Source organism: Pseudophryne corroboree, chromosome 5 (assembly GCF_028390025.1).
Source record: "Pseudophryne corroboree isolate aPseCor3 chromosome 5, aPseCor3.hap2, whole genome shotgun sequence".
NCBI lineage: Eukaryota > Metazoa > Chordata > Amphibia > Anura > Myobatrachidae > Pseudophryne > Pseudophryne corroboree.
Window position 1 is genome coordinate 534,737,729 of NC_086448.1, and position 144,179 is coordinate 534,881,907.

At 44.6% G+C, this 144,179-nt stretch overlaps 1 long non-coding RNA gene and 1 pseudogene across 1 annotated transcript; one reads left to right on the forward strand and one right to left on the reverse strand.

Moving 5' to 3' along the window:
• Positions 1 to 27,407: 27,407 nt before the first annotated feature.
• On the reverse strand, positions 27,408 to 27,526 carry LOC134930631 (5S ribosomal RNA; annotated as a pseudogene).
• Positions 27,527 to 46,447: 18,921 nt separating this feature from the next.
• On the forward strand, positions 46,448 to 111,104 carry LOC134929194 (uncharacterized). Its single transcript, XR_010178366.1, has 3 exons — positions 46,448 to 46,639; positions 74,157 to 74,359; positions 109,903 to 111,104. It is a non-coding gene; the product is annotated as an uncharacterized LOC134929194 (long non-coding RNA).
• The last annotated feature ends 33,075 nt before the right edge of the window (positions 111,105 to 144,179 follow it).

Here is a 144,179-nt window from a genome sequence, read left to right on the forward strand (position 1 = left end):
AAGGAGACTCCCATTCCTGCGAATAGTACTGGACACGGAGTCGCAGAAAGTGTTCCTTTCATTGGAAAAGGCATTGGTGATCCAGTCGATGGTTCGGGACGTCCTGAAGCCAGCCCGGGTGTCGGTGCATCTGTGCATTCACCTTCTGGGGAACATGGATGCCTCTTACGAGGCTCTTCAATACAGAAGGTTTCATGCAAGACCTTTCCATATAGATCTGTTGGACAAATGGTCTGGATCGCATCTTCACATGTACCAAAGGATCCATCTGTTGCCAAAAGCCAGAATCTCCCTTCTGTGCTGGCTACAGACTTCTCACCTCATCGAAGGTCGGAGGTTTGGAATTCAGAAATGGATTCTGTTAACCACAGACGCAAGCCTCAGAGGTTGGGGAGCAGTCACTCAGGGGGTGCAGTTTCAAGGAAGATGGTCAAGTCAGGAAGTCGTCCTTCCAATCAACATTCTGGAACTCAGGGCCATATACAATGCCCTTCTGCAGGCCTCACATCTTCTTCAGGGGCCATTCAGGTCCCGTTGGACAATGTAACGGCAGTGACGTACATAAACCGACGGGGCGGAACGAAGAGCAGAGCAGCAATGTCAGAGGTATTAAGAATTATCTTTGCAGAAAGAGACGCTGTGGCGTTGTCAGCGGTCTTCATTCCGGGATTAGACATGATGGCCTCTCGGCTCAACAAGAAGCTCAAACCCGACTATGATCCAAGCCGGGAAGGGGGTACCGTCTAAAAATTACCATCGTATTTGGAAGAAATACATCTCTTGGTGTGAGAGCAGAAATTATTCTGCAGTGGAATTTAATCTGGGACGTTTCCTGCTTTTTCTGCAAGCAGGTGTGGATGTGGGCCCACTAAAAGTATCTGGGCTCATTAAAAGTCCAGATTCGGCCTTGTCCATTTTCTTTAAGAAACAATTGGCTTCTCTCCCTGAGGTCCAAACATTCTTGAAAGGTGTTCTGCACATCCACCCTCCCTTTGTGTCTCCCACAGCACCTTGGGATCTCAACGTGATGGTGCAGTTCCTCCAATCGGACTAGTTTGAACCGTTACAGGAGGTGGACATAACATACCTTACGTCGAAGACCGTCTTGGCTTCAGCAAGACGTGTGTCAGAATTGTCTCATAAAAGTCCCTATTTAATTTTCCATAAGGACAGGGCTGAACTCGGAACTCGTCAGCAATTTCTCCCTAAAGTGGTGTCTGCGTTTCACATCAACCAACCTATTGTGGTTCCGGTTGTCACTGACACTTCTGATACTTCAAAGTCTTTGGATATTGTGAGGGCTTTGAAGGCGTATATGAAGAGAACAGAATAAGATTAGGTGTCCTGCTTCAAAGCAATCTATTGCACGCTGGATCAGGCTTACTATCCAGCATGCTTATTCCATGGCAGGTTTGCATGTCCAAAATCTGTACAGGCCCACTATACTAGGGCGGTGGTTTCTTCCTGGGTGGCTGCCCAGGGTGTCTCGGCTTTACAGCTCTGCCGTGCACTTAATTGGTCAGGTTCGAATTTGACCAAGTAACTGCTTGGTCAGGTATCGAATCTGACCAAGAAGTTACTTGGTCAGGTTCAATACTTTGGCCTCTGAGGACCTTCAGTTTGGTCAATCAGTTCTGCAAGAACCTTAGCACTCTCCCACCCAGTTAGGGAGCTTTGGTACATCCCCATAGTACTAAATGGACCCCAACATTCTTTAGGATGTAAGAGAAAATAGGATATTAATTACCTAGCGGTAAATCCTTTTCTCGTAGTCCGTAGAGGATACTGGGTGCCCGCCCAGTGCTTCGTTCTTCCTGCAATGTTACTTGGTTAAGTAATGTTGGTTCAGCCGTGGCTGTTCCTGTTTCAAGTTTGGTTAGCTTGGCTTTCCTCTTGTTGTGTGTAGGTAGGTGGGACTTCTGGAGGGGATAATCATTATCGTTGGCTTATATCATTAGTACCGTACACACAAACAATATGCACTATCTAAGCCAAAATAGACTGTGTATGCACAGTCTATTTTTTCCAGCGATGGCGATATGATGGAGTGCGCATCATTCATCATTGGTTCTATACACTTGGTACGATATGCACTAGTTTCTCTAATGATATAAACTATTTATCCATATCATTAGCTAGTATCTACCGTGTGTATGTGGCATTAGTGTTTTACAGTAGGTATTTAATCTACTCAAAGTAGCTAAAAAGAAATTAAATATATTGAGCGCAATACAAGGGGTAGTATAAAGTGTTAGAAAGAATTTGCAGCCTTAAGAATTGGAAAGGATTTCCCTTCTTACTAATACTAGAACTTTAGGAATTTGCGTTTCATTGGTGCAACAGAAAATAGTTTAAGTAAGAGAAGATATAGAGGGGGCGGTTAGGAACAGTGGGACAGACACTAAATATAGTAGCTATCAAACGTTTAAGTGTGGATACATTTAATGCCCGTTATACTGTATGTATAGGGTTCACTACGGCTGGCCGGCGGTCGGGCTCCCGGCGACCAGCATACCGGCGCCGGGAGCCTGACCGCCGGCTTACCGACAGTGTGGCGAGCGCAAATGAGCCCCTTGCGGGCTCGCTGCGCTCGCCACGCTACGGGCACGGTGGCGCGCTACGCGCGCCACACTATTTTATTCTCCCTCTATGGGGGTCGTGGACCCCCACGAGGGAATATAAGTGTCGGTATGCCGGCTGTCGGGCTCCCGGCGCCGGTATACTGAGCGCTGGGAGCCCGACCGCCGGCATACAGAAGACCACCCGTATGTATATGCTATTAATTAGTAGAAACAAGTGTTAAAATAAGCCTTCTACAAAGACTTTTCGTTATTGTAGTTAGTTTAACAAACCTAGCCAAGATATTATGTGATCATAAAAGTTATACATATAAAGAAATTTGGAGGTTCAGTTCAATAAAATGGTTTGTAATGTGAGTTAAAAGTCCAGAGACCTGTAATTCCATTATCCAGATCCTTTAGTGACGGATCGGCTCTAGCAATGTGTAAGCATACAATAAAAGGAAGTATATAGCCACCACTATTTCAAAGATTCTTGTTGGTATATCAATACGGAACATGGGGTAATACCGAAATATTGCTGTTTCCCAAATTCCTCTCTGGTGAACTTTTGCAAGATTCCTAATGATGCCTTTCTTGAATGCGGCTTCTTTGCGACCAAAATTCAAAGTTCCATCTACGCTTTTCATCCTTAGTCTGGGCTTCAACAGAGATACCTGATGACAAAGGGGGAGATGTAAAGGGAGGATTTTACAGTGTAGACAGAGATCAGAGCATCTCTGGTGACTAGATCATGAGCTGTGTGACTGTGGTTGCTATTATTATTATCTAGAGATGAGCGGGTTCGGTTTCTCTGAATCCGAACCCGCCAGAACTTCATGTTTTTTTTCACGAGTCCGAGCGACTCGGATCTTCCCGCCTTGCTCGGTTAACCCGAGCGCGCCCGAACGTCATCATGACGCTGTCGGATTCTCGCGAGGCTCGGATTCTATCGCGAGACTCGGATTCTATATAAGGAGCCGCGCGTCGCCGCCATTTTCACACGTGCATTGAGATTGATAGGGAGAGGACGTGGCTGGCGTCCTCTCCGTTTAGACACTTGATTTACTAATTTTGGGGAGCATTAGGAGTACTCAGTAGTGTACAGTGCAGAGTTTTGCTGATAGTGACCAGTGACCACCACTTTTATTTATAATCCGTTCTCTGCCTGAAAAAAGCGATACACAGCACACAGTGACTCAGTCACATACATACCATATCTGTGTGCACTGCTCAGGCTCAGGCCAGTGTGCTGCATCATCTATATATATTATATATCTGTCTGACTGCTCAGCTCACACAGCTTATAATTGTGGGGGAGACTGGGGAGCACTACTGCAGTGCCAGTTATAGGTTATAGCAGGAGCCAGGAGTACATAATATTATATTAAAATTAAACAGTGCACACTTTTGCTGCAGGAGTGCCACTGCCAGTGTGACTAGTGACCAGTGACCTGACCACCAGTATATAATATTAGTAGTATACTATCTCTTTATCAACCAGTCTATATTAGCAGCAGACACAGTACAGTGCGGTAGTTCACGGCTGTGGCTACCTCTGTGTCGGCACTCGGCAGCCCGTCCATAATTGTATATACCAGTGACCTAACCGTGGTTTTTTTTTCTTTCTTTATACATACATACTAGTTACGAGTATACTATCTCTTTATCAACCAGTCTATATATTAGCAGCAGACACAGTACAGTGCGGTAGTTCACGGCTGTGGCTACCTCTGTGTCGGCACTCGGCAGCCCGTCCATAATTGTATATACCAGTGACCTAACCGTGGTTTTTTTTTTCTTTCTTTATACATACATACTAGTTACGAGTATACTATCTCTTTATCAACCAGTCTATATATTAGCAGCAGACACAGTACAGTGCGGTAGTTCACGGCTGTGGCTACCTCTGTGTCGGCACTCGGCAGCCCGTCCATAATTGTATATACCACCTAACCGTGGTTTTTTTTTCTTTCTTTATACATACATACTAGTTACGAGTATACTATCTCTTTATCAACCAGTCTATATATTAGCAGCAGACACAGTACAGTGCGGTAGTTCACGGCTGTGGCTACCTCTGTGCCGGCACTCCGCAGCCCGTCCATAATTGTATATACCAGTGACCTAACCGTGGTTTTTTTTTCTTTCTTTATACATACATACTAGTTACGAGTATACTATCTCTTTATCAACCAGTCTATATATTAGCAGCAGACACAGTACAGTGCGGTAGTTCACGGCTGTGGCTACCTCTGTGTCGGCACTCGGCAGCCCGTCCATAATTGTATATACCAGTGACCTAACCGTGGTTTTTTTTTCTTTCTTTATACATACATACTAGTTACGAGTATACTATCTCTTTATCAACCAGTCTATATATTAGCAGCAGACACAGTACAGTGCGGTAGTTCACGGCTGTGGCTACCTCTGTGTCGGCACTCGGCAGCCCGTCCATAATTGTATATACCAGTGACCTAACCGTGGTTTTTTTTTCTTTCTTTATACATACATACTAGTTACGAGTATACTATCTCTTTATCAACCAGTCTATATATTAGCAGCAGACACAGTACAGTGCGGTAGTTCACGGCTGTGGCTACCTCTGTGTCGGCACTCGGCAGCCCGTCCATAATTGTATATACCAGTGACCTAACCGTGTTTTTTTTTTCTTTCTTTATACATACATACTAGTTACGAGTATACTATCTCTTTATCAACCAGTCTATATATTAGCAGCAGACACAGTACAGTGCGGTAGTTCACGGCTGTGGCTACCTCTGTGTCGGCACTCGGCAGCCCGTCCATAATTGTATATACCAGTGACCTAACCGTGGTTTTTTTTTCTTTCTTTATACATACATACTAGTTACGAGTATACTATCTCTTTATCAACCAGTCTATATATTAGCAGCAGACACAGTACAGTGCGGTAGTTCACGGCTGTGGCTACCTCTGTGTCGGCACTCGGCAGCCCGTCCATAATTGTATATACCAGTGACCTAACCGTGGTTTTTTTTTCTTTCTTTATACATACATACTAGTTACGAGTATACTATCTCTTTATCAACCAGTCTATATATTAGCAGCAGACACAGTACAGTGCGGTAGTTCACGGCTGTGGCTACCTCTGTGTCGGCACTCGGCAGCCCGTCCATAATTGTATATACCAGTGACCTAACCGTGGTTTTTTTTTCTTTCTTTATACATACATACTAGTTACGAGTATACTATCTCTTTATCAACCAGTCTATATATTAGCAGCAGACACAGTACAGTGCGGTAGTTCACGGCTGTGGCTACCTCTGTGTCGGCACTCGGCAGCCCGTCCATAATTGTATATACCAGTGACCTAACCGTGGTTTTTTTTTCTTTCTTTATACATACATACTAGTTACGAGTATACTATCTCTTTATCAACCAGTCTATATATTAGCAGCAGACACAGTACAGTGCGGTAGTTCACAGCTGTGGCTACCTCTGTGTCGGCACTCGGCAGCCCGTCCATAATTGTATATACCACCTAACCGTGGTTTTTTTTTCTTTCTTTATACATACATACTAGTTACGAGTATACTATCTCTTTATCAACCAGTCTATATATTAGCAGCAGACACAGTACAGTGCGGTAGTTCACGGCTGTGGCTACCTCTGTGTCGGCACTCGGCAGCCCGTCCATAATTGTATATACCACCTAACCGTGGTTTTTTTTTCTTTCTTTATACATACATACTAGTTACGAGTATACTATCTCTTTATCAACCAGTCTATATATTAGCAGCAGACACAGTACAGTGCGGTAGTTCACGGCTGTGGCTACCTCTGTGTCGGCACTCGGCAGCCCGTCCATAATTGTATATACCACCTAACCGTGGTTTTTTTTTCTTTCTTTATACATACATACTAGTTACGAGTATACTATCTCTTTATCAACCAGTCTATATATTAGCAGCAGACACAGTACAGTGCGGTAGTTCACGGCTGTGGCTACCTCTGTGTCGGCACTCGGCAGCCCGTCCATAATTGTATACTAGTATCCAATCCATCCATCTCCATTGTTTACCTGAGGTGCCTTTTAGTTGTGCCTATTAAAATATGGAGAACAAAAATGTTGAGGTTCCAAAATTAGGGAAAGATCAAGATCCACTTCCACCTCGTGCTGAAGCTGCTGCCACTAGTCATGGCCGAGACGATGAAATGCCAGCAACGTCGTCTGCCAAGGCCGATGCCCAATGGCATAGTACAGAGCATGTCAAAACCAAAACACCAAATATCAGTAAAAAAAGGACTCCAAAACCTAAAATAAAATTGTCGGAGGAGAAGCGTAAACTTGCCAATATGCCATTTACCACACGGAGTGGCAAGGAACGGCTGAGGCCCTGGCCTATGTTCATGGCTAGTGGTTCAGCTTCACATGAGGATGGAAGCACTCAGCCTCTCGCTAGAAAACTGAAAAGACTCAAGCTGGCAAAAGCACCGCAAAGAACTGTGCGTTCTTTGAAATCCCAAATCCACAAGGAGAGTCCAATTGTGTCGGTTGCGATGCCTGACCTTCCCAACACTGGACGTGAAGAGCATGCGCCTTCCACCATTTGCACGCCCCCTGCAAGTGCTGGAAGGAGCACCCGCAGTCCAGTTCCTGATAGTCAGATTGAAGATGTCAGTGTTGAAGTACACCAGGATGAGGAGGATATGGGTGTTGCTGGCGCTGGGGAGGAAATTGACCAGGAGGATTCTGATGGTGAGGTGGTTTGTTTAAGTCAGGCACCCGGGGAGACACCTGTTGTCCGTGGGAGGAATATGGCCGTTGACATGCCAGGTGAAAATACCAAAAAAATCAGCTCTTCGGTGTGGAGGTATTTCACCAGAAATGCGGACAACAGGTGTAAAGCCGTGTGTTCCCTTTGTCAAGCTGTAATAAGTAGGGGTAAGGACGTTAACCACCTCGGAACATCCTCCCTTATACGTCACCTGCAGCGCATTCATAATAAGTCAGTGACAAGTTCAAAAACTTTGGGTGACAGCGGAAGCAGTCCACTGACCAGTAAATCCCTTCCTCTTGTAACCAAGCTCACGCAAACCACCCCACCAACTCCCTCAGTGTCAATTTCCTCCTTCCCCAGGAATGCCAATAGTCCTGCAGGCCATGTCACTGGCAAGTCTGACGAGTCCTCTGCTGCCTGGGATTCCTCCGATGCATCCTTGCGTGTAACGCCTACTGCTGCTGGCGCTGCTGTTGTTGCCGCTGGGAGTCGATGGTCATCCCAGAGGGGAAGTCGTAAGCCCACTTGTACTACTTCCAGTAAGCAATTGACTGTTCAACAGTCCTTTGCGAGGAAGATGAAATATCACAGCAGTCATCCTACTGCAAAGCGGATAACTGAGTCCTTGACAACTATGTTGGTGTTAGACGTGCGTCCGGTATCCGCCGTTAGTTCACAGGGAACTAGACAATTTATTGAGGCAGTGTGCCCCCGTTACCAAATACCATCTAGGTTCCACTTCTCTAGGCAGGCGATACCGAGAATGTACACGGACGTCAGAAAAAGACTCACCAGTCTCCTAAAAAATGCAGTTGTACCCAATGTCCACTTAACCACGGACATGTGGACAAGTGGAGCAGGGCAGGGTCAGGACTATATGACTGTGACAGCCCACTGGGTAGATGTATGGACTCCCGCCGCAAGAACAGCAGCGGCGGCACCAGTAGCAGCATCTCGCAAACGCCAACTCTTTCCTAGGCAGGCTACGCTTTGTATCACCGCTTTCCAGAATACGCACACAGCTGAAAACCTCTTACGGCAACTGAGGAAGATCATCGCGGAATGGCTTACCCCAATTGGACTCTCCTGTGGATTTGTGGCATCGGACAACGCCAGCAATATTGTGTGTGCATTAAATATGGGCAAATTCCAGCACGTCCCATGTTTTGCACATACCTTGAATTTGGTGGTGCAGAATTTTTTTAAAAACGACAGGGGCGTGCAAGAGATGCTGTCGGTGGCCAGAAAAATTGCGGGACACTTTCGGCGTACAGGCACCACGTACAGAAGACTGGAGCACCACCAAAAACTACTGAACCTGCCCTGCCATCATCTGAAGCAAGAAGTGGTAACGAGGTGGAATTCAACCCTCTATATGCTTCAGAGGTTGGAGGAGCAGCAAAAGGCCATTCAAGCCTATACAATTGAGCACGATATAGGAGATGGAATGCACCTGTCTCAAGTGCAGTGGAGAATGATTTCAACGTTGTGCAAGGTTCTGATGCCCTTTGAACTTGCCACACGTGAAGTCAGTTCAGACACTGCCAGCCTGAGTCAGGTCATTCCCCTCATCAGGCTTTTGCAGAAGAAGCTGGAGGCATTGAAGAAGGAGCTAAAAGGGAGCGATTCCGCTAGGCATGTGGGACTTGTGGATGCAGCCCTTAATTCGCTTAACAAGGATTCACGGGTGGTCAATCTGTTGAAATCAGAGCACTACATTTTGGCCACCGTGCTCGATCCTAGATTTAAAGCCTACCTTGGATCTCTCTTTCCGGCAGACACAGGTCTGCTGGGGTTGAAAGACCTGCTGGTGACAAAATTGTCAAGTCAAGCGGAACGCGACCTGTCAACATCTCCTCCTTCACATTCTCCCGCAACTGGGGGTGCGAGGAAAAGGCTCAGAATTCCGAGCCCACCCGCTGGCGGTGATGCAGGGCAGTCTGGAGCGACTGCTGATGCTGACATCTGGTCCGGACTGAAGGACCTGACAACGATTACGGACATGTCGTCTACTGTCACTGCATATGATTCTCTCAACATTGATAGAATGGTGGAGGATTATATGAGTGACCGCATCCAAGTAGGCACATCACACAGTCCGTACTTATACTGGCAGGAAAAAGAGGCAATTTGGAGGCCCTTGCACAAACTGGCTTTATTCTACCTAAGTTGCCCTCCCACAAGTGTGTACTCCGAAAGAGTGTTTAGTGCCGCCGCTCACCTTGTCAGCAATCGGCGTACGAGGTTACATCCAGAAAATGTGGAGAAGATGATGTTCATTAAAATGAATTATAATCAATTCCTCCGCGGAGACATTGACCAGCAGCAATTGCCTCCACAAAGTACACAGGGAGCTGAGATGGTGGATTCCAGTGGGGACGAATTGATAATCTGTGAGGAGGGGGATGTACACGGTGATATATCGGAGGGTGAAGATGAGGTGGACATCTTGCCTCTGTAGAGCCAGTTTGTGCAAGGAGAGATTAATTGCTTCTTTTTTGGGGGGGGTCCAAACCAACCCGTCATATCAGTCACAGTCGTGTGGCAGACCCTGTCACTGAAATGATGGGTTGGTTAAAGTGTGCATGTCCTGTTTTGTTTATACAACATAAGGGTGGGTGGGAGGGCCCAAGGATAATTCCATCTTGCACCTCTTTTTTCTTTTCTTTTTCTTTGCATCATGTGCTGATTGGGGAGGGTTTTTTGGAAGGGACATCCTGCGTGACACTGCAGTGCCACTCCTAGATGGGCCCGGTGTTTGTGTCGGCCACTAGGGTCGCTAATCTTACTCACACAGCTACCTCATTGCGCCTCTTTTTTTCTTTGCGTCATGTGCTGTTTGGGGAGGGTTTTTTGGAAGGGACATCCTGCGTGACACTGCAGTGCCACTCCTAGATGTGCCCGGTGTTTGTGTCGGCCACTAGGGTCGCTAATCTTACTCACACAGCTACCTCATTGCGCCTCTTTTTTTCTTTGCGTCATGTGCTGTTTGGGGAGGGTTTTTTGGAAGGGACATCCTGCGTGACACTGCAGTGCCACTCCTAGATGGGCCCGGTGTTTGTGTCGGCCACTAGGGTCGCTAATCTTACTCACACAGTCAGCTACCTCATTGCGCCTCTTTTTTTCTTTGCGTCATGTGCTGTTTGGGGAGGGTTTTTTGGAAGGGCCATCCTGCGTGACACTGCAGTGCCACTCCTAGATGGGCCCGGTGTTTGTGTCGGCCACTAGGGTCGCTAATCTTACTCACACAGCTACCTCATTGCGCCTCTTTTTTTCTTTGCGTCATGTGCTGTTTGGGGAGGGTTTTTTGGAAGGGACATCCTGCGTGACACTGCAGTGCCACTCCTAGATGGGCCCGGTGTTTGTGTCGGCCACTAGGGTCGCTTATCTTACTCACACAGCGACCTCGGTGCAAATTTTAGGACTAAAAATAATATTGTGAGGTGTGAGGTATTCAGAATAGACTGAAAATGAGTGTAAATTATGGTTTTTGAGGTTAATAATACTTTGGGATCAAAATGACCCCCAAATTCTATGATTTAAGCAGTTTTTTAGTGTTTTTGGAAAAAAACACCCGAATCCAAAACACACCCGAATCCGACAAAAATAATTCGGTGAGGTTTTGCCAAAACGCGTTCGAACCCAAAACACGGCCGCGGAACCGAACCCAAAACCAAAACACAAAACCGAAAAATTTCAGGCGCTCATCTCTATTATCCTTTATTTATATGGAGCCACAAGGGATCCGCAGCACCCAATTACACAGTACATAAGCAAATAATCAAAAGGAAAACAGTGACTTAAGGTCCATACACACTTAACGATAAAATGAGCGACGTTGCTCATTTTCCCCCTCTCTGAGCGACGTCGCTCATTTTATCATCAAGTGTGTATGCCACCAGCGACGACTGATGCGCGGCCTCGCGGGACTGCAACGATCGTCACTGTCGGTAGGGCATGCATGCAGGATCTGGACTGTCGTCCATGACCTGCATGCAGGGCTGGCATGGGCATGATGTCACTGAACGATATGAGCGGCCCGGGAGGGGGAATCATTAGACGATGTCCCTCACAGAGCGACATCGTCTAATGTGTATGGGCCTTAACAGTTGAAGACAATATAGGACAAGTACAGGAGAAATAAACATAGCTACATCAGCAGATGACACTGAAATAAGTATCAGGTGGCAGAAAACCGTGTGATTTGGTCCAGTTGAAGATTATTAAAGTAAGAAAAGGATAATCGATAATCATACAAACACTACAATCCCTAGGTCTTCAGGATACAGCCCTTTCTTGGTTCTCATCCTACCTATCTAATCGCTCTTTCAGTGTTCACTTCTCTGATTCTACCTCCTCTTCTCTACCTCTATCAGTTGGAGTACCGCAAGGCTCAGTCTTAGGTCCTCTGCTTTTCTCAATCTATACCTCCTCTCTTGGTAAACTAATCAGCTCCTTTGGATTTCAGTATCATTTGTATGCTGATGATACTCAAATCTACCTATCCTCCCCAGATTTGTCACCACCAGTATTGGCTCGTGTCACTGGATGCCTGTCTGCCATTTCATCTTAGATGTCATCTCGCCACCTCAAACTCAACATTTCCAAAACCGAATTAATTATTTTCCCACCAGCTAAGAGTAGTTACCAACCTGATATCTCTATAACTGTTGACAATGCAACTATCCACCCCACCCCACAGGCTCGTTGCCTAGGTGTCACCCTTGACTCTGAACTGTCCTTTGTTCCACACATTCAATCTGTCTCTAAATCATGTTACATGCACCTTAAAAACATATCCAAAATACGCCCTTATCTTACACAAGACACTGCAAAAACTCTAATCCAGGCATGTCCAAACTGCGGCCCTCCAGCTGTTGAGAAACTACACATCCCAGCATGCCCTGACACAACTTTAGCATTCTCTGACAGCAAAACTGTGTCAGGGCATGCTGGGATATGTAGTTTCACAACAGCTGGAGGGCCGCAGTTTGGACATGCCTGCTCTAATCCATGCACTCATCATCTCCCGCATTGATTATTGTAATAGTCTCCTTACTGGTCTTCCCAAACATAGGCTATCACCACTGCAATCCATTTTAAATGCAGCTGCGAGGAAAATATTCCTCGCCAGACGTTCTTCATCTGCTGATCCGCTCTCTCAGTCCCTCCATTGGTTACCGGTATTCTACCGTGTCAAATATAAAATACTTTTACTTACATACAAGGCTATTAACCAAACTGCACCATCATACATCTCCTCACTCATCTCAAAATATCTCCCTATCAGACCTCTCCGCTCTGCACAAGATCTGCGTCTCTCATCCACATGTATTACCTGTTCCCACTCAAAATTACAGGACTTTACCCGGGCTTCACCCACTCTGTGGAATGCACTCCCACTCACAATAAGACTCTCCTCTAGTCTCCAAACCTTTAAACGTTCTCTGAAAACTCATCTCTTCAGACAAGCCTACCAAATTTCAGACCCACACACATAACCTTCACAGCTTCCCTATCAAGTTACATCCCCTCTGTACAGTCCACATAAACTCACATTTTGTCTTCCAACATTGCTGTGTGATCATATCATATACAACCCATTAAGAACCTAGCAACCTGGGGAACCATTATGTGACAAGTAGCATCTATCCTTGTGTATCAATGCCTATTTCCCTATAGATTGTAAGCTTGCGAGCAGGGCCTTCCTACCTCTGTCTGTCTGTCTGTCTGTCTTTGCCCAGTTTTGTTCTATAATTGTTGTTCTAATTGTAAAGCGCAACGGAATATGCTGCGCTATATAAGAAACTGCTAATAAATAAATAAATAAAATAATCACATGAGGGAAGAGGGCCCTACTCATGAGGGTAGTCACATAGCATTATGGAAACACTGCAAAATTACAGGTCACTGCAAACAACATGAAGAAAATTGTAATCACAAAGCTCTTTCTTTTAGCCTACCACCTTGATTTATGTTATAAAATATCTTTCTTAGGTATGCTTAAAGAAATGAATGAGGTCCGTTGCAAGAATTGTTCAAAATGTTTCAGATACACTTCTGGAGGCTGTACAAAGTTATATTTTGAACCAATAATGCTTAAGCACTGAGGCATGGTTTCATAGGGTTTAGTACAATGTGCACACATGTACTTTAAAATAGAAAATAAAAGAAATGTACAATTTGTTTCTGTGGCCTACAGGACATTTGTGCACATAGCACCATCTCGTTGAATGAGCCCCTGTTTCTTATATTGCATTTTAATTTACATGAAAAATCAATTTGGCAGTAACTGTTGATAGTTAAAAATGCAACTTTTCAGAAAATATATAGAGAATGAGATTATATTTGCTAGAAATCCTATGCCATTGTGAACACCAAAGAAAATGCTCAATGGGGGATCATTTCAGGGATGTTTTTCATTTCACCAAATCCCCATTTAAACCCTGCCTATTGGTCAGGTAACCCTGATCAGACCCTGCTTCTTACATTGGGGGTAATTCCAAGTTGATCGCAGAATGAATTTTTTTTAGCAGTTGGGCAAATCCATGTGCACTGCAGGGGAGGCAGATATAACATGTGCAGAGAGAGTTAGATTTGGGTGGGTTATTTTGTTTCTGTGCAGGGTAAATACTGGCTGCTTTATTTCTACACTGCAAATTTGATTGCAGATTGAACACACCCCACCCAAATCTAACTCTCTCTGCACATGTTAAATCTGTCTCCCCTATAGTGCACATGGTTTTGTCCAATTGCTACCAAAATTCCTGCTTCGATCAACTTGGAATTACCCCCATTATCTCTCAGTCGCTATTTCCTGCTTGTTTTTGTTCTCACATCCAGGGCTGTCACAACCAATGGCTATTAGGCACTTAAAACACTGAGGGCGAGATGTACTAAGCCTTGAAAAGTGATAATTTCACTGGGATAAAGCACCAGCCAATCAGCTCTTAACTTCCATGTCACAAGCTGTGTTTGAAAAATGACAGTTAGGAGCTGTTTGGCTGGTACTTTATCTCAGTGAAATTATCACTTTTCAAGTTTTAGTACATCCCTCCCTCAGTAACCTAATGACACTCATTCAGTGCTTTTAATGTGCCCATGGGGAGACATGGAGCAATGGCAACTGCTAGCATTTATGAATGGCGACTGCTGCATCTCAGTTTCAGTGGTAGGCTGGGTAAGTGTTGTTAGGCTAAGAAGCAACACCCTAGTGCAACACCCTCAGTCTTAGTAGCAGAAGATGTCACCTCCACCCAATACCTGGGTCTGCTTCCCAGGTCACTGGAAATGGTTATTTTTTTGGGAACACTTTCACACTGAGCTGCAGCCTGGGTCTACATGCAATTACCTGGGTTATTGTGGGGGTTCCAAAGGGGTATAACATACATCAGTGGGCATGTCATTATCCTAATAAAATCTTTAACTTAACATATCTGTATATCCTGGGATACTCTATGTGGCTGTCAACATGCCAATAATTTTATAAAACAAATGTGTTTCTATAATCTAGGATTACAATTGGGTAAATATAGGTGAATGATAAATTAAAAAACCCAAAAAAGTGTGGACCATTGTGAAACACACCTATGAAAACCCCCAGTGACACCCATTCAGCTGCAAGCAGAGATTCCACTGAAATATGTATGACTAGCCAGTGGTTGTTTAAACTACCACTGAGGAAGTCTGTCAGGACAGTGGTTTGGGGATACTTACTACTGGATATCGCTGGAATAACCTGGACAGAGGACTTTCTTCTTGTGTTGTGATACTCACAAAAGGCTCTCACATAAGGTCTATATTTTTATTGTTCATGTATGGGTATTGTATTATGTTATCATTCTTAAAGTTAGATTTCTTTATACAATATCATACTATTATGATTCCAGAGGTACATGAGACATGCTAATAAATTTGGAGGTGTCACCCATATTGAAGTCAATTGTGACACCCAGAGATCAATTTCTTAAAGCTCTTTGAAGTTTTTTTGAGGTACATAAAATCATTTCAGCAGGGGCGTAGCCAGAACTTTGTGGACCCCATAGCAACATTTTGAAGGGGCCCCGTCCCAATGCTTCTAGAGAGACACTTCTCTGCAGCCCTATAATAGTGCCCTAGTTCATTTTCTGAACCATAGTAGAGACATATGTAATGTTATGCCCCATAGTAGTACCCTAGTCTCTTTTATGAATTGTAGTAGTGCTTAAGTTCACCCTATGCCACATTTCAGAGCCGCCAGTACACATTATGCCGCACAGTACCCCCAATTCACATTATGATATATAGTGCTCCCCGTTCATATTGTGCCTCATTACAGTTAGTGATGAGCGGGTTCGGTTCCTCGGAATCCGAACCCCCCCGAACTTCAGCCTTTTTACACGGATCCGAGGCAGACTCGGATCTTCCCGCCTTGCTCGGCTAACCCGAGCGCGCCCGAACGTCATCATCCCGCTGTCGGATTCTCGCGAGGCTCGTATTCTATCGCGAGACTCGGATTCTATATAAGGAGCCGCGCGTCGCCGCCATTTTCACACGTGCATTGAGATTCATAGGGAGAGGACGTGGCTGGCGTCCTCTCCATTTAGATTAGAAGAGAGAGAGTGAGAGTGAGACACTTGATTTACTGGAGCTTAGGAGTACTCAGAGAGTGCAGAGTTTACTAGTGACTGACCAGTGACCACCAGTGCAGTTTTATTATATTATTATTTAATATAATCCGTTCTCTGCCTGAAAAAAAACCATACACAGTGACACAGTAACAGTATACCATATCTGTGCTCAGCCTCAGTGTGCTGCATCATCTATGTATATCTGATTGTGCTGAGTGCTCAGTGCTCACACAGCTTAATTGTGGGGGAAACTGGGGAGCAGTAGCAGGAGTACATATTATTTAACAGTGCACACTTTTGCTGCCAGAGTGCCACTGCCAGTGTGACTGACCAGTGACCACTGTCTGACCACCAGTATATTGTGATTGTCTGCCTGAAAAAGTTAAACACTCGTCGTGTGGTGTTTTTATTCTATAAACGCATTCTGCTGACAGTGTCCAGCAGGTCCGTCATTAATTATATAATATATACCTGTCCGGCTGCAGTAGTGATATATATATATATTTTTTATATCATTATCATCCAGTCTATATTAGCAGCAGACGCAGTACGGTAGTCCACGGCTGTAGCTACCTCTGTGTCGGCAGTCGCTCGTCCATCCATAATTGTATACCACCTACCTGTGGTGTTTTTTTTTCTTTCTATCTTCTTGATACTAGTAGCTTACTTTAGGAGTCTGCAGTGCTGACAGTGTCCAGCAGGTCCGTCATTATAATATATACCTGTCCGGCTGCAGTAGTGATATATATATATTTTTTACATCATTATCATCCAGTCTATATTAGCAGCAGACGCAGTACGGTAGTCCACGGCTGTAGCTACCTCTGTGTCAGCAGTCGCTCGTCCATCCATAATTGTATACCACCTACCTGTGGTGTTTTTTTTTTCTTCTATCTTCTTGATACTACTAGTAGCTTACTTTAGGAGTCTGCAGTGCTGCTGACAGTGTCCAGCAGGTCCGTCATTATATAATATATACCTGTCCGGCTGCAGTAGTGATATATATATATTTTTTATATCATTATCATCCAGTCTATATTAGCAGCAGACGCAGTACGGTAGTCCACGGCTGTAGCTACCTCTGTGTCGGCAGTCGCTCGTCCATCCATAATTGTATACCACCTACCTGTGGTGTTTTTTTTCCTTCTATCTTCTTGATACTAGTAGCTTACTTTAGGAGTCTGCAGTGCTGACAGTGTCCAGCAGGTCCGTCATTATATAATATATACCTGTCCGGCTGCAGTAGTGATATATATATATTTTTTATATCATTATCATCCAGTTTATATTAGCAGCAGACGCAGTACGGTAGTCCACGGCTGTAGCTACCTCTGTGTCGGCAGTCGCTCGTCCATCCATAATTGTATACCACCTACCTGTGGTGTTTTTTTTTCTATCTTCTTGATACTAGTAGCTTACTTTAGGAGTCTGCAGTGCTGACAGTGTCCAGCAGGTCCGTCATTATATAATATATACCTGTCTGGCTGCAGTAGTGATATATATATATTTTTTATATCATTATCATCCAGTCTATATTAGCAGCAGACGCAGTACGGTAGTCCACGGCTGTAGCTACCTCTGTGTCGGCAGTCGCTCGTCCATCCATAATTGTATACCACCTACCTGTGGTGTTTTTTTTTCTTTCTATCTTCTTGATACTACTAGTAGCTTACTTTAGGAGTCTGCAGTGCTGCTGACAGTGTCCAGCAGGTCCGTCATTATATAATATATACCTGTCCGGCTGCAGTAGTGATATATATATATTTTTTATATCATTATCATCCAGTCTATATTAGCAGCAGACGCAGTACGGTAGTCCACGGCTGTAGCTACCTCTGTGTCGGCAGTCGCTCGTCCATCCATAATTGTATACCACCTACCTGTGGTGTTTTTTTTTTTTCTATCTTCTTGATACTAGTAGCTTACTTTAGGAGTCTGCAGTGCTGACAGTGTCCAGCAGGTCCGTCATTATATAATATATACCTGTCCGGCTGCAGTAGTGATATATATATATTTTTTATATCATTATCATCCAGTCTATATTAGCAGCAGACACAGTACGGTAGTCCACGGCTGTAGCTACCTCTGTGTCGGCAGTCGCTCGTCCATCCATAATTGTATACCACCTACCTGTGGTGTTTTTTTTTTTTCTATCTTCTTGATACTAGTAGCTTACTTTAGGAGTCTGCAGTGCTGACAGTGTCCAGCAGGTCCGTCATTATATAATATATACCTGTCCGGCTGCAGTAGTGATATATATATATATTTTATATCATTATCATCCAGTCTATATTAGCAGCAGACGCAGTACGGTAGTCCACGGCTGTAGCTACCTCTGTGTCGGCAGTCGCTCGTCCATCCATAAGTATACTAGTATCCATCCATCTCCATTGTTTACCTGAGGTGCCTTTTAGTTGTGCCTATTAAAATATGGAGAACAAATATGTTGAGGTTCCAAAAATAGGGAAAGATCAAGATCGACTTCCACCTCGTGCTGAAGCTGCTGCCACTAGTCATGGCCGAGACGATGAAATGCCAGCAACGTCGTCTGCCAAGGCCGATGCCCAATGTCATAGTACAGAGCATGTAAAATCCAAAACACCAAATATCAGTAAAAAAAGGACTCAAAAATCTAAAATAAAATTGTCGGAGGAGAAGCGTAAACTTGCCAATATGCCATTTACCACACGGAGTGGCAAGGAACGGCTGAGGCCCTGGCCTATGTTCATGGCTAGTGGTTCAGCTTCACATGAGGATGGAAGCACTCAGCCTCTCGCTAGAAAAATGAAAAGACTCAAGCTGGCAAAAGCACAGCAAAGAACTGTGCGTTCTTCGAAATCACAAATCCACAAGGAGAGTCCAATTGTGTCGTTTGCGATGCCTGACCTTCCCAACACTGGACGTGAAGAGCATGCGCCTTCCACCATTTGCACGCCCCCTGCAAGTGCTGGAAGGAGCACCCGCAGTCCAGTTCCTGATAGTCAGATTGAAGATGTCAGTGTTGAAGTACACCAGGATGAGGAGGATATGGGTGTTGCTGGCGCTGGGGAGGAAATTGACCAGGAGGATTCTGATGGTGAGGTGGTTTGTTTAAGTCAGGCACCCGGGGAGACACCTGTTGTCCGTGGGAGGAATAGGGCCATTGACATGCCTGGTGAAAATACCAAAAAAATCAGCTCTTTGGTGTGGAAGTATTTCAACAGAAATGCGGACAACATTTGTCAAGCCGTGTGTTGCCTTTGTCAAGCTGTTATAAGTAGGGGTAAGGACGTTAACCACCTCGGAACATCCTCCCTTATACGTCACCTGCAGCGCATTCATCTTAAGTCAGTGACAAGTTCAAAAACTTTGGGCGACAGCGGAAGCAGTCCACTGACAAGTAAATCCCTTCCTCTTGTAACCAAGCTCACGCAAACCACCCCACCAACTCCCTCAGTGTCAATTTCCTCCTTCCACAGGAATGCCAATAGTCATGCAGGCCATGTCACTGGCAATTCTGACGAGTCCTCTCCTGCCTGGGATTCCTCCGATGCATCCTTGCGTGTAACGCCTACTGCTGCTGGCGCTGCTGTTGTTGCTGCTGGGAGTCGATGGTCATCCCAGAGGGGAAGTCGTACTCGTAAGACCACTTTTACTACTTCCACCAAGCAATTGACTGTCCAACAGTCCTTTGCGAGGAAGATGAAATATCACAGCAGTCATCCTGCTGCAAAGCGGATAACTGAGGCCTTGGCATCCTGGGCGGTGAGAAACGTGGTTCCGGTATCCATCATTACTGCAGAGCCAACTAGAGACTTGTTGGAGGTACTGTGTCCCCGGTACCAAATACCATCTAGGTTCCATTTCTCTAGGCAGGCGATACCGAAAATGTACACAGACCTCAGAAAAAGACTCACCAGTGTCCTAAAAAATGCAGTTGTACCCAATGTCCACTTAACCACGGACATGTGGACAAGTGGAGCAGGGCAGGCTCAGGACTATATGACTGTGACAGCCCACTGGGTAAATGTATGGACTCCCGCCGCAAGAACAGCAGCGGCGGCACCAGTAGCAGCATCTCACAAACGCCAACTCTTTCCTAGGCAGGCTACACTTTGTATCACCGCTTTCCAGAATACGCACACAGCTAAAAACCTCTTACGGCAACTGAGGAAGATCATCGCAGAATGGCTTACCCCAATTGGACTCTCCTGTGGATTTGTGGCATCGGACAACGCCAGCAATATTGTGTGTGCATTAAATCTGGGCAAATTCCAGCACGTCCCATGTTTTGCACATACCTTGAATTTGGTGGTGCAGAATTATTTAAAAAACGAGAGGGGCGTGCAAGAGATGCTGTCGGTGGCCAGAAGAATTGTGGGACACTTTCGGCGTACAGGCACCACGTACAGAAGACTGGAGCACCACCAAAAACGCCTGAACCTGCCCTGCCATCATCTGAAGCAAGAAGTGGTAACGAGGTGGAATTCAACCCTCTATATGCTTCAGAGGTTGGAGGAGCAGCAAAAGGCCATTCAAGCCTATACAACTGAGCACGATATAGGAGGTGGAATGCACCTGTCTCAAGCGCAGTGGAGAATGATTTCAACGTTGTGCAAGGTTCTGCAACCTTTTGAACTTGCCACACGTGAAGTCAGTTCAGACACTGCCAGCCTGAGTCAGGTCATTCCCCTCATCAGGCTTTTGCAGAAGAAGCTGGAGACATTGAAGGAGGAGCTAACACAGAGCGATTCCGCTAGGCATGTGGGACTTGTGGATGGAGCCCTTAATTCGCTTAACAAGGATTCACGGGTGGTCAATCTGTTGAAATCAGAGCACTACATTTTGGCCACCGTGCTCGATCCTAGATTTAAAACCTACCTTGGATCTCTCTTTCCGGCAGACACAAGTCTGCTGGGGTTCAAAGAACTGCTGGTGACAAAATTGTCAAGTCAAGCGGAACGCGACCTGTCAACATCTCCTCCTTCACATTCTCCCGCAACTGGGGGTGCGAGGAAAAGGCTCGGAATTCCGAGCCCACCCGCTGGCGGTGATGCAGGGCAGTCTGGAGCGACTGCTGATGCTGACATCTGGTCCGGACTGAAGGACCTGACAACGATTACGGACATGTCGTCTACTGTCACTGCATATGATTCTCTCCCCATTGAAAGAATGGTGGAGGATTATATGAGTGACCGCATCCAAGTAGGCACGTCAGACAGTCCGTACTTATACTGGCAGGAAAAAGAGGTAATTTGGAGGCCCTTGCACAAACTGGCTTTATTCTACCTAAGTTGCCCTCCCACAAGTGTGTACTCCGAAAGAGTGTTTAGTGCCGCCGCTCACCTTGTCAGCAATCGGCGTACGAGGTTACATCCAGAAAATGTGGAGAAGATGATGTTCATTAAAATGAATTATAATCAATTCCTCCGTGGAGACATTGACCAGCAGCAATTGCCTCCACAAAGTACACAGGGAGCTGAGATGGGGGATTCCAGTGGGGACGAATTGATAATCTGTGAGGAGGGGGATGTACACGGTGATATATCGGAGGATGATGATGAGGTGGACATCTTGCCTCTGTAGAGCCAGTTTGTGCAAGGAGAGATTAATTGCTTCTTTTTTGGTGGGGGTCCAAACCAACCCGTCATTTCAGTCACAGTCGTGTGGCAGACCCTGTCACTGAAATGATGGGTTGGTTAAAGTGTGCATGTCCTGTTTATACAACATAAGGGTGGGTGGGAGGGCCCAAGGACAATTCCATCTTGCACCTCTTTTTTCTTTCATTTTTCTTTGCGTCATGTGCTGTTTGGGGGGTGTTTTTTGGAAGGGACATCCTGCGTGACACTGCAGTACCACTCCTAGATGGGCCAGGTGTTTGTGTCGGCCACTTGGGTCGCTTATCTTACTCACACAGCTACCTCATTGCGCCTCTTTTTTTCTTTGCGTCATGTGCTGTTTGGGGAGTGTTTTTTGGAAGGGCAATCCTGCGTGACACTGCAGTGCCACTCCTAGATGGGCCAGGTGTTTGTGTCGGCCACTTGGGTCGCTGAGCTTAGTCATCCAGCGACCTCGGTGCAAATTTTAGGACTAAAAATAATATTGTGAGGTGTGAGGTGTTCAGAATAGACTGAAAATGAGTGAAAATAATGGTTATTGAGGTTAATAATACTTTGGGATCAAAATGACCCCCAAATTCTATGATTTAAGCTGTTTTTTAGGGTTTTTTGAAGAAAAAAAAAACGAATCCAAAACACACCCGAATCCGACAAAAAAAATTCGGTGAGGTTTTGCCAAAACGCGTTCGAACCCAAAACACGGCCGCGGAACCGAACCCAAAACCAAAACACAAAACCCGAAAAATTTCCGGTGCTCATCACTAATTACAGTGCCCCGGTTCATATTCTATAACATTAAAATGCCCTCCAGTTCATTTTATACTACACTACAATGAGCAGGTCCAGGGGCATACCTAGATATATTGCAGACCCCAAGAAAAAAGTTTGAAAGGACCCCTACGTACCACCCAATGGCTAAAACTGTATATAACACATGTCATTTTGACAGGGAAGTGGGCCGCTCTCAACTCTGGACCCCATAGCAGCTGCACTGCCTGCACCTATGGTAGCTATGCCCTTGCATTTCAGTATTACAGTGTGTCACCAACTTTGAATAGATTACACTATTTTATTTTTATTTATCTTTTTATTTTATTCATATACTTTGTCGTATGCAGAAAGAAAACTGACAGATTTATTTATCTATCTATCATATTAAATACACCAAGTGGCAGATTTACTATAAAATTTACCCAGCCCCCCAAAATTGAATGCTTATCGTCTACAAAAAGGATTCTTTTGTGGAGAAAAATGTACCAATTTAAATCACCAGGACAGAGGCTTGGATGAGAACCTGTCCTGGCGATTATTAAAAAGAAAAGAGAGCGTACAATGCTAAGAAGGCATGATGTGCATTGGGATCGTCTCCAGCCCACTGGAGAAGGATTGCAAGAATCCCCCCATTCACTGCTGCTCCATCGAAGGTATCCTATTACATACTGTACTAGTGAAACTTAATTCTGCCCTTAAACATGCCGATACAAGGGGGCTGCAGAACTTAACTTTGTACTAATTTTACACTATCTTTTGCAATATATATATATATATATATATATATATATATATACAAGGAATCCCTGCACTCTCACAATATTAAAGTCAACTGCTGGGGTGTCTATCAGAGTCCAGCCACTACAGAGGCCGGGCCCATAGTACAATACAGGAAATCCCACTTTCGTGGGAAAAGATAGCACTCTCCCGACTTAATATCCAATAAAGTAAAAAGGTCTAAAGCTTTACTTTTGTGCCCAGTCTCCTGCGGAGCCGCTATTCCCCATGGTCCTTACGGAGTCCCCAGCATCCACTAGGACGTCAGAGAAAGCTAAATTTAATGCAAAGGTAATCTCACAGTTCATATGAAGTATCAAAGCGATCTCCAGCGATTTCCATTGTTTCGGTCCCTGGCGGGGCCTTTTTCAAGGAATATACAGACAGTCAACAATGGCAACGATACAGGATAAATTCAGCTTTGCAGGAGAACTGGAGACACAGATATTGCCTCACCGGCCCCTGCTAAATACCCATCAATACGGCGCTAGACACGCCCCCAACACGGCCGCCGGCCGTGTGGAACGCATGGCTGGAACGCAAGCGCATCACTTCCGCCGGAAGTGGGCTGCGTCCAGCCAGTTGTTAACGCAGTGTAATAGACCAGCGTTCACTGTCAATTTGTGAACCGCATATGGAGCACATCGCGTCACTTCCGGTGACGCGATGTCTCCACGGCAACGGCTCTGTATCCAGGAAGCGGTCAGTGTCCGTGTATGGACCGCACTTGGAGCGCATCGCGTCACTTCCGGTGACGCGATGTGTCTATGGCAACAGTTGTCAAACAGTACAAAGCACTGCACACCACAGCCGTGATTATAACGGCTCGCGGCACTAGGCAAATAGACGGTGGGAAACAATAGCAGTATGCGGTGACACGGAGCACATAGAGTCAGCATTAGCAGTGGGTAAATGCGGCCTGTATTAAACAGGTTCGGGACAAACAATATTATTGCCATTGCAATAGTACAACTAATTGGGGTATAGCAGAGGCCGGTGAGGTCACTCAAAAGTGGGGGTGGATACCATCACACAGTTTAAAGGCACAAAATGATGAATGTGACAAGCAATAAGATAAATATAATGACACCTCTCAAACAAAGATCATAGTGAATCAAGACATGCAATAAGACAGTTTCTAGTAATAAGACAAACATGTTGCATATACACAATTCATGATACAATGCCCGGCCATGCGATTGAGCAATATTATAGCTTTACAGAAATTGGCAGTCAACTGTTTATTTCAGGAAAATAGACAGGGGGTTATTTTCATTCATGCCCCTCGGGGCTATCGTATCAAGTCTATGAATCCACATGCTTTCCTTTTTCTTCAGTAGTAGGGCGCGGTCTCCACCCCTAGTAGGTGGCGGTATCCAATCAATCAGTTTGGATCTTAGGTCAGAGACCTGGTGCTTAGATGTCATGAAGTGTCTGGCTACGGGCAGAACTGCCGAACCCGTGGCAATGGCTTGATGTATAGATGTCCTATGATTCGCCATACGATCCCGAAAACGTCTCGTGGTCATGCCCACGTAGTACAGCCCACAGGGGCAAGTCAAAATGTAGATCAAGTGGTCCATGGCACAATGGAGTCTGAATTAAATAGCTATGGGGCGACCTGAGTGCGGATGCGGAAAATGCGAACAAGTTAACATGGCCCTGCATGCTGTGCAACCAGTGCACTTAAAGCATCCAGGCCGTCTCTCATGCAGCCATGTAGTACTTTGTGTCCCTTCATTGCTGGCCATTGGTCTCAGAAGTAACTGTTTTAGGTTAGCCGATCTACGGTAGGCCATCATAGGCGGTGAACTCCTCTTCAATTTAAGACGGTCATCAGTGGCGAGAATGGGCCAATTTCTCCGTATGGTTCCCTTGAGTTTATTGGAGACATTGTCATAGGTGGTTGTAAAGACCATCCGTTCCGGTGTATGAGTAGGCAGTGTTGTTATAACAGGTGAATCAAACTTACTCCTTGCTTTTGCGAGGCATCTAAGGACATTCTTCTTCTCATATCCTCGTTCAGGAATCTTGATGTCATCTCAGACAATTTGTTCTCCATAGTACTGCTATCAGAGTTATTGCGCATAACTCGTAGAAACTGTGAGATTGGAAGATTGTCCTTGAGGGCAGGCGGGTGCTGACTGCTGGGGTGCAGCAGGGTATTCCTATCGGTTGGCTTTCTGTAGAGGCTTGTATTGATCCGACCCCCTTCAAAGGAGATTGAGATATCCAGAAAATTAACATTGTGTGGATCAACCTGGTATGTGAACTTAACCGGGTTCTCCAACTCATTCAGTGAGGTGATCATTTGCTGGAAGGATTCAATCGTCCCATTCCACAGCATAAAAATGTCATCTATATACCTCTGATAGAACAATATATGCTCTCCAAACCGGGATAGGATATGGTGTTGTTCATATTCAGACATGAAGATGTTTGCGTACGCCGGCGCTAAATTCGATCCCATCGCTGTCCCCTTGTGCTGCAGGTAATAGCTGCCTTGGTACAAAAAATGGTTCTGCTTGAGAACCAGGCTTGTCAGCTCTAGAAGAAAGTCTACTGGTGGCCCGATCGGTGGTTGTTGTTGCCATGCATTAGCCAGTGCTTGTAATCCCTGATCATGTGGGATGATGGTATATAAGGAGCAGACGTCCATAGTCACAAGGAGAATATCATCCAGCTCATCCGGGAGGGCACGGAGTTTCTGCAAAAAGTCTGTGGAATCTCGTAAGTAACTATCTCCATGTTGTACTATGGGCTGAAGAAAACTGTCAACGTAAATGGCTAATGGCTGTAGTAATGAATTTCTGGCTCAAATGATGGGCCTGCCTGGGGGTTTCACCAATGTTTTGTGAACTTTAGGGAGAGTGTAAATGATAGGGCATACTGGATATTCAACGGTCAGATATTCATACGTATTTTTATCAATATAGTGTTCTCTAAGGGCCTTATTCAGCGAGTGGTCAACCGCTGTTTTGATTTCCTTGATAGGGTTGTGGTTTAAACAAACGTAAGTTTTTTCATCAGACAATTGTCTCATAATCTCAGTATTATAGTCAACCCAGTCTTGTACCACAACAGCTCCCCTCTTGTCAGCGGGTCTAATCACTATGCTTGTGTCTTTTTTCAATGAATTAAGTGCTGTACGTTCAGCAGGAGTCAGATTATCAAAACGTCTAGTGGACACAGGTGATAGAGCATCATGCTCGATCATACGACTGAATGTCTTGATGCTTGCGTTAGAGGAGGCTGGGTCAAAGGTGGAGGGCTTCCGGAACTGGATCTTATCTAGACCCAAGTCAGTGGCGAAGTGTTCCCTTAATCGGAGCTTACGGCCAAACCTACAGATATCTACCGCCATATCGAATTGTCTGTGGGGGGCTGTAGGTATAAAAGAAAGACCCCTGGAGAGGAGTTTTACCGTAGCCTCATCCAGTGTGTTACTCGAGAGATTAAAAACTAGGTTCTGGTCTTGTCCCTGCACCTTCGCCAGGTATCTCCCCTTCCTTGGGTGCGGCCTCCGTGGTTTGCAACTGGGGGGAGGTCGGGAGTGTTGGTATGGTCTAAAAAAGGCCTCTGTGATGGGCGGCTGTCCGATAGCTCTGTATCTGAGGCTGAAGCCGAGGACCCAGTGTCTTGAGTGTACAGTTGTCTACGCCCTTGCCGTCTTTGTCTGAATGGTCTCTGTTGTCTATTTGATCTCGGGTCACCTAGTAGCCACCAGTAAACCGTATGGTTCTGATAGTCAGATATAACCGTGTTCAATTTGCTGCGCTTGAAGGCAGTTATCTCTTTTTTATAGTTATCAATTTGCGTCTGAAGTTTCTCCACTAGATTAATAGTTTTGTCATTTCTAATAGTTAACAGGTGTAAACCGTTAAACGCCTCAATTTGGGATTTAATTTTCTTTAGTTCAATACCAACCTCCTCAACGACTAGTAGCACCAGGTCTAGGGAGCATTTATTTAGGACTCCGCACCAACGGCTACAGAAGGTGGGATTATTTCTGCCTAATGTTGGGATATTATTAATTCTAAAGCCTCTGGGTATTTGCTTTTTGAGATAATACTCAGACAGAAATTGCCCGTGGAGGGTCAAATCTATTTCCCTTTTCCTAAGTCTAAGCAATTGGTGGTAAAGATCTGTCGGGGTTTCAGCAGGTAGTGTCTCAAAATCTGACTGGTCGAACAGGACTTTATCTGCGTCATCGTCCGTGAGGGAGATCACACCATGTTCAGCCTGTGCAAGAAGGTTATCATCAAGGAAACCCACCTGGCTATGTGCCATGCCAATTGGTACACTGCTCAGCCACTAGGTGAATGTAATGGATACTTACCGTACCAGGTATTCCCCGAGGTCTCCCTGGCGGGTACTGACCAGGCCCAGCACTGATTAGCTTCCAAGTTCGGATGGTATTTGGGCTTGCCCAGTGCGGTATGACGGTAAATAAATAAATAAACACACAACCTTAAGCCAAATACCTGTGCAAGATAAACAAAAAAAGCACAGCCCCACACGTGTAGGTATCCCCGATGAGTGATGAATCTTATGTCTAAAGTACCTGCGCAGTAATTAATACGATACAGGGTGGGTGCAGGAAAAAAGAAATACAGATAACTGAACTGCCTCTAAATATACAAGGAATCCCTGCACTCTCACAATATTAAAGTCAACTGCTGGGGTGTCTATCAGAGTCCAGCCACTACAGAGGCCGGGCCCATAGTACAATACAGGAAAAGATAGCACTCTCCAGACTTAATATCCAATAAAGTAAAAAGGTAAATTTAATGCAAAGGTAATCTCACAGTTCATATGAAGTATCAAAGCGATCTCCAGCGGTTTCCAACGTTTCGGTCCCTGGCGGGGCCTTTTTCAAGGAATACACAGACAGTCAACAGTGGCAACGATACAGGATAAATTCAGCTTTGCAGGAGAACTGGAGACACAGATATTGCCTCACCGGCCCCTGCTAAATACCCATCAATATGGCGCTAGACACGCCCCCAACACGGCCGCCGGCCGTGTGGAACGCATGGCTGGAACGCAAGCGCATCACTTCCGCCGGAAGTGGGCTGCGTCCAGCCAGTTGTTAACGCAGTATAATAGACCAGCGGTCACTGTCAATTTGTGAACCGCATATGGAGCACATCGCATCACTTCTGGTGACGCGATGTCTCCACGGCAACGGCTCTGTATCCAGGAAGCGGTCAGTGACAACTGGCTGGCCGCAGCCCACTTCCGGCGGAAGTGATGCGCTTGCGTTCCAGCCATGCGTTCCACACGACCGGCAGCCGTGTTGGGGGCGTGTCTAGCGCCATATTGATGGGTATTTAGTAGAGATGTGCACTTGAAATTTTTCGGGTTTTGTGTTTTGGTTTTGGGTTCGGTTCCGCGGCCGTGTTTTGGGTTCGACCGCGTTTTGGCAAAACCTCACCGAATTTTTTTTGTCGGATTCGGGTGTGTTTTGGATTCGGGTGTTTTTTTTTTAAAACACTAAAAAACAGCTTAAATCATAGAATTTGGGGGTCATTTTGATCCCAAAGTATTATTAACCTCAAAAACCATAATTTCCACTCATTTTCAGTCTATTCTGAATACCTCACACCTCACAATATTATTTTTAGTCCTAAAATTTGCACCTAGGTCGCTGGATGACTAAGCTAAGCGACCCTAGTGGCCGACACAAACACCGTGCCCATCTAGGAGTGGCACTGCAGTGTCACGCAGGATGGCCCTTCCAAAAAACACTCCCCAAACAGCACATGACGCAAAGAAAAAAAGAGGCGCAATGAGGTAGCTGTGTGAGTAAGATAAGCGACCCTAGTGGCCGACACAAACACCGGGCCCATCTAGGAGTGGCACTGCATTGTCACGCAGGATGGCCCTTCCAAAAAACCCTCCCCAAACAGCACATGACGCAAAGAAAAAAAGAGGCGCAATGAGGTAGCTGTGTGAGTAAGATAAGCGACCCTAGTGGCCGACACAAACACCGGGCCCATCTAGGAGTGGCACTGCAGTGTCACGCAGGATGGCCCTTCCAAAAAACACTCCCCAAACAGCACATGACGCAAAGAAAAAAAGAGGCGCAATGAGGTAGCTGTGTGAGTAAGATAAGCGACCCTAGTGGCCGACACAAACACCGTGCCCATCTAGGAGTGGCACTGCAGTGTCACGCAGGATGGCCCTTCCAAAAAACCCTCCCCAAACAGCACATGACGCAAAGAAAAAAAGAGGCGCAATGAGGTAGCTGTGTGAGTAAGATAAGCGACCCTAGTGGCCGACACAAACACCGGGCCCATCTAGGAGTGGCACTGCAGTGTCACGCAGGATGGCCCTTCCAAAAAACCCTCCCCAAACAGCACATGACGCAAAGAAAAAAAGAGGCGCAATGAGGTAGCTGTGTGAGTAAGATAAGCGACCCTAGTGGCCGACACAAACACCGGGCCCATCTAGGAGTGGCACTGCAGTGTCACGCAGGATGGCCCTTCCAAAAAACCCTCCCCAAACAGCACATGACGCAAAGAAAAAAAGAGGCGCAATGAGGTAGCTGTGTGAGTAAGATAAGCGACCCTAGTGGCCGACACAAACACCGTGCCCATCTAGGAGTGGCACTGCAGTGTCACGCAGGATGGCCCTTCCAAAAAACCCTCCCCAAACAGCACATGACGCAAAGAAAAAAAGAGGCGCAATGAGGTAGCTGTGTGAGTAAGATAAGCGACCCTAGTGGCCGACACAAACACCGTGCCCATCTAGGAGTGGCACTGCAGTGTCACGCAGGATGGCCCTTCCAAAAAACCCTCCCCAAACAGCACATGACGCAAAGAAAAAAAGAGGCGCAATGAGGTAGCTGTGTGAGTAAGATAAGCGACCCTAGTGGCCGACACAAACACCGGGCCCATCTAGGAGTGGCACTGCAGTGTCACGCAGGATGGCCCTTCCAAAAAACATTCCACAAACAGCACATGACGCAAAGAAAAATTAAAGAAAAAAGAGGTGCAAGATGGAATTGTCCTTGGGCCCTCCCACCCACCCTTATGTTGTATAAACAGGACATGCACACTTTAACCAACCCATCATTTCAGTGACAGGGTCTGCCACACGACTGTGACTGAAATGACGGGTTGGTTTGGACCCCCACCAAAAAAGAAGCAATTAATCTCTCCTTGCACAAACTGGCTCTACAGAGGCAAGATGTCCACCTCATCATCATCCTCCGATATATCACCGTGTACATCCCCCTCCTCACAGATTATCAATTCGTCCCCACTGGAATCCACCATCTCAGCTCCCTGTGTACTTTGTGGAGGCAATTGCTGCTGGTCAATGTCTCCACGGAGGAATTGATTATAATTAATTTTAATGAACATCATCTTCTCCACATTTTCTGGATGTAACCTCGTACGCCGATTGCTGACAAGGTGAGCGGCGGCACTAAACACTCTTTCGGAGTACACACTTGTGGGAGGGCAACTTAGGTAGAATAAAGCCAGTTTGTGCAAGGGCCTCCAAATTGCCTCTTTTTCCTGCCAGTATAAGTACGGACTGTGTGACGTGCCTACTTGGATGCGGTCACTCATATAATCCTCCACCATTCTTTCAATGGTGAGAGAATCATATGCAGTGACAGTAGACGACATGTCCGTAATCGTTGTCAGGTCCTTCAGTCCGGACCAGATGTCAGCATCAGCAGTCGCTCCAGACTGCCCTGCATCACCGCCAGCGGGTGGGCTCGGAATTCTGAGCCTTTTCCTCGCACCCCCAGTTGCGGGAGAATGTGAAGGAGGAGATGTTGACAGGTCGCGTTCCGCTTGACTTGACAATTTTCTCACCAGCAGGTCTTTCAACCCCAGCAGACTTGTGTCTGCCGGAAAGAGAGATCCAAGGTAGGCTTTAAATCTAGGATCGAGCACGGTGGCCAAAATGTAGTGCTCTGATTTCAACAGATTGACCACCCGTGAATCCTTGTTAAGCGAATTAAGGGCTCCATCCACAAGTCCCACATGCCTAGCGGAATCGCTCCGTGTTAGCTCCTCCTTCAATGTCTCCAGCTTCTTCTGCAAAAGCCTGATGAGGGGAATGACCTGACTCAGGCTGGCAGTGTCTGAACTGACTTCACGTGTGGCAAGTTCAAAGGGCATCAGAACCTTGCACAACGTTGAAATCATTCTCCACTGCGCTTGAGACAGGTGCATTCCACCTCCTATATCGTGCTCAATTGTATAGGCTTGAATGGCCTTTTGCTGCTCCTCCAACCTCTGAAGCATATAGAGGGTTGAATTCCACCTCGTTACCACTTCTTGCTTCAGATGATGGCAGGGCAGGTTCAGTAGTTTTTGGTGGTGCTCCAGTCTTCTGTACGTGGTGCCTGTACGCCGAAAGTGTCCCGCAATTCTTCTGGCCACCGACAGCATCTCTTGCACGCCCCTGTCGTTTTTTTAAAAATTCTGCACCACCAAATTCAAGGTATGTGCAAAACATGGGACGTGCTGGAATTTGCCCATATTTAATGCACACACAATATTGCTGGCGTTGTCCAATGCCACAAATCCACAGGAGAGTCCAATTGGGGTAAGCCATTCCGCGATGATCTTCCTCAGTTGCCATAAGAGGTTTTCAGCTGTGTGCGTATTCTGGAAAGCGGTGATACAAAGCGTAGCCTGCCTAGGAAAGAGTTGGCGTTTGCGAGATGCTGCTACTGGTGCCGCCGCTGCTGTTCTTGCGGCGGGAGTCCATACATCTACCCAGTGGGCTGTCACAGTCATATAGTCCTGACCCTGCCCTGCTCCACTTGTCCACATGTCCGTGGTTAAGTGGACATTGGGTACAACTGCATTTTTTAGGACACTGGTGAGTCTTTTTCTGACGTCCGTGTACATTCTCGGTATCGCCTGCCTAGAGAAGTGGAACCTAGATGGTATTTGGTAACGGGGGCACACTGCCTCAATAAATTGTCTAGTTCCCTGTGAACTAACGGCGGATACCGGACGCACGTCTAACACCAACATAGTTGTCAAGGCCTCAGTTATCCGCTTTGCAGCAGGATGACTGCTGTGATATTTCATCTTCCTCGCAAAGGACTGTTGGACAATCAATTGCTTACTGGAAGTAGTACAAGTGGGCTTACGACTTCCCCTCTGGGATGACCATCGACTCCCAGCAGCAACAACAGCAGCGCCAGCAGCAGTAGGCGTTACACGCAAGGATGCATCGGAGGAATCCCAGGCAGGAGAGGACTCGTCAGAATTGCCAGTGACATGGCCTGCAGGACTATTGGCATTCCTGGGGAAGGAGGAAATTGACACTGAGGGAGTTGGTGGGGTGGTTTGCGTGAGCTTGGTTACAAGAGGAAGGGATTTACTGGTCAGTGGACTGCTTCCGCTGTCGCCCAAAGTTTTTGAACTTGTCACTGACTTATTATGAATGCGCTGCAGGTGACGTATAAGGGAGGATGTTCCGAGGTGGTTAACGTCCTTACCCCTACTTATTACAGCTTGACAAAGGCAACACACGGCTTGACACCTGTTGTCCGCTTTTCTGTTGAAATACCTCCACACTGAAGAGCTGATTTTTTTGGTATTTTCACCAGGCATGTCAACGGCCATATTCCTCCCACGGACAACAGGTGTCTCCCCGGGTGCCTGACTTAAACAAACCACCTCACCATCAGAATCCTCCTGGTCAATTTCCTCCCCAGCGCCAGCAACACCCATATCCTCCTCATCCTGGTGTACTTCAACACTGACATCTTCAATCTGACTATCAGGAACTGGACTGCGGGTGCTCCTTCCAGCACTTGCAGGGGGCGTGCAAATGGTGGAAGGCGCATGCTCTTCATGTCCAGTGTTGGGAAGGTCAGGCATCGCAACCGACACAATTGGACTCTCCTTGTGGATTTGGGATTTCGAAGAACGCACAGTTCTTTGCGGTGCTTTTGCCAGCTTGAGTCTTTTCATTTTTCTAGCGAGAGGCTGAGTGCTTCCATCCTCATGTGAAGCTGAACCACTAGCCATGAACATAGGCCAGGGCCTCAGCCGTTCCTTGCCACTCCGTGTGGTAAATGGCATATTGGCAAGTTTACGCTTCTCCTCCGACAATTTTATTTTAGGTTTTGGAGTCCTTTTTTTACTGATATTTGGTGTTTTGGATTTGACATGCTCTGTACTATGACATTGGGCATCGGCCTTGGCAGACGACGTTGCTGGCATTTCATCGTCTCGGCCATGACTAGTGGCAGCAGCTTCAGCACGAGGTGGAAGTGGATCTTGATCTTTCCCTAATTTTGGAACCTCAACATTTTTGTTCTCCATATTTTAATAGGCACAACTAAAAGGCACCTCAGGTAAACAATGGAGATGGATGGATACTAGTATACTTATGGATGGACTGCCGAGTGCCGCCACAGAGGTAGCTACAGCCGTGGACTACCGTACTGTGTCTGCTGCTAATATAGACTGGATGATAATGAGATGAAATCAATATATATATATATATGTATGTATATATAATATCACTAGTACTGCAGCCGGACAGGTAGATAATATATTTATTAGGTAATGATGACTGATGACGGACCTGCTGGACACTGTCAGCTCAGCAGCACCGCAGACTGCTACAGTAAGCTACTATACTATAGTAGTATGTACAAAGAAGAAAGAAAAAAAAAAACCACGGGTAGGTGGTATACAATTATGGATGGACTGCCGAGTGCCGACACAGAGGTAGCTACAGCCGTGGACTAACGTACTGTGTCTGCTGCTAATATAGACTGGATGATTGATAATGAGATGAAATCAATATATATATATGTATGTATATATAATATCACTATTACTGCAGCCAGACAGGTCAGGTAGATATATATTTATTAGGTAATGATGACTGATGACGGACCTGCTGGACACTGTCAGCTCAGCAGCACCGCAGACTGCTACAGTAAGCTACTATACTATAGTAGTATGTACAAAGAAGAAAGAAAAAAAAAAAAACCACGGGTAGGTGGTATACAATTATGGATGGACTGCCGAGTGCCGACACAGAGGTAGCTACAGCCGTGGACTAACGTACTGTGTCTGCTGCTAATATAGACTGGATGATTGATAATGAGATGAATTCAATATATATATGTATGTATATATAATATCACTAGTACTGCAGCCGGACAGGTAGATAATATATTTATTAGGTAATGATGACTGATGACGGACCTGCTGGACACTGTCAGCTCAGCAGCACCGCAGACTGCTACAGTAAGCTACTATACTATAGTAGTATGTACAAAGAAGAAAGAAAAAAAAAAACCACGGGTAGGTGGTATACAATTATGGATGGACTGCTGAGTGCCGACACAGAGGTAGCTACAGCCGTGGACTACCGTACTGTGTCTGCTGCTAATATAGACTGGATGATAATGAGATGAAATCAATATATATATATGTATGTATATATAATATCACTAGTACTGCAGCCGGACAGGTAGATAATATATTTATTAGGTAATGATGACTGATGATGGACCTGCTGGACACTGTCAGCTCAGCAGCACCGCAGACTGCTACAGTAAGCTACTATACTATAGTAGTATGTACAAAGAAGAAAGAAAAAAAAAAAAACACGGGTAGGTGGTATACAATTATGGATGGACTGCCGAGTGCCGACACAGAGATAGCTACAGCCGTGGACTAACGTACTGTGTCTGCTGCTAATATAGACTGGATGATTGATAATGAGATGAAATCAATATATATATGTATGTATATATAATATCACTAGTACTGCAGCCGGACAGGTAGATAATATATTTATTAGGTAATGATGACTGATGACGGACCTGCTGGACACTGTCAGCTCAGCAGCACCGCAGACTGCTACAGTAAGCTACGACTCTATAGTAGTATGTACAAAGAAGAAAAAAAAAAAACCACGGGTAGGTGGTATACAATTATGGATGGACTGCCGAGTGCCGACACAGAGGTAGCTACAGCCGTGGACTAACGTACTGTGTCTGCTGCTAATATAGAGTCTAGACTGGATGATAAATTATTGATAATGAGATGAAATCAATATAATATCACTAGTACTGCAGCCGGACAGGTACTATATATATTTATTATGTAATGACTGATGACGGACCTGCTGGACACTGTCAGGTCAGCACAGCACCGCAGACTGCTACAGTAAGCTACTATAGTAGTATGTATAAAGAAGAATGAAAAAAAAAAAACACGGGTAGGTGGTATACAATATTATATATATATATATATATTATATACAATTTTATATATATATATTTATATATATATATATATATTAAACTGGTGGTGATTGATTATTAAACTGGTGGTCACTTCAGGTCACGTTGCAACTTGCAACTAGTACTCCGAGGCCTAAGCAGACAATCACAAAATATATTATTATACTGGTGGTCAGTGTGGTCACAACAATGGCAGTGTGGCACTGACTCTGGCAGCAAAAGTGTGCACTGTACGTTATATGTACTCCTGAGTCCTGCTCTCAGACTCTAACTGCTCCCCACTGTCAGTGTCTCCCCCACAAGTCAGATAATACACTTACAGTCACACTATCTATTATCTAATCTAGTATAAATATCACTTCAGCAAGTAGTATAGTAGTATACAGTATAGTAGTACTCCTCCTAATAATGCTCCCCAAAATACTGTGTCTCTCTCTTCTCTAAACAGAGAGGACGCCAGCCACGTCCTCTCCCTATGACTCTCAATGCACGTGTGAAAATGGCGGCGACGCGCGGCTCCTTATATAGAATTCGAGTCTCGCGATAGAATCCGAGCCTCGCGAGAATCCGACAGCGTGATGATGACGTTCGGGCGCGCTCGGGTTAGCCGAGCAAGGCGGGAAGATCCGAGCCTGCTCGGACCCGTGTAAAAAACCTGAAGTTCGGGCGGGTTCGGATTCAGAGGAACCGAACCCGCTCATCTCTAGTATTTAGCAGGGGCCGGTGAGGCAATATCTGTGTCTCCAGTTCTCCTGCAAAGCTGAATTTATCCTGTATCGTTGCCACTGTTGACTGTCTGTATATTCCTTGAAAAAGGCCCCGCCAGGGACCGAAACGTTGGAAATCGCTGGAGATCGCTTTGATACTTCATATGAACTGTGAGATTACCTTTGCATTAAATTTACCTTTTTACTTTATTGGATATTAAGTCTGGAGAGTGCTATCTTTTCCCACGAAAGTGGGATTTCCTGTATTATATATATATATATATATATATATATATATTAGAAAAAAGAAATAAGGTAATTTTCAGCGACCAATGGTGTCAGGGATGATGTGGAGGATTATATGACTATAAGTAAAAGATATATTTATTCACAAAATACGACACTATAACAAATTCATGCTGGATGGCAAGCCAATTTGAAAAAACATATGTAGAAAACCACATAAAAAGAGAAAAAATAAAAAAATATTTTAAAAGTTTAAATTAAAACCAAAAAGGTACACAAATATGTTAAAACATATTAAAAAAATTAGATATATATCTTAACTCAGGAGGAGGAGTTAGTATCAAGTGGCACCCGATGTGTTTTGTCCCTGCTGGACTTCATCAAGGGGTCCTCTCTTACACACAATATATTTATATACACATATAATACTCCCAGCTCCGGCACTTCATCAGATTTAAAGAGATTCTGTTCACAGTGCCTTCCTCATCAACAGCCGAAACAGCTGCGTGCAATATATATCTCCAACGGCGGCACTCAAGAAAAACAACAGTACTACAGCTTGGAAAGCAATGTTTCAGCACTTGTCAGCGCTGTTATCAAGCCTCAATGCGATGTGCACAGTCCACAAGTTTAAAACCCCGCCACCACAGCCTGCAGTGATCACCACAACTCCATGTGGTTTCTTGCAAACAGGTCCTGTCTTTTACCATCCTTATACAGGAGCCAAATTCACTATACGACATCGCCTGACATGTACAAGCCGCTTTGTAGTATACATTATCACTTGTCCATGTTCCAAAATTGACATATGCAAAACAGAAGTAACATTTTGCGAAAGAATGGCACAACATCGAACAGCAATTTGAGCGGCCATCAACATTGGTGCCAGTATTCAACCTGTAGCATGCCACTTTTTAGAGGCAAAGCACAACTTATCATCCATACGATACCGTATCATAGATCATGTACCCCTGTCACTCAGAGGTGGCGATAGATCTGCAAAATTACTACGAAGAGAGGTAGAATGGATTGTAAACGTTGATTTACATACAGGACTAAAAGCAACACTTTAAAAAGACATTTAATACACTTTAAATGGAGCCGCTGCGGCCGCTGTAATCAATCTTTAGCCTACGTACTTTTTACACCATTAGCATACAGAGCCCCGTACCGTGTATGTACTTTGCGTACAAACGCTGCGCTGGCCGTACAAAGTACACGCAGTGCGTACACACCCAAAGATACTCCGTGAGCACTTAGCAGCTACACGTGTGACTGAAATACACTTATTACCTTAGCAGGGAAAAGGAGACACGACACCAGATTGTAATTAAAATGCCAGGTTCCGACACACCAACATATAATTACTGAAAGGGGGTTACAATAACAGTACAATACAATAGAAAAAAATGGCTACAGTCAATGGTACATACGTTTTAGTTGCGCCTGTGCTTCCCGGCCGGTCCTCAGTCATCTAGGGAGATGACCTTCAGAGTCTGTGTGTGACCGGGCATGCAGCTGGCTATTTATACAATAGTCCAAAACTTAACACAATGGAAACTGTAATCTCTTTGTCCATTGGACACAGGGATGGTCATTTACAGTACAGGAGAGGTCATAGGTCGGTTTGAATAGGTGGGCGATGTCTGTTCCAGGTGCACTTGCAGGTGGTCTCCTCTGGGTTCCCGCCGCATACCAAATGTACAGTAAATACAGTTAATATTTATATTCTGCTCCTGTAATCTTCTGCAAACCAACACCGGAATATTTCCCTTAATATACCCTACAGTTGGATACCAAACACCACCTTATTACCTAATTCTGTCCCCTCCTATCCTGTAAAGGTGAATCCCTTTGTTCTGATACCATTTAAACTAGTGTAACTTGCAGGTGTGGTGCAGGGAGACTATATGTACATTGTGCACTATTTGGATTAAATATGTAATGTGTTTTTATGGCTTTTCCATGCGATCACAAACTCTACCGTAATTACCCATACCACGCGCTAATGCGCAGGACCGCGGGAGCGACCATACGCAAATTGCGAATATGTGCACGCACGGCAGAACAAGTACACGCACGGAGGCCATCTGTGGGTAGTTTGTACGTGATGTGTGTACTGCAATATTTTTCGACTTTGACAGGATAATGAGACTTGACTCCTTGGCCCCTAAAGGGTTAAATGAAAGTCTAAGGATTCAAGTCATTTTGTAGTTGTATGGGTAGATAATTAGTTTGTTTGGACAGACAGCCATTTAATATTCAACATAGTATAGAATCAGACATATATTTCGATATTACTACAGATTATTAGTGTGATGAAGTCAATTTATGAATGCTTTTTCCAGCAGGATATTATAATATACTTAGCATTTGATAAACTATTGTTAGTATTGTTTTAATGCTCAATCTTTGAATGTTTTTAATGTTTATTATGTTTTTTGTATGTTTGTTATATGCTATTGTGGTTTATTGTTTCTGAGCTAGTCATGGTGATCACTTACATTTCTTGTGAATGGAGGTGTGGTGATCACTGCAGGCTGTGGTGGTGGGTTTTTAAACTTGTGGACTGTGCACATTGCATTGAGGCTTGATAAAAGTGCTGACAAGCACTAAAACATTGCTTACCAAGCTGTAGTACTGTTGTTTTTCTTGTGTGCCGCCGTTGGAGATATATATATATATATATATATATATATACACACTGCTCAAAAAAATAAAGGGAACACTTAAACAACACAATGTAACTCCAAGTCAAACACACTTCTGTGAAATCAAACTGTCAACTTAGGAAGCAACACTGATTTACAATCAATTTCACATTTTGTTGTGCAAATGGAATAGACAACAGGTGGGAATTATAGCCAATTAGCAAGACACCCCCAATAAAGGAGTTTTTCTGCAGGTGGTGACCACAGACCACTTCTCAGCTCCTATGCTTTCTGGCTGATGTTTTGGTTACTTTTGAAAGCTGGCGGTGCTTTCACTCTAGTGGTAGCATGAGACAGAGTCTACAACCCACACAAGTGGCACAGGTAGTGCAGCTCATCCAGGATGGCACATCAATGCGAGCTGTGGCAAGAAGGTTTGCTGTGTCTGTCAGCGTAGTGTCTAGAGCATGGAGGCACTACCAGGATACAGGCCAGTACATCAGGAGACGTGGAGGAGGCCGTAGGAGGGCAACAACCCAGCAGCAGGACCACTACCTCCACCTTTGTGCAAGGAGGAACAGGAGGAGCACTGCCAGAGCCCTGCAAAATGACCTCCAGCAAGCCACAAATGTGCATGTGTCTACTCAAACGATCAGAAACAGACTCCATGAGGGTGGTATGAGGGCCCGACGTCTATAGGTGGGGGTTGTGCTTACAGCCTAACACCGTGCAGGTTCTCACTGAGCACATGTGACAGACGTGACAGAGTCTGGAGACGCCAAGGAGAACGTTCTGCTGCCTGCAACATCCTCCAGCATGACCGGTTTGGCAGTGGGTCAGTAATGGTGTGGGGTGGCATTTCTTTGGGGGTCCGCACAGCCCTTCATGCGCTCGCTAGAGGTAGCCTGACTGCCATTAGGTACCTAGATGAGATCCTCAGACCCCTTGTGAGACCATATGCTGGTGCGGTTGGCCCTGGGTTCCTCCTAATGCAAGACAATGCTAGATCTCATGTGGCAGGAGTGTGTCAGCAGTTCCTGCAAGACGAAGGCATTGATGCTATGGACTGGCCCGCCCGTTCCCCAGACCTGAATCCAATTGAGCACATCTGGGACATCATGTCTCGCTCCATCCATCCAATTGCACCACAGACTGTCCATGAGTTGGCGCATGCTTTAGTCCAGGTCTGGGAGGAGATCCCTCAGGAGACCATCCACCACCTCATCAGGAGCATGCCCAAGCGTTGTAGGGAGGTCATACAGGCACGTGGAGGCCACACACTTTACTGAGCCTCATTTGACTTGTTTTAAGGACATTACATCAAAGTTGGATCAGCCTGTAGTGTGTGTTTCCACTTTAATTTTGAGTGTGACTACAAATCCAGACCTCCATGGGTTAATAAATTTGATTTCCATTGATAATTTTTTGTGTGATTTAGTTGTCAGCACATTCATCTATGTAAAGAACAAAGTATTTAATAAGAATATTTCATTCATTCAGATCTAGGATGTGTTATTTTAGTATTCCCTTTATTTTTTTGATCAGTCTATATATATATATATATATATATATATGTATATACATATATATACTGTATATATATATTTAGAGTTTCCTTCTCCAGTGGGCTGGAGACTATCCCAATGCACATCATGCCTTCTTAGCATTTGTACTTCTCTCTTTTCTTTTTAATAATTGCCGGGACAGGTTCTTATCTGTTCTGACTTGGGTTAGAACCGGATCTCAGCATCATCAGGTCCGTCTGTTACATAAAGAGACAGAAAGATTTGAGCCTACATCCATAGGAGATCTGTAGTTAGTTCTCCAAGATGTTTGGAACAACCTCCCTGCCAAGTTCCTTCAAAAACGGTGTGTAAGTGGGGTGGTCTTCAGTATGCTGACTGTCGGGATCCCGGCGCACAGTATACTGGTGCCGGAATCCCGACAGCCGGCATACCGACAGATTTTCTCCCTCGTGGACCCACGACCCCCTGGAGGGAGAATAAGTAGCGTGGCGCCACCGTGCCTGCAGCGTGGTGAGCGCAGTGAGCCCACAAGGGGCTCATATGCGCTCGCCACGCTGTCGGTATGCCAGCGGTCGGGCTCCCGGCGCCGGTATGCTGGTCGCCGGGATCCCGGTCGCCGGCATACCATACTACACCCGTGTAAGTGTACCTAGAAGAATTGATGCTGTTTTCAAGGCAAAGGGTGGTCACACCAAATACTGATTTGATTTAGATTTTAATTCAGTTCATTCACTTTGCACTTTGTTAATTGATAAAAATAAACTATTAACACTTCTATTTTTTAAAGCATTCTTACATTGCATCCTTTTTTCCACACCTGCCTAAAACTTATGCACAGTAGTATCTATCTATCTATCTATCTATCTATCTATCTATCTATCTATCTATCTATCTATCTAGTATTACAATAAATAACTGTTTGCTCCTGCAATACTTTACTGTGATCAATCGGTTACATAGCTGCTCACCTTAGATGATCCAAGCCAGAGTAAGATCTAAATAGGAATACTGTAAAAGAAGGAATGACCAAAGCACTCATGGTTTAGTATTTTCACTTCATATGAATGCTTCTCATAGGAAATAATATATTTTGCGTACCAGACCAAAACTTGTCTTAGGAGCCTGTCATGGTGTCTTTTTATCACAGTACTTTTGGATATGACTTTTAATTATGTTGTCTCTCTAGAACACATTCACATATCAAAAAGCTTTCCAATATCGAATCAAAATGATAGTGTAGTATTGTAAAAAGTTTAATTGAACACAACATCTATGTTTTCATGCGTGCATTTTGAAAGAATGATCAGTTTAAAAAACGTGATCAATAGGTATATCTGTTAAAAATCTCAATCGCAGGTATATTGAACAATCTATAAATTCTGTATCATCCAATTGGATGAGAGCTCCGATATAAGAATGGCACCATGGGTTCCTGCAGACCAATGTCCAGATGAAGAGGGCTCGCAGGGAGATGCGAGAGGCTGCTGGAGGGAGTGGGACACATGAAGGTGCAAGGCTTCTGGAGGGAGGAGGACACAGGGAGGTGCAAGGCGGGAGGTGCAAGGATGCTGGAGGTAGTGGGTCACATGGAGTGGATCACAAGGGAAGGTAAGAGACTGCTGGTGGGATTGGGTCATGGGGAGGTTTGAGAGGCTGCTGGAGGGACACAGGGAGGTACGAGACATATGATGGGACACAAGGGGAGGCAAGAGGCTGCTGTGATGGGGACTGTGCTTATTTTGTCAGTCCTAGGCTCAATTTCTGATGGCAGCCCTGGCTGTCAGCATTGTTGAGGGCTCACTTCAGACCTCTGCTTTCCAGCTCCTGCACAGTGTATAATAAGGGGTACTACTGTGTGGTATAATGTGAATAATGAGCTCTACTATGTGGTGTAATGTGTATAAGTGGCACTACTTTTTAGTATAATGAGAATAAGGGGCACTATTGTGTGGTGTAATGTGAATAAGAAACACTACTATGCAGTGTAATGTAAATAAGGTTGCCTTACTGTGGAGTATATACATTGGGGGTAACATTGTGTGGCCACGTCCCATCTCAGTGATACCACACCTCTTTTTTTTGATGCATAATGAGGGTTTGTGCTGTCCCTATTCAAAGTACGTGGGGGTGGTGGCACCTGTGCTCTTTCTGGCACAATGCACCAAAATGTCATGTTAAGGCTCTGCCTTAGTTGTAGATTATTTTTCAGAGATATAACACTACTACTTTAGAGCAGAAAAAATATTTAACAAATTTGATTTACTGAATATTTATTCTATGTATTATCAATTTGTAGCAGCTGCTGTTAATTTATTTGCACCTTACATAACACATTTTCACAGTATATAACTTGACTTGTAAGCACAGCTGCATTTTCTCATGGTCAGCCGCAGTCAGCCTGCAGTTGTCTCAGCCCTTTTCCCAGATTGTTTTCTATAGTTCTGTTCTACAGGTTGACACAAGTGAAAGGACCATGGTTAGACATTTATCCATTAAACACTACTCCAGTGTATTTTAGTAACATACTGTACTGTATTTACTTTTGCTAACAAGTTTTCTATAGTGGCAACATATTTTGTCTATTTGTTGAGAGCGTGAAAAGTAGTGGAATTTGCAGGGTGTAAAGAATTGCATGCAATGTAAATGACCTCAGGTTTAGAAAGTTTCTCATTAATTTTAGCCTGAACTTGTTTCTCTGCTTTGCAGGGTGTCGTCTAAATGCCACAGCACAAACAGAAAACACGCAGGGTGAAATTCTCACTGCAGACACACCTTGATGATGCCCTCTGGGATTTGCAGATGACTCTAACGTATCTAGTGACATCATAAGAATGTATTCTCATAGTACACAAGTATGTGTACACAGGCGGTAAGCCCACACTCCCTGTGTTATAGCAAAGGGTTGGGGACCATGAGATGTGTGCTAAATGAGGAATGAGGAGTGATATGAAGAAATCTGACACCTTTGCCAAATTAATGTTAAAAGGACACAAGCGAACCTCAATATTTCACTTTATGTGTACTGGTAATTATAAAAAAATAGATAAAACTGTTATACTTTTGTAATAAAAAGAATTAGAATTTTTAAATATATCAACAAAATTCTGTTTGAATATTTTGTGTATTCTGTGAATTAAGAGATTCCTCAGTTCTCTGACTGCAGGAATCCCTTAGTAGTTTGAAAACAAAACTAAAAATGATTGAATAACCTTTGTCGCCTTTCCTTGTTGTCAGGAGAGTTTGGTTCACACCAGTCATGATCTAATTCTATGCTAAGCTGAAAGTAACATCCCAGAATACAATGTTACAGTAGTCACACATGTAACACATCTTCACATGTCATCTATTTAAAACAAACTATCATAAAGCGTTGCAACTGTCATGGACACTTTTGTGTTCCCAGAGCAGGCAGTAAATTGTGGTTCTTTTTCATTTTCATTTCTCCGAAATGTTGTTTTACCTAGCTACATAATGGTTGCAAATCTGTAATATTGCAGCACCAATAACTGGGTCATTTTATCTTTAAATAGCAAGTTAAGTAAATTTTAAGCTTGCTATCCTCATACTAATCATCTTCAAACTCTCTCTAGAAGGCATACAAAAATGTCTGCCAGACACAGTCAGTCTGAGTAAGATTACAGCTCTCAATATGTTATGTGATGGCAGAGTAGGGAGAAAGAGGATTTCAAAGTGCAGAGAGAATTGAAACAGGGGTTCCAAAGTGCCTCCTTGGGGCATATTTATAATTTATCGGGTTTTAGACCCATTAATTAGAATTTCTTATCACCGCTTTTTAAGGCAATTAGAAATTTGGTACCACTCAGAAGTTTTTAAGAAGCTAAGGGACCAAGCCCAGCCCACCCAGCTGACCCATTGCTTATGGCAGCAACCTCCCTGCTGCCTTCTACTGCTGGCCAGTCTGTGGAAGTGGGGCATTCCTAAAAGGAATGCCTATCTGCAGCAGCTGGAAGGCAGTCTTCCTGCCGCCCAGGCTGATGAAGGATTCTTCGGCTTATTTCCTCTCTACTTGGCCTCAATATCACACTCTGGGCATTTCTGGGCCTCCACAGGGTTATATCAGCCACCTAATTGTGTTTTTATAATAAATAATCCCAATTATATCATGTACTGGCAAGGCTTTGTATTATTCACACACACACACACACACACACACACACACACACACACACACACACACACACACACACACACACACCTGTAAAGTGTTTTTTTTACTGTATAACACTATTGTTACCAAAAATGTCCCCAAAAATGTTGATTTTTTTTTAAATTTTGCATTATGTAAATATCACCTGTTTTATCCTAATTCAGTATAATTTTATTAGCAAAACTGCATATTTGTTAATAAAATTATAATGAATTGGGTTTAAATTATTTACACAACAAAGAAAATGTGATATTTCTGGAAAAATGTATTAGCCAGATAAGTGGTTATCATAGACTTTTTTTTTTTTCTGCTTTAATGTTCATTTTGTCATTGAAGAAAGCAGGTATGTATCTAATGATTATTTCTCACGGAAGAAGTGAAACATTCTTTTGGGTGATCCTCTGAGTCACAAGATATATTTTAGGAAGCATATACATACAATAGTGTTGCACAAGTGTTACACAAGTTTTCCTTTTTGCTGAGGGACCTAAGGTATAATGCTCCAACTAGAGAAAACAAATAAAGCAAACTTGAAAATAAGCTGTAAGGCAGTTTGTGTTGCTGCTGTTGTTAAGAAACAAGAAATCTGTCACCTTTTGTTTATACTACCACAATAATCCTTTTAGTCAGTAGCTAAATGGCAACCAGTGTCACATAGGACTAAATGCATTTTTCCATGTGACTCAAATTGATCACTAATTGAAAATGCTTTGTGTCCTAAAGTCTTTTATAAGTAGATGGATGTATTATACAGTTGGTGCAGGTGGAGATCTTGTTCCCCTCCCACACAAAGCTCAGAGGGCTCCCACCTTGCCTGCAGCTGAAAGCACGTTCACACATGTGAATTGCTAAACATAGGCAGCTGTAGTCACAATGACCACCAGCAGTGATGAAAAAAAGCTCATCACCTGCCATGTGGTCGTGGAAAGGTGAAAAGTGTTATCACAATAACTGCTGACTTATGTGGTTTATTGCACACAATGAAAGTGTTTACACTAAGAGAAAAGCAATGAAATTATATTATATGATTTAATGTTTTAAAGACCATATTTGTATAAAGACTGCAAAGACCATGAGGGTTCGGTACATTATATTGATTTTGAGCAACGTCGACATGAGAATGTTGATATGTGGACACTAATGAAATGTCGACACGCCAATAATGGCAACAATGTCTTCTAGAGGCAAGTCTAACGCTAACCCTTACCCTTTATCATAAGCCTAACCCTAATGTTCACCCTAACCCCTCACCCATAACCCTAATCCTAAAATTATTGGCAGTCTTAACCCCTAAACCTACACCTAACCCTAATGCTCATATTGTCATTTTCACTATGTTGATATTCTGTCCATTGCCAAATTTCCAGGTGTCAACAATTATGATGTCAACATCATTAATTTCCACATAAAGACCGTCGACAATAAGTTTACATATCATCCATGACATTACAATTAGAATTAAGGTTAGGGATAGGCAGAAAAAAAAAAACCGTCTCTCTATCAGAGGTCTGCACTGGTAGTGAAGGTAACATGACTGCAGAAATTAAGAAGCCATGCATGATAACTGTTGCCCTAGCATACAACGCCTAATGGTAATCAGATGCAAACCTTCTTACTCTATGATTAGGGAAAATAATTCAAAAGAGTTCCAAAACCAAAAAGTAATACCCTGCTATGTGAGGTATTATGTTTGACAATGGGCAAAGTGCTACAGTGCCTCTATATGTAATCACGCAGGCAGATATTTCCCAGCAACTGCTCAAGAGCAGGTCACATGACCAGTCAGGTGGTAAGGCCAGTGACAGTTGGAAGTGAGTGGCAGTTGGTGCTGGGCAGTGGTGGCATGCAGAGCTGGAGTCTTCTGTAAAAACAGCAGACCCTAGAAAGAAGAGTGTGAGCAGCCTTTTAGGGAGCAGATCTGCTGAGGGTAGCGACCAGTAGGACAGGAGGTGAACACTCACTGAAAGGTGCTGAATGCTTCAGGGACATACTGTAGCGAAAACGTCAGGAGAGGTCAGTTCTACCCAAATGACCTAGGCTTCACACCATATATTACAATAGAACTTGAGCCATAGTTTTTTGAAATAGACTAGCCTAATAGGCTGCAGCCATATATAGACATACAGCAAAAATATCCTTCCGCATCACAAAAATATATAGCAATAGCTAAATTGTACAGCTTTCAGACCGCACAAGTCGGGTCACACCCTTTATTTTTACGCGGGTACATCCTAGGTGCGACCGAGCTGAGACCCTTTTAGACCGGCGGCCCTGGTTTTACTGTATTGGACATTGGATATGTGTATCTTCAAATAAAATATTCTATCTATCTATATCCCAATTGCATACTCGGACTCAGTTGCATATTCAATACATAATGGCTAGGTGCCCTCCAAACCACAAGGTAAGTAGTATATACAATCACAAGTCAAAAGGCGGCACTCACAGACTTTTGAATAGAGGTCAGCAGACCAATACAGCTACTTCAACAGTTTTGGTTTATTACAACCTTCATCAGGAACAAGTGCTACAAACAAACAGCTTACCTTATATAAGCAGCCATTCCCCACATCTAATCATACACCAGTGCGTCCCATCTGTGGCCGGCATCCACTCCAACACACACAGATGAGGAAGTGACGTCCAGCTCCGGAGAGAGGTAACTGAGCAACCAAATTATAAACTATCCTTATCCAGATACAAAGGACTCGACATACTGTAAAAGACATATACAGATTAAGTGTGAAAGTCTATGCTTCTACTACTACTCCCATACATACATTAAATAGTAATTAAACAGATTAGTGAAAACATGCTAATTGTCGTTGAGGCCAAAAGGTTTAATCGTATTTTAATGGTGTATCCACCAAGTAGCTTTCTGGAGAAGGATTTTTGCACGGTCCCTCCCCTCTCAAACTCTCCGGGACACAATCTATCATTTTGTATCTTAAAGTAGCGAGGCTATGTCTAAACTCCTTAAAGTGCGTCGCCACAATTGTTCATTATGTGTCCCCTCTAGCATTACCCGAATTGGGCTTTGTTGGAGAGCCATCCTTTCTTTAAATGTACAAGTTGTCTTGCCTATGTAATATAGGCCACATGGGCATCTTATAAAGTAGACAACATACCGAGAGGTAGAACAGAGTGTATAATTAATAATGAGCTTTTTCCCAGAATGTGGGTGGGGGAAACTCACTCCAATCTCAAGAAAGCTACAGGTTGTACAACCCAGGCACCTGTAGTTGCCGTGTTTCTAGTTAAACATTTTTTGGGTCGTACTACTGCTGGATCCTGAACCATAATTTTAACCACAAAGTTCTTAATGTTTTTTCCGCTCTTGTAACACGGGAGCAATTTAGTGTCCTGCAAAGATGGTAAGTCAGAGTCATTTTATAACAGTGGCCATAAGTCTTTTGCAGTTTTAACAAGTTTTTCGCCCGGTTGTTAACCCAAGTAATTATTTTATCTGTCCTCTTCCTAGTGGTGTTTAGGAATATGCTCCCTCTAGGGAAATATAAAGCTTTGATTTTTGCAGCTTCCAAAATATCTTTGTTGTACCCTCTTTGTAAGAATTTAGTTGTTATTAACTCCATCTGCCCTCTCCTCATCCTCATTACTGCAGGTACAATGTATCCTTAAAAATTGGCAATATGGCAGTTCTCGTTTTAATGCAGATGGATGATGGCTAGCAGCTGACAAGTTGTTACAATCTTTCTGCTTATGATACACTGAGGTATTCAAAACCCCTTTATCCAAAACAATGTTCACATCAAAGAAGTGGATTATCTCTGACTGTACAGTATGTCAAAAGTAAACTTGATGTTCTGATTGGCCATATTAATATCTTGCATTATATTTATAAAGGCTTTCTTAGTTCCGGTCCATACAATGAATATATCATTGAAAAACAGGGCCCGTTTAACAAAAAACATAAACACATTGGCATACGCCGGTGCCACACTAGAGCCCATTGTGCATCCGAACAACAGTTAATACAGCTTCTTGTTGAACAGAAAGTAACTTCTAGTTAAAACTATAGTCAAAACAGTGCTAAACAATTTAATATCTGGTTCTGTATATTTTGCATTATTCATTAACACGCATCCAGGCGCGCCAGGCATTGGGGAGTGACTGACAGCCCAGGTGGCCAGAAGGGACGCAGCATCCCGGTCCTCTGGCAACGACTGGGACCTCCACCCACTGAGACATAACATGTATACAAATATTCCACATAATATAGGTATTCAAGCTACCAGATGCTTGTTAATGAATGATGCAAAATATAAAGGATATTGAGTTGTTTATCACTCTTTTGTTTGAATGTGCAATGGGCTCTTGTGTGGCAACGGCGTATGCCAATGCGTTCATGTTATTTTGTTGAATGGGGCCTGTTTTTGCATAATTTGGAATTTTCACAATATATTAAGTTCTTCACATGCTACATCAATTACATTTTTATTGCATGGACCAGAACCAAGGAAGCCTTTTAAAGGGTGTCGTACGGTATGCCGGTGCTCGGGCTCCCGGCGCCCAGCATACCGGCGCCGGGAGCCCGACCGCTGGCATACCGACAGCGTGGCGAGCGCAAAGGAGCCCCTTGCGGTCTCGCTGCGCTCGCCACGCTGCGGGCACGGTGGCGCGCTACGCGCGCCACACTATTTTATTCTCCCTCCAGGGGGGTCGTGGACCCCCACGAGGGAGAATAGTTGTTGGGATTCCGGCGCCGGTATACTGTGCGCCGGGATCCCGACATTCGGCATATAGAAGACCACCCCTTTTAAAATATGATGTAAGATAGTAATATGGCCAATGAAAACATCAAGTTTACTTTTTACATACAGTCGGAGATAATACACTTCTTTGATGTGAACATTATCTTGGATAAAGGGGTTTTGAATGCCTCAGTGTATCATAAGCAGACAGATTGTAATAACTTGTTGTCAGCTGCTAGCCATAATCCATCTGCATTAAAACGAGGACTGCCATATTTTCAATATTTAAGGATACATTGTAGCTGCAGTTATGAGGATGATGAAAGGGTACAGATGGAGTTAATAACAACTACATTCTTACAAAGAGGGTACAGGAAAGATATTTTGAAGGCTACAAAAAGCAAAACTTTATCTATCCCTACAGGGAGCATATTCCTGGAAACCACTAGGAAGAGGACAGATAAAACAATTACCTGGGTTAACAATTTCAACACTTCTAGCGAAAAACTTATTAAAACTACAATATAGACTTTTGCCGACTGTCACAAAATGACTCGGACTTACCATCTCTGCTGGATACTAAATTGCTCCCGTGTTACAAGAGAGGATAAAAATGTTGAGAACTTTGTGGTTAAAGCTATGGTACAGGATCCAGTAGTAGTATCACCACAATTTTTGTTAACCAAGAAACATAGCAATTACAGGTGCCTGGGTTGTACAACCTGTAGCTTTCTTGAGACTGGAGTGAGTTCCCCCCACCCTTATTCCGGGAAAAAGCTCAATATTAATTATACACTCTCTTGTATTCTCGGTATGTTGTCTACTTTGTAAGATGCCCATGTAACCTATATTACATAGGCAACTTGGAAATTAAAAGAGAGGATGGCCCTCCATTGCAGCGCAATTCGGGCAGTGCTAGAGGGGACACATAATGAACAACCGGTGGCGAGGCACTTTAAGGAGTTTAATAATTGCCACGCTAAAATAAAAAATTATAGATTGTGTCCCGGAGAGTTTGAGAGGGGGAACCATGCAAAAATCCTTCTCCAGAAAGAGGTTTGGTGGATACACCATTTGAATACGATTAAACCTTACGGCCTCAATGACAATTTATCATTAGCATGTTTTCTCTAATCTGTTTAATTACTATTTAATGTACGTATGGGGGCAACAGTAGAAGCATAGACTATCACGCTGTTAATCTGTATATGTCTTTTACAGCATGTTGGGTCAATTGTGTATCATTTGGTTGCATAGTTACCTATCTCCAAAGTTGGACATCTTTTCCGCATCTGTGTGCGTTGGAGTGGACACCAGCTGCTGATGGGACGCACGGGTCTAAAATTAGATGTGGGGAATAGATGCTTCTATAAGGTAAGCAGTTTGTATCAATTGTTTCTGGCGAAGATCGTAATAAACAGAAACTGTTGAAGTAGCTGCATTGGTCTGCTGACCTCTGTTTGAAAGTCTGTGAGTGCCACCTTTTGACTTGTGATTGTATATACTACTTACCTTGTGGTTTGGAGGGCACCTAGCCATTATGTATTGAATATGCAACTGAGTCCGAGTATGCAATTATAAATATATATATATATATATATATAGTGTCATTACGACATAGACAAGATACAGTCCAACTTACTTTATTTTCTACCACAGGCAGTTTACACAGTGTTATGCAGGATTCATAGGTGAGGTTTAACAGGCAGTTTTAAAGGGTGTAGTACGGGTGACCGGCGGTCTCCTGACCGCCGGTCACCTTACCGACGCCGGGATCCCGGCAGCATACCGACGCCGGGATCCCGGCGGGGAGGGGCGAGTGCAGCAAGCCCCTTGCGGGCTCGCTGCGCTCGCCACGCTGCGGGCTCGCTGCGCTCGCCACGCTGCGGGCTCGGTGGAGACCTGCGGTCGCCACGGGTTCTATTCCCACTCTATGGGTGTCGTGGACACCCACGAGTGGAAATAGTCCCTGTTGGTCGGCATGCCGACCATCGGGATAGTGAGCCGTCGGGCTCACGGAGGAGGTCATGTGACTGTCGGTCAGCCGACCGGCGGTCACATGACTACCACCCGTTTTAAACAACAACAGAAGTCACAGCACAACAGGGTCCAGTCTTCTCAATGAAGTTGATACAAAGAACCAGTGGTTCCTATTGTAGTCCCCAAACACCCCCTATTGCCTGGCTGACTACTTCAGCATCAGGAACAGTTTCCAAGAGTCTCAGCTGCTTTTTTTCCAGGCTCACACAGGTGATTGGAATCATGACTGCTGGTCAGCTTTGCACACAAAATACCTGGCCTGGATCTGACATTCTGCATTTTACATCCTTTCTGTGCTATCCCTGCCACTCACTGACTCATCACTAATTCTCTTACTTCCCAATATGTTAGGAAGCTGAAAGTCAACATAGGTATTCTCCAGGTGGCAAATAGAAAGACTACGTAAATTTGAATTTTAAGAAACTTCCCCAAAGAGGATGAAAAGAGGGTTGACATAATGATGCCATCACCGGTGTGTGGCTTGCGTTGCGTGAACGATAACGTCCAAATAGATAATCAGATCAGAATATGGATTGCACCTCCAGTGTGTAGAATTTTATTAACTACAAAAATGATCCTGTCACTTTTTACCATATATCTACTCACTCATACCCCTTTTTCACTAGCTCTTAGAAACACGGGTAAATGTGCGGTGGTGCGCATTTACCCGGGTTTTTCCCTAGTGGAAAAGGGTCCCCTGGCAAATTCCCGAATCAAGTGATCCGGGAATCCTACCCGGGTAGCTAGCCGGGTTGAACACGTGTTCAACCCGGCTAGCTGTCTAGTGTGAACAGGAGCCGTGTCGAGGCGACACGGCTCCTGTTCACAGTGTATAGGGAGGGCGACGCTGGGAGATCATGTGATCTCCCAGCGCCGCCCCTGCTGTGTCAGTAGCAGCATCACCAACCAGGCAATATGCCGGTGTGGTGAGCGCTGTCTGAAAAAGGGGCTGTAGCACGGGTCGCTAAGTGGAAAAGGGGTATCACTCACTCACTCACTCACTGACTCATCCCTAATTCTATTACTTCCCGATATGTTAGGAAGCTGAAATTCAACATAGGTATTCCTCAGGTGGGAAATAGGAAAACTACTTAATTCGAATTTTAATATACCTCCCCTAAGAGGATGAACGGTGGGTTGACATAATGACGTTATTACCGATGCATGGCTTGCGTTGCGTGAATGATAACGCCCAAACGGACAATTGGATCAAAATTTGGATTGCACTTCCAGTGGGTAGAATTTAATAAACTACAAAAATGGTCCTGTCACTTTTTACCAAATCTGCAACAGGTGCTCCTCAGGTAACGCCACGAACCATGGATTAATATATACTTTCATTAAGACATCTCAAATTTACCTCTCTATAGAGTTACCAAATTTTTAACACTTATTTATATTTAGAACCATGAAAATCAGAAACTCCTGTGCGAAAAACAGGTAGAACAGTTAGAGTATATATATATATATATATATAAAATTATATATATATATATATATAGCAAGCAATTGGTACGGCACTCCAAGCGTCTAAACAAAACAGGCTCAAGTTGGCATTGAGCCTGTTTTGTTTAGACGCTTGGAGTGCCGTACCAATTGCTTGCTATCACTTCCTTGTTTAGGCACCCAGCGCAAGTAACCACCACCGACGAGGGAGCCGGACCTCCGAGGCTGTATATATATATATATATATATACGTACATACATACACACACAGTTGTGCTCATAAGTTTACATACCCTAGCAGAATTTGGGATTTTCTGACCATTTGTCAGAGAATATGAATGATAACTCACAAACTTTTCTTTCACTCATGGGTAGTGGTTGGGTGAAGCCATTTATTGTCAAACAACTGTGTTTACTCTGTTTAATTCATAATGACAACAGAAACTACCCAAATGACCCTGATCAAAAGTGTGCATACCCCAGTTCTTAATACCGTGTACTGCCCCCTTTAACATCAATGACAGCTTGAAGTCTTTTGTGGTAGTTGTGGATGAGGCTCTTTATTTTCTCAGATGGTAAAGCTGCCCATTCTTCTTGGCAAAAAGCCTCCAGTTCCTGTAAATTCTTGGGCTGTTTTGCATGAACTGCATGTTTGAGATCTCCCCAGAGTGGCTCAGTGATATTGAGGTCAGGAGACTGAGATGGCCACTCCAGAACCTTCACTTTATTCTGCTGTAGCCAATGACAGGTTGATTTGGCCTTGTGTTTTGGATCATTGTCATGTTGGAACGTCCAAGTACGTCCCATGCGCAGCTTCCAGGCTGATGAGTGCAAATTTTCCTCCAGTATTTTCTGATAACATGCTGCATTCATCTTGCCATCAATTTTGACCAAGTTTCCAGTGCCTTTGTAGCTCACACATCCCCAAAACATCAGCGACCCACCTCCGTGTTTCACAGTAGGAATAGTATACCTTTCATCATAGGCCTTGCTGACTCCTCTCCAAATGTAACGTTTATGGTTGTGGACAAAAAGTTCAATTTTGGTCTCATCACTCCAAATGACTTTGTTCCAGAAGTTTTGAGGCTTGTCTCTGTGCTGTTTGGAGTATTATAAGCGGGATGCTTTGTGGCATTTGCGTAGTAATGGCTTTCTTCTGGCGACTCGACCATGCAGCCCATTTTTCTTCAAATGCCTCCTTATTGTGCATCTTGAAACAACCACACCACTTTTTTTCAGAGAGTCCTGTATTTCAGCTGAAGTTATTTGTGGATTTTTCTTTGCTTCCCGAACAATTTTCCTGGCAGTTGTGGCTGAAATTTTTGTTGGTCTACCGGACCGTGATTTGGTTTCCACAGAATCCCTCATTTTCCACTTCTTAATTAGAGTTTGAACACTGCTGATTGGCATTCTCAATTGCTTGGATATCTTTTTATATCCCTTTCCTGTTTTATACAGTTCAATTACCTTTTCCCGCAGATCCTTTGACAATTCTTTTGCTTTCCCCATGACTCAGAGTCCAGACACGTCAGTGCAGCACTGGATGAAAGATGCAAGGATCTTTCAGGAGTCCAGAAACTCACTGACCTTTTATACACACACACTGATTACAAGCAAACAGATCACAGGTGAGGATGGTTACCTTTAGTAGCCATTCAAACCCGTTTGTGTCAACTTGTGTGCATGTTATAAGGCCAAAATCTCCAGGGTATGTAAACTTTTGATCAGGGTCATTTGGGTAGTTTCTGTTGTCATTATGATTTAAAAATATACGTTATGGTAAGAACTTACCATTGATAACGTGATTTCTCTTATGTCCACAGGTATCCACAGGATAACATTGGGGTATTGTCGAGCGACAGCGAAAATGGCACCAACACGGTCACAAGCTTTCTGGCCTCCCAGGATGTATTGGGGCCTCCACTATATAGTCCCGCCCACTGACTCAGTCAGATCAGTTCTTTCTACAGCGATTTTAGGCAGGAACATCAGGTAGACACCTGTTTAGGCGATAAGAACACACATGCACACCCTTCCATACAAGAAGGAAGAGGTTTTAGTGATTGGCTAGATCCTCAAATCAGATGCGTCAGGGTGTGATCCCTGTGGATACCTGTGGACATAAGAGAAATCACGTTATCAACAGCAAGTTCTTACCATAATGTTTATTTCTCTGGCTGGGTCCACAGGATTATCCACAGGATAACATTGGGATTCCCAAAGCCATTTTAGTGGTGGGGACGCTCCTGATTGCACAGGAGGACCTTTCGCCCGAAGTCTGCGCCATGAGAGGCAAAAATATCCAAGGCATAATGTCTGATGAATGTGTTTATGGAAGACCATGTGGCTGCCCTACATATCTGTTCTGCTGAAGCACCCTGTTGTGCTGCCCAAGAAGGACCTACCTTACATGTAGAGTGTGCAGAAACATTAGCCAGAATAATGAGATCTGCATGAGAATAAGCTTCTGAAATTACCATTCAGAGCCATCTCACCAGCGTCTGTTTACTAGCAGGCCATCCTCTTCTATGAAATCCGTAGAGGATGAAGAGAGAATCTGTTTTCCTGATGGCACTAGTACGATCTATATAGATTCTTAAAGCCCGGACCACGTTGACGCTTCTCCCGCAGATAGCCCCGATACCTGAAAAGCTGGGACTACAATCTCTTCATTCAGGTGAAACTTTGATACCTCCTTTAGAAGATAGCTAGATCTCGTTCTGAGAACTGCTCTGTCTGGAAAAAAACTTAGGAAAGGAGACTTACATGATAATGCTCCTAAATCTGACACTCTTCTGGCTGACGCCATTGCCAGAAAAAAAAGAACTTTAACCGTTAACCACTTAAGATCTGCTCTCTCAAGTGGTTCAAACAGAGGACCCTGGAGAAATTTAAGAACTAAATTCAAATCCCAGGGAGCTGTAGGAGGAACAAATGGAGGTTGAATATGTACTACTCCTTGAAAAAACGTACGTACATCCTGTAAATCAGCAATTTTTTGCTGAAACCATACAGTTAACGCTGATACCTGAACCCTCAAGGAAGCAACTTTCAAACCTTTATCCAATCCTGCCTGAAGGAAATCCAAAATCCTAGCTACTTTAAAAGATCTCGGATTGAAATTTTTTCCAGTACACCAATGAATATAGGCTTGCCATATTCTGTGATACACACGGGCCGAAGAAGGCTTTCTTGCTCTAAGCATAGTTTGGATTACTTGCTTTGAAAAACCTTTAGCCTCTAAGATAGAGGTTTCAACAGCCACGCCGTCAAAGACAGGCGATCCAGATGACTGTGACAACAAGGACCCTGCATTAGCAGATCTGGATGTTGAGGGAGCAGTATCGGTGCTTCCATGGACATTCTGAACAGATCTGTGTACCAATGCCTTCTTGGCCAAGCTGGAGCTGTTAGAATGATCGCTCCTTTTGCCTGTTTTATCTTTCTCACTATTCTGGGTAACAGAGATATGGCGGTAACAGATACGCCAGCTGAAACCTCCATTCTACTGACAGTGCATCTACAAGGACCGTTCCTGGGTCCCTTGTTCTCGATCCATACCTTGGAGCTTTGTTGTTTAGACGAGACGCTATAAGGTCTATCTCTGGTAGACCCCATCTGTTCACCAGTGTCTGAAACACTTCTGGGTGTAGTGCCCATTCAGTTTCCTGAACGCTGTGTCGACTGAGAAAATCCGCTTCCCAGTTTAGTACACCCGGGACAAATACTGCTGACAATGCTGGGAGAGTTCTGCCCATTTTAGAATGGGAGTTACGTCCTCCATCAGTCTCTTGCTGTGAGTTCCTCCTTGATGATTGAGGTATGCTACTGCTGTCGCATTGTCTGAGCGGATCTGGACTGGTCTTCCTTGTAGATTGTCCTTCTTCTGAGTACCGCCCCCCAGCCCTGCAGGCTGGCACCTGTTGTCAGGACTTGCCACTCTCTTATCCAAAAGGGTCTCCCCTTGTTTAAATGGTCTGTCTGTAGCCACCATGCTAGAGACCTTTTTACATTTACTGGAATCTCTATCATCTGCTTCTTTATCGTCTGATGATTTCAGTTCCATTCGGTCAGAATAAGGTGCTGCAATGGTCTGGAGTGGAATTGCGCATATTGCACCATGTCGAAGGTTGATACCATCAGACCCAACAGTGGCATTGCTGCATGGACTGACATTGTCTGGGCTTGCAACGCTTCCTGAGCCATGACCTGCACCTTGACTATCTTTTTCTCTGGTAAGAGAACTTTCTGTAGGTCTGAATCCAATATGGCTCCCAAATGAACCATCCGCTGTGATGGATTCAGAGACGACTTTTCCCAATTTATGAGCCACCCGTGTCTCTGTAAACAAACTATCGTCTGTTGAAGATGGCTCAACAGTAAATCTTGCGACTGTGCTAAGATTAACAGGTCGTCTAGGTATGGGAATATTCTTATCCCCTGTTTGCGCAGACAAGCTGCCATAACCACCATGATCTTGGTAAACACCCTGGGTGCTGTAGCTAGCCCGAAAGGCAGAGCTTGTAACTGGAAATGTTCCTGGAGGATGGCAAACCTGAGGTAACACTGATGCGACAGTGCTATAGGCACATGCAGGTAAGCATCCCGTACATCCAGAGATACCATGTAATCTCCCGGTTCCATAGCCAACATTATGGAGTGTAACGTCTCCATGTGGAACTTCGGGATCCATATGTATTTGTTCAACATTTTCAGATTTAGAATTTGTCGATATGACCCATTTGGCTTCTGGATTAGAAATAGATTGGAGTAAAACCCCTGTCCCCTTTGTGATGGAGGTACTGGGACAATCACACCTGACTGCAGCAATTTTTGGACTGCTTCTTGCAGGGCATTGGCCTTTGACTCTATACGAGACGGGCTGGTGCAAAAAAATCTTTGAGGAGGCTGCCTCCTGAATGGGAACCCATACCCCTGAGATACTACCTTCTGCACCCAAGCATCTGCTGTTGACTGTTGCCATATGTGTGCAAAAAGAAGGAGTCGGCCCCCAACCCTGGAATCCTCCAGGCGGAGGCCTGTCTCTTCAGGCTGACGGTTTCTGTTCAGGTTTGGATGCTGGCTTTTTGCTAGCCCACTGCTTCCTACCCCTGGATTTAAACTGGGGTTGCTTAGGCTCCTCTTTAGCTTTTGCTTTGCTTTGCCAATGAAATGAGCAAAATTTTAAACCCTTGGACTTAGGGTTATAAGCAGCCGGAAATCTGACCTTTTTCTATTCAGCCTCTGATTCTAGGATATCCGATAAAGGTTTTCCAAATAATATATTACCGACAAAAGGCAATGCTTCCAATTCTTTCTTGGACTCCGCATCTGTCTTCCAGGTCCGTAGCCAAACTGCTCTGCGAGCGACTACTGTCAAGGCTGAAGCTTTAGAAGCAACTGTGCCTACATCAATTGCTGCTTCTTCCAAATACTGGGCAGATTGTCTTAAATGGCAAAAACGATCCTCTTGCTCCCTAGTAGGAGAAGGGATGTCATTCTCTAGTTCCTCTATCCATTCGCCCATTGCCTTTGCTACCCAGGCCGAAGCCATAGCAGGTCTTAACACTGCTCCTACTAGAGAAAAAATATTTTTCAACAAGCTCTCTACCCTTCTGTCTGTGACATCATTCAATGACGTAGATGACAGTGGTAAAGCAGATTTATGCACGAGTCGCAGAACATGTGCATCTACTTTTGGAGGAACTTCTCTTTTCGAACAATCCACAGCAGGAAATGGATAATAAGAATCCCATCTCTTAGGAATCTTATACTTTTTACTGGGCGCTGCCCAAGACTCATCCATCATTTCTGTCAGCTCATCTGATGCTGGGAATTCAGCTTTCACTGATTTTGTTCGTTTAAATACAGGTGCTTTAGCTTTTAACACTGTCTTGGCTGGCTCTTCCAACGAGAGAAAAGCCTTCACAGCATTAATAAGTTTAGCTACATCTTCTGAACTAAAGCTCTGCGACTGATCATCATACGGAGTTGAATCTATTGTATCATCATCATCCGATGTATCATCTTGTGTAGTCTGCCACACAGACGTATCTGTCTTAGTCTTACCTGTCCCTTGGTTGCTTGTAGAGGCTACTGGAACCAAACCATAGGAAGGGAGCTGCATGTATGGGTTCATAGTGTAACCTAACCCTTGAGGTGGTGCTACCAGAGCTAACCTGTCCGCTATTGAAGACAGAGTCTTTGCGAACATATTCCATGGTGGCTCTGTTGGTGGTTGAACCAACTCCTGTTTTTACTTCGCTGAAAAGCAAAACAGTTTGCACACAAACCCTCATAAGTGACCAATTGATTCATATCAATTACCCCTGACTTATAAGATAAGCATGTTAGGGCTGTAGGAGTGCTTGATAAATTCTCTTCATCACTTTTGCCGCTCACAGACATGGTATTGACCTGTTATTGACTACACAATTTGTGACAGAAAATCATCCTATATGTCAGTATATAGAGGTGAGATCAATCTGACCACAGTGCACCTGATTTGAGGGTCAGAACAGGACTGACATTACACAGAAAACTCAGCACACATACTAGCAGTCAGTCACATGTTAAAGCATTAGACATTGCCATATGAGAATACAACCTCCATAACAACTTATACATAAGTAGGAAAATTGTACTTCTGTTTTAAGCTGGTTCTTTTTTCAACATAGCATGCAGAAAACACAGTAATATGCAGGTCTCATATGCAATAGGTACTAAAAATTAACAATGCATACTAAGAAGTAGAGAGAATTTTTAGTACTGTATACCCTGCCTCCATAGAGTGGGATAAAGGGAGACTCACCACACTTCCATATCCAAGCAAATACGCTCGTAAGACGCTGAGTGGATTCAGACGCTACTGGTGTACACTGCCGCTCTTGATAACTGATAACGGACACGGACGCTCACCAACGGACACGGACGCTGAGCGACTTTCACGTGTATGCAGATGCTAAGGCCTGCGACTCGGTCTGGGCGGGTTTATCTCCAGTGTACACAACCGCAGCATCTAAGCTGCGACCGAGTACCCTCGTGGTAGCATCTGAGCCGGAAGTGAGGTCATTTAGTACATGAAACGAGAAACACGCGGGAACTGGCCATGAACTCGGAGGAGGGACGGCCAGGAGAGCGTCTGAATCCCCCTGTTGACTTAAACTCCCAGGATGGCGGCCTCTACCTAGTCCTGGCGCCTATGATCCCCGGAGTGTAGCGCTGTCGCACTCTAGATGTTCGGCGCATCAACACACTGTTTGTAGTCTCCACCAAAATCAGTGTAGCTGTGTCCTGACCCCTCTAGTAAGAGCAAGTCCATAGACTCACCGTCTCCCCATGCTCCGGCCACAGCCTAGTTATGTCTGCTGGACCTGCTAGAACATCCGAAACAGACGCCCGTCGAGACAGCACTGATTCCCGAAGGTAAGCGTTGTTGCGACCCGGTGGGGAGTTGTTGGAGCGACTCTTTCTAGAATGCGTTTAAGACGCTGTTAAGATAAGTCGCTCAAAAACAATATAGTTAGTCTATAAAAATAAAATAATAAAAGCTTGAGGCTGCTCTCACAGCAGCCCTATGACCATGCGGCTTCCTGCCGCACCAAGCAAAAAACTGATCTGACTGAGTCAGTGGGCGGGACTATATAGTGGAGGCCCCAATGCATCATGGGAGGCCAGAAAGCTCGTGACCGTGTTGGTGCCATTTTCGCTGTCGCTCGACAATATCCCAATGTTATCCTGTGGATAATCCTGTGGACCCAGCTAGAGAAAAAGTAAACACAGTTGTTTGACCATAAATAGTTTCACCCAACCACTAACCAATAGTGAAAGAAAAGTTTGTGAGTTATGATTCATATTCTCTGACAAATGGCCAAAAATCCCAAATTCTGCTAGGGTATGTAAACGTATGAGCACAACTGTATATATATTTAGAACACAACCTCCCTTGTTGCGCTAAGTGTGAAAATATAGATGGTAGTGTTCTCTGTGGGCTGCCTTATTACACTGAGTTCTCTGTTAGTCAGAACCAGAATTAAAAACATGTACAACAATAGTGGAATTGGCACCCTAAGGGGAGTGCAATTCTAGCCCCTATTTTTTAATGACACTTTAAGTATACCTTGATACAGGCATACAAATAAATAGTGAGTTCCAATACACAGGATTTTTTATAAAAAATATTAAAATGACAACTGTGTCCTTAATCACAATGAAACATTCAAAGACAACATCCTCCTATACAATATTGGAGGTTAAGTTCCTCATGGATGTACAGATTGTTCCTTTCATGATATCCTCCTTCCAGTAATGTAGATAGGAGATGACATCAAAACATATTAGAGTAACCAATGCGTTTCGTCTTACAAAGAGACTTCATCAGGTGTGTGTCTATAATGTTAAAATACAGATTCTTTTAGGAAATCAATAATTATAAACCAAAAATTACATAAAAGAGTTTTCTTAAATACATAAAACATGGAACATTACAAAGTTTACATAGACTTAAAAAACACAGACAGAGGAGAAAAATATATATAAAAGAGAAAATATATGAGTGGTACGGAGAAGCACATACCTCTATTTGGAAGCACGTTCTTAAAATAATATTTCTAGACACCGTTATTTACCAAACAGGCCTCAATTGAATAAGAGGATAAGAATTTGTGCCTATTTGAAAAAAGTACCCATTTTAAAGTCATTATAAATGTTACATAGAGAGCAGACCTTACTAGAAAGTATAGGTCATTCTGACTAAAATTACATACCTGATTAAGTTTAAAATAGGCGTATGATACTTAGGGTGTTGAAATCGTAGACAAATTCACCGGGAAATACTCTGAATCATTCAACCTATTGAGATGAGTATCATTATACATAATCAATATTTAGGTATTCGGCACACTAGACATATGATAAGTGCTACTAGTCAAATAATCAGATGTTCATACCCCTCAATAGATAACCCTAACTTGGGCATAATAATTAATATGTACAAAGAGCATATAGCTCATACTCCCCACATTGGGAATAGATCATGATATAATTATACCCACAGTAAATATCTGCTACCATGATGATAATAAGCCATTAATCTTACATTCATAGATCATTGTAATTGATACATTTAACCTTTTTAACATATCCATGATATATGAAAGACACATATTGGTGATCCATTACTGGCCCTCATTCCGAGTTGATCGGTCGCAAGGCGAATTTAGCAGAGTTACACACGCTAAGCCGCCGCCTACTGGGAGTGAATCTTAGCTTCTTAAAATTGCGACCGATGTATTCGCAATAATGCGATTACTAACTACTTAGCAGTTTCAGAGTAGCTCCAGACTTACTCTGCCTGTGCGATCATTTCAGTGCTTGTCGTTCCTGGTTGACGTCACAAACACACCCAGCGTTCGCCCAGGCACTCCCACCGTTTCTCCGGCCACTCCTGCGTTTTTTCCGGAAACGGTAGCGTTTTTAACCACACGCCCCTGAAACGCCGTGTTTCCGCCCAGTAACACCCATTTCCTGTCAATCACATTACGATCACCGGAGCGAAGAAAAAGCCGTGAGTAAAAATACTTTCTTCATAGTAAAGTTACTTGGCGCAGTCGCAGTGTGAACATTGCGCATGCGTACTAAGCGGATTTTCACTGCGATGCGATGAAAAATACCGAGCGAACAACTCGGAATGAGGGCCACTATACCATCCAGAGCAGATAATTAATACTGAAAGTTATAACAAAATACAACAATAATATACAACAATGTATCAACATATAGGTGAGGTCCAGATCAACCCACATAGACCCAAAAGGGGCTTTGCTGGATAACAAAGACATGTGCTTACCATCAGGTGGAATGAGGAGTGTGTCCTAGTATCATGTGTATAGTGTGGAAGACTATTTCCCTCCTATTTATTTGAAAACTAACCATGACATCATTTCCTCCTGTGCTGATAGGTGGGATAATTAATACTAAAATACTACCTTAAAACCTTATGCTTAATTGGCAATGGACAGTGGGGACGATAAGTAGACATAGGACATACCATGACCCTTAGAAAAATGCACCAAACCTATTAGATAAGTTTATAAATCCTTAATAATTTGTTGTCCCATAATGCCCTGCATTTATCCTTAGTGTTACTGTGGGTCAGTGTGGTGATTGACATGTGAAGTGAACCAATCACTGCATAGAGGGGCGGGACATCCATGCTTATACAATACCATAATAATATGAAGTAACCGGTCTAAAGTAGACGAATTATTAGAGGAGAGAACTTAGACTGGGACAAAGGGCCAGTGCTAACTGCAGCCGCCTTCAGTGCACACTTTCCCGTCCATCACCGTCATATAGACGGCGCGATCAGCCCATTTTGTTATTGTCACGTGGCATTGGTCGCATGAGCATGGCTAATGCCCATGTGACACTTGTCACGTGATCATGGCAGCGAATGCCCTTTACAAGTGCGCTGGACCCGGAACTGTTTGCGTTCCAGCTGCGTGCGTCCATGCGTTCCACCAGTGTTATTAACGTTTGTTATAGGTGATACTGTATATATACTAAGTAAAAAGTACACTATATATATAATGTTGAGATATGTAACTAATTATGCTCCAGCAGTGTGGGCCAATATGCTACTCAGTAGTTACAAACAGGTACTATAAACCATAAACAATAAACCATAAATAATAAATAATAAACAATGAATCACATTGCACATATACTGGGTAGATTACAAAGTACCTCCTTTTTGATTCTAACAGGTACAATTGTTATAAATAGTGTGAGTATAAAATTAATTAAATTAAATAATCAAGGGGCAGGTTGCCTAGCAACCATCCAAATTACTGGCTACATAGCCTTAATGGTCCTACCCTAATTTAATTAACTGAGGAATAAACGTACGGGTAATGATATACAATTAACTGTAATGCCCTTGTTTACATAAAAGCTAAGACTTGTCAGTGGTTGTACTATCCACCGGCAACCGAGGTGTATGTTGTCATTTATATAGAGCAGCGTGCTTGATCTAGACCTCACCCTTACATGATCACTTACTATTAGGAATTAAGGATACACTGTACATATAGAAACACCAATATTATTCTTGCTCAATGATGGAGAATAGATACCAGCTTAAAACTTCCTATCTTCAAAAGTGAAAAATAGTTCTTATAACCACTCTTATATGAATTTTTATACTAAAGGAAATCAGGATTTTTAACCCATTGCCTTTACAGATACCAGTAAGAAAGGCTGGAGACCAAAGACATAAAGTACGAAGTAAGAAAAAGTATAAGAGAGTAGGGGGAAAGAGAGAATGCAGCACTAGAGGAAGGCCACCATATCTATATTTTCATTCAATCCACCAGGGATCAAGGTGTTAAGTGTGAAGATCCAGAATGATTCACATTTAGCCAGTGACAGATCCCTGTCTACCCTCCTTGGGTCCTCCTTGATATGTTCAATCACTGTGAATGAAAGCCCCTTGGTGTCAGAATTATGCTTTTCTTGAAACTGACGTGACAAACTGTGATTCTGTACTTTATTCTTGATGTTACGTAAATGTTCCTGAATACGTAATTTCAGACATAGGATAAGTTGCAGCCAGAGGTAATCTTATAGATGACATAATTGGAGTTACAAGTGACAATACTGTTTAGTTTGTACGCTTTTTGGTTGTCGGACTTCCAATTAAACCCTTTTCTATCAATAAAAGGGCAGCATATGCATTTGTTACACGGAAAGAGGCCAGTTCTGTTGGACAATGGATGACCTCCTGAAACAGGAACAGGAACAACCTTCTTTTCATTTTGTAGTTGGCTCGGTGCCAGCATATTCTTAAGATTATTAGCCTTTCTGTAGACAATACTTGGTTTTTCATCCAGTTGAGGCCCCAAAACGGGGTCTTTCTGGAAAAGATGCCAATGTTGGTCCAGAATTTTCTTGATTTTGAAATGTTCTTGATTATAGTGTGTAATGAATGGTCTTATGTAAGAGTACTCCTTCTTGACGGTAGTGTTTTCTTCTAAAAGAGAATCCTTGCTGGTTTTAGAGGCCCGGTCTTGATCCTTAAGCAAGCGATCTTCCTCATATTCTCTATCTAGAAACTGTTTCACCAGCACTGATGATTGTTCCCAATATGTGTTTTAATCGCTACAGTTTTCTCTAATACGGACGAACTGAGAATATGGGACTGAGGTGTTCCAACGAGAAAGATGGCAGCTGTCATGGGGTATATAGCTGTTTTCATCTGTACTTTTGAAGAATGTTTTAGTATCGATACCACCGGCCGTGTTAGAAGTTAGCACAATATCAAGGTAGTCAATTGAAGTAGAGTGTTGTTTGAAAGTTAATCTCAGATTATAGGAATTGTTTTGAATGACCGAAATGTACTCTTCCAAACTCCCAGAGTCTCCGTTCCAAATGAATATAAGGTCATCAATGTACCTCTTATAGAAAACAAAGTTTCCGTTCTTATAGCCTGAATCTTTAAATAAACTTAGTTTTCCCAGTTGTCCATATAAATATTTGCATACCATGGGGCAAACTTAGTTCCCTTCGCTGTGCCTTGTTTTTGCCGATAGTAAGTGCCTTCGAACTGGAAATAATTGTGGTTAAGAACAAAATCGATACTTGCTATTAAGAACTCTACTTCTTCTTTGTTGACATTGCTATCCATAAGTAAACGTTTCCTTACTGCTTCCTTCCCATTTCTATGGTGAATAGATGTGTACAGTGATTGGACGTCCACCGTTGCCCAACGGTAATTGGGATGCCATTTGAAATAATTTAACAATCTTAAAAGGCTGGTAGAATCCTTCAGATAGGAACGCTGTGCTTTGACGTAAGGTTGAAGCTTCAAGTCCAGGAAGTGGGAAAGATTGGACGTTAATGAGTCTACTCCAGTGACAATGGGCCTACCAGGAGGCTGATCTTTGCACTTATGTATTTTTGGTAAGTGATAAAACACTGGAACTAATGGACTTTTATTAAAAATGTAACTGAACTCTTCTTTACAGAGAAACCCATCTTTTAACGCCACCTCCAGTAGCTTTCAAAGATCATCTTTATATTTTTCGGTAGGATTTGAGGTAAGTTGTTCATATGTGGCCTCATCTCTGATCTGCCTCATCGCTTCCAGTATATATGTAGATTTCTCCTGGATCACAACAGCTCCTCCTTTGTCTGCAACCTTAATTACAATTTATCCATCTTCCTTAAGTTGTTTCAAGGCTTCTAGTTCTTGAGGCCTGAGATTGCCGAGGAATTGACCATTGTGTAGCTTAAGCTTCCTGAAGTCCTCTTTGACAGAATCAAAGAACACTTCTTTGTGTTGTTCCTCTTCCTATTTCAGGAGGTTTCAGGAGGTCATCTGTTGTCCAACAGAACTGGCCTCTTTCCATGTAACAAATGCATATGCTGCCCTTTTATTGATAGAAAAGGGTTTTATTGGAAGTCCGACAACCAAAAAGCGTACAAACTAAACAGTATTGTCACTTGTAACTCCAATTATGTCATCTATAAGATTACCTCTGGCTGCAACTTATCCTACAGTATGTCGGGAAAACCAAACGATGCCTGAAATTACGTATTCAGGAACATCTACGTAACATCAAGAATAAAGTACAGAATCATAGTTTGCCGCGCCATTTTCAAGAAAAGCATAATTCTGACACCAAGGGACTTTCATTCACAGTGATTGAACATATCAAGGAGGACCCAAGGGGGGGGAGACAGGGATCTGTCACTGGCTAAACGTGAATCATTCTGGATCTTCACACTTAACACCTTGATCCCTGGTGGATTGAATGAAAATATAGATATGGTGGCCTTCCTCTAGTGCTGCATTCTCTCTTCCCCCCTACTCTCTTATACTTTTTCTTACTTCGTACTTTATGTCTTTGGTCTCCAGCCTTTCTTACTGGTATCTGTAAAGGCAATGGGTTAAAAATCCTGATTTCCTTTAGTATAAAAATTCATATAAGAGTGGTTATAAGAACTATTTTTCACTTTTGAAGATAGGAAGTTTTAAGCTGGTATCTATTCTCCATCATTGAGCAAGAATAATATTGGTGTTTCTATATGTACAATGTATTCTTAATTCCTAATAGTAAGTGATCATGTAAGGGTGAGGTCTAGATCAAGCACGCTGCTCTATATAAATGACAACATACACCTCGGTTGCCGGTGGATAGTACAACCACTGACAAGTCTTAGCTTTTATGTAAACAAGGGCATTACAGTTAATTGTATATCATTACCCGTACGTTTATTCCTCAGTTAATTAAATTAGGGTAGGACCATTAAGGCTATGTAGCCAGTAATTTGGAAGGTTGCTAGGCAACCTGCCCCTTGATTATTTAATTTAATTAATTTTATACTCACACTATTTATAACAATTGTACCTGTTAGAATCAAAAAGGAGGTACTTTGTAATCTACCCAGTATATGTGCAATGTGATTCATTGTTTATTATTTATTATTTATGGTTTATTGTTTATGGTTTATAGTACCTGTTTGTAACTACTGAGTAGCATATTGGCCTACACTGCTGGAGCATAATTAGTTGCATATCGCAACATTATATATATAGTGTACTTTTTACTTAGTATATACACAGCATCACCTATAACAAACGTTAATAACACTGGTGGAACGCATGGACGCACGCAGCTGGAACGCAAACAGTTCCGGGTCCAGCGCACTTGTAAAGGGGATTCGCTGCCATGATCACGTGACAAGTGTCACATGGGCATTAGCCATGCTCATGCGACCAATGCCACGTGACAATAACAAAACGGCCTGATCGCGCCGTCTATATGACGGTGATGGACGGGAAAGTGTGCACTGAAGGCGGCTGCAGTTAGCACTGGCCCTTTGTCCCAGTCTAAGTTCTCTCCTCTAATAATTCATCTACTTTAGACCGGTTACTTCATATTATTATGGTATTGTATAAGCACGGATGTCCCGCCCCTCTATGCAGTGATTGGTTCACTTCACATGTCAATCACCACACTGACCCACAATAACACTAAGGATAAATGCAGGGCATTATGGGACAACAAATTTATTAAGGATTTATAAACTTATCTAATAGGTTTGGTGCATTTTTCTAAGGGTCATGGTATGTCCTATGTCTACTTATCATCCCCACTGTCCATTGCCAATTAAGCATAAGGTTAAGGTAATATTTTAGTATTAATTATCCCACCTATCAGCACAGGAGGAAATGATGTCATGATTAGTTTTCAAATAAATAGGAGGGAAATAGTCCTCCACACTATACACATGATACTAGGACACACTTCTCATTCCACCTGATGGTAAGCACATGTCTTTGTTATCCAGAAAAGCCTCTTTTGGGGCTATGTGGGTTGATCTGGACCTCACCTATATGTTGATATATTGTTGTATGGGGGTCATTCCAAGTTGTTCGCTCGTTGCCGATTTTCGCAATCGAGAGATTAAGGCAAAAATGCGCATGGTACGTAGTGCGCATGCGCTAACTATTTTAGCACAAAACTTAGTAGATTTACTCACGTCCGAACGAAGAATTTTAATTGTTGAAGTGATCGGAGTGTGATTGACAGGAAGTGGGTGTTTCTGGGCGGAAACTAACCGTTTTCTGGGAGTGTGCGGAAAAATGCAGGCGTTCCAGGATAAAACGCAGGAGTGTCTGGAGAAACGGGGGAGTGGCTGGCCGAATGCAGGGCGTGTTTGTGACGTCAAACCAGGAACGAAACGGGTTGAGCTGATCACAGTGTAGGAGTAAGTCTCGAGCTACTAAGAAACTGCCTTGAATTATTTATTCGCAATTCTGCTAATCTTTCGTTCGCAATTCTGCTATGCTAAGATACACTACCAGAGGGCGGCGGCCTAGCGTGTGCAATGCTGCTAAAAGCAGCTAACGAGTGATCAACTCGGAATGAGGGCCCATATTATTGTTGTATGTGTTTCAGTATTACTGAACTGCTCTGGATGGTATAGTAATGGATCACCAATATGTGTCTTTCATATATCATGCATGGATATGTTAAAAAGGTTAAATGTATCAATTACAATGATCTATGAATGTTTGATTAATTCTTAATGGCTTATTATCATCATGGTAGCAGATATTTACTGTGGGTATAATTATATCATGATCTATTCCCAATGTGGGGAGTATGAGCTATAGGCTCTTTGTACATATTAATTATTATGCCCAAGTTAGGGTTATCTATTGAGGGGTATGAACATCTGATTAATAACTTGTGTTTGACTAGCAGCACTTATCATATGTGCCGAATACCTAAATATTGATTATTTATAATGATACTCAATAGGTTGAATGATTCAGAGTATTTCCCGGTGAATTTGTCTACGATTTCAACACCCTAAGTATCATACGCCTATTTTAAATTTAATCAGGTATGTACCGTATTTTTCGGACCATAAGACGCACCTGACCATAAGACGCACCTAGTTTTTAGAGTAGGAAAACTGAAAAAAAAAATATTCTGAACCAAATAGTGTAATAAAATATTTCATATTTAATAAACTATAACAGAATAGCCCTGCCTCCCTAGTTTTCACCGACCTCTAAGAGATATTTCCAGTTCTGTGTGATTTCTCAGACTCCTACAAGGATTCTGTACAGTGCAGCCTTCTGTCAGAGCGCAGCCTTCTGTCAGAGCCAGCATACACAGACACACACACACACACACACACACACACACACACACACACACACACACACACACACACATCAGAGCCAGCATACACATAGACACACACACACACACATCAGAGCCAGTATACACATAGACACACACACACACACACACACACACACACACATCAGAGCCAGCATACACATAGACACACACACACACACACACACACACACACACACATAGACAGTACCAGTGGTACCCCGCGTCCAGGCTCTCAGCTAACGCTGCCCGCTGTGCACTCCTGAGGAGGGAGGAGGTGGGGGGGAGTGGGGGAGTCACATGATGCCCGCTCTGCTGCTGGGCTCTGAGATGCGGGCACTCTGCTGATGACGGCGCAGCAGCAGCATCCAGGACCCGCCGCTACCCGCCGGCGCTACCCGCTACCTGCAACCTCCATCTGTGCTGGCTCTTATTCGCTCCATAAGACGCACATACTTTTTCCCCCACATTTTTGGGGAGAAAAAGTGCGTCTTATGGTCCGAAAAATACGGTAATTTTGGTCAGAATGACCTTAACTTTCTAGTAAGGTCTTCTCTCTATGTAACATTTATAATGACTATAAAATGGGTACTTTTTTAAAATAGGCACAAATTCTTATCCTCTTATCAAGCGAGGCCTGTTTGGTAAATAACGGTGTCTAGAAATATTGTTTTAAGAATGTGCTTCCAAATAGAGGTATGTGCTTCTCCGTACCACTCATATATTTTCTCTTTTATATATATTTTTCTCCTCTATCTGTGTTTTCGAAGTCTATATAAACTTTGTGATGTTCCATGTTTTATGTATTTAAGAAAACTCTTTTATGTAATTTTTGGTTTGTAATTATTGCTTTCTTAAAAGAATCTGTATTTTAACATTATAGACACACCCCTGATGAAGTCTCTTTGTAAGACGAAACGCGTTGGTTACTTTATTATGTTTTGATGTCATCTCCTATCTACATTACTGGAAGGAGGATATCACGAAAGGAACAATCTGTAGATCCATGAGGAACTCAATCTCCAATATTGTATAGGAGGCTGTTGTCTTTGAATGTTTCTTTGTGATTAAGGACACAGTTGTCATTTTAATAATTTTTATTAAAAATCCCGTGTATTGGAACTCACTATTTATTTTTATGCCTGTAACAAGGTATACTTAAAGTGTCATTAAAAAATAGGGGCTAGAATTGCACTTCCATTAGGGCACCAATTCCACTATTGTTGTACATATATATATATATATATATATATATATATATATATATATATTTATTAATTCTGTACTACAGTGGACCTTCTGGAGATAGTTTGTATTAACCTATTAACCTGGACTCGAATAATAGTTTTGGTCTATCAGTCAGTGGACTTTTCAGAGAACAAGGTCAAAGAGAAAGGTTTGATATGCTGGGAGCCTTTCCAAATAGTAATGGCCAACAGTAGACACAGCTTCACAGACACAATGATCTGGCATGCAACTGTGTGATCTAAAGCCACAGCGTGGCTCTCCCCAAACAAACCTACCAGGGTCCTGGTTGGGATGCAGGCAGTCAATGTACCAATGCCAGCATCCCGTTAAAATCCCAACAGGGGGCAGGTACAACTATTCCCCCCTCTTGCCTTACCCTAACTCCCCTCAGAGGTTCCTAAACTTAAACCCCCCCTGCCCGGCAGCCTAACCCTAACCCTCCACCCTTAGCGCCTAGTCACAAATGAGAGAATAGTAAGTCGGAAATGTATCCTTTAATACGTATTCGTCCAACTTAGTCAATATATATTAAACTATCTTATAGCTGTTACAGCCAGTTGTGTTTTTTTTCTTTAATGAGTGTATTTCTTTAATTGAATGTATTAACTTTGAATTACCACTACTTATCTCCTCTGACCACCCACCATCTCTCACAGTTTATCCTTGTTTAAATGTCCTAACATTATCAATGTCACCAGTGCACCTTGTTTCCCATCTCCTTTTTCCTCTCTAGGGACTGTGATCTTATCACTCTCTCCACTTATTGGGTAAAGGCTCGTTGAATGCTGTTTTGCTTCCTTCTCCCAGCATTGCTTGTTTATACAAGCTACAGAGAGTAGCTCTACCCTACCCTCTACTGCCATCTAACCCATTCCCATGCCTTTGATTGCATTGTTATGTTTACAGTAGAGATGAGTGGTTCAGAGCTCTTGGAATCCGAGCTGTTCCAAACTTCCGGGACTCTGGGACATGACTTGAGTGTTCCCTGCCAGACTCGGATGCCAGATTCTCGCAGGTTTTGGATTCGATTTAAGGGGGCTGTGGCCAGTACTCGGTGCCATTTCACTCCAGTCACACTGCTGTATGCTGCGCTCTGTACATTCAAGTGGCTGTGTGGGATACAAGTACTGTGGTGTGGTCACTGTGTCCATAAGGAGCTGAGCTACTGTCACTGTGTTCATCTAAGGGGCTGTGATGTTGTCGCTGTGTCCATCTAAGGGGCTGTGCTGCTGTTATCGTGTCCATCTAAGTGGCTGTGCGGTCAAAGTGTCCATCAATAAGTTGAGTCCAGTCCCCTTAGTCTAATTCCATCACAGTGGTGCTGCACTGATTCCACAAGCCACATCCACTGCATTCATACAGTGTGACTCAAAAGTTGTCAGCAAAAAATGTTAAAAACAAAAACAAGTAAAAATAAATAAATTGTATTTATTTGTACTGTGCATTGCACCCCAGTACGCTGTAGTACCAGTCCACGTGCATAAAAGCACACAGTGTGAGCTGAGCTGTCAGTTAAACAAAAGAATACAAAAATATATTGTTGTATAATTTGTACCATTCTGCATACTGCCCCCCAGTATGCGTACCCCAGTGTGCATGCATAAAAACTGGTCTCACTCCACACAGTGTCAGTTGAGCTACCCGTAAAAAAGTGGATAGCAATCAGTTTAGAGAAGAGCAGGAGCAGCACCCAAATACTATCACTGCAGCTGCTACAACCAGTCAAGATGACAATACTAGTCATTCAAAGTCATCTAAAGCCGATGCTCAAGGGCATAGAGGGTTTAAAATATCAGGGCATCTTAAATATAAAAAATTATATTTTACAGGAGTAAAGACAAAAACTATAATACCTCTAATAAAAGGAAAGTTTATTGCAGAAAAATATACAATTGGCAACATGCCATTGACCACACACAGTGGCATAGAAAGGGTCAGGCCTTGACCTATATTTCTGAAACTGTCAGTAAGGCATCCTTTTCTGCCTTTCATGACAATGCAAGACCTTTTCACGAGACTCTAAAAGAAGTGTAAAAAAAAATCCTACTAAGGCAGTAGAACAAACTGTAGGGGTTACTAAGGTTTGTAAGCAAACCAAAAAAGTTAGCAGTTGGGCAAAATCATGTTGTACTGAAGGTTGGGCAGATGTAGCATGTACAGAGAGATTTAGATTTGGGTGGGTTATATTGTTCTGTGCATGGTACTGTAAATACTAGCTGCTTAATTTCTACACTGCAATTTAGATTTCAGTTTTAACGCACTCCACCCAAAACTAAATCTCTCTGCACATATTAAATCTGCTACACCTGCATTGCAACATGGTTTTACATAATTGCTAACTTTTTTGGTTTGCTAACAAACTTGAATAAGGCCATGTGTTCCGAACCATCACACTTCCACGAGGAGAGTCTAGGGGTGTCCACATTAGCTATGTATGAGTCTGACATTTCTCACACTGTCCACATAGGGAAGTCTCTGTAGCCCCTTCAACCATTTCTGCACCATCTTCACATGTGGGTAACAGTACAATTAAAGATAGTGATGAGTACTTAATAGAAATTGAGGATGCTTGTGTGGAAGTGGAACAGGATGAGGAGGATATGTCTGTACTACTACCTTCTGACACTGAAGATGAAGATGTTTAGGATGTTGTTTATGTAAGTCAGCCATCAGTGGCTGCAGTTCTTCCCCGTGATAAAAAGAAAGCCATTGCAATGCCTCGGCATTAGACCAAAAAAGCCACCACTTGGGTGTTTAATATTTTTTACACAAATCCTGACAATGTTTGTGGATCCATCTCCTCCATTTGTGAGGCCAAAGTTAGTACAGGTAGGGATGTTAGCCATCTCGGCATCTCCTCCATGTTATATAATTTGCGGCAAGTTAATGAAATTTATTTGACAACATTATAATGTAATTAACACCCTAATCATCAACCTCCTCATAAGTGATCAGAGGTAGTCCTTCCAAAAAAGTGGTTTGTGGGGGACCAAACAGACCAAGCACTTCAGCCACAAAAGTGTCAGTCCCTGTAGCTGAAGTGCTTGGTTTGTTAATCTATGCCTATCCTTTTCAATATCAAACATAAAAGTTGGTAGGAGGGCCCAAGGGCTATTCCATCTTGCACTACTTTTCTTTTCAAAATGGGTTGTAAGTTTGGGGGCAATAGGAATGATCTTTTTTGCATAGACATTTTTATTGGTTATATGTAGCTCTATTTTCATTATGGGGGACGTTGGTGACTGTCTTACTTTTTTATTGTATTTTTGCCACTAGACCTCACCTCACAGAGAATATGGACCATACATATGCCAGTGCCTACCATAATCAGCCAATTAATGAATCTTATTTTTTATTTCTCTTTTATTGTCATTTTGCTGCTAGGACTCACAGAGAAAAGTTTATTCACATCAATGTCTTCCCTAGTGGACCTATACAGTTGCCAGTGCCTACCAGAATCAGAATCAGTTTATTGCCAAGTACAGTAGTACATAATACACAAGGAATTTGTTTCCGATAACCACAGCTCCCTGACAGTATATGACATACGACAAGAAACATAAGGAAGGAAGAACACATGACGATGAGTTAAGTACTGAACAAATTTAAGAATATAAGTGATTGCTGAATTAACCAAGTTAGTTGCCTGAGGAAATTTTTTTTTTCTGTGTCTAGCAGTTCTTACGAGCCTCAAACTTTTCAACTGCCAGATGGCAGCAGCCAGAAGAAGTCATGGGCAGAGTGGGAGTGGTCATCAGTGATCCTCCCTGCTCGCTTTGTGACCCTTGCACAATAGATATCCTCGTCTGACATAAGATTTGTCTCTATGATTTTTTCTGCTACCCTTACAATTTGTTCTTGCCTATTTCTGTCGTGGGTTGAGGCAGAGCCAAACCACACTATTATCGAGCTGCAGAGAACAGATTGGATAATTGCAGAGTAGAAACGGATGGGAGTTTCTGTGGCAGTTTAAACTTCCTAAGTTGGCATATGAAGTACAGTCTCTGCTGGGCTTTCGCCACGATGTCCTCAATATTGGACTTCCACCTCAGATCCTTAGAGATCATGGAGCCCAGGAATCTGAAGGATTCCACCACGGTTACTACATTGTCGGCAATTATGAGTGGGGGGAGTACAGGGGGTGCTTCCTAAAAATCAACAATCATCTCAACTGTTTTAAGTGAATTCAGCTCTAGATTGTTTGCTCTGCACCAGGTGGCCAGCCACACAACCTCCTTCCTGTAAGCAGACTCATCACCATCCCTGATGAGACCAATGAGCATGGTATCATCCACAAATTTAAGTAGTTTCACAGATTTGTCAGCAGAAGTGCAGTCGTTGGTGTACAGTGAGGAGAGGAAGGGGGAGAGTCACAAGTCTGTGGTGCACCCGTGCTTGTCAACCGAATACCAGAGGTGAATTACCATATCTTAACCCGCTGCTATCTATCCATTAAGAAACTATCCACCCAGGCACACAACGTTTCTGTAACTCCTGAGCCGCGTAATTTAGACTGAAGAATACCAGGAATAATAGTATTGAATGCAGATCTTTCAATCAATCAATCTTTTTTAATTTTTATTTTATTGTCTTTTTGCTGCTAGGCCTCACAGAGAAAAATTAATTTACATCGGTGTCTTCCCTATCTCAAACCTTATTTGATCCTTATTTCTTTGTAAGGATATCCTTATGTCTATCCCATGCAAGTTTAAATTGCTCTACTGTCTTAGCTTCTACCACCTCTTATGGGAGGTTATTCCACTTGTCCACTACCCTTTCTGTAAAGTAATTGTTCCTCAAATTACCCCTGAACACCCAATCCCCTTCCTCCACTCTCAGTGCTAGTCCTTGTGTCCTATTGCTTCTCTACATTTGGAGAATGTTCCCCTCCTGGACTTTGTTAAAACCTATGATTTATTTGAAAGTTTCTATCATGCCCCCCTTTCCCTTCTCTGCTCCAAACTATACATATTGAGATTTCTTAGTATTTCTGGGTATGTTTTGTGTTGTAGGCCATGCACCATTTTAATTGCCCTTCTTTGTACAGTCTATAATGTATAAACATCCTTTTGAAGATATGGCCTCCAGAATTGAACACCATATTTTAGATGAGGCCGTATTAATGACCTATACAGTGGCATTATTACTTCTTTCTTTCTACTGCTGATTCCTCTCCCAATGCAGCCAAGCATCTGACTAGCCTTCCTCATTGCTTTGTTACATTGCTTACCTGCCTTTAAGTAACCAGAAATAGTGACTCCTAGATCCCTTTCCTCCTCAGTAGTTTCCAGCATAATGCCATTACTACTATATTTAGCCTTTGGATTTTTGAGACCCAAGTGCATGATTTTGCATTTTTTGGCATTAAACTGTAATTGCCACACTATTGACCAATCCTCTAGTCTACCTAGATCAGGCATTCCCAACCACGGTCCTCGAGGCACACTAACAGTGCAGGTTTTAGTGATATCCAGGCTTCAGCACAGGTGATTTAATTAGTAGCTAAGTTATTTTGATTTAACCATCTGTGCTGCAGCCTGGATATCACTAAAACCTGCACTGTTGGTGTGCCTTGAGGACCGTGGTTGGGAATGCCTGACATAGATCCTCAATCATTTGTTTTACCCCATCTGGTGTGTCTACCCTGTTGCATACCTTTGTGTCATCTGCAAAAAGGCATACTTTCCCTTTAATGCAATTTGCAATGTCACCAATAAAGATATTAAAAAGCACTGGTCCAAGTACAGATCCCTGGGGTACTCCACTGCTGACATTTCCCTCCTGTGAATGCACTCCATTTACCACAACTCTCTGTTTTCTATCCTGCAACCAAGATCTTATCCATTCAATAATCCTAGTATCCAATACCAAGATTTCAAGTTTATTTAGCAGTCTGCGACGTGGAAGTGTCAAAAGCCTTAATAAAGTCTAGATAAGCTATATCCACGGCTCCACCTTTATCCATCACTTTAGTCACACAGTCAAAAAAGTCAATAAGATTTGTTTGACATGATCTCCCCACAGTGATTCCATGCTGTTTGAGATCCTGTAAATTGCTGGATTTGTGATAGTCTACAACTCTTTCTTTTAAGAGTGTTTCCATCAATTTCCCTACAACTGATGTAAGACTCACTGGTCTGTAGTTGTTTGCCTCTTCCTTGCTTCCACTTGCAGTGGGACTACGTTCACTGTTTTCCAGTCCTCTGGAATTACTCCTGTAGCTAATGACTGGTTGAATCATTCTGTCAATGGTGCTACCAGCACCTCTTTAAGTTCTTTTATTATCGTTGGATGTTTCCTGTCTGGCCCCATAGATTTGTCCACTTTCAGCTTTGAGAGTTCTGTTAGGACCTTTTCCTCTGTAAATGTACTTGTTTAATTTTCCTGAATATCTCTGCAACTTAACTGTGGCCCCTTCCTTTCTCTTTCTGTAGTAAATACTGAGCAAAAATAATTATTAAGATGATCTGCTATTACATTGTCTCCCACAACAAGACTCCCGGTCTCTGTCTTTAGTTTTATTATTCCTCTTTTGTTTTTCTCCTTTCGCTTATATACGTAAAAAAAAAGTTTTGCCTCCTTTACCCACTGACTGGGACATTTTCTCCTCACCTTATGCCTTTGCACATCTGATTACCTTCTTAGTCTCCTTTTTGTCTAACAAGATATATTGCTTTGTCTTCATTATTTTGCTACTTCTTTTGCAAACTACACTGGTTTCCTTTTCTTTTTGTTTTTCTAACACTTTTAATACAAAGGTTTAATGCCTTTAATATTGCACTTTTTAAAGTTTCCCACCTCTCCTGCACTGCTTCCAAGTTCCTCCATTCTGCCAAAGAATCGCTTACACATTTTCCCATCCCTACAAAATCAGCCATCCTAAAATCCAACACCTTTGTTTTTGTATGGGATGAGTCAATCTCTGTCTTTATGCTGAACCATACTGATTGATGATCAATGGATCCCAGGTTTTCACCCACTTTTACGTCTGATATTCTGTCTCCATTTGTAAGTATTAGGCCTAATATTGTGTCTTTCCGAGTGGGTTCCCTCACCAATTTGTGGAGGGATGCTCCCTGAAGGGAAATTAAAATGTCCCTACTTCTTGTGGAACTAGAAACAGACACCTCCCAGTTTACATCAGCAAGATTAAAGTCTCCCAAGATTATTACTAGTGATGAGCGGGTTCTGTTCCTCGGGATGCCAACCCCCCCGAACTTCACCCATTTTACACGGTTACGAGACAGCCTCGGATCTTCCCGCCTTGCTCGTTTAACCAGAGCGCGCCCGAACGTCATCATCCCGCTGTCGGATTCTCGCGAGATTCGATATCTATATAAGGAGCCGCACGTGGCCGCCATTTTCACTCGTGCTTTGGAGATGATAGCGAGAGGACGTGGCTGCGTTCTCTCAGTTTCTGTGTTCAGTGTGCTGCAAATATCTGCGCTCAGTGTGCTGCAAATATCTGTGCTCAGTGTGCTGAAAATATCTACTTTCTCTGCCTGAAAAATGCTCCATATCTGTGCTGCATTGTAGTATATAGTAGAAGGACAGTGCAGAATTTTGCTGTGACCACCAGTATATATATAGCAGTACGGTACAGTAGTCCACTGCTCTACCTCTCTGTCGTCAAGTATACTATGCATCCATACCTGTGCTGTATTTTAGTTGTGCGCAGTATATAGTAGGAGGACAGTGCAGAATTTTGCTGTGACCACCAGTATATATATAGCAGTACGGTACAGTAGTCCACTGCTCTACCTCTCTGTCGTCAAGTATACTATGCATCCATACCTGTGCTGTATTTTGGTTGTGCGCAGTATATAGAAGGAGGACAGTGCAGAATTTTGCTGACCACCAGTATATATATAGCAGTACGGTACAGTAGTCCACTGCTCTACATCCGTGTCAAGAGCCGGCGCTAGCCGCTCAGCAAAGGGATGCAGTGCAGGGAGGCGCCAAACTGAAGAGGCGCTCAGCCTCTCCCTGCTCTGCATCCCTTGCTGTTGCCAGCTGCCGCTGCACCTGTCACCCTGGATGACAGGAAGCGGAGCTGGCAGCTTGCAGCGCGGCTCCCTCTCCTCCTCCCCAGAAAGTGTGCACGCAGTGTGTGGCCACCCACAGCCTACACACAGTGCCGCTGCTGCTGCCATCCCGGCCCCAGCTGCCTAGAGGGTTGGGGGCATGGCCAAATCACTGGAGCCGTGACCACGCCCCTTTATGAAAACTAAATCGTTTTTTTAAAAAGTGTTTGCTGTTCAGAGCAGGGTAGGTGTAGTCTCTGCTCCCTGAGACCCCAGCACTCAGCCCCTGAGCCCTTCAGCCAGGGTCAATTCAAGCGGGGACTGTGATCACTGTGATCACAATACACCCATACAGGAACAATAACATTAGCAGCAGCTTCTCAGCCCCACTGCAGCACAGCACACTGCAGCATGTGCTGTGCTGCCAAGATGAGAGCTGCTGCTGCCCAGTAAGGTGGGAGGGGGTTGGGAGTGCAGGGGACCAGGGTCCCCCCGGTCCCCTTCATCAGTCCCAGGCCCGGGTAATTAGCACCCACTCCTGCCCCCTCTCGGGGTCACTGACAACATCCTACAGAGCCAGTAGAGTAACGGAGCCTGCGAGAAACCGGAGAAGAAGGGAGAGGAGGAGCAGCGCCCGAGCCGGGACCTCCTGCAGGTACCGGGGCCGCACTGTGGAGGGAACGAAGGCTGTACCTGACATAGGGGGTCATTCAGAGATGAACGCAGATCGCTGCATACGCAGCCGGATCTGCGTTCACCTCTGCACATGCTCAAGACCGCCCAGCCGGACACTACTGTGCAGTGTAATGTGACTAATAGACACTACTGTGCAGTGTAATGTGACTAGCGGACACTACTGTGCGGTGTAATGTGACTAACGGACACTACTGTGTGGTGTAATGTGACTAACGGACACTACTGTGCAGTGTAATGTGACCAACGGACACTACTGTGCGGTGTAATGTGACTAACGGACACTACTGTGCGGTGTAATGTGACTAACGGACACTACTGTGCGGTGTAATGTGACTAACGGACACTACTGTGCTATGTAATGTGACTAATGGACACTACTGTGCGGTGTAATGTGACTAACGGACACTACTGTGCGGTGTAATGTGACTAGCGGACACTACTGTGCGGTGTAATGTGACTAACGGACACTATTGTGCGGTGTAATGTGACTAACGGACACTATTGTGCAGTGTAATGTGACTAATGGACACTACTGTGCGGTGTAATGTGACTAACGGACACTACTGTGTGGTGTAATGTGACTAACGGACACTATTGTGCGGTGTAATGTGACTAATGGACACTACTGTGCGGTGTAATGTGACTAACGGACACTACTGTGCGGTGTAATGTGACTAACGGACACTACTGTGCGGTGTAATGTGACTAACGGACACTACTGTGCGGTGTAATGTGACTAACGGACACTATTTTACGGTGTAATGTGACTAACGGACACTACTGTGTGGTGTAATGTGACTAATGGACACTACTGTGCGGTGTAATGTGACTAATGGACACTACTGCGCGGTGTAATGTGAAGTGGCATGTGTAAAAGGGAACTCTACCTGGCTCGGTGTAAAAGGGAACTCTATCTGGAATAATGTGTGACTGGCTCTACCTGGTGCAATATGTAAAAGGGGGCTGTATCTGGCATAATGAATATAAAGGGCACTACCTGGTGTAATGTATATAAGTGGTACTATTGTGTGGTGTAATTTTGAATAATGGAGACTACTGTGCATCATAATTATTTTACGCCCCTATACTTTAGGTAATTTTTTTATGACCGTATAGTTATGGATCTTGAGGGGGGGGGGCACCTAAATGTCTAGTTACAACTGTGAGGATGAGATCGGTCACATTTGTATTTGTAGAAAGGCGCAAAATTGATAGGTTGCAGGAGGGCGCCGAACACCCTAGCACTGGCCCTGTCTGTGTCGTCAAGTATACTATGCATCCATACCTGTGCTGCATTTTAGTTGTGCGCAGTATATAGTAGGAGGACAGTGCAGAATTTTGCTGACCACCAGTATACATATAGCAGTACGGTACAGTAGTCCACTGCTCTACCTCTGTGTCGTCAAGTATACTATGCATCCATACCTGTGTCGTCAAGTATACTATGCATCCATATCCATACCTGTGCATCCATATCCATACTATGCATCCATACCTGTGTCGTCAAGTATACTATGCATCCATATCCATACCTGTGCTGCATTTTAGTTGTGCGCAGTATATAGTAAGAGGACAGTGCAGAATTTTGCTGACCACCAGTATATATATAGCAGTACGGTACAGTAGTCCACTGCTCTACCTCTGTGTCGTTAAGAATACTATGCATCCATACCTGTGCTGCATTTTAGTTGTGCGCAGTATAATGTAGGAGGACAGTGCAGAATTTTGCTGACCACCAGTATATATATATAGCAGTACGGTACAGTAGTCCACTGCTCTATCTCTGTGTCGTCAAGTAAACTATGCATCCATACCTGTGCTGCATTGTAGTTGTGCGCAGTATATAGTAGGAGGACAGTGCAGAATTTTGCTGACCACCAGTATATATATATATATATATATAGCAGTACGGTACAGTAGTCCACTGCTCTACCTCTGTGTCGTCAAGTATACTACAAATGTTCAGTAAAATGACCCAAAAATCTAAATTAAAAGCGTCTGATGAGAAGCATAAACTTTCCAATATGCCATTTACGACACAGAGTGGCAAGGAACGGCTGAGGCCCTGGCCTATGTTCATGGCTAGTGGTTCAGATTCACATGAGGATGGAAGCACTCATCCTCTCGCTAGAAAACTGCAGTGCCACTCCTAGATGGGCCAGGTGTTTGTGTCGGCCACTTGGTTCGCTTAGCTTAGTCACACAGCTACCTTATTGCACCTCTTTTTTTCTTTGCATCATGTGCTTTTTGGGGACTATTTTTTAAATCTGCCATCCTGTCTGACACTGCAGTGCCACTCCTAGATGGGCCAGGTGTTTGTGTCAGCCACTTGGGTCGCTTAGCTTAGTCACACAGCTACCTCATTGCACCTCTTTTTTTCTTTGCATCATGTGCTGTTTGGGGACTATTTTTTAAATCTGCCATCCTGTCTGACACTGCAGTGCCACTCCTAGATGGGCCAGGTGTTTGTGTCGGCCACTTGGGTCACTTAGCTTAGCCATCCAGCGACCTCGGTGCAAATTTTAGGACTAAAAATAATATTGTGAGGTGTGAGGTGTTCAGAATAGACTGGAAATGAGTGGAAAATATGGTTATTGAGGTTAATAATACTATGGGATCAAAATGACCCCCAAATTCTATGATTGAAGCTGTTTTTGAAAGTTTATTGTAAAAAAAAAAAAAAACACCCGAATCCAAAACACACCCGAATCCAACAAAAAATTTTCAGGGAGGTTTTGCCAAAACGCGTCCTAATCCAAAACACGGCCGCGGAACCAAATCCAAAACCAAAACACGAAAAATTTCCAGTGCACATCACTAATTATTACCTCTCCTTTTAATGCCATTTTAGTTATGTCCTGCAATAGGTTCTTGTCCAGTTCCTCTTCCTGACCTGGTGGCCTGTATATCATGCCCCTGTTTCTATGGTCACCCAAAGGGCCTCAGTTTTTTCTTCAATACTTTGTATTAAGGTAGTATTTATGCCTTTTTTTACATACATTGCTACCCCTCCTCTGATTTTTAAAATTCTGTCCCTCCTAAACAAAGTATGTCCTAGTATAGCTATGTCCCAGTCATGATTTTCATTGCACCATGACTCTGTAATTGACACAATATCTAGATCATCCCTTTTCATTATTGCAATTAGTTCTGGGATTTTATTTCCTAAACTCCTAGCATTTGCACACATAGCTTTTAGAGTTTTGTTTGTGATTTTTCTGTTCCTAGCTATTTTCTTCTCTCTGCCTATGTTTATTTGGTTTTGATCTGAATTATCTTCTGTTGCTGTGGATTTGCTTATTATTCCCTTTGCCTGCAGAAACAATACCTCTGTGTTGGGGGAGCAGATTGCTTATTCCTATTTGGTTCACTGTCCCCCTCTGTTAGTTTAAATAGTTCTTGATGAAGTATCCAAACTGTTTAGTTAGTATTCTCATTCCCCTTGGAGATAGGTGCTGGCCGTCACTTTTGTATAAGCTCCTATCTTGCCCGATGGTGTGACTATGGCCTGTAAATCCAAATCTCTCCTCACTGCACCATATCCTTCGCTAAACATTGAAGTTTCTGATGCAATGAGTTCTGTCTTCCCCTCTGTGTACTGGCACTACTTCTGAAAAAGTTACAGTGGTTGCCACCTGCTTCAGAACAGTCTCTAACTTCCTAATTTCATCTTTTACGGCCATAAGTTCAGAATTTTCCAGGTCATTTGTCCCTAGACAATGACATCCACCTCCCCATCTTTTCTTGCTGCCTTCACAATTCTTTGCAGCGCAAGCTGTGGCTCCAGGTAAGCACCTTACTTGTTTCTCTACTTCATTCTCATTTCCCAGATGTATTCCTCTAATAATGGAATCTCCCAGGAGAAGTGCAGTCCTTTTTGGAGATGCAATTTTCTTGTTCCTTTACCTGTTCCTATAGTTAGTAGAAGTCCCCATATCCTCCTGTTCTGTAGTGACTCTATTAGTTTTATCTTCCAGCCCTGCAAGAGTAGGGTATGAGTTTTGCCGTGTCACAGCTTGCGGGACGTGTCTGTGTCCCTCTGGAAATCTCTGCCCTTGAGAGCCCACAGTAGTCCAGGCAGAATGTCTTCTGATGGCTCTCTGAGGCAATGGAGGCCTCAAAGACACAGACATCCTACATATCTCAGCATGTAGTTTAGTTATCTCCTCCTTCAGCAGAGAAGATTGCTCACAGATTGGACAGCAGCTGAGTCTCCACAATGCCTCTGTTAAACAAATGCATTACGGTGGTCATTCCGAGTTGTTTGCCCGCAAGCTGCTTTTAGCAGCTTTGCACACGTTAAGCCGCCGCCTACTGGGAGCGAATCTTAGCATAGTAAAATTGCGAACGAAAGATTAGCAGAATTGCGAATAGACACTTCTTAGCAGTTTCTGAGTAGCTCCAGACTTACTCGGCAACTGCGATCAGTTCAGTCAGTTTCGTTCCTGGTTTAACGTCACAAACACTCCCAGCGTTCGCCCAGACACTCCCCCGTTTCTTCAGACACTCCCGCGTTTTCCCCAGAAACGGCAGCGTTTTTTCCCACACACCCATAAAACGGCCAGTTTCTGCCCAGAAACACCCACTTCCTGTCAATCACATTACGATCACCAGAACGAAGAAAAAACCTCGTAATGCCGTGAGTAAAATACCTAACTGCATAGCAAATTTACTTGGCGCAGTCGCAGTGCGAACATTGCGCATGCGCAATTAGCGGAAAATCGCAGCGATGCGAAGAAAATTACAGAGCGAACAACTCGGAATGAGGGCCTACATCCATTGCACTGCACTAGTCCAAACATTGTATCAAATGTTAATGGTATTGCAAATATTTGTGTTCTTGTTTGTGTATTATAAAACTCACCTTTTTCTGTATTCTAACTCAACTGCTGCTGTTTCAAACTCACAATTCACTTAAAAAGCCAAGCTTCATTTTAGAATGCAAGCTTCTCACAATTAGCAAACTCAAATGAGTCTGGTCACTAGTATGTCAGGCAGCTGTTAGATTCAGCCCATCCTCCTAATCTCTTCACACCTAGATTTAGACCCTCCTCCTGGTTTCTCTTCACACCCTTTAAGAAAGCACAGCACAGATACAACACAACCAAATTCACACTCAGTTTCTCCCACATTATTACAATCCCTATACGGATAGACAGAGAATACTCAAAATACCCACCTGCAATTGCCTACCATAATCAATTAATCAATCAATCAATCAATCTTTTTTTTAATTCCTCTTTTATTGTCGTTTTGCCACTAGGCCTCACCTCACTGTCACTTACAATAGCTTACTCAGCCAGCTAGCTTGGTGCAGCTTTTTGGTCTAAACAGATGAAGACAATATTGTGACCTGTGAGTTGGTTAACATTGAGTAGAAATGTCTGGAAATAAATGCTAGTGAGGGTAATAATACTCTAGGAACAAAAAAGGTCCAATTTATGTGATTTTAGCTTTTTTGTGAAGTTTTGAAAAAAAAAAAAAAAAGCAAAACCCCAAAAAGTCATGGCGAAATCCAAAACCAAATCCAAACCAAAACCGGCTGGTGAATTAAAGCCAAAGCTAAAATCAAAACAAAAATCAGCAAAAATGGTCAGGCGCACATCTCTAGTTTATAGCTCATGTATATTGGGCTTAGGGGGTCATTCCGAGTTGATCGCTCGCTGACGATTTTTGCACGGCAGCAATCAGGTAAAAAAATGGCAAAACTGCGCATGCGTATGCACCGCAATGCACAGGTGCGTCATACGGGTACAAAGTGCATCATTGCTGAGCGATGAATCCATTCGCACAGCCGATCGTGGGGTGATTGACAGGAAGAAGATGTTTATGGGTGTTTAGGAAAACGCAGGCGTGTCCAGGCATTTGCAAGGCGGGTATCTGACGTCAATTCCGGGACCTTCGGCGCTGGATTTATCACACAGGATAAGTAACTGCAGGGCTAGTCTTGTTTTGCACAAACTATTTTTGCAGCGCTCGGCTGGAAAGGTGTTCGCACACTTGCAAAGTGAAAATACACTCTCCCGTGGGCAGCAACAATGCGTTTGCACGGCTGCTAAAAATAGCTAGCGAGCGATCAACTCGGAATGAGGCCCTAATTCAGAGTTGATCACAGCAGCAAATTTGTTTGCAATTGGGCAAAACCATGTGCACTGCAGGGGGGGCAAATATAACATTTGAAGAGAGAGTTAGATTTGGGTGGTGTGTTCAAACTGAAATCTAAATTGCAGTTTAAAAATAAAGCATCTAGTATTTACCCTGCACAGAAACAAAATAACCCACCAAATCTTTATAACTCTCTCTGCAAATGTTATATCTGCCACACCTGCAGTGCACATGGTTTCTCTTATGTCCTAGAGGATGCTGGGGTCCATTTTAGTACCATGGGGTATAGACGGTTCCGCAGGAGCCTTCGGCACTTTAAGACTTTTCAACAGTGTGAACTGGCTCCTCCCTCTATGCCCCTCCTCCAGACCTCAGTTTAGAAAATGTGCCAAGGAGACTGGATGCACACTAGTGGAGCTCTACAGAGTTCTGCTAGAAAAAGACTTTGTTAGGTTTTTTATTTTACAGGGAAGCTGCTGGCAACAGCTTCCCTGCTTCATGGGACTTAGGGGGGGGGGAGTAGGAACCAACTTCTCAATTAGTTCAATGGCTCTGCTTCCGCTGACAGGACACCATTAGCTCCTGAAGGGTACTAAACACAGCCCAAGCCTGGCCAGCGTTCACTCCCACAGCACTGCCGCCACCCCCTAACAGAGCCAGAAGTCAGAAGGCTGGTGAGTATATTACCGGAGTCCTGCAGAGAGGGGATTCTCCGGTCATCGTTGGCGGCAAAAAGGAACAGCGCAGCGGCTGAAGCAGCGCGAGCATGCATCTCAAAACACACACAGGGTGCAGGACGCGGAGAAGGGCGCCCTGAGCTGCATGGAAAATCCTTACTCTCACTGGCAAAACGGTAAATACATGTATAGCCTCTGATTTACAAACCCCAGCCAGTCTAAAAATCATTGTAGCTGAGGCAGGAAGGCATGGCTTCTCCTCAGACTTGCCAGACACTCACTCTGCCATTTTCTCATGCAGGGTCACAGAGAAAAGCTGACAGACACTGATCCTCCTCATAAAAACGCTGAAACAAGTACCAGGGTGTTATAGAGGGGAGAGGCGGGAGTGTTTATTACATTAGGTGAGCGTGCCTAATATTGAAATAACGCGCTGAAGGTTTTGTATAATAAATAAATATACATATACAATTCTCTTCATATACGGCGCAGTGTGTGAACTGGCAGATTTTAGTGTGCGTCTGTCACCGATAGCTCTCCTGTGTGATTGTGGTGTGAAAGTGCACATTTGTGACATGTCAGGCAATAGAGAGAGCTCTTCCCCTGAGGAAGCCATTATAGATGCGCAGGAGTGTAATGTGGTGGCCCTTCCCTCTCAGAAGGAGCCAGAGTGGGTGAGAAAATTACAAAGTAATATGTCAAAGCTTTCTAGAAAATTCTCTGAGTCTGAACAACAGACAAAATACTCGATAAAGACAGTGGAGGATGTACTATTTGCAGATCCCTCCACATCATCCAGACGGGACCCCTCAAGTTCCCAGAAAAGGTCTCTGGCCCAGATAATGCAAAGGGACACAGACACAGATTCCGACTCTGACGTCGACACTGGGGATTTGAGAGGGGTAGACCCCAAATTAGCCAAAAGCATACAATGTATGATAGTTACTATAAAGGAAGTGTTGGAGTTTCCTGAAACAACACTGGTCCCTGAGGAAAAGGATTATTTTAAATTAAATAAAGGTTGTGACTTTTCCTCCTTCAAAGGATTTGAATGCGTTCTTTGAAGAATCCTGGGCTAACCCAGAGAAGAAATTTACCCTTCCCAGAAGAATACGTGTAGCGTACCCTTTCCCTGAGGAAGACAGGCACAAATGGGAGACACCCCCAATGATAGACACCTCAGTTTCTTGGCTGTCTAAGAAAATAGTTTTGCCTGCCCCTGGTTCAGCCTCTTTAAAAGATCCAGCTGACCGTAAATTAGAAACAACGTTAAAATCCATATATATGGCAAACGGAACGGAGCTCAGGCCCACCACTGCTTGTGCATGGGTAGGTAACGCTGTGGAAAAATGGTCTGACAACTTGCTTGTTAACATAGACACAGTTGACAGGGATGATATAGTCCTAACTCTCGGTCATATCAAAAATGCTGCAGGTTACTTAGTTGAAGCTATGAAGGATATTGGGGTGCTGAGTTCAAGATTCTCCGCTATGGCGATTTCAGCCCGCAGGGCGCTGTGGATCCGCCAATGGAATGCTAATGCGGAATCAGGAAAAAAAAAAGAATATTGAGGCACTTCCTTACAATGGAGAAGCACTCTTTGGAGACAAGCAGGATGCCATGATTTCAACAATTACATCAGGCAACTAAGCATTTCTGCCTTCCGCAGCTGCTCCACCTAGAAAAGGATTTCATTATCATACGATGCAATCCTTTCGGCCCAACAAGTCCAAAAAGGCAAAGGGTACCCCCTTCTTCGCAGGAAGAGGTCGAGGAAGAGGTAAAAAAATCTACAACACCATCAGGCTCGCAGGACAGAAGTCAACAGCTACTTCTGCTAAAACCTCAGCATGACGCTGGGGCTCCCCTGCGTGAGTACGATCGGGTGGGGGCACGTCTACTGTCTTTCAGCCAGGTCTGGGTTCACTCAGATCTGGATCCTTGGGTATTGCAGATAGTATTTCAGGACCTTTCCCCATGCTGATTTTTCAAATCAGCCTTACCAGCTTCTGTTCAGGACAGAGCAAAAGTGCTGAACGCAATACAGAAATTATGTCAAGACAGCGTAATTTCCTTAGTTCTTGTGTCACAACAGGAAAAAGGGTTTTATTCAAGCCTGTTTGTAGTGCCGAAACCGGATGCCTCAGTCAGACCGATTTTAAACCTAAAGACTCTGAACCTTTGTTTGAAAAGGTTCAAATTCAAGATGGAATCTCTGAGAGCGGTGATCTCCAGCTTGGAGGAAAAGGAATTTCTGGTATCGATGGACATCAAAGATGCTTATTTACATGTTCCCATCTACCCGCCGCATCAGGCATACCTGAGGTTTGCGGTGCAGAGCTTCCACTACCAGTTCCAAACATTGCCTTTCGGGCTCTCCACGGCTCAGAGAATATTCACCAAAGTGATGGCGGAGATAATGGTTCTTCTTCGCAAGAAAGGAGTTAAAGTCATCCCATACTTGGACAATATCCTCATAAAAGTGAGATCCAGGGAGAAACTAGTGCAGAACATTGCACTTTCCCTGACGGTGCTTCAACAGCACGGTTGGATCATAAACCTTCCAAAATCACAATTGGAACCCACAAGGATGTTATCATTTCTGGGAATGATATTGGGCAAGGAAGCACAGAAAGTATTCCTACCAGTGGAAAAGGCTCTGGAGATCCAGAGGATGGTCAAACAAGTTTTAAAACCAGCACGCGTATCGATTCATAAGTGCATCCGCCTGCTGGGGAAGATGGTAGCGGCCTACGAGGCTCTACAATTTGGCCGATTCCATGCCAGGGTGTTCCAATGGGACCTACTGGACAAGTGGTCCGGATCGCACCTATACATGCACCAGAGGATAATCCTGTCAACAAAAGCCAGAATTTCACTCTTGTAGTGGCTTTAAAGTTTTCACCTGCTGGAGGGATGCAGGTTCGGGATTCAGACTTGGATCCTGGTGACCACAGACGCAAGCCTCCGAGGCTGGGGAGCAGTCACACAAGGGGAAAGCTTCCAAGGATGATGGTCAAGTCAAGAAGTACTCCTTCACATAAGCATTCTGGAATTGAGAGCTGTGTACAACAGCCTTCATCAAGCGGCACACCTTCTTCAAGGTTTTCCCATACAGATCCAGTCAGACAATGTAACGGCAGTAGCTTACATAAACCGCCAGGGTGGAACAAAAAGCAGAGCGGCAATGGCAGAGGTGACAAAGATACTCCTCTGGGCAGAAAGACATGCAAAAGCTCTGTCGGCAATTTTCATTCTGGGAGTGGACAACTGGGAAGCAGACTTCCTCAGCAGACACGATCTCCTTTCAGGAGAATGGGGCCTCCACCCAGAAGTCTTTGCAGAGGTAGCAGATCGTTGGGGCATTCCTCAAATAGATATGATGCCATTGCGTCTCAACAAGAAGCTTCAGAAATATTGTTCCAGTTCAAGAGACCCACAAGCAATAGCAGTGGATGCACTGGTGACCCAGTGGGTGTTTCAGTCAGTGTATCTGTTCCCTCCACTTCCACTAATACCAAAAGATCTCAAGATCATCAGAAGAACAAGGGTTCGAGCAATTATCATTGCTCCAGACTGGCCAAGGAGGGCTTGGTATCCAAATCTTCAGGAGTTATTACTGGAAGTTCCTTAGCCTCTTCCTCTTCGTGAGGACCTGCTTCAGCAGGGGCCGTTTGTTTATTGGGACTTGCCACGGCTGCGTTTGACGGCATGGCTGTTGAGCGCCAGATTCTAGCCCGTAAGGGTATTCCCAATGAAGTCATTCCCACACTTATTCTGGCCAGGAAAGGGGTAACGTCCAAACATTACCATCGTATTTGGAGAAAATATGTATCTTTGTGTGAATCCAAGAAGTCTCCTGCGGTGGAGTTTAAATTAGGACGTCTTCTCCTATTTCTACAGGCGAGTGTGGATGCTGGCTTGAGATTAGGGTCTATCAAGGTCCAAATTTCGGCCTTGTCCATTTTCTTTCAGAAACAGTTGGCTTCCCTTCCTGAGGTCCAGATGTTCGTGAAGGGGGTTCTACGCATCCAACCTCACTTTGTGCCTCCTGCGGCGCCATGGGATCTTAATGTGGTGTTGCAGTTCCTTAAATCGGACTGGCTTGAGCCTCTACAAGAGGTAGAGTTGCAGTTTCTCACTTGGAAACTAGTCATGCTGTTGGCCTTGGCCTCAGGCAGACGAGTGTCTGAATTAGGGGCTCTGCCACACAAGAGTCCTTATTTGATTTTTCATGAAGATAGAGCTGAACTGTGGATGCGTCAGCATTTTCTTCCAAAGGTTGTGTCTTATTTCCATATCAACCAACCTGTGGTGGTGCCAGTGGCTTCTGACACTTCAGCCGTTTCAAAGTCCTTGGATGTTGTCAGAGCTTTGAGGACTTATGTTGCAAGAATGGCTCGGATAAGGAAAACAGAATCTTTGTTTGTCCTCTATGACCCCAACAAGATTGGGGGTCCTGCTTGTAAGCAAACTATTGCGCGCTGGATCAGAGGTACCATTCAGCACGCTTATTCCACGGCAGGATTGCCGTTACCGAGTTTGGTAAAGGCCCACTCTACAAGGAAAGTGGGTTCTTCCTGGGCGGCTGCCCGGGGTGTCTCGGCGTTGCAAATTTGCCAAGCAGCTACTTGGTCAGGGGCAAACACGTTTGGTAAGTTTTACAGGTTTGACACCTTGGCTGCTGACGACCTTCAGTTTGGTCAGTCAGTTCTGCAGGAACATTAGCACTTTCCCGCCCATACTGGGAGCTTTGGTACATCCCCATGGTACTAAAATGGACCCCAGCATCCTCTAGGACGTAAGAGAAAATAGGATTTTAATTACCTACTGGTAAATCCTTTTCTCGTAGTCCGTAGAGGATGCTGGGCGCCCGCCCAGTGCTAATTTTTCCTGCAGAATTACATTTTATCTTTTTACACAGGTTCTCATGTGTTAAGATGTTCACAGCTGTTGCTGTTGCGTTATGCATGCACGTTACATGGGTTATGTTGAAAGCCATGTTAGGCGGCATGTTTTATATGGTGTGAGCTGGTTTGAATCTCGCCACTAGTTTAATGTAAATTCTTCTCTCGCAGTTGTCCGTCACCTCGGGCACAGTTCCTATACTGAGGTCTGGAGGAGGGGCATAGAGGGAAGAGCCAGTTCACACTGTTGAAAAGTCTTAAAGTGCCAAAGGCTCCTGCGGAACCGTCTATACCCCATGGTACTAAAATGGACCCCAGCATCCTCTACGGACTACGAGAAAAGGATTTACCGGTAGGTAATTAAAATCCTATTTTTGCCCAACTGCTAACAAATTTGCTACAGCGATCAACTCTGAATTACCCCCATTGTTTTACTTATCACTGTACAGTGCTGTAGATATCTTGTAAGAAAACATCATAATAACAATAATAATAATAATAATAATAATAATAATAATAAGAATAATATAGAGATAAAGCATTATCTTCCAATTCCTTCTTGAAAAATTGCTCATTTTAGGTCGGATTAGTTGGGGAGCAGTAATGGATAGTAGGTTTCAGACCTATTAAATTAAGGCATGGGCCCTTGCATTTGGATCCTCATCCTATTGAAAGGTAATCTTTCTTTCCAGTTTAAACTTTTTTTTGTCATCATTCATGACAAGATTGACAGTCCCTGCTAATCATAAGCATATTTATAATGGCACACATCCGTGAGCTCGCTAATCATGGCAAATGACCCACGCTTGCCGAGATTAGTGGGTAAGATGATATACAGTACTTGCAAATTATGACTACTCTGGCCAGAGCATGGTGCTGGACATGTTAAAAGATGAGGGTTGAGGGGTGTGGCCTGGCTGTGGAAGCAGGAGGTTGTGCTACACTCAAGCTCCTGCCACAGTAGCAGTTTTAACTGCTCTTTTGCCCCACAAGCATAACTGAAACCTTCCATATACCCCACTCGGTCCCTCACAGCAATAAGCAGGGCGGTTGCGGAGCCGGCGGGTGCCCCCTGGACCCGTGCGGGTTGCGGCCTACCCCGCCAGCTGGAGCCGGGACCTCGCGTTTGGAGTCACCCCGGACCGGAAGTGCGGCGCCCCGCGGCTGAGAGACGGGCCGGAGCTGTCCCCAACACCCCCAGAGCCCCCGCAGCACTCACCGCCCATCACCTTATCCTGGTGAGTCATTGCCCCGGCGATCCGCTCTGTGCGGCGGGTTCCCGTGTGTCCGGCGTCTGGCTCAGCTGTGAGAGGAAGTGCGGCGCCGGTCACGTGGTGCCGCTCCCGGGGCCAGACGCGGTCACTGATATAACCAAGGCCCGCGGCGTGCCCCAGGAGACCCCGCCTGGGCTCTGGGGAAGCCAGCCACTGCCACCACTGAAATTATCCAGCAGACAGGGGATACTTAGGGCCCGTTGCAGGCACCTGGAGGTGGCAGCCTGGCGGCGCCATCTTGGATCCTGGCAGACTCCACTGGCAATTGGGAATAGGAGCCCACCGTCGCCATTTTTAAATCTGGAAAGGCGCCCATACTAAGAGTGCTGTATAGCCCTGCTGCCAAATAGGGTGTAGGTGACAGGGGCTGCCGACACAGGATCCCAACTACCCCACTAATTAAAGGGGACAAGCTGCACATTCTTTGCCTGACATAAGGAACTGAAGCTCCCCCTGGTGGTCCCCTGCTACATCTCACCTCCCCACTGCTACACTTGGCTGTATTATAACAAAATAACTTGCCTACATCTAGCCACCGCTACGTGACCACCATGTCCCCACCCAAAAGGAAATAGACGCCTCCTCCTGCAGTCATGTAGGGCCGTCTCGAGGGATGATGGCTGACGCCCTCTGACACGTTCTACTACCAAAATGACCACAGATCTGTTTTGCTGATTCTGCAATACCTTGCCAGACCCGACACGATAACGCATCCACCCTGACATGTCTTTAACGGCGTGATTCACTCACCACTGCACCTGACACTATCTCCTGTATGGTGGCGATTTAGGGATCAGTGAATATCAGCCCCAAGCTCTGGGATATGGGACCGAGGGAGTGCTCAAAGTGTGACCTGTGATACTGAATCGCCCATCACATCTACCCCAACGCCTGTCGCACAGGTCTCGACGCCCACATCCCCTTCTTATTACCCATGAGTCGCAGGAAACGTAGGGGAGTGAAAACCTCTATTTGTCAGTCTGAAGTTACCCCCCGCTCAGACCTAAGGCGGTTTCTCAATCTCCGGAAAGATACAGTTATGTCGACTCCGCCGACGCCTTCCTCTCCGGCACATTCCGAGAGGGCAGAGAAGCAGGGCGAAAACAGAGTGACTACACCAGATAGGAATTCCACCGGACAGCAGGACATGCAGAAGGTCCTCGCACTCCTGCAGACCTTGCCCACTAAGGCGGACTTCACATCTTTGGAGAGTAAACTCCGAGACGTGGTCCACTCTGAGGTGTCCTCACTTCGGTCTGAACTGACTCAGCTGGGTTCTCGAATTGAAACATTGGAGACCAGGGGAGATGAATCCAACGCTTTCCAACACGCACTGGTGGATACTATCAGACTTCAAGCAGTAGAGATTCAGAACCTGCACGACCATCTTGATGATATAGACAACAGGGGACGTAGGAATAACCTGCGAGTGAGGGGCATCCCAGAAGACATACCACAGCAAAGCATCTCAGATGTCCTCAACAAAATCTTCGGTGCAGTCCTGGAAACCGACCCGAACGACCCCATTGTTTTCGACAGGGCACACAGAGCACTGCGTCCCAGAGGCTTGCAGTCCGACCGACCAAGAGACATTATTTGCCGCCTTCACTACTACAGCCAAAAAGAAGAGATAATCAGGAAACTCCGGAATGCCGGAGACCTAGACTTCAACGGCGTACCTATCCAGGTCTTTCAGGACCTCTCTCGCCACACCCTACAGTCAAGACGTCAAATAAAACCCCTAACAGACGCCCTCCGTAAAAACAACATCAAATACAGGTGGGGTTTTCCGTTCAGCATCACAGCTACCAATGACGGCAGGTCTGCAACGATTCGGACCCCCGAGGATGTCACCCCCTTCTGCTCCACCCTATCTATTGACCCAGTACAGGTCCCTGAGTGGCAATCCGTGGGCTTGAGGATACGCCCCCCCCAACCTCCCCGGGCTGACATGCCTTTCCAAACAGTGGGATCTCCTTCAGCAGCACAGAAAAGGAATCGCTCCCTTTCGTCCCCTCTGTCTTCATCTTCTCCCTCGGCTGCGAAGACCTGATCGCACCACCTTTAAAACGGCAACCTTTCCTTGCTACGCAGGACTGACGGGTACGGAGAGGACTACTCCAATATGTCAAGTCCCCATGGGAGGGTCCATGGCCTTTATATGAAGACTGCCTCCCTTGAGGCATCATGCAGTTGAGGGGCGCGTTGCCTCTCGGACTCTCGCCTCTATATTTAATAGTCCCGCCATGCCCGAGGGACATAGACATTTTAACTTCCCGAATAGAGTGAGATTTAAGCAACTCTGCCACGGTATTTACTGTACTATCGTAGCTCGGGTAATGTTCTATACCTAGTGTGATGGCATGCAATGTTCACATTATTGTGGTTATTCATTATGTTCCATTGATATAGTCCGTGTGGGAGGGCGGATCCGTTCCCCCCTCCCTCGTTACCCCATTTGCACCGCAATGTTTGGTCCTGGAATGATCGATGGGGACACTGTCCCCGTTGTTCGTATCACCAGGAGCGGTGCTACGTCTTCACATGTTCAACTGTGCTATATTGTTATGTTTTTCTGTTCTGCTGTTCTTCCCCTATCCCTTTCTCTCTCCCCCCCTCTTCTTCAGGTTCTCTCTTCCCCTCCAAAATTACCTAGACTCACCAACGCCCAGACCCTACTCTATGCGGCTGGGATCTCGGTAAGACCAGATTTACTATTTCTTATTGGAACGGATAAATGGCGCAACTAAAAGTGGTTTCTATTAATGCCCGGGGACTCAACATTCCTGAGAGGCGGTCAAGGGCCTTACGAGAATTGAAAGCCGAAAAAGCAGATGTTGCCTTTGTGCAAGAAACCCACTTTAAAGAGGGAATGGCCCCCTCTCTCAGGAATCGAGACTTCCCTACAGGGTATTTCTCCAATAATGTTGATGGTAAGACATTAGGGGTAGCGATTCTGATCGCCAAGCATGTTACCCTCGCTGATGTTGTTTGTCACCAACTTGTCCCCGGCAGGGCTCTACTTATAAACTGCACCATCGCTAATAGAGCTCTTACATTTCTTAATGTTTATGCCCCCAATAAGGCACAGCCAGGCTTTTTGGAAAGAGTCCTCACGCTAGCCCAACCTCATATTAATGGGATTCTACTTTTTGGCGGGGATTTAAACTGGTCTTTGGAGCCTCGGTTAGACTCCTCCAACCCCTCCCCAAGGTATTCAGATAAATTACATCGTAGGGTCCGGAAGATTCTACATAACTTCCAACTTATGGATGTCTGGAGAATACAACACCCCTCCACTAGGGATTTTAGCTTCTATTCACACCCTCACAACACTTACACTAGGATTGACTACTTATTTATCCCGCATAGATTTTTACATCTGGCTGAGGTATCTGCTGTGGGCAACATGTCCTGGACAGACCATGCTCCCGTCTCTCTGGGGGTTCGCCTGTCCCCAGTCCGCCCGAACTCCTACACGTGGAGACTAAACGAGATGGTCATCCAGGACCCCGGTTGCCAGCAGCAGATCAGAGAGGCGATAGCCGATTATATTGAGGTCAACGACACAGAGGAGATATCTAAAGTAGTAGTTTGGGAGGCACACAAATGTGTAATAAGAGGAAAACTCATTCAACTGGGCGCCCATAGGAAAAGACAACATATGGCGGCACGGGAGGCCTTGTTACAAAGAATTCAAGCCTTAGAACTTCTCCATAAATCCACCATGTCAGATGAAAACCTTCAATCATTACTAATAGCTCGGAAGGAGTTAGACTCGCTTATGTCCCACAGATTGAAGTTAGAGGCTAGAAAATGTCGTAGTCGCTATTTCCTATGGGGGAACAAACCTGGGAAGCTGCTAGCGCGGGCTCTCCAGGCTCAACGCGCGGCATCTTTTATATCTAAAGTAAAATCTCATACGGGAACAACACAACATACCACGACAGAGATAGCAGCTGCTTTCCGACATTATTATACCCAACTATACAATCTAAGAGGCTCCACGGAGGCAGAATCCAATCTTTCTCGAAAGGCCTCCATTGCAGAGTTTTTAAGGGAAATTAAATTTCCCACTCTTACACCTGAAGAAGTCGAGTCACTTGAGAACCCCTACACTCTGGCAGAACTCGAAGACGCTGTTAAGACCACTCCAAATGGCAGGAGCCCGGGCCCTGACGGCTTCTCTTTAGCCTACTATAAGACATTTGGAGATGTCTTGCTACCTATGATGCTTAGAGCTTTTAATCAGGTTTCAGACCAGTCCTCCTTCTCCCCTCAGTCTATGCTCGCACATATCACAGTGATCCATAAGGAGGGCAAAGACCCGTCACAATGTTCCAGCTATAGACCAATTTCCCTATTAAACGTAGACTTGAAGCTCTTCGCCAAATTAATGGCGAATCGCTTAAAACTCTTCCTTCCAAAACTGATACACTCGGATCAGGTGGGATTTGTTCCGGGCCGCGAGGCCAGGGACAACACCACGAAGATTCTCGATTTGATTCATTACGCATCAACTTGTAAATCCCCCTCCATCCTCCTCTCAACAGACGCAGAAAAAGCGTTCGACAGGGTGGACTGGGATTTCCTATTGGGGGTACTGGAACACATGGGCATGGGCATGGTGGGCCTCCAGAGAATCAGGGCCCTGTATTCTGACCCCGCTGCTCGCGTGCGTATCAATGGCGAACTATCAGACCCGTTCCAGATACGGAATGGGACTCGTCAGGGGTGTCCTCTGTCACCACTTATTTTTGTGCTATGCATGGAGACCCTGGCGAGGGCCATTCGTCAGAATGTTAACATCACAGGGCTGCAGGTGGGGAGGACGGAGTACAAGCTCGCCCTATTTGCAGATGACCTCCTTGCAGTGATTTCTAATCCTTTGACCTCTATACCCAATCTCCTTAAAGAGTTCAAGCGGTTTGGTACTCTCTCCAATTTCAAAATCAATTTATCAAAATCTACAGCAATGAATTTAACACTAGACCAGACCAGCCTCCAAGTACTACAATCTATCTCGCCCTTTGCATGGCATCCAACACAATTAAAATATTTAGGAGTAACCCTTCACAAGGATCTTTCCCAAATTTACCAACTGAATTTCCCCCCACTCTTATCAAAACTCCAATCTGATCTCTCCAAATGGGGCGGGAAAAAAATTTCATGGATAGGGAGAATAGCAGTAATCAAAATGAATATTTTGCCCAGAATTCTTTACCTACTACAAACTCTGCCTGTTACTATTCCTCGATCATGGTTCCTCTTACTACAACGAAAGATCAGAGACTACATTTGGGCGGGGCGAAAACCCCGATTTAAGCATGAGATCCTCTTTAGATGGAAACATCAAGGAGGTCTCCAACTTCCTCACTTTTTATCCTATTACCATGCAGTACTCCTTACGAGAGCCATGGAATGGAGTAGTGAACTCCACAGGAAACAATGGGTAGATATTGAACTGGCCTCTCTTCCCTCTCTTAGCTTGAACTCCCTCTGGCTTTCTAAAGTCCCCCAGGTAACGCACCCACTGGCTGGTCCCATCTTTTTGTGTTGGCGGCTCCTACGCTCTCTCCCACATATTTCAACACATCCCTCCCCACTCTCACCACTGTTTGGGAACCCTGAGTTTCCCCCTGGATGCCACTCCTTGTCGTTTCATGCATGGCAAGAAAAGGGCATCCGGAGAACTAATCAGATGCTAGATTCATCTGGTATAATACCCTTTCCCGAACTGCAAACTAAATGGAACCTACCCAATAAAGAAATCTGGAGATATCTCCAAATTAAACATTACCTACAGACTTTTTGCTCTTCTGGAAAGGGTACACGGGCACTAACTTTATTTGAACAGATGTGCCTCTCCCACACATACCCTAGACACACTCTTTCCACGTTTTACAAGTGGATCCTGAATTATAGATTTTCTTCCCAGCCGAAATTTGTCAGGGATTGGGAATTAGACCTAGGGGGTCTGGTGGCCACAGACGATTGGGAAGGTATCTATAAAAATACCTTCTCATTAACTACCAATGTGCTAGTCTTGGAGACTCACTACAAAGTTCTTACAAGATGGTATAGATGCCCAAATATCCTCGCAAAAATCTATCCTGGAGTACCCAACACGTGCTGGAGATGCGAGACAGCAGTAGGCACCCCACTACATATATGGTGGGAATGTTCTCTCTTGCAACCGTTCTGGCGCAAGGTGGTGGAGACAGCTAGCATTATCCTCGGTGAGGACTTACCCTTTTGCCCTAGCTTTTGGTTATTAAATCTCACGCGTACATCTAGATTTCACCTCAAGAAATCACTACTTCGCCATATTCTGAGTGCCTCTAAGGCAGTGATCCCAGTCCACTGGAAATCAACAGTGCCCCCCACTATGAAAGAATGGTCCGCCCGATTAGACCATTATATGGCAATGGAAGATCTCATTTTGTCTCTAGAAATGAAAAACACCTCCTTTATAGCTACCTGGAGCCCATGGCTGGAGTACAAGGAGACAACCCATTACAAATCTTCTTTTTAAGAGAAACCCCCCCCTTTTACCTCCAGTTGCCATATGTAATTAATCATGCTTTAAGCCCCTTGGGATAGGAAGAGAGAACCTCCCCCCCCCCCCTTCCTAAACCTTATCTCCCTAAGCTACCTCTCTTTCTCCCCCTCTACACTGAGAGTAATACTACCCCTTACCCTTCTATTTTTCTCTTTGTATCTCGTTACTCCTCTACCCTTTCCTACTTCTACTCTCTCCCTTTTGCATCAAGAAGTTGTAATTCATGAAACGTTTATGGTTCTTACTCCTTTATGCTCTATATACTTTTCTTTATCTGGAATTATGATACGTTAGTGGAAAGAGGACATCCCCCTCTACAGTTATTTTCCATTGCTTTTATTATACACGGTGTTAAGTTTCTCCGGATGATGTACCTCTGACAATCTTAGAAGCTATTCAAATGTCTCTGCAACTTCCTGTTTTCGTTCACTTGAAATTTCAATAAAATCTATTTGCAAAAAAAAAAAAAGATGAGGGTTAAACCTGCTTGGCATTGCTACTCGATAAAGATGCAAACATCTAAATTGGCCTCCCTCCTCTTCTCCCTCCCTCATTGGATCCCAATACCTCTCCAAATCTAGTTCACACTCCTGATCCTAACATGCAAAGCACTTAATCACTCTTCAACCTCCTACATCTCTAACATTAATTCTGTCCACACTACCCTCAAGCCATGTCCACTCTTCCTCTGACACTTCAATTCCATCTTGGTTACCTTATCTCATGCCCATCTCCAAGAGTTCTCCTGCTCATCCTCCCAACTGTGGAACTCATCAAGTCAGACTTTCTTCCGATCTTGCCAGCTGCAGATGGTCACTCAAAACTCACCTTTTCATCAGCTTACACTGATGTGTCAGTGGAAATGCCCTCACGTTTGTTTGTCTCTATACCGGAAGTTCTCCCCAGTAGTCATGTTGAGCTGTTCATAGTAAAGTACTTACTTGCAACAACTCCAGTGTCAGCTTGTTTCTCACCTGTCCCACACCATGCTACATGTCAGATTAGTGGAAGTGATGTGTCAGGGACTCTGCAGGATCAATGTGCTTATCTATTGCAGATGAGTGGATGAATTCCACAGAGAGTTGTGCATCTACTGTTATGCTGGTGTTAGGGAACTCCAGCACTATATGTGTGAGACCCATAAAGTCAGTGAATGGGACTTCTGTCAATAACAGCCCCCAACTGTTCCTTTAGTGCACAATATGCACATCATTACTTAGGGAGCTGTCTGGGCTTAAACATCTAGCAGAAGGGGCTCAAATAATAGACTGGAGACCACAAGGTAATAAAACTGGAGTGTAGCAGCTGGCAAGGCAAGAGTTAATTGCAGACAGACTGGATACTGGAATGGTAACTGCAGACAGGCTTGACACGATATGGTGACTGAAAACCGCAGGACTGGATATGCAATGGTAACTGAACAATGATAATTGAGGTAACTAAGTGTCTGTTGCGGGTGAATACAGCCAGGCAATGGTTAACTGCTGTGAAGCAAGCAGGTGCTGGGTGTGTAATGTGACTGAAAGCAGAGTGCTGGCAGCATGAACCTAGTTGCAGAAAGACTTGCTGGATGAATAGTGACTAGACTGCAATCTGTAATAATACACAGTGGTTAGCTGTGATTTAGGTACAGGTTTAGGTGTATTGGAAATGCTGCAGGATTGCAACTACTGGCATGGCTGGAGTGAATGTACTTTGCTGCAGTGGGTAGCCACACACACACAGTCTGGATGTACATAGAACCAGAGCTAGCAGAATATATTCACAGAGATTTGACAAGAGCATGGACATGGATCCGGACCAGATACAAGAGTAACTGGATGACCACGACAAGACAATGAAACAGAGCAGGTTTGGACACAGGATGGCAGGTACAGGGCAGGATCCAACAGAGCATTGGTGTAGGACTGGCAGGGAAAACACACTGAGGACTGAGGCAGGATACAGGGATGCATGTATACAAAGGCAGGGAACCAGGACTAAGGAACAGACTGACTGGGAACTGTACAGGGTACAGCAACCATATGATGAGCTTGCTAGCTTCCCTAATGAAAGGTAGACAGACCACTCACAGGAGTCATCAGGCTGGAGTCAGAAAATGAGGCATTCCAAATAGGTGTGCTGCTGCACATAACAGCATCCTAGTTGCTAGGAAACAGCCAGGAAACAGAAAGGAAAGAGCTGCAGCATCATCCACATTGCTAAGCAGTGAGCTGCAGAAGCCACACATAACAGCTGGTCTGGCTGACAGGTCAAAAAATGTACAGGTCTTGATAAAATGGCACAGTAGCCATCTTCCTGCAATTTTCCCACTGCACATGTGTAAAACACTATGAAAATGGCTACCACGCTATTTTACAGAAGATTTGTGCAGTGCTGCCAATGCTTTCATGGGACTCAGGAGAGGCAAGTATTAAAGAAATGGGTACAGGGTGTGCACCGCACAGAGGCAAACTACTAATTATACATCAGCTGAGGCTGAACACGGATACATGTAGGAATCTAGCTGTTGGAGTGTAATAACACAGATGTGCCGCTAGTGGCTTGTAACACCTAGAACTTAGGAATTTTTCTGATTTGCTTGATAACCGTTCCATTGAGAAGTTACCTTTTACATATCCCATGTGCTTAGATGAATTAATTCCACCAACTGTGTGTGCACTAGAGATGTGCATAGACCCCCATGTTTTTGGTTTTGGTTCTAATTCATTGTCAGGTTTTGGTTTCACCAAAACCGTATTTACTTGTTTTGGTTTTGAATCTGTATTTTTTTTTAATAGATAAAAACAGATAAAATCACATAATTTTGACCTTTTTTGTTCCTACAGTATTATATTAATTTCAGTAACATTAACTTCCACTCATTTCCTGTCAATTTTGACCACCAGCTCAAAATATTGTTTTCATCCAATTTAGGCCAAAGGGTTACACGGAGCTAGTTATCTGACTAAGCTAAGCGACAGCAGTGGGCAGCACAAACACATGGCAGTTCAAATTCAAACATGGCACATCTAGGAATCAGTGGCAGACAGGATAGCAGTTTAATAAACTATACGACCCCATAGAAAAGTTAAACTAAGAATGTTTTCATTAATCAAGAACTATATCAGAAGGAAGGAAGGATTGGTTTCTAAGTAAATTCTATTTAATTGTCTTGTCTGATTGTAATCAATAGGGGCATTGGGGATGGTAAAGATTGAAAATTCTTCTTTAATGGCCTTTTCTCTCCCCAGTTGCTGAAAAGGAAAGTAAAAAAGATTGCTTAGTTAGTTAGTTTAATTGGTTAACTATGAAAATTTATGAAGGGGGGGGGGGGGAGTATTGCCCACACATTAAACTTGTTGGTTCAGAAATATTATTTTATAGGACAGAGGCTAATTATCCACACATACAGTAATTGTTATAGAAGTTTAGAGCCAATGGCAGACATATATTATTATTATTATTATTATTATTATTAACAATTATTTATATAACGCACACATATTCTGCAGTGCTTTACAGAAAATATTTGGCCATTCACATCAGTCCCTGCCCAAGTAGAGCATCCAATATATATTCCCTATCACATGTGCATGCTCACACATTCACTCTAGGGTTCATTTTGTGGGAGCCAGTTAACCTATTTGAAAAGGGTGTGTGATTCCACACCAGTCAGAGAATTATGAGTGATCTGAAGAGAACCAAAGTAGACCGTAAACATGCTACCCCCTTTGTGCTGTCGAGTTGGTGGTGTACTGCTTCCTGAGGAAGACCTGGATGCCAATACGCGTTGAAGCAGCACGTACACAAAGCATCAATGCAGCATCAACCTGCCATGCTCCTAGTCACCTTCCCGGCTGTTTAGTAGAGCGGCCAGACAGTGAACCATTGGGACTGGGTGAAAGCAGGCTCACACAAGTCTGAGACAACCAGGAAATCCCGTGGTCCCCCGGCGTCCGTCAGGTGACCACAAATCACACCCCAAGCATAATATGAAGGATCGTGCACCAGACAGAGGAGTTATAGTGGTAAGTTGAGCGGGTAGAGTACAGAGGTGGTGTGGACAGGGGAGGAAAAGCGACCAAACCCCATAGTAGCCGGTGTAGGAGGAACCACCAGATCAGCAGCACACCATCACACAACAACTTGACAACATACATCGGTCCCAGTCGCCCGATACTGGAGCAGCAATAAGAACTTGGACTTTGGGTAAGATTATGCACCTGGTGGCAGTTCCATCAGAACATCATTTATATTTGACTTTAAATAGTTACACTGCATTTAGCAATACCAATCCTTTTGCATATACCAACATCCATTTATGATGTAACTTTGTCTACACAACTGTCCCTTTATAAATGCAATTGTTTTATATTGTTCTCTATATACATTTATATATTTCTCCTTATATGCAATTGTCATATATTTCCTTCATATGCAATTGATAAAGCAGGAGCATTGTGACTCAATTTTTGTAATAAAACTGCAATTTCCACCAATATACGCCTGACTGGTTTACACAGAGACGCACATGTCAGTCAGGGCAAATCCTGGGTATGTCAGCATCTTGAATGGGAATACAGGACAGTGTAACTGAATAACTAAGTGCTCTCAAGTTTAGTTCATGAATGTTGTATAGGTATTAGCGACAGAAGCGGTGGAATAGGAGACAGGCTGTTAAGAGATGCTGGGCTTCAAAATGTGGGGAAGCTGCAAGTGAAAGTAATTGAAACAGATAATTCACAAGTGCCTCCAACAGCACCCCCTACCCTGCAGTGCTATGTGTGGTGGCACACTCTGCACACACCTAGTTACGGCTTTGACCTGGGGTACAGTATCCCCTGTCCTACTCCCTTAATCTGACTATGGGAGGGGGAATGTACCTTACTACAGCACATTAAAGAACACTGTTTTATGCAAGCTACTGAAACCATTTGAAGCAGCAACTGATGAAATGTGGAAAAAGACTCATGCTCATAAAAATTAGCTACAAATTCTTGCAAATCCCAATGCAAGAAAGTACAGATACTTCTGTAAATGTTGCCTTTATTAGAAGTGATGCTTTTTCTTTAGCATTGTAAAGTATTGTTTTGGTTTCAGGTGCCCTTTCTGAAACCCTCTATGCCCTTGAGCACTGTCTTCAGTTGATGTTGAAGTACTATGTACTAATATCATGATCATCATGTCTGGCAGCAGCCACAGCACTAGTACTTGGTTGCTGTTCCTGCTCTTTTATCAATTGATCATGATCCATATTGACTTAGCAATTTATTGTTTCACAGATTTTGAGATTTGTTCCCCAGAATTATTGTTTTTACATTCCATCTGATTTTGCCCATACATTACAGATATTTTTCAATGGTTTGCAGATAATTTTTAGTTAAACAGATCTGCCAATCTTGAAACACTCATCAGTTTACTAGAAATGGTCTGCAGATCTGCAGCTTGTTGCCCATACACTAGCAATCTTCAGTACCAATTGATCTGTGAAATTAAACATGTTGGAAAACCTGATTTAACAATCCCAATCAATTTGTGGCTGAAATCTGCAATCTGTGAGTCCCATACATTGCAGATTTATTGACACAATTGTTTGCAAGTTGGCAAATTGCCCCAATCAATTGCTGATGTATGGCCCCTTTACAGTACTTGTATTTATGTGCAGACACACAGTGCTTATATTTATTAGTGCAGTGGGGCACTGCCTGGCCCCGGACACAGACACACTTTTTTTAATATTTATTATTTTACACACGGCTGTGAATCACTGTGCTTATATAATTATAGTAATGGTGGCACACCAGTGTGCCTAAATAAAGGGTTCATTCTGCACTATGGGCAGAGGCAAAAAAACACCAGCGGGTTAATGCTGCCTTTGTATTAGGAGGATAATATTGTTGATATTTGCCCTGCCAGTCTAGTGGCTGTGCTCTCAAAAAAAAAAAAAAAATCACCAGTGGATTAATGCTGCCCTTTATTATGAGGATAATATTGTTAATGTTTGCCCTGGGAGTCTGGAAACTGTGCTCTCAGACAAAAAACGCCAGTGGGTTAATGCTGCCCCTATATTTGGAGGATAATATTGTTGCTATTAACTGGCGTATGCTGTGAAATGGTGCCCGAATCACAGCGGGAGGGACTTATACTAAATCCAAAACATGAGAGATCCGACGCAGGGAAGATAATGTTTTGCCTCGTTTTGGAATCCGAGCTTGGTGGGAAAACCAGAGCCAGAGCTTGGATTCCCTCAGATTCCAGAAGTTCGGGTGGCCTCGGTTTTTGGAGAACAGAACCCACTCATCTTTAGTATGCACACAGGAGAACTCCACTGCTATGAAAAATAAAGTGATTGCTGAACCATACCATATGAATGTACTTACTTGGAGACTCTATAGAAGAGACTACCCAGTGGATGTCTTCCATGGTGGCTGCTGTGAACAAGGATGGGACTGTCTGCATTTGTACTGACCCAGTATACCTTAACAAAGCTCTCATGATGCTGTATCACCCCATCAAAACTGTGGAACAAGTCATTGCATACATGCCAGGATATTCACAACTGTAGGTGCCAAGTGTGGTCTCTGGCAGATACCTCAACATTCACTAGGTGATCTACTCTAAAGGATGAAAATCTTTGATCTACAGTACTATAATGCAATACTCTTTAAGGCTACAAGGCAACAAAACGGGTATACCAGCAGATGGGATGTCGGCTGTCAGTATATCGACAGCGGCACCCCGTCTGCCAGAATACCAGCAGCGAGTCCTCCAGTGCAAAGAAATCAGGCTGATCGGGGCCGGAGCTGACGTCACACACCCTCCCTGAAAACGATTGGGAATGCCTGCGTTTTTCCAGACACTCCCAGAAAACAGCCAGTTACCACCCACAAATGTCCTCTTCCAGTCAATCACCTTGCAAACGGCTGTGCGATCGAAATATTCACACCATTCTGTTGCTGTTTGGTGAGGCACCTGCGGATTGCGGTGCACATGCATGTGCAGTATTTCGATAATTTTTGCACAGCAGCGATCAGGCCTGAATCAGGCCATTAGTTAGGCACATGTGAAAGCAATATTTTAAATGTTCATTGCTCAGATGAATTCTTTATTTAACTATCTTTATTTGGGAGAAAGTGAATTCACAAAGGTAGGTTGATCCCCAAAAAATGCTGTCAATTAAAGAGATAAGCCTGGGTAGTATCTTCACAGAGTAGTTTCCAGAAATGAATATTAGTAGCTCTTGCTTTCAGATGGATAGGCATGGTCGCATCAGATGTGACCACACCAGGCTGGGTTTTCCCTGACATGGTCGCATCTGATGTGACCAGTCAAAAAACCCAATGTGCAGCAGCAGGAAGCAAAGCTTCCTCCGGTCCCACTGCTTCCTGGTTACCTCCCCCCAGTGCCTGCCATGCTGCCTATCACTGCTGATCGGTCAGCCTGGCAGCACCCCCCAACAAGCGGCTGCAAACACTAGCAGCCACTGGAGAAATATTGAAACAACAGCCTCTCACCTTCTCGGGTGGCTCCGGGGCAAGCTGAGAGGACCTGCTGTCAAAAACAGAATTTGCGATGGTCGCAATGTTTTGACCATCGATGTTTGCACCAATGTTCTTAAAAAATTATTATTTGACTTCTGGTTCCCCCTCCGACATGTGAGGACACACCTAGGAGCGGATCCATTACACAGCATCCAGCGCAGCATTTCATAGCTGCTTTTCAGCCTTCAGAACTGATCTGGGATAGACCCCCCCCCCCCAGTAGCTGGATTCACTTACTGTAGATGGCGGATGGAGAGATATTTCTTTTCCCTGATGCCGGGAAAGAAACAGCGCCAGTGGTAGCATAGACAGAGTAGGGGATCCAAGATTTAGCCGGACGTGGCAAACTCCGGAGATGATATGAACTCTGCACCCTCCTCGTCTACCTCGCTGACGCAGGTACATGGCACTGACTCTCAGGGCTCCCCACACTGCACTGTACGCCCCCCACTCCGGATGCTCTGGTCATTTATGGGAAAATGATAGGAGCCATTAGGGTGGTGATTGACCCACTGCTTCTGGAACAAACTGCTAACATTACAGGGCAGCTCTCTAGCTTAACTAAGAAGGTAACTGAAATGGAACACAGGTTAGGTGCATTAATTGCTGATGTGTCTACACTTCAGGTTACACAGGTGAAACATGACCACACGCAAAATCAGATTTAAATAAACTCGATGGGGTTTTATTTACTAATATTCATGTTTGTGCCGTTTTTAAGAAAGTTTGATCTCGAATGGTATCGGGTGCATTTTCCTGCAACTTTTTGAATCCTGATACGGTAATTTACTAAGCTACCGAGTTTTCTACATTCGTATTATCCGATGTCGATGTGATTCGTAATGTCGGGCAGTGTTTTACCTGTGTGATTAGTAAAACACTGCTTGACAAAACACAAGGAATCCCGGCCTGATCTGTGAGATCCGTGCATGGTTTCATTGTGTGCATTCTGAGAAGTGCAGAATGGGTTAAAAATGAAAAAAAAAAAAATTGTGTGGGGTACACCCTCCTAAGCATAACCAGCCTCGGGCTCTTTGAGCTGGTCCTTGTTGTAAAAATACAGGGAAAAAACTGACTGGGGTTCCTCCATATTTAAACAACCAGCACTGGGCTCTGTGCCTGGTCCTAGTGCCAAAAATATGGGGAACAAAAAACGTAGGGGTCTCCCATATTTTTACCACCAGCACCGGGCTCCACTAGTCAGAGAGATAATGCCACAGCCGAGGGACACTGTTATACTGGTCCCTGCGGCCCTGGCATTAAATCCCCAACTAGTCACCCCTGGCCGGGGTTCCCTGGAGGAGTGGGGACCCCTTAAATCAAGGGGTCCTCCCCCTCCAGCCACCCAAGGACCAGGGGTGAAGCCGAGGCTGTCCCCCCCATCCATGGGTGGTGGATGGGAGGCTGATAGCCTTTTGTGTAAAAAAATATTTTTTTTTGTAGCAGAAATACAAGTCCCAGCAAGACTCCCCCGCAAGCTGGTACTTGGAGAACCACAAGTACCAGCATGCGGGGGGAAAATGGGCCTGCTGGTACCTGTAGATCTACTACAAAAAATACCCAAATAAAAACACACAGACACTGTGAAAGTAAAAGTTTAATGCACATACATGCACACTTACATACATACATACTTACCTATGTTGACACGAAGCACTCGGTCCTCTTGTCCAGTAAAATCCCGGGGTACCTGTAAATAAAATTATACTTACAAAGAATCCGGTGTAGATCAGTCCTCTTCTTAAATGTTATAATCCACGTACTTGGCAAAAAAACAAAACGCTCACCCGACCCACGTACTGAAAGGGCTCCTTTCCCCGAATGTCGGGACCCCCGTGACTCCTGTCAAAGAGGGTCCCTTCAGCCAATCAGGGAGCGCCACATCATGGCACTCTCCTGATTGGCTGTGCGCTCCTGTGCTGTCAGTAAGGCGGAGTACTGTGGATACAATGTAGCATAGCGCAGCTACATTATATCCAATGGTGGGAACTTTGCGGTCTGCGGTAGACCGCGAGGTTAAGTGGGGCCACCCACAAGAGTGACCCTACTTAACCTTGCGGTCTACCGCAGACTGCAAAGTTTCCACCATTGGATATAATGTAGCACCGCTATGCTACATTGTATCCACAGTACTCCGCCTGACTTACAGTGCAGGAGAGTGCCATGATGTGACGCTCCCTGATTGGCTGAAGGGACCCTCTTTGAGAGGAGTCACGGGGGTTCCCGACATTTGGGGAAAGGGGATACATGTGTAAACATGGATCGCCTTTCAGTTCATGGGTCGGGTAAGCGTTTTTTTTTTTTGCCAAGTACGTGGATTATAACTTTTAAGAAGAGGACCGATCTACACTGGATTTTTTGAAAGTATCATTTTATTCACAGGTACCCCTGGATTCTACTGGACAAGAGGACCGAGTGCTTTGTGTCAATATAGGTAAGTATGTATGTATGTATGTATGTAAGTGTGCATGTATGTGCATTAAACTTTTAATTTCACAGTGTCTGTGTGTTGTTTTTATTTGGGTATTTTTTTGTAGTAGAACTACAGGTACCAGCAGGCCCATTTTTCCCCTGCATGCTGGTACTTGTGGTTCTCCAAGTACCAGCTTGCGAGGGAGGCTTGCTGGGACTTGTAGCTCTGCTACAAAAAACAATATTCTTTTTTTTACACAAAAGGCTATCAGCCTTCCATCCACCACCCACGGATGTGGGGGACAGCCTCGGGCTTCACCCCTGGTTCTTGGGTGGCTGGAGGGGGGGACCCCTTGATTTAAGGGGTCCCCACTCCTCCAGGGTACCCTGGCCAGGGGTGACTAGTTGAAGATTTAATGCCAGGGCCGCAGGGACCAATATAACAGTGTACCCCAGCTGTGGCATTATCTCTCTGGCTAGTGGAGCCCGGTGCTGGTGGTAAAAATACGGGAGACCCCTAAGTTTTTTGTCCACCATATTTTTGGCACCAGGACCAGGCGCAGAGCCCGGTGCTGGTTGTTTAAATATGGGGGAACCCCAGTCAGTGTTTTCCCTGTATTTTTACAACCAGGACCAGCTCAAAGAGCCCGAGGCTGGTTATGCTTAGGATGGGGGACCCTATGCAATTTTTGTTTTACTTTTTTACACTAAACAGACCCTTTCCCATAGATAACCATGCACAGATCTCACTGATCCATGCACGATTATCCAAACTCGCCAGGAAAAAGCAGGCCTATTTTTTTGCTGCTTTTTTTAATGAATCGCAAAAAAAATACACCCGCAATTGAGCATTCAGAGACTAACAACCAAATAAGAATGAATAGTAAATTCCCGTGTTGTATGAACAAATAGCCGCGTTTGACCGATGGTCTATTCATTTGTATTTCAGAACTTTGCTATCAAAACCATTACGAATAGCCCCAACACTGCTGAGATTTGTGCTTAGTAAATTCCCGTGTTGCCACTTAGAAAAAAAAACAAAAATCGGACAAACTCGGAACTTTAGATAATAAACCCCGATGACTTGGAAAACAGGTCGAGAAGAAAGAACCTCAGGATTGTGGGATTACCTGAGAACATTAAAGGCACTGACATGTTGAATTTATTAAAGTTGGAGCTGTTCACACTGTTAAAAATGGAGGAGGCTTGTTCCGATTTGATAATAGAGAGATCCCACCGTACTGGACCTTGTTGCATATGAACCCAGGGGCCAGAACGCGGGTGGTTTTGTTTCGCTGCCTAAATTTTTTACACAAAGATGCTCTATGGAAAGCCTCCCAGAAGCACCGAAACCTAAAGTGGGAAGGCAATAACATTCATCTTTTCCAGGATTATTCTGTGGAATTAACAAAGGGTAGAAAGGCGTTCTCCCCTATATGCACACATCTCGTACAGCAAGGCAAGAAATTTGATGGCTCCTCTTATGTGGACTTTCTGGACCCGGATGATGCTCAAGCCTACCTTGACAAGGAATATACTGCCAGGGGTTCAACCAGGGCAGAGGCCACTAGTCCAGAATGAATATTGTTACTCTTATGCAAGTGTTATACCTTTACTGTTGTTTACAAGTTTCTTTTTTTGGATATGTGCATTGTACCCTTACAATGTGACAGTTTATTCTCGTGTACAGAGGAGACTATATGGACTGTGTCTGTTTACGTTATGTTGAGGAGAAATCATGAGCCTCTAGTATTTACCCACATGCCAATTGTATATTATATTTCACCATATGGGCACAGATGCTTTTCTGGATTCTCTTTGTATTATTCTCTGAGAGACTCAGTGTGACACACTGTAAACACATACGCCTTGCTTCTTATAAGGCGACACTAGTTGCTTTATTATATTTTAATGTGCATGTCCCCAAAATGTTTTTATATTCTGTCATCTACACAGGCGACAATGTTTTTTGATATTTTATAAGTTGCTCCACTGGTTTTTGACTATGCTCCAACCCCCCCCCCCCCCTTCCTTTCCCTAGAAATTTCTGTGTCTATATTGCTGTGAATGTAATAATTATTTATGCATAAACTGTGTTTTTGGTGAACCATTAGTTGTTACATATACATAAAATCAGCTATAAGGTTTATAAAAGAGATACCATCTTTTAAGGATAATAATAAAAATCTTTTTAATTATAGTCGGTCAGCGCTATCTGTGTTTTGTTTTTGAATTTTCCTTATGGTATTGTTATTACAACATTGCATGTGGTACTTGCTGTTTTCTGTACTTTTTGTTGTCTGATGTTCTAATTTGTATTACTCTTCTGACATGATGTTATGGCTCTGTTGAAAATTGCATCGTAGAATGTAGGAGGGTTAAACTCCCCTCATAAAAGAAGGAAAATCCTTATTTATGCAAATAAATTGAATATAGACATATTGTGACATGCGGTGGGGTGAGGCAGGTGAGGCACGTCTTACAGGAAACACAGCTTACGGCTCTGGAATCGGTCAAATTTAATACGTTAAAATGGAACGTGATATCTGATGCACTGTATACCTCCAAAGCCAGTGGTGTAGTTACTTTGGTCAAAGCTCATGAACCTGTTGAATTGCTTAGGTCAGATATTGACCCTGAGCGTCGTTACCTCCACACTGAAATGATCATAGCTACCACAAATATGTTAATCTGTAATGTATATGCCCAAAATACTTATGTGAAATCGTTTATTTCAGATGTTGATAGTAGTGATGAGCGGGTTCGGTTCCTCGGAAACCGAACCCCCCCCGAACTTCACCCATTTTACACGGGTCCGAGGCATACTCGGATTCTCCCGTATGGCTCGGTTAATCCGAGCGCGCCCGAACGTCATCATCCCGCTGTCGGATTCTCGCGAGATTCGAATTCTATATAAGCAGCCGCGCGTCGCCGCCATTTTCACTCGTGCATTGGAAATGTTAGGGAGAGGACGTGGCTGGCGTCCTCTCCGTTTATTAATGTTGATGCAAATATTTGTGCTTATTGCTTAATTGTGGGGACTGGGGAGCAGCTGTATTATATAGGAGGAGTACAGTTCAGAGTTTTGCTGACAGTGACCACCAGTATACGTTGTCTGCCTGAAAAACACTCCATATCTGTGCTCAGTGTGCTGCATATATCTGTGCTCACACTGCTTAATTGTGGGGACTGGGGAGCAGCTGTATTATATAGGAGGAGTACAGTGCAGAGTTTTGCTGACCAGTGACCACCGGTATACGTTGTCTGCCTGAAAAACACTCCATATCTGTGCTCAGTGTGCTGCATATATCTATGCTCACACTGCTTTATTGTGGGGACTGGGGAGCAGCTGTATTAAATAGGAGGAGTACAGTGCAGTGTTTTGCTGACCAGTGACCACCAGTATACGTTGTCTGCCTGAAAAACACTCCATATCTGTGCTCAGTGTGCTGCATATATCTGTGCTCACACTGCTTAATTGTGGGGACTGGGGAGCAGCTGTATTATATAGGAGGAGTACAGTGCAGAGTTTTGCTGACCAGTGACCACCAGTATACGTTGTCTGCCTGAAAAACACTCCATATCTGTGCTCAGTGTGCTGCATATATCTGTGCTCACACTGTTTAATTGTGGGGACTAGGGAGCAGCTGTATTATATAGGAGGAGTACAATGCAGAGTTTTGCTGACCAGTGACAACCAGTATACGTTGTCTGCCTGAAAAACACTCCATATCTGTGCTCAGTGTGCTGCATATATCTGTGCTCACACTGCTTTATTGTGGGCACTGGGGACCACCAGTATATTATATAGGAGGAGTACAGTGCAGAGTTTTGCTGACAGTGACCACCAGTATATATAGCAGTACGGTACGGAAGGCCACTGCTCTACATACCTCTGTGTCGTCAAGTATACTATCCATCCATACCTGTGGTGCATTTCAGTTGTGCGCAGTATATATAGTAGTAGGCCATTGCTATTGATACTGGCATATAATTCCACACATTAAAAAATGGAGAACAAAAATGTGGAAGTTAAAATAGGGAAAGATCAAGATCCACTTCCACCTCGTGCTGAAGCTGCTGCCACTAGTCATGGCCGAGATGATGAAATGCCATCAACGTCGTCTGCCAAGGCCGATGCCCAATGTCATAGTAGAGAGCATGTAAAATCCAAAAAACAAAAGTTCAGTAAAATGACCCAAAAATCAAAATTGAAAGCGTCTGATGAGAAGCGTAAACTTGCCAATATGCCTTTTACGACACGGAGTGGCAAGGAACGGCTGAGGCCCTGGCCTATGTTCATGGCTAGTGGTTCAGATTCACATGAGGATGGAAGCACTCATCCTCTCGCTAGAAAAATGAAAAGACTTAAGCTGGCAAAAGCACAGCAAAGAACTGTGCGTTCTTCTAAATCACAAATCCCCAAGGAGAGTCCAATTGTGTCGGTTGCGGTGCCTGACCTTCCCAACACTGGACGGGAAGACCTTGCGCCTTCCACCATTTGCACGCCCCCTGCAAGTGCTGGAAGGAGCACCCGCAGTCCTGTTCCTGATAGTCAAATTGAAGATGTCACTGTTGAAGTACACAAGGATGAGGATATGGGTGTTGCTGGCGCTTGGGAGGAAATTGACAAGGAGGATTCTGATGGTGAGGTGGTTTGTTTAAGTCAGGCACCCGGGGAGACACCTGTTGTCCGTGGGACGAATATGGCCATTGACATGCCTGGTCAAAATACAAAAAAATATCACCTCTTCGGTGTGGAATTATTTCAACACAAATGCGGACAACAGGTGTCAAGCCGTGTGTTGCCTTTGTCAAGCTGTAATAAGTAGGGGTAAGGACGTTAACCACCTAGGAACATCCTCCCTTATACGTCACCTGGACCGCATTCATCAGAAGTCAGTGACAAGTTCAAAAACTTTGGATGACAGCGGTAGCAGTCCACTGACCACTAAATCCCTTCCTCTTGTAACCAAGCTCCTGCAAACCACACCACCAACTCCCTCAGTGTCAATTTCCACCTTACACAGGAAAGCCAATAGTCCTGCAGGCCATTTCACTGGCAAGTCTGACGAGTCCTCTCCTGCCTGGGATTCCTCCGATGCATCCTTGAGTGTAACGCCTACTGCTGCTGGCGCTGCTGTTGTTGCTGCTGGGAGTCGATCGGCATCCCAGAGGGGAAGTAGGAAGACCACTTGTACTACTTCCAGTAAGCAATTGACTGTCCAACAGTCTTTTGCGAGGAAGATGAAATATCACAGCAGTCATCCTGCTGCAAAGCGGATAACTCAGGTCTTGTCAGCCTGGGTGGTGAGAAACGTGGTTCCGGTATCCACCGTTAATTCAGAGGCAACTAGAGACTTGATTGAGGTACTGTGTCCCAGGTACCAAATACCATCTAGGTTCCATTTCTCTAGGCAGGCGATACCGAAAATGTACACAGACCTCAGAAAAAGAGTCACCAGTGTCCTAAAAAATGCAGCTGTACCCAATGTCCACTTAACCACGGACATGTGGACAAGTGGAGCAGGGCAGACTCAGGACTATATGACTGTGACAGCCCACTGGGTAGATGTATTGCCTCCAGCAGCAAGAACAGCAGCGGCGGCACCAGTAGCAGCATCTCGCAAACGCCAACTCGTTCCTAGGCAGGCTACGCTTTGTATCACCGCTTTCTATAAGAGGCACACAGCTGACAACCTCTTACGGAAACTGAGGAACATCATCGCAGAATGGCTTACCCCAATTGGACTCTCCTGGGGATTTGTGACATCGGACAACGCCAGCAATATTGTGCGTGCATTACATCTGGGCAAATTCCAGCACGTCCCATGTTTTGCACATACATTGAATTTGGTGGTGCAGAATTATTTAAAAAACGACAGGGGCGTGCAAGAGATGCTGTCGGTGGCCCGAAGAATTGCAGGCCACTTTCGGCATTCAGCCACCGCGTGCCGAAGACTGGAGCACCAGCAAACAGTCCTGAACCTGCCCTGCCATCATCTGAAGCAAGAGGTGGTAACGAGGTGGAATTCAACCCTCTATATGCTTCAGAGGATGGAGGAGCAGCAAAAGGCCATTCAAGCCTATATATCTGCCAACGATATAGGCAAAGGAGGGGGAATGCACCTGACTCAAGCGCAGTGGAGAATAATTTCAACGTTGTGCAGGGTTCTGCAACCCTTTGAACTTGCCACACGTGCAGTGAGTTCAGACACTGCCAGCCTGAGTCAGGTCATTCCCCTCATCAGGCTTTTGCAGAAGAAGCTGGAGACATTGAAGGAGGAGCTAAAACAGAGCGATTCCACTAGGCATGTGGGACTTGTGGATGGAGCCCTTAATTCCCTTAACCAGGATTCACGGGTGGTCAATCTGTTGAAATCAGAGCACTACATTTTGGCCACCGTGCTCGATCCTAGATTTAAAACCTACGTTGTATCTCTCTTTCCGGTAGACACAAGTCTGCAGAGGTTCAAAGACCTGCTGGTGAGAAAATGGTCAAGTCAAGCGGAACGTGACCCGTTAACAGCTCCTCCTTCACATTCTCCCGCAACTGGGGGTGCGAGGAAAAGGCTCGGAATTCCGAGCCCACCCGCTGGCGGTGATGCAGGGCAGTCTGGAGCGAGTGCTGACATCTGGTCCGGACTGAAGGACCTGCCAACGATTACTGACATGTCGTCTACTGTCACTGCATATGATTCTGTCACCATTGAAGGAATGGTGGATGATTATATGAGTGACCGCATCCAAGTAGGCACGTCAGACAGTCCGTACGTATACTGGCAGGAAAAAGAGGCAATTTGGAGGCCCTTGCACAAACTGGCTTTATTTTACCTAAGTTGCCCCCCCTCCAGTGTGTACTCCGAAAGAGTGTTTAGTGCAGCCGCTCAGCTTGTCAGCAATCGGCGTACGAGGTTACTTCCAGAAAATGTGGAGAAGATGATGTTCATCAAAATGAATTATAATCAATTCCTCCGTGGAGACATTCACCAGCAATTGCCTCCAGAAAGTACACAGGGACCTGAGATGGCGGATTCCAGTGGGGACGAATTAATAATCTGTGAGGAGGGGGATGTACACAGTGAAAGGGGTGAGGAATTGGAGGATGATGATGAGGTGGACATCTTGCCTCTGTAGAGCCAGTTTGTGCAAGGAGAGATTGATTGCTTCTTTATTGGTGGGAGTCCAAACCAACCAGTCATTTCAGTCACAGTCGTGTGGCAGACCCTGTCGCTGAAATGATGGGTTCGTTAACGTGTGCATGTCCTGTTTATACAACATAAGGGTGGGTGGGAGGGCCCAAGGACAATTCCATCTTGCACCTCTTTTTTCTTTCATTTTTCTTTGCATCATGTGCTATTTGGGGACAATTTTTCTGAAGTGCCATCCTGCCTGACACTGCAGTGCCACTCCTAGATGGGCCAGGTGTTTGTGTCGGCCACTTGTGTCGCTTAGCTTAGTCACACAGCGACCTTGGTGCGCCTCTTTTTTTCTTTGCATCATGTGCTGTTTGGGGACAATTTTTTTGAAGTGCCATCCTGCCTGACACTGCAGTGCCACTCCTAGATGGGCCAGGTGTTTGTGTCGGCCACTTGTGTTGCTTAGCTTAGTCACACAGCGACCTTGGTGCGCCTCTTTTTTTCTTTGCATCATGTGCTGTTTGGGGACAATTTTTTTGAAGTGCCATCCTGCCTGACACTGCAGTGCCACTCCTAGATGGGCCAGGTGTTTGTGTCGGCCACTTGTGTCGCTTAGCTTAGCCATCCAGCGACCTCGGTGCAAATTTTAGGACTAAAAATAATATTGTGAGGTGTGAGATGTTCAGAATAGACTGAAAATGAGTGGAAATTATGGTTATTGAGGTTATTAATACTATGGGATCAAAATGACCCCCAAATTCTATGATTTAAGCTGTTTTTGAGGGTTTTTTGTAAAAATACACCCGAATCCAAAACACACCCGAATCCGACAAAAAATTTTCAGGGAGGTTTTGCCAAAACGCGTCCGAATCCAAAACACGGCCGCGGACCCGAATCCAAAACCAAAACACAAAACCCGAAAAATTTCCGGTGCACATCACTATTGATAGCCAAGTTACTGCAGTAGGATAATACATTGATGCTAATATGTGGGGATTTTAATTGAATCACTTCTTCCCTCTTAGATAGGCAAACCCCTAGACATACTGCACTTAGGCTTCCGTAGTTTGGGATTACACAATTTTTAAGACGGCTACATATTTTAGATATGTGGAGACTGAACTATTATACAGAAAAAGCGTACTCACTGGATTAGCTACCAAAGTGGGCCGATTGGCAGTTTCCTTCCAAGGTTTTAACAGGTTTACATGGTAGACTTGTACCTCCCTCCTTCTACCCTCCTGTCGGAGCCTGTAAATGACCGGTCCCACTGCCTCGATGATTTCATAGGGCCCCCGCCATTGTGCATACATCTTGCTTTCTGTGGTTGGCACCAGCACTAATACTTTATCTCCCGGATTAAAAGACCGGTTAACTAAGGTGACGTCATACCTCTGTTTCTGACGTTGTTGGGCCCTTTCCATATGTTCGTTCAGTAGTGGCGCAATCTGCCTTAGACGGCCGTATAACTGGGCCACAAACTGAATGACGCTAGGGTCCTGGCAGGGTTGTTCTTCCCACCCTTCTTTTAAGAGATCTAGAATTCCTCTGGGCTGTCTCCCATAGAGGAGCTCAAAGGGACTAAACCCTGTAGAGGATTGGGGTACCTCTCTGACCGCAAACAAGGAAGGTAGGAGCAGATCCCAATCTCGTTTTTCTTGTGTCACTGCCCTCTTTATCATTTGCTTAAGGGTTTTATTAAATCTTTCTACCAGGCCATCTGTCTGCAGGTGGTACACCGAGGTGGTAATCCTGTCTACGTTTAGCAACTGACATAAATCTTTCATGAGTTTAGACACGAAAGGTGTACCTTGATCCGTTAAGACCTCTTTCTGCTGCGGGGTACACTGGGCTCCACAAGTCTGGACAATGGGGTGTAGAGTAGGATCTTGATCCGAGGCACCAACAGGCTCAAAGCTTTGACCTTCTTTCCAAGATACATAGTGCCCCCTCCTATATCACCCCGCCTCCCAGCACAGGAGCTCAGTTTGTCAGTTGGTGCTGCAGTAAGCAGGCACTTAACAGAGGGGCTGCTCCAAGCAGCCCTAAGAAAAGCTTTTTATGAGGTAAAAAGTGAAGACTTCAAGGGCAGCAGCGGTGGTAAATGTCTTGTGACATTCACTGCTGCAGCTCCAGCTCTCCCCAGCGGCGCTGTACACTCCCGAGCCCTGGTTGCCGGGTACCTACAGCGGAGGCTCTGGTTTTCTTCATGTTAGACACACACGGCTGGGGCTCTCCAGGATCGCGTGGCTGCGCTTCGGGAGGTGGTAAGTGGGTCCCGCTCGCGGGACCCGGTCTTTATCGCGATCCGGCACGGTCAGTGGGAGGCGGGTCGCGCGTGCTGGTGGTGGACACTGTGGATATAGGCGATCCCACTAGATCACAAGGGCATGGGCGCAGGTCAGGTTTTCTCTTAAAACCGATTTTAATATCGGCCACAGTACCCGGTGGTTTTGCCAGCAAGGGGGATAAGGCTTAGACCTGAAGCCCCTCCCCCAGCGCCAGGGCGCCATTTCCAGCAAGTGTTCCTGCCCTGGAGCTGCATCTCTGTCTTTTCCTCACTCCCTGTCAGTGTCTGCGGCGCCATTACTCCTCAGCTCACTGTTCCTGGGACTGCTTGGGCAAATCCTCCTATGTAAAGCCGCCTGGTTGTCAGCGCTGTGCCTTTACATGACACTTAAGTATTCTACCTGCCTTTTTAGTCAGTGTTAGTAAGAAAGAGTGCATTTAGTCAGGGGTTTATAGTACAATTACCCTGTGATATACATCCAGTTTCTTACTGTGTAGTGTTATATCTATTGACTATATAGCTGTGCAAGCTAGTCCAGTGCAGTATTATTGTCTGTAATAACCTCTGCATTGTACAAACTGTGACTATTTGTGTATGCATTGATAGCTGAGTGGTGTCCATCTCCTGTCTTTCACTCAACTTGCTATCCCTATATTCTATAACCTGAGGGGGCTTGGTGCATCAGGTGTTATTTAATATAGGATTTTCACAAAGATATACTGTATTACGTATTTTTCTCTGTGATTTAGTAACCATATCTCTCCTTTATCTCTGCTGGTGCTGACTACACTGCGCAGGGGTTTGGGTTTAGGGATATAGTGCTGCTAATAATTGTACTGTGTTACCTCACACTGCAAGTTATATCATGTCTGCTTCTGAGGGTAACGGTTCTGGGGCGGAACACACTGCTGGCGTTGCTGAAGCCACAGGCACATATGGGGAGAATATAGCAGCTGTGGGCTCTGGTTCTGGGGGCTCCTTGCCCCCCCCAGTGGGACTGTGGCAACGGAGGCACATACTGACCCTCCGTGGGCCGCTTTTTCCACGCTTCTGCATACGCTATTTCATAAACTAACACCCCCTATGGGACCCCCAATGCCGGTACAACCGTATGTGGTCCCTGCAGCTAACCCGCCGTGGCCGGACGATTTATCTGCTCAATTAAAGAAGTTGAACCAGTCCTTGACTACTAAAAAGTCTGACCAACGCTCGCCTAAGTCCAAGAGGTCCTCTAAGCGAGCGCTCGTCTCCTCACAATCCACTGCTGTCACTGACACCTCGTCTGATGAGGACGGCACTTACACTGACCCCACAGGTTCTGACTCAGATACGGCTGATGGGGAGGATAGTTCACATGTGGATGTTCCTGATCTTTTGGAGGCTATTAAGTTAATTCTGAAGATTACGGATGATCCCGAGCCATCCGTTCCTCCTAAGAAACCCGATAGGTTCAAGCATCAGAAGGTGATTAAACAAGTTTTACCTCACTCTGACCACCTAGTGGATATACGTCAGGAACCCTGGCAAAGCCCGGGTACGAAGTTTGTGCCTCAAAAGCAGATGCTGGCTCGCTATCCCCTCGCGCCAGAGCTGTCTAAGAATTGGGAAACGCCTCCTCCAGTAGACTCACATGTGGCTAGGATGGTGGTTTCCTCAGCTCTACCTGTCACTACCGTCACGTCTCTAAAAGAGCCTACGGATAAACGTGTCGAGGGTTGTCAAAAAGCAATTTACACCCTCACGGGTGCTGCACAAAGGCCCACTATTGCAGCTACATGGGCGGCAGAGGCTATTGAAGCATGGGCCTTGGAGTTAGAAGCTGAAATCTCCTCTGACCATGCTAGACAATGCTTGTTATTTATTGTCACAGCTTCTCGCTATATTAAAGAGGTGGCTTCTGATGCCGGTATCCTAGCAGCCAAGGCCTCTACTACGTCAGTCCTGGCTCGCAGGATATTGTGGCTGAGATTCTGGTCTGTGGATCTGGACTCTAGAAAAACCCTGGAGGTACTCCCTTTCAAGGGGGATATTCTGTTTGGGGAGGACTTAAATAAGATAGTGGCTGACTTAGCTACTACCAAAACTGCCTGTCTGCCTAATACAGCTCCTTTTGTGTCGAAGGCCAAAGGCACGTCCTTTCGCCCCTTTCGTCCTTCAGGTAAAGCAAAAGGTCAGGCGTACCATAAGCAGGCCCGCACTTCCAAACCTGGTAAGCTGAAGCCCAAAAGAGCCTGGGCTGCCCATCAGCCAGCAGCCAAGACTGATAAGCCTGCCACATGACGGGACGGGCCTCCCCCTGGGGATCCCAGGGTGGGGGGCCGGCTTCTAGGGTATACCCAGGAATGGTTGAAGACCACTTCAGATGTCTGGGTACGGGAAGTCGTCACTCGAGGTTACGCCATAGCCTTCAAAAACCGCCCCCCCTCATCGATTTTTCCAGACAGATGTCCTGTCGGTCCAGACAAAGGCAAACACTCTGCATTCGGTGGTACAGACCCTCCTGGATACAGGAGTCGTAGTACAGGTGCCTCTTGCTCAGAGGGGCCGGGGGTACTATTCTCCGCTGTTTCTAGTCCCGAAACTGAATGGGTCCCCCCGGCCCATTCTCAACCTCAAGGCACTGAACAAGTTTGGGAAGGTTTCCAAGTTCCGTATGGAAACCCTTCGCTCTATAGTTCTGGCCTTGGAACCTGGAGACTACATGGTCTCCCTGGACATACAGGATGCTTACCTGCATATTCCTATAGCAGTGTCACATCAACAATACCTGAGGTTCGCTATTGGCAACCTCCATTACCAGTTTTGGGTGTTACCTTTTGGTTTAACAACGGCTCCGCAAGTCTTCACCAAAGTTATGGCAGTGGTGACGGTGGTACTCCGCCGTCAAAGGGTCAGGATACTGCCGTATCTGGACGACTTGTTAATCCTGGCAAATTCCCCAAATCTTCTCCTGCGTCATCTGGATATAACGGTCCGGTTTCTACAAGCCCACGGGTGGCTCATCAACTGGAAGAAATCCTCCCTGGTCCCTGCTCAGAGCATGGTGCATCTGGGAGCGCTGTTGGACACTCACAACCAGAGGTTGTTCGTGTCTCAGGAGAAAGCCCTGAAACTTCAGGACATGATTCGTTGCTTCCTTTCTCGTCCGCAAGTGTCGATACATTTGGCAATGCAGGTGCTGGGCCCCATGGTATCAGCATTCGACATGGTGGAGTATGCTCAATTCCATTATCGCCCCCTCCAGAAGCTGATTCTAGCCAAGTGGGACGGCCTGCCTCACCGGATCAGGTCTCAAATGATCTCGTTGACTCCGGAGGTCCGTCTGTCGCTGCTCTGGTGGCTCCAGGACTGACAATTGTGCAGAGGCCGTCCCTTCTGGATATCCAACTGGGTCCGGTCGACGACAGATGCCAGTCTAAGAGGTTGGGGCACGGTGCTGGAGCAGCACTCCTTGCAGGGTCGCTGGACCAAGGAGGAATCTTTCCTCTCGATCAACATTCTGGAATTGCGGGCGGTCTTCAAGGCGTTGAACCTAGCCCAGCATTTGATTCAGAACCGTCCTGTTCAAGTACAGTCGGACAACGCCACCATAGTGGCTTACATAAATCATCAAGGTTGCACTCGAAACTGTTTGGCAATGAAGAAAGTCTCACGGATTCTACGTTGGGCAGAACGCCATCTACCGGCAATATCGGCAATATTCATTGGGGGAGTCCTGAATTGGGAAGCGGACTTTCTCAGTCGTCAGGACGTGCATGCCGGCGAGTGGGGCCTCCATCCAGAAGTGTTTCAACTCCTCATGGAAGGGTGGGGTCTTCCAGATGTGGATCTGATGGCGTCTCGACACAATCACAAGGTTCCGGTATTCGGAGCAAGGACAAGGGATCCTCAAGCAGCATTCATGGATACGCTGGCAGTGCCGTGGAGGTTTTGGCTGCCATACGTGTTCCCTCCGGTGTCACTCCTGCCCAGGGTAATTCGGAATTTCAAGTAAGAAAAAGGAAATCTGCTTCTCATAGCTCCGTCATGGCCCAGACGGCACTGGTTCTCAGACCTGCAAGGCCTATCGTCAGAGCGTCCACTTCTACTTCCACAACGCCCAGACGTCCTCGTTCAGGGCCCCTGTGCCTACCAGGACCTAGCCCGGCTGTCTTTGACGGCGTGGCTCTTGAAGCTTCTGTCTTAAGAGCTAAGGGTTTTTCTGAAGAGGTCATTAAAACTATGTTGCGGGCCCGGAAACCGGCCTCTGCTCGGATTTACCATCGGGTCTGGCATTCCTACTTTGTTTGGTGTGCATCTAACCATAATGACACTTCCAAGTTTAGTACAGCCAAACTTTTGGCTTTTCTACAGCAGGGCCTAGATTTAGGCCTGCGTCTGGCCTCCCTCAAGGTTCATATTTCTGCCTCGTCTGTGTGGTTTCAGAGAAAAATTGCGACTTTACCTGATGTTCATACTTTCACTCAGGGTGTGTTGCGTATCCAACCTCCCTATGTCCCACCTGTGGCTCCTTGGGACTTGTCGGTGGTTTTAAAGGTGTTACAAGAGTCTCCATTTGAACTTCTTGGTTCAGCTGACCTTAAGTGGCTTTCCCTTTAGGTGGTGTTTCTGTTGGTTATTGCCTCTGCTAGAAGAGTGTCGGATTTGGGTGCCTTGTCTTGTAGTTCCCCATATCTGTTTTTTCACCATGACCGGGAGGTTCTTAGGACTCGTCCCGGATATTTGCCTAAGGTGGTTTCTTCGTTCCACCTTAATCAGGAGATTGTGGTTCCAGCTTTTTTCTCTCCTGATTTGTCTGCCAAAGAGCAGTCTTTGGACGTGGTACTCCGTATCTATGTGAAGAGAACTGCTTCTATTCGAAAGTCTGATTCTCTCTTTGTTTTGTTTGGATTTCACAAACGTGGCTGGCCTGCTCACAAGCAGACCCTGGCCAGGTGAATCAGAATGGTGATTGCGCATGCTTATGTGAAGGCTGGTCTGTCAGCTCCTGTTCACATTACGGCCCATTCTACTCGGTCTGTTGGACCTTCTTGGGCGGCCCAATGTGGTGCGACCCTTGATCAATTGTGCAAGGCGGCTACGTGGTCCTCCGGGAACACGTTCATAAGGTTCTATGCCTTCGATACTGCCGCTTCCCAGGTTGCTTCCTTTGGACGCCGGGTTCTTGTGCCCGCTACAGTGCATCCCCTCCCATAAGGAACTGCTTTAGGACATCCCCATTGTCCAGACTTGTGGAGTCCAGTGTACCCCGCAGCAGAAAACGAGTTTTATGGTAAGAACTTACCCTTTGTTAAAACTCTTTCTGCGAGGTACACTGGGATCCACAAGGCGCCCACCCTGATGCACTTAGCTTCTTTGGGTTGATATGGCATTAGCCGCTGACACTTCTCTTGTCGTGAGAGTGTGGTGTATGTGGCTACTAACCATTGCCGTCTCTTTTCCTGCTACTGCATTGGGCTGGTTAACTAAACTGAGCTCCTGTGCTGGGATGCGGGGTGATATGGGAGGCGATGCTATGCATCTTGGGAAGAAGGTCAAAGCTTTGAGCCTGTTGGTGCCTCGGATCAAGATCCTACTCTACACCCCATTGTCCAGACTTGTGGAGCCCAGTGTACCTCACAGAAAGAGTTTTAACAAGGGTAAGTTCTTACCATAAAACTCATTTTCGGTATTCCTAAACGGGTATACGTGGTTAGTAGTTCTCTGGCAATAGTGCTAGATTTCATATTGTGCAGGGGTATAGCCTCTGGGTACCTGGTGGCATAATCAACTACCACCAATATGTATTGGTGCCCTCGAGCAGATTTTTCCACTGACCCTATCAGATCCATACCAATCCGCTCAAAAGGTACGGAAATGATAGGGAGGTGTACCAGTGGAGCTCTAAACTCTGGCCGTGGGGTCGTTCTCTGGCAGACTGGGCATTCTGGACAATACCTCTTAACGGAAGCATAGATGCCGGGCCAAAATAACCTTAACTGGATGCATTGGAGTGTTTTCTCCTCCCCTAAATGGCCACAGCTTCTAACACCAACCGGTCCAGTTTTCTGGGAACCAAGAGCTGATCTACCCTTTTCCCTTGTAAAATAGCGACACTATATAGCAAGTCATTTTTCAAAACAAAATATGGTACACTCTCTGATGGTAAAGCATCAACTACCCTGCTGTTAACTACTTTAACAGTCTCAAAGGCGTGTGCCAAATTGCTGTCATCACGTTGATCTCTCCCAAAGTTTTGCAGTGATATCTTTTCACCAACTGGGTTCCAATAGGCCTCGGACTCAGTCTAATGGGGTGGGTTGGGACCGGCAGCCTCTCTCCCAGATGCTAAACTTTGGTAGTCTCTGGTCCCTGGCTCTTGAGTTGTTTCGGTAGTTGACGGTTTGTTGGTAACATGCCAGGTAACCAGCTCCTGTAGCAACGGAAAGTACCGGCCCAGGATCAACGGATACGGGGGTCTGAAGGTCACCGCCGCTACCACCTTTATCGAATGACATTGAACGGTCAGGGGTAAGTAGACCCGTGGGCACTCCTCCACATCGCCATGGAGACACAACACCCTGACAGGAGGCTGGGCCATGTCTGCTCCCGGAGGAACCACATTGGCCGCAACAATGGTGAGCTCACTGCCGGTATCTACCAGGGCCCAAATCTCCCAGTATTCCATCTGTACCTGCACCCGGAACAGGGAGGACTCTGCTTGGGATACTCCCACCGCCGCCATGCTGACCAACGGCCGTGCCGTTTTCCCCACGCTGCAATCCATCGGCTCGCCTTGTTCCGGGTAGTCCCGCAGCACATGACCAGGCTCGCTGCACTCAAAGCATAAAAGGGAGGTGGAGCTAATTTGGCCAGCTGAATCCTGGGGGACTCGAGCCGCCAGTCACGGAATTCTTGAGCTTTGCTGGGCCCCGTCACTCCAATCCTATCCAGTATAGCCTTTTTCAGGTCAGGATAGGAGCGTGCCTCAGTCACAGTCATGTCCACATACGCCCGCTGGGCCTCCCCTGTTAAACAGGGAGCCAGCCTGTCAGACCATTCCTCCACAGGCCATCCCAAGTGCGTGGCTGTGCGCTCAAACGTGCAAAGGAATGCCTCTATATCATCTGCTGGAGTGAGCTTTGGTAGCCTTTCCCACTCTGGCTCAGATTTTTTAAGTGCTTTTAACTCATCATACAGCATTTGAATTTGAGTTTGCTGTTTTTCATGTAACATCTGAATCTGGGCTTGTTACCCCTCATGTAACATTTTAGTCTGGGTTTGCTGCCCAGTTGCAAGTTCAGCAAAGTGTTTTAGTAACTCCTCCATTTTGCCCTGCGCGGCCCCTTTAAGGACAAATCTAGGAGGTTTAATATAATATGTCAGGGTTATCATACAGTCCAAGCCGACACCCGCCTGTTTTGCTGGCTATTTAACAAATAACAGCAAACAGTCTGCCCATAATGCTATGGCCCTTTAAGGCTGCTACTTGCACTGCATAACCAGAGGGGAAGAAAAGAAAAAAGATAAACTTGCAGTTTAAACACCGGTATGCTTAATGACAGTTTCTGCTGTACACCGTGTCCTTGCTCGCATTCTCCACCACTTGTGACAAGGATCACACACACGGGGACTCAGATGAACACTTTCGGTGTTTATTTTGCACAGCAGGTCACCACATACCAAGTTGATTCCATACAGTTGGTATTACAGGCAGTAGCATACAGGTACTCACAGCATAGCAGACTCTTGATAGGCTCCAGTGGTCCCTAGTCTAACCCACACAACCCGGCCTATTACTCGGGTAGCTATTCCACCGTCGATAGCAAGGTGATTCTGCCCTGGAAACCCTTATATCAGGAAATCCGAGGTGCTTCTGATCACACACCTGTGATTCTGCTACTGCTTCCAAAACCTGGTCTGGATCCTCCACATTACTTTCACATGGAAACATGCTGTCTTTGCCATACTAAGCTAAGTGACACAAGTGTGCGGCACAAACACCTGGTCCATCTAGGAGTGGCACTGCAGTGGCAGACAGGATGGCAGATTTAAAAACTAGGCCCCAAACAGCACATCATGCAAAGAAGAAAAAGAGGTGCAATGAGGTAGCTGTATGATTACGCTAAGCGACACAAGTGTGCGGCACAATCAACATGGAATGTGCTGGAATTTGCCCAGATGTAATACACGCACAATATTGGTGGCACAGGAGAGCGTACCCCTAAACCACACACACACACGGCAAATCCTGTAAGATTAATTTTGATAATAATAACCCTTTTATTTGGAGCTATTATAATAATATGCAGCAAAGGCAAGCGTACTCCTACACCACACAGGGCAAACTCTGTAAAAATTATTTGGATAATAATATAAGTAATGTATATTACCACTTTATTTCGTGTAAATAATATACAGCACAGGACACCATCACTGGACTTATGGCAGCACAAGACACCACCATTGGACTGATGCAGCACAAGAAAGCACCACTGGACTGGACTTATACGGCAGTACCCCTGGACTTATACGGCAGTACCCCTGGACTTATATTGCAGTGTCAGACAAGATGGCACTTTAAAAAACTAGTCCCCAAACAGCACATGATGCAAAGAAGAAAAAGAGGTGCAAGATGGAATTGTCCTTGGGCCCTCCCACCCACCCTTATGTTGTATAAACAGGACATGCACACTTCAACAAACCAATCATTTCAGCGACAGGGTCTGCCACACGACTGTGGCTGAAATGACTGGTTTGTTTGGGCCCCCAATAAAAAAGAAGCAATCAATCTCTCCTTATACAAACTGGCTCTATAGAGGCAAGATGTTGACCTCATCCTCTGATTCTTCACCCCTTTCAGTGTGTACATCCTCCTTCTCACAGAGTATTAATTCGTCCCCACTGGAATCCACCATCACAGGTTCCTGTGTACTTTCTGGAGGCAATTGCTGGTAAAGGTCTTTCCAGGGGAATTTATAATTCTTTTTGATGAACATCATCTTCTCCACATTTTGTGGATGTAACCTCCTATGCCGATCGCTGACAAGGTTACCGGCTGCACTAAACACTCTTTCAGAGTACACACTGGAGGGGGGCGCAGCTTAGATAAAATAAAGCCATTTTGCGCAAGGGCATCTAAATTGCCTCTTTTTCCTGCCAGTATAAGTACGGACGTCTGACATGCCTACTTGGATGCTGTCACTCATATAATCCTCCACCATTCTTTCAATGGTGACAGAATCATATGCAGTGACAGTAGACATGTCAGTAATCATTGGCAGGTCATTCAGTCCGGACCAGATGTCAGCACTCGCTCCTGACTGCCCTGCATCACCACCAGCAGGTGGGCTAGGAAATCTTATCCTTTTCCTCGCAGCACCAGTTGCGGGAGAAAATGAAGGAGGAGCTGTTGATGGGTCACGTTCCACTTGAATTGACAATTTTCTCACCAGCAGGTCTTTGAACCTCTGCAGACTTGTGTCTGCCGGAAAGAGAGATACAACGTAGGCTTTAAACCTAGGATCAAGCACGGTGGGCAAAATGTAGTGCTCTGATTTCAACAGATTGACCACCCTTGAATCCTGGCAAAGCGAATGAGGGGCTCCATCCACAAAGCCCACATACTTTGCGGAATCACTCCGTCTTAGCTCCTCCTTCAATTTCTCCAGCTGCTTCTGCAAATGCCTGATGAGGGGAATGACAGGACTCAAGCTGGCATTGTCTGAACTGACTTCACGTGTGGCAAGTTCGAAGGGTTGGAGAACCTTGCACAAGATGAAACTCATTCTCCACTGCGCTTGAGTCAGGTGCATTCCCCCTCCTTTTCCTATATCATATATGGATGTATAGGCATAAATAGCCTTTTGCTGCTCGTCCATCCTCTGAAGCATATAGAGTGTTGAATTCCACCTCGTTACCACCTCTTTCTTCCGGTGATGGCAGGGCAGGTTCAGGAGTGTTTGCTGTTGCTCCAGTCTTCGGCACGTGGTGGCTGTATGCAATTTTTCGGGCCACCGACAGCATCTCCTGCAAGCCCCTGCCATTTAAAAAAAAAATCTGAACCACCAAATTAATTGTATGTGCAAAACATGGGACGTGCTGGAATTTGCCCACATGTGATGCACGCACAATGGGGGTAATTCCAAGTTGAATTACCCCAGAATTACCCCAGCTATCAGTGGCATTGTCCGATTTCACAAATCCCCAGGAGAGTCTAATTGGGGTAAGCCATTGTGCAATGATGTCCCTCACTTTCCGTAAGAGGTTGTCAGCGGTGTGCCTCTTTCGAAAAGTGGTGATACATAGCGTAGCCTGCCTAGGAACGAGTTGGCATTTGCGATATGCTGCTACTGCTGCCGCTGCTGTTGTTGCTGCGGGAGGCCATACATCTACCCAGTGGGCTGTCACAGTCATATAGTCCTTAGTTTGCCCTGTTCCACTTGTCCACATGTCCGTGGTTAAGTGGACAGTGGGTACAACTGCATTTTTTAGGACACTGAGGGCACTTTTTCTGATGGCTCTGTACATTCTCGGTATCGCCTGCCAAGTGAAGTTGAACCTAGATGGGATTTGGTACTGGGGACACACTACCTCAAGCATGGCATATACCGGACGCATGTCTAAAACCAACATAGCTGTCAAAGCCTCAGTTATCCCCTTTGCAAAAGGATGACTGCTGTCATATTTCATCTTCCTCACAAAGGACTGTTGGACAGTCAATTGCTTAGTTGAAGTAGTACAAGTGGTCTTCCGACTTCCCCTCTGGGATGACGATTGACTCCCAGCAGCAGCAACAGCAGCGGCACTCAAGGATCCAGCAGCAACAACAGCAGCGGCACTCAAGGATCCTCCGGAGGAATCCCGGTTAGGAGAGGATCCTCAGTCTTGACAGTGACATGGCCTGCAGGACTACTGACATTCCTGACTGAGGAGGAAGTTGACGTTAAGGTAGTTGGTGGTGTGGCTTGCAGGAGCTTAGGTACAAGAGGAAGAAGGGATTGAGGTGTCAGTGGACTGCTTACCCTCTTACCCAAAGTTTCACAACTTAACACTGACTTCTTATGAATACGCTGCAGGTGACGTATACTGGAGGAGGTTCCTAGGTGGTTGACATCCTTACCCCTACTTATTACAGATTGACAGAGGCAACACACGGCTTGACACCTGGTGTACGGATTTGTGGAGAAATATTTCCAGACCACAGAGGTGGCTTTTTTGGTATTTTGCCCAGGCATCACAATGGGCTTCTTCATCCCATGGACAACTGGTGTTTCCCCCGGTGCCTGATTTAAACAAACCACATCACCATCAGAATCCTCATCATCAACTTCCTCCTCAGCGGCAGCAACACCCATATCCTCATCCTGGTTTACTTCACCAGTGACATCTTCAATTTGAATATCAGGAACTGGACTGTGGGTGCTCCTTCCAGCACTTGCAGAGGGCGTACAAATGGTGGAAGGAGCCACCTCTTCCCGTCCAGTGTTGGGAAGGTCAGGCATCGCAACCGCCGACACACTTGGACTCTCCTTGGGGATTTGTGATAACATCTTAGAACGCACAGTTCTTTGCTGTGCTATTTCCAGCTTAACTCTTATAATTTTTCTAGTGGGAGGATGAGGGCTTCCATTGTCATGTGAAGCTGAACCACTAGTCATGAACATAGGCCAGAGCTTTAGCCGTTCCTTGCCACTCCATGTCATAAATGGCATATTTGCAAGTTTACGTTTCTCCTCAGACCATTTAAATTTCTTTTTTTGGGTCTTTTTACTGAACTTTGGCTTTTTGGATTTTAAATGCCCTCTACTATCACATTGGGCATCGGCCTTGGCAGACAACGTTGATGGGATTTCATCGTCTATGTCATGACTAGTGGCAGCAGCTTCAGCACTAGGAGGAAGTGGTACTTGATCTTTCCCTATTTTATCCTTCAAATTTTTGTTCTCCATTATTTTTCTGGAGTTTTATAACAATATGCGGTACAGGAGAGCATACCTCTACACCACACAGGGCAAGCCCTGTGAAAATTATTTGGATTAAATATTAATAACCCCTTTATTTGGAGTAAATAATATACAGCACAGGACAGCACCACTGAATTTATATGGCAGCACCACTGGACTGGATTTATACGGCAGTACCACTAGAATTATACAGCAATATCACTAGACTGGATTTATACGCCAGTACCACTGGAATAATACAGCAGGCCTGGAATTATATGGCAGGACCACTGGATTTATACACTAGTACCACTGGAATTATATACGGCAGGATCACTGGAATTATGTGCCAGTACCACTGGAATTATACGGCAGGATCACTGGAATTATGTGCCAGTACCACTGGAATTATACGGCAGGATCACTGGAGTTATATGCCAGTACCACTGGATATATATTGCAGTACCACTGGACATATACGGCAGTATCACTGGACTGGATTTATATGCCAGTAACACTGGAATTATACAGCAGGATCACTGGAATTATACGCCAGTACCACTGGATTTATATGGCAGTACCACTGGACATGTACGGCAGTATCACTGGACTGGAGTTATACATCAGTACCACTGGAATTTTATGGCAGGATCACTGGAATTATACAGCAGGATCACTGGATTTATACGGCAGGATCACTGGAATTATACAGCAGGATCACTGGACTGGAATTATACGCTTGTACCACTGGAATTATATGGCAGGATCACTGGATTTATATGCCAGAACTACTGGAATTATACGCCAGGATCACTGGAATTATACGGCAGGATCACAGGAATAATATGGCAGGACCACTGGATTTATACACTAGTACCACTGGAATTATATGGCAGGATCACTGGAATTATATTCCAGTACCACTGGAATTACACGGCAGGATCACTGGAATTATATGCCAGTACCACTGGAATTATACGGCAGGATCACTGAAATTATACGGCAGGATCACTGGAATTATACGGCAGGATCACAGGAATTATACGGCAGGACCACTGTATTTATACACTAGTACCATTGGAATTATATGGCAGGATCACTGGAATTGTATGCCAGTATCACTGGAATTATACGGCAGGATCACTGGAATTATACGCCAGTACCACTGGAATTATACGGCAGGATCACTGGAGTTATATGCCAGTACCACTGGATATATATGGCAGTACCACTGGACATATACGGCAGTATCACTGGACTGGATTTATATGCCAGTACCACTGGAATTATACAGCAGGATCACTGGAATTATACGCCAGTACCACTGGATTTATATGGCAGTACCACTGGACATGTACGGCAGTATCACTGGACTGGACTTATACATCAGTACCACTGGAATTATGTGCCAGTACCACTGGAATTATACGGCAGGATCACTGGAATTATACGCCAGTACCACTGGAATTATACGGCAGGATCACTGGAGTTATATGCCAGTACCACTGGATATATATTGCAGTACCACTGGACATATACGGCAGTATCACTGGACTGGATTTATATGCCAGTACCACTGGAATTATACAGCAGGATCACTGGAATTATACGCCAGTACCACTGGATTTATATGGCAGTACCACTGGACATGTACGGCAGTATCACTGGACTGGACTTATACATCAGTACCACTGGAATTATACGGCAGGATCACTGGACTGGAATTATACTCTTGTACCACTGGAATTATATGGCCGGATCACTGGATTTATACGCCAGAACTACTGGAATTATACGGCAGGATCACTGGAATTATACGCCAGTAACACTGGAATTATACGGCAGGATCACTGGATTTATACGCCAGTACCAATGGAATTATACGGCAGGATCTCTGGATTTATACGCCAGTGCCACTGGAATTATACGGCAGGATCACTGGACTTATACGGCAGGATCACTGGAATTATACGGCAGGATCACTGGAATTATACAGCAGGATCACTGGATTTATACACCAGTACCACTGGAATTATATGGCAGGATCACTGGAGTTATATGCCAGTACCACTGGAATTATACGGCCGGATCACTGGAATTATACGGCAGTACCACTGGACATATACGGCAGTATCACTGGACTGGAGTCATATGCCAGTACTACTGGAATTATACAGCAGGATCACTGGATTTATACAGCAGTACCGCTGGACATATACGGCAGTATCAATGGACACATACAACAGTGTCAAAGTCAGAAAAATATCTCTATGCACACTACCATATTTGCACCTCACACAGGTCCGTGCTGCGCATGCGTACGCTCTCCCGTACGTGCGCATACTCACAGTCGCGGGCACCCGCAGGCGCATGGTATGCGTATTTACGGTAGAGTTTATGCGATCGTAGCGTGCGACTCAATCATTACATATTTTCACTATATAATGTATTTTGTAGATCATGGTCCCTTTGATAGATTCTGCAAGTTTGGTTAATATAGAATGTTCATGAACAGAGAAATCCCTCTTTGTTTGATACGAAGGGTCAGACAGGAGTAATACAGTGGTGTTTAGTACCCATCGGAAGAGTATTTAAATAGCAATATTCCGGTGTTGGTTTGAAGCAGATCAATCGCCCGTGTGAATAGTTATGGACATAAGAAGTTTATGAACATTTACTTTATTTGCACTTTATTACCCATGCGGCGGGAAACCCAGTTTCCCTCCCACCTGAGCTGTTGGAAATAGTCACAGCCCACCTGTATGAATCAACCTATGACCTTTTGTTATAATGCGAAGCCGAATTCCTGTGTCCAATGAACAATAAGATTGTAGGGACCATTGAATTGCATTGTGTGTGGGGCATAAATAGGCAGGCCGACCATATCCTGTTCACTCTCTTCAACGGTTCTCATTGCTGATAATCGGGAGCTGGATATCGAGGCGCATGCGATCGTTTCCCCTTGTGCGTAAGTGTTTCTCCGCAACTATATTGATCTTCTTGTTATTGTGGGCCAATCTCTCTCAATTTCTCTCTCTCTCTCTCTCCTTCTCTCTCTCTCACTCATTTTCCCTTAAATTGTATTGTATTGTATTTCCTGTGTAGTTATCTGGTTAGGTAGTCTATGTTATATTGTAGTGTATGACTTGTATTGTGTTTAACTCTTTTGCAAGTATAGCATTCATAATATATATTTTAGGCGTTGGACCCTGAGCACGGTATCTGTGTGTTTCTTATAGTATTAAGTATTCTCAGAGCGTCGGTGACGCTCAAACAGCTTTTAAGGTAATAAGGTTATACTGTGTTGCATTTACTCTCTAATATTACACTAAGGTTTTACTGCACAATACACTGTTTATGGTTTAGATACAAAGGTTTAATATAGTGAGCGTCAGCTCCGCTGGTGATCTCCTCGTGGTCCCGAGCGTTCGCTACGCTATAGCGAATCATTACTTTAGTTAACAGCCAATAACGTGCCTGCCTGTGATCTCTTGGCCGTGAGTGAACGTGACGCTTGAGCGTCTCGATCACGGCAAAGCGATTGTTACGCAACTAGCGTACCCTTACGGTACTTCATACATAAATAGCGTACAGTGTTCTTAGACCTCATAAAGGGTATTATATACGATAAATATTTAGCTTTATCAATTGGCGGCTCGCCCTGTCCTTCACATATCTGCACTAGGTAATTTCAGCAGACATTATCCAGCAGCAAAGGGCGGGAGATCATATTCCTCGTAGTGCTGTTTGGATAAGCGTCTGCTTCTCTTAGTAAAGGGTGCTGAAGGAATCCGGGAACCGGAGGTAAGAACAAAACAATAGTGTCTTTTTAAAACTGTTTATTTTTCTGTCTTGCGTACACACGCACGCACACATATTATATATCTGCATTTCCTTTTCATTGGTGTATTTTCGTATGTCACTCTCCTATTTGCCAGTTCTATAGTTGATAAACGTATAAATTGTGTTACGGTGGATCTTTGCTTTGCGTACACGTGTCTCTAACAAAAGACTGAGACTTGCGTACGCAATCCAAGGGCCGACGCACGCAGCGTATATTACGCAACGGAGCGTACGGGTACGCCCACGTAACTCAAATCACAAGTTTTTTTTTCTCTCCTCTCAAAGCGATAAGTAGCGCCACGCGGTAAATAACGCCAGGCGATAAATCGCACAAAATTTTTTTTTTAATTCCAAATTTAAATTAATAGATCCTTCTCCTAATTTGTAACACATCTGGTCTAAAGAGACATTTCTGCGCAGAAATAGAAATAGAAACAAAAGTGTATATGCGGTGAGTGAGTGTTTGTTTTTAAAATTTTTAAGGTTGAACCACAAGAAAAGTCGAGTACTCGTGAGGTACATGCGTGTAAGTGACGTACATGGTGGCTAGGGAGGCATCCCTGGTTAAATATACAATTTGAGCATTAGAGTGTAGCAGACCAGGAGGTCATACTGTAACAGACCAGGAGGTCATAGCAGACCAACAGGTTCAGGTAGAGCAGACAAGGAAGTCCGCTATACAGTCCACAGGCACAACACCAAGAAAGGGTTGGTGCAACACCCATATAGGCCATATAAGCTCTGGCTGAAGGAATTCGCAGCCGAAATTTTCGATTCCACTGGTCGCTCAGTACATAAGATTAGTTGCTTGTGTACTAAACGATTGTACCGCACGTAATTGTGTGCATTAGTAAACCTGACCGGTACTATTTGTGTACGAAGGTCATAAACGCTATTTGTACATTCTAACGTGATTTGTGTAACTTTTTTTTATTTTAAGGGAAGTTCGCTGCTCACTCAGGAACTATCCAGCAACCAATAGTTACTGGAAAGAGTAAGTGTTCTTCGGAGCACCCTCACAGGTTCCAGTAAATAGAGGTTCAGGTCGCAGGGGCCCTAGGTCGAGTACGCCAGCACCATATCGGTGTGATCAGGTCGTATTGGTCGGCGTGGGCGAGTGAGTGGGGTACTCGGTAAACCGCCACCGTCAGCCTATTTTGGACATTTGGTTTGCGTAAGGGTTGGTTAAATAAAGCAACACCTTCGAACTATGGGGGCCACTTGTTCAGGTAGGGGGCGATCAACCTCGGTTAGGGTTGATTCAGTGAACCGACCAATTGGGTCGGCAAGGTATGTAATGTGTGAGAAATACGGAAGTCACACAGAAGCTTTATGTGATGAATGGGAGAGAATGACAGTACATGACGGGGAGAAATTCCCAAGAGTAGGTAGCTTCAGCACAGAAGTGTTAACGAATTTAAGGAGAAGGATATGTCTCATTAAATCAACAAAGAGACGGATCAAACATTACGATTATTTGCAGTTGTGGCAGCAGGAAGGTGACATACAGAGAGGATTGGCTCAGGCGGCGGGATCTGGCTCAATCAGAAAACTGATAGCCACGGCCCCACCGCCACCATACATATCAGGAGAGAAATTGGTTGCGGAGAATGACGCACTAAGGTGTAACACACAGCAACTGTATAAATGTTAAAGATAATGTTAACCAATTAACCAACGCAAGTATTAACCCGTGCAAGTTGTACCCTGTTTTGAACTTTCCTCAGGAGTGTGATCAAGAAGACGAATCGGCAACAATTTCAGCGCTCTCTCTAGCAGCCACCATAGCAGAGACCACAGTAGGCACAGCTCCACCCACGAGATTAGTAACAAAGGCCCCTAGCGGAGGGATAGGTGAGGTCGTGTCTACAGGTAAGTACGGCACCATACACTATGCTGAAGCCATTTCACCACAGGCTGTAGAACCCACACAGAGTGATGTTGTTAGAGTTAATCCTGTTAGGGTAATAGCTGTTCCAAATGGGAAAACTGACACAACAGGGGTCACCCCTGTGAGGAACATTGCCATGTATAGCCCATTTTCCAGAATGGAATTAAGGACCATCGTGTCTGAATTCCCTGACCCTAGAAAAGATTTAGTTGCCAGTCAAAAATACATCAGAGACTTAGGTAACACTGTAGAGCCCAACAATAAAGACTGGCAGATATTGCTGAGAGCATGTTTACCCTCCAATGTTGACGCAACTCAATTTTTAGCTGATTGCGGATTAGATCAGGATGTACCTCTTACAGATGTGTACAACAAAGACAATGTAAAAAGAATAAACTTACAGTTAAAAGAATATTTCCCAGCGGTAGTCAGATGAAACAAGATATTCTCCATTAAACAGAAGGAGTCAGAGACAGCTGCAGAGTATTTTCACAGAGCATTATCAGAAATGGCAAAATACACAGGCATAGAGGACATTAAAACAAACATAAACCATCGAGAAGTAGCAGTATCGGTACTGATGGATGGTTTAAAAGAGTCATTGAAGACTAGGGTACAGACCACACAACCATGTTGGCGAGGTCTGTCTGTGGCTACTTTGAGAGAGGCTGCTATTGATCACGATAGGAACATCACCAGACACAGGGAACAACAAAGTGATAAGTTAATGGCCGTAAGTATACAGGCCCTGACCACAAGGCAGCCTTTGTTTGTATCACCAAACCCTGTGGGTAAGTCAAGTGTGGTTACTTGTTATTCTTGTCATAAACAGGGACACATGGCACGAGATTGTAGAGTAAAGAATGTACGAAACTCATACCAACCCCCTAGACAACGACACGACACACGACATTGGGAGCAAGGTCCGCAGAAACGGAGTTATGAGCCACATGCAGGGGAAACAAAAAGATACCCCCCAAACAGAGATTGGCAAACCTCTGGTAGTTCCCAGCTAACTCCCTCACAAGTAGTTGCTGCCAGCGGGATTCAGGGAGGTCACCATACCCAATAGGGGTGTGGCCATACCTGTAATCTGCAGCCAGTAAAATTGATTGCAAGTCTTGGAAGTGAACCAGAAATTGCAATCAATGTAGCTGGTAAATCATTAAACTTTCTTGTAGACACAGGGGCGGCCAAATCAGTGATAAATTCGACAGTGGGCATGAGGACCACTGGTAGGACAATTCCAGCCATGGGAGTAACAGGAGTAGTCCAGCATTACCCTGTTAGCAAACCAGCAGAGATTACAATAGGGCCTTTACATACCAAGCATTCCTTTTTGCTGGCTGCATCGGCACCGACCAATCTCCTGGGAAGAGACTTACTGTGTAAAATGGGGTGCGTCATTTATTGTACTCCTGAAGGTGTATTCTTGGACATACCTGAGAATCACGCTCAGGAAGTACGAGACATGTTAGACTCCCCGTCAAAATTAATGTCACATACCATTATGACAAATAGGACTCCCTCCCAAGTAGAAGAAATGACATCTCAGATACCAGAGTCACTTTGGACTAAAGATGGACAGGACACTGGATTAATGGCAAACGTAGCTCCGGTAGTTGTACAAGTAAAAGATGGTAGGATAGCTCCAAAAATCCCACAGTACCCTCTGAAGCCAGAGGTGGAGTTAGGAGTTTACCCAGTAATAGAGCGCTTGCTACAACAGGGCATTCTGGTAAGAACGTCCAGCACTGCTAATAGTCCCATCTTCCCTGTGAAAAAGAGTGGGGGGAGGGGTTACCGGCTAGTGCAGGATCTAAGGGGGATTAACAAAATAGTTGAGAGTCAGTTCCCCGTAGTGCCAAATCCAGCTGTCATCCTAATGCAAATCCCTCCCACTGCGAAATTTTTCACTGTTATTGACCTCTGCTCCGCTTTCTTTTCGGTACCTCTGCACCCTGACAGTCAATATTTGTTCGCATTTACATACAGAGGAGTCCAATACACATGGACTCGATTACCACAAGGATTCATAGATAGCCCAAGTATATTTTCTCAGGCTTTGCATGATTGTTTACAGTCTTTCCAACCAGTGAGTGGATCAGTATTAATACAGTACGTGGATGATCTACTACTGTGTTCTGATTCATTGGAGGCATCCCTGAAGGATACGAAACAGCTCCTGTTTCATCTTTCAGACACAGGACACAAGGTTTCCAAAGACAAGTTGCAATTATGCCAAACTAAGGTAAAATATTTGGGACACTGTTTAACACAAGGACTGAGACACCTGACCGCTGATAGAATTCAAGCAATTAGAGACATGACTCTGCCACAAACCCAGCAACAGATCAGAACATTTTTAGGAATGTGTGGGTATTGCCGTAACTGGATCCCAGGGTTTTCCATCCTAGCGTTACCTTTGCAGGAGATGGTCTCCTCAAACAAACCTGATCGGATTTCGCACACAGACGAGTCTGAGGCAGCATTTGAGAGACTTAAACAGTGCCTAACGCAGGCACCAGCATTAGGTATGCCGGACTATGGGAAACCCTTTGAACTATACGGAACAGAAAGTGCTGGTTGCGCGGCAGGCGTACTAACCCAAAAGCACGGTGATGCTAGCAGGCCAGTAGCATATTACAGCGCTCAGCTAGACACAGTAGCGCGATCCCTCCCCACATGCTTGCGAAGCGTTGCTGCGATAGCATTGCTAGTAACGAAAAGCGAAGACATCGTGCTAGGTCACAACCTCACAATTCATACACCGCATGCAGTGTCAGCCTTGTTAAATTCTGCCCAAACCAGGCACGTCTCATCAGCGCGGTTTACAAGATGGGAATTGACACTAATGGCCCCCGTAAACATCACCATAAGGAGATGCAGTGCATTAAATCCTGCAACATATCTCCCAAGTGTGTCTGGACAGACCCAAAGGGTGGAGGATGAGAGTACTGGGGAAGGAGGAGTTAATACAAAGGAAGACACTCATGATTGTATAGAATATTTGACCCAAAATTTTACCGCAAGGCCTGACATCAGTGACAACCCACTGGAAGATGCAGAACTTACGTTCTACACGGACGGTAGTTGTCATAGACAGTCAGACTCGGGAGACTTGTGTACTGGATACGCAGTCGTAGATGACCAAGGCACCATAGAAGCGGAACCGCTAGGCCCACCTCACTCAGCCCAGGTTGCTGAACTGGTCGCCCTAACCAGAGCATGTGAATTGGCTAAGGGCAAATCAGCCAATATCTACACCGATTCTAGATACGCATTCGGGGTAGTCCATGATTTCGGAGCCCTATGGCGCCTCAGAAATTTCATGACGGCAGCTGGTACACCGGTAGCGCATGCAGCTCACATAAAAAGGCTTCTAACAGCGATACAGGAACCCGACAGAGTGGCTGTTATCAAATGTAAAGCACATACATATAGCCAAGACCCAGTATCGCTTGGTAACAGCCGAGCAGACGAAGCAGCTAAGTTAGCAGCTGCTACCCCCAGACAGACAGACAGACACCACACAACTGATGGTATTTAATACCATCAACACACAGAAGTTGTGTGAGATGCAAAATTTGTGTTCCACACAGGAAAAGGCAGTCTGGAAGGCAAAGGGATATGGCCAGGAGTCCTCAGGACTCTGGACGGATGGACAAGGTAAACCGGTGGCCCCCAGAACATACCTTCCATGTTTGGCTGAGGCAGCTCACGGGCTGACTCATCTAGGCAAGGAAGGGATGTGCAAGTTGGTAAGAGCATATTGGTGCGCCCCAGGATTCTCCTCTCATGCGAGTAAAAGAGCCATGTCGTGCCTTACCTGTTTGAGAAAGAATATTGGAAAGGCAATACCTACAGAACCATCCCATATCCCACCTGCCGGCGGCCCTTTCCAGGTAATACAGATTGACTTCATTCAATTACCCCCTTGTCGAAATTTGAAATATGTACTTGTTTGTATAGATGTTTTCTCAAATTGGGTCGAAGCATTTCCAGCGGCCACAAATACCGCTATGTTTACTGCGAAGAAAATTGTGCAGGAATTTGTATGTAGATATGGTATCCCTAGAATTATCGAAAGTGATAGGGGTACCCATTTTACAGGTGATGTCTTTCAAGGAATGTGTAAATTGATGGGAATTGATAGCAAGCTGCATACTCCATACCGTCCACAGGCGAGTGCGAAAGTGGAAAGAGTGAACAGCACTATTAAAAATAAACTGAGTAAAGTGATGGCAGAGACAGGATTGACATGGCCAGAAGCTTTACCCATTGTACTGTACAGCATCAGAACCACTCCCAGGTCCCCTCTTAATCTGTCTCCCTTTGAAATCTTGTTTGGTCGACAACCGCATGTTATGATTAACCCTCAGGATGATTTGAAGTGTAACAATGAAGTAACTGTAAAATACTTGATTAACATGAGTAAACAGTTGAGGAATCAAAATGATAATCTGAAGTTAGTGATTCCTGATTTACCAGATAGTAATTGTCATGACATTGAACCTGGGGATTATGTAATGATACGGAATTTTCTACGCTCAGGTTGCCTTATTGACAGATGGGAAGGACCATACCAGGTCTTATTGACTAGCACTACAGCATTGAAGGTTGCTGAGAGAGAGACTTGGGTTCATTCGTCCCACTGTAAGAAGGTCGTTGATCCAGAGAAGTCCTGTGATAAGGAACAGACGGTAGAGGTTGTATCACTAGAGTGTCTGTTCCAGGAGGACTAAGGCGGCACCTGAGCATCGAGAACCACAAGATCAAAAGCAGTTGTCGATCCCCTGTCCCCTTTTATTGTTTTTCTCCACTTCCCATCCCCTCTCCCTCAAATTATTTTTCCCCCCTTCTCATTCTTCTTCGTCTCCTCCAAAGATGGACTTGCCTCAAGAGACTGTGATCCGGATTTTCCTGTTGACCATGATGTTGACCAGAGCAGTCTGTTCCGGCGAGAGTACCATGGAGGTCGAGAGAGGTTCTGGAATGGGTTCTGATGATAAAGATGGAGGCGTAGTTTTCCGAGAACAACATAATCAACAAGCAAAGGCGAGTATCAGAAAACGATCCGATAGCATTGACCATAGAAGGAATTGTGAAGGATTGTTAGCTGAAGAAAACTGTATCTGTAGGCTCTGTAACAATGTCATTGAGGATGGGTGCATTAAGAAATGCCAATCCAGTTTTAATATCCATATGGACCGGCATCCATTGAGTGACTATCACTCCTTAGTGGGTAATGTGTTAAACAAAACGGATTGTTGGGTATGCTCTCAAGTACCTCAGGGTCATAGCAAATCAGGGCTAGTACCATTTCCTTTAACGATAGAGGAGGTACTTGAGTTAAATGGTGGGAGACCGGTGGACCGGAGGTTTAATATCTCCAGCCCTCCTAGTTTGAAGCTCCACCAATACCATGTGGATAGGTCCCTATTATGTTTCAACATCTCCAATCCCCAAAAACCGGGAAATTGGGAAGTGTCATGGAGTAACCACACCATGACCTTTTCGCATAGAGCAGATAGAATGCCTACAGATACAGAGCTTGTACGCCACATAGCCAGTAGAGGAAAATCTTTCCGGTATAGGTATACCTTAGGAAATAGGATTACTAAAGTTGGAGAGGTATCACCAGGATACTGTGCACATATCGTACAACCTGATACGTGTACTAAGCAGATGGAAGAATTAGGGTTAGGAGATTTCACATGGAAGGTGTGTAATATGGTTATGTCCTACTCCGTCCCATATGTTCTCCCCGATGATGCATATTTCATATGCGGGAGAAAGGCGTACAAGTGGCTTGCCCCAAACTCTGAAGGATTGTGTTATATTGGAAAAGTACTGCCTGAAGTAATGACTGTATCACATGACAAAATGAAAGACATACACCATGGTGCCCAAGCTCCTTATACTCACACCCATTACGAGCACGTTGTTAAAAGGCACCTGATAGAGAAGACAGAGCATCCGGCCTCTGATCTGATAAGTGAATCCACCGGGATTCAATTCTTAATCGCGTTAGATTTCACCCGCACCGCTAGAGGAGTGCTGAATTATAAATACATTTCTGCGCTCGCCAATTTGTTAGATAATATCACTGAAATGTATGATGACACGTTTAGGTATACTGGAAGAGAACTTCAGGCTTACAAAACAGAACTGGTACAGCATAGAATGGTTCTCAATTACCTCACAGCAGTGACAGGCGGATATTGTGTCACACTGGCAACACAATACGGCGTGAAATGTTGCACATATATTACGAATAGCACCGAGGATCCAGTCGAGGTCATAGACCAAAAGATGGACGATATTCTCCAATTGAAGTGGGAATTTCGCAGGAGACACAATCTCACTCTTGCTGCTGTAGGTAATGAGCTGACTGGTTGGGTGTCATGGTTGAACCCGCGAAATTGGTTTTCTGGTTTAGGAGACTGGGCTCAAGGAGTCATAATGGATGTTGGGAAGTTTCTCCTATGTATCTTAGGTGTTGTCATATCGATTGGATTGATATTTAGATGCGGTCAGGCTTTAATGAAGTGCAATCATCGTACTAGGGTAATGAGTTTAAGGAGTGAGGAAACTGTAATTAACCTGGACTTGATTTATGACCCAAATGTAGAAACAATGATGTGATGAAAATGCGATTTCTACGGTCCGTTTCTTTCACCTGTTTTTCTGTTTTCTCCAAGGTAACAAGACCCACTTGGACGAGGAATTTGATGAGCCGATATACAGACAACAGAGGGATTAAAGAAGAAGTTTGACAACCTGATACACAGATTTTTGATGAACTATGCCATGGATCCCCAGTTTCCCTAGAAATTTTAAAATTACGCTAGCCCAACACTTTTGTAAATCTATGGACATTGACAGCTTTTGCTCGCACCTTATGGGCAAAAGCACAAAGAAGACTGCATTCAACAGACACCAAACAAGACCTCAATCGACGACTGTACATTTACCTGACATAGAATACCACCGCATTTACCGTAATTATGTCTTTTCTTCATTTCTACAACCCTCAGGTAATGACACACATAGTCGATAGGGAATACAGGCACAGATATCAGCAATCACATATCTCCCCCATTCATGTATCATCAACTAAAATGTGCTCCCCCATTTTGTTACAACCAAAGCCAAAAAGAGCTCGGTAAAGTTTGACAGCCCATCCACAGACCCGTACCACGGGATAAGAAGGAATTCACATGTATACTTCGCAATACCTCGAAGCTTGATTTAAAACACGTACGGCACGATGATACATGACCCCCAAGCACGGATTCATACACACATGCTTCTGCTATCTCACTAGGTCATACCCTTTTCCTACCATCTCCTCTCCTCCCTTACCCAACCATGTAAATGTATTAACCCCTAACATATATTTTTCTCTTTTTGAAATGTTTTCAGGAAGTGGCAGTTATTGTTGACTGCCAAAGGGTGGACTGTCAAAGTCAGAAAAATATCTCTATGCACACTACCATATTTGCACATCACACAGGTCCGTGCTGCGCATGCGTACGCTCTCCCGTACGTGCGCATACTCACAGTCGCGGGCACCCGCAGGCGTATGGTATGCGTATTTACGGTAGAGTTTATGCGATCGTAGCGTGCGACTCAATCATTACATATTTTCACTATATAATGTATTTTGTAGATCATGGTCCCTTTGATAGATTCTGCAAGTTTGGTTAATATAGAATGTTCATGAACAGAGAAATCCCTCTTTGTTTGATACGAAGGGTCAGACAGGAGTAATACAGTGGTGTTTAGTACCCATCGGAAGAGTATTTAAATAGCAATATTCCGGTGTTGGTTTGAAGCAGATCAATCGCCCGTGCGAATAGTTATGGACATAAGAAGTTTATGAACATTTACTTTATTTGCACTTTATTACCCATGCGGCGGGAAACCCAGTTTCCCTCCCACCTGAGCTGTTGGAAATAGTCACAGCCCACCTGTATGAATCAACCTATGACCTTTTGTTATAATGCGAAGCCGAATTCCTGTGTCCAATGAACAATAAGATTGTAGGGACCATTGAATTGCATTGTGTGTGGGGCATAAATAGGCAGGCCGACCATATCCAGTTCACTCTCTTCAACGGTTCTCATTGCTGAT